The sequence below is a fragment of the Cupressus sempervirens genome, chromosome 11 (assembly GCF_028749045.1).
Source record: "Cupressus sempervirens isolate cs-2001-9-10 chromosome 11, ASM2874904v1, whole genome shotgun sequence".
Lineage (NCBI taxonomy): Eukaryota > Viridiplantae > Streptophyta > Pinopsida > Cupressales > Cupressaceae > Cupressus > Cupressus sempervirens.
The window spans coordinates 570,874,300-571,018,478 of record NC_143128.1 but is presented as its reverse complement, the minus strand read 5'-3'; the positions used below and the strand labels follow the sequence as shown (position 1 = coordinate 571,018,478).

The 144,179-nt window shown below is 33.5% G+C and overlaps 1 pseudogene; it reads right to left on the bottom strand.

The window, feature by feature from the left end:
* Positions 1 to 46,668: 46,668 nt before the first annotated feature.
* Positions 46,669 to 107,848, bottom strand: LOC149530918 (basic leucine zipper 2-like; annotated as a pseudogene).
* Between the last annotated feature and the right edge of the window lie 36,331 nt (positions 107,849 to 144,179).

The window sequence follows — 144,179 nt, the reverse complement described above, 5'->3', positions numbered from 1 at the left end:
GTCACCTTTTATAAAGAAACGTGATATTAGAATGTGACAGTTCAACATTAATTACAAAAAAATGGTATTTGTGTTTAAAATATGAAGATGATGTAAACTAATGAAATGTGTAGAATTGTATGAATTTTATGCCTGTAATTTTTTATAATTTTTTTGACTAAGAATTTATTCATTTTATTTTATTTTGAAGTCCCTTTTTTAACTGTAAAAAATATAGGATGTAGTTCCCGTCAAACAAGTATGTGCAAATCATCTTTTTTTGTCCTAATTTGAAGATATTTTATAGATGACATGTATACCTACTGAACAAAAAAAAAAATAATTATTTTTGATGTATATTTTGTTTGTTATAAGTACTCAAGTTTGACCTTGTCAGAATCCAACAGTTTTTTGCTCCCGTCAAAACTTCCCTATCAAATCTATACCTTCTTGAAAAAAAATTACATATTTGTGAAGAGGATTCTCTCCTTTAGTGATAAATATAATTTTTATTTTTATTTTATATGATTTACTATTTTTTTTTTTTTTGAGAGAGCATCTTCTAAAATGTTGAAATATCAACTTATAATATTTTGACATTATAACATATTATAACCAATCAAAACACTCAAAAATTTATATAATGATGATATTGAATTTGTGATCTATAAAAGGGTATTTTTAGTTTTTGAAAAAAATTGAGTTTTGATAGAGAAATGAGATTTGACCAAAACAAGTTTTTGTATCACAAATGGTGACACAGATCTGTGCTTTTACCCACTAGCCAAAATCTTAAGATTGAATTATAATATGAATAAATCACCTTAATAATATGGCAATGAAATAATTACATTTTCATGTCTATGACATTTAATGCTCCTATTGTTGTCTTCAGTTTTCTATGTTTTTATTTTGTCTTTATATGGAGACGTGATTTTTTTTTACTTTAAACAATTACATTAAGACAATTTTAACAATGTAACTAATTTGGTTGAAGTAGTGTCAATATTGAGACACTGGTGACATATATAATAATTAAAAATATAAGGGTGTATATTGAAAAAGATTAGAGTAGTGAATAATAGTCAAAAGCATTAAACTTGGAAGCATAAATACTATTTTTGAAAAAATTATGGTCGGTGTATAGGAAAATAGAGGAGAGACATAAAATAAAGAAGACATGGTATTTTACTAAAAGCAGTGAATTAGTAGATGTTGTAAGTCACAAGATGCAATATCAAAAACAACTTGGTAACATTGATGGAGAGCTTGCAAAATAAGGACTATCAAGATTGCAAGAGTTCAAATACAATGTTAGTGACTACTTATTTAACACTCTTGTATTTCTACTTGGTTTCACCAAAACTTCTAGTCAATTACAAAATGGGACAATAGATTACTTTTGCAAGTGTCTTGGAAAACAAGATCTAGAAGCACAAAATGCATATAGATATGAATTGCATCCTCTTAGTATAGAAGAACTACACAATGTCAATCATGTGAACACTTATTTGAGGAGAATGCATCTCTTTGCACAAGAAAAAAATACAAGAAATGAAAATGATTTATGGGGAGACATATTTTGTATACATTGGATGTCAAAGTAGTTAAATATTCATATCTATGTTTTCTCATTAAGTATAGGAAAGAAACATCTCAACTTCAATCAAACTTTGAGTGTAACTCGAGATTTTTTTCTCTTTCATGATTTGAATCCTAGAAACAAAAATTTTGAACCTCTAATTGAAATGCAAATGTTGGAACAAATTCACCATACTCTAAAACTGCACAAACTAAAAAAAAAAAAAAGGGAAATAAACACAGTGCACAAAATCCACTACATAAACAAGAAGAATTACAAGAACACATTTATGATAACAAAAAAGACAATGCCATGAATAGTTCTCAACTATGTTGAGTGACAAGTTTGAGGCTGATCAAAAAATACATTTGAAAAGAAGCAAAATTGTGTAACTAATAGTAAAATTCCTTTGGTAATTATGAAAACAAAGGAAAACTCAACACACATAAAGAATACCAAAAAAATTAGAAAGAAGGAAAACATAAATGACACCAATAGTAAGATATGAACTTGTAATACAAGACACACAAGAACATTCTTGTCAAGTTTGTGAGACTTTTCAATTCAAGAAAGATGTGAGATATCCAACAACAATAACGAAAGATGTATATACAATCCTAAGCAATTGTAAATGGCCATCTTACACCTCCAACATATGAAAACTATGTTATAAAGCTCTAAAACCATCTACTCTCCCAAAATATGCAACCCCTCAAAACATTTCTAGAAAAAAACCTTTATGACATGTAAGAATGCTAACTCAACTAGAGGAAAGGCTTGTATCCTTGAGAATTGCCTTTGCACAAATATGGTAACTTGGATAGAGAAGACTTCAAATGGGCCTAACTAGGTCTATAATAAATTTCCCTAAAAATATGAACATTTTCAAAATGCTCTTCCCCAAACAATAGATAGCACTTCAACTAGTGTAGTTTCTCTAAAGAGACATCTAGAATATAAGAATCATTTCCAAAAAGGAATGGTATGAAAAAATATCATAATACAAGCACTACATAAATTGTGTAATGCGCCGCCAAGGGATCCAAAGAATTAACCTAGAATTTCACTAAGTTTGGTAGCATTTTTTTTTTTTTTTTTTTCTAAAACATGAAAATAAATACCACATATATCTTATGCACAATAACGAAAGCAATAGAAATGTCCATCTAAAAGTAAACATAAGATACACAACAAATTACATTGTTTAAAGATTCCTTACTGTTAAATTACATCTAAATCATCTAACATACATGAATCCATCTAGTACAACATCCACATGAAATAATAATGATAAGTCCAATGTTTATACATTACATTTCAAATGCTCAATCATCCATTGTACATGTCATAGGGTATGAAAAGCTCAAAAGAATATACATATATAGAATAAGATACATCATCCTATTCTAATCCATGATACATCAAGTAAAGATAATCAAATGATACACATGATACATGATCATAGAAAAAATCCATCATAAAGATCAAACATAATAAACTAAGTGCACGATTCCTCCCAACCATAAATAGCATCATTAGGCCATCGTGGATCCTAGCCATCCCTCCATGCGTAACATTCCAAATCACCAAAGAGATCATCGGTACTAACAGAGTAGGAATGTCACTCCTAACATATACTATATCATATGCAGAAAGTAATCTAACATGCAAATATAAGCATAAGATAACATCATCTAACATATGCTAATCATTAATGAAAGGATACATATCCACCATCATGAAAGATGCATCAGCCATGAAGTCTCAATGAATCTCAAATGATAAGAGTGAAAAAACACTACCACCCGACCGTGTGGTACCTAAGTGGTCCACTCCCACCGTGCTGAGGAGATAATCTCAAGTCCCAAATAGGCTATCCAAAACACATAGCACAAATCTCTATAAGTTCAAGAATCCTAAAAGTATACTAACTCAAAGGTTCCAAACACAAAAATTTACATCTAATCCCTAGAGGCACATAATGACATGTAGGAACCTACTATGCAAGTGGGAAAGTGTTATCGCATTTATCGCATACAAGTTACCCTGGCAGTTAGCTAAAATCCACAGGTCCATACTAATCTCATGTGGCCACTAGTATCCTCTCATACTGACAAGGCATACTACGAAATGCAAGGTCACAACCATGCATCCTAACTACTCCCATCCTAGCTTGTACAAGCATTGAAGGCATGAGCGAGAACCAAAACTCTTATCTTTTTAGGTTCATTCAGTTAGTATTAGGTGTGAATGTTATCACTTATTAATCCAACTTACAATGAGTTACCCGGGCAGCCTCTTAGGGCCCCAACCCCCATTGCAAGCCACTTCCTGACACTACATGTAGATATCCTACCCTAAGCTCATGGAATCATAAATCTCAAAATCACAAAAGATAATCCATAATTGAAATCATCAAATATGCATAAAAGCATCAACTCTCCATGAGAAAACATCCATAGAAAATCATGAACACAATAGCTCTCTATTGGCAACTGAAGTATCACTGATAATCAAAAGTATCCAATGGTTCTCAATAACCAAAATATATCTCAATCATATTGATCGAAGACTCCAAAAATGATTAAGTCAAACATGTCACAACATGACATCATCAAGAATAAATCCACATTTTAGTCCCATCAAGGTGACTAGAAAATAACCAAGGATAATTGATCGATGACCAAAAATGGTTAAGTCAAGTGTCTCATACATAAGAATCTCAACTATAACAATCAGTAATTACAACCAATACATAGAGCATTCCATCACATAACCATGGTTGGGTTTATAAAGATCGGGATTAAAATATCCTCATGACATCACAATCACATAACTCCCAAGCCTCTGGTAGACGTCTTATAACTAGTCAACACTAGTCAACCCAAAACTCAAAACAATAGCATAGAGAATACACAATGCAAACACATGTTTTGGTTTTGCTTTATTTACAAACTTGAATTTAAATGTAGAGGTCTCAGTTTATGTTTCCAAGTTTGGAAAGTGAAAGGAGGAACATTTTGTATAGTTTTCCTAACACATATATTAATTTGAATAAAAACTTACCTTAAAATCCATCTTTCAATTATAATCTTTGTTTGAAAAACGTCCCCGACCAAACTATCAATTTACTTTATTTAATAATTTAAAACAATTAAACTATGAACCTTTAATATAAATCATTTATCAAATAATAATAATTTAAATCTTTTAATAATATATTTACATATTACATATATACACATATATATATATATATTTATATTTAAATATATATATACATACATATATATAAATATATAAATTATTATTATTATTACATTTTAACAAAACCGAATCGAATTATAACAACTTCGATCATAAAAACTTTTATCACATAACTATTAAAACATATGCCTTTGAGTTCATATGATAATATCATAACATATAATGTTACCATTGATAATCGTTATACGTTACAACATTACCAATGAATTTTGAATTTTTCCATCACATAACATTGTTTGCGATTTGTAAATCGTGGTGCATATTATATCATTCGGCACCGTGAATACATTTACTCCCTTCGCCGTGGAGCCATGAGCACTCTATACTCTGCTATTGCAGAGTACTATGGCAATAGCGGGTATGGAGTACCCTTATTGTCGCAATACCTGCGACAGCAGGTACTCTGCCGGCCCACAGGGATAGTGGGTGCACATCTTTCCACTAGTCAAAAACTTTAAAACATTCAGCCCATGGTTTAATTTGAATTTCATTAAACATCATGTTACTATGATATGACAAAAATGTTTATATATATATATATATATATATATATATATATATATATATATATATATAATTTGCAAGTATGAAAATCGAAAATATAACCAGTTTATTTAAAAAGTCTAATTTTCAAAATTATCCTATAAACCTTTGATCTCAAATTTTTCCAATAAATAATCTAATGGGTTTCACTTTGAATCTAAACCCTAGCCCTGTGTTCTTTTCAGATCTATGCATATAAGATTCTCAAATAAATTAACTACCCATATTGAGAATGCATATAAATTAAAATAGAAAAAGTCCTAAGAAGACATATGGAAGACATGAAGAATATAGGGAATGCAAGATGCGGAAATAGCATAAGTATAATCACAAGAATCTACCTAGATTCTGATGTTAATTTGTTCTTTCTTAGAAAACTCGCAAAACAAGCTCCCTTCCTCAGAGTTCTCGAATCCTCAAATGCTCCAATTGCTCTTCAAACGCTATCTCTAAGCTTCTAGGAATGCCTGAATATAAAGAGCTCTCAGGAAACATCTAGAATGCCTCTAGAAATAGCTAGAAGGTGTCACCAACTAAGCATGGGCCTTTTCCAACCTTCTAGATGAGTCATAGGGTTGTAGACACCATGTGCTTAATTGATGCACTAACCCCCGTGTTTTTGACATAGGAGAAATGAAAAGGTGTGTTAACTCCCATGCAAGCTTATAACTCCAATTTACTTTTTATATAATTTCTATTTAAATATTTATAACTTTCATTTTAATTTTTATAACTTTTATTATTATTATTTATTTATTACTTTATTATTATTTTATTATTATTATTAATTTTAGTTTCTAATTTTCTTTTATTTAATCCTTTTTCCTCAATAATTCTCATTTAATTAATTATAATTAAAATATCAAAGATCATGATATTTTATATTAATTTTCACAAGTAATTAATTTATTAATTAAATCTACTTATTAAGACTTAATTAATAGAAAATTCACCATAGACCTCCAAGATAAAATATGAAAACTCATCATAGAGCAATTCACTGAAAATCAGTCTAAAGGGTTAAAAATCATGAATTATGTCATCCAACACATTCAGTGGGTAAAATATCCAGATACTTGTCCTACCTCACTAGGACAAATGGCATAAGGTTTTGGGATTTGGACTTGAGAATTTATCTCTCTTCTCTTATCATTGAGATAGTATAATAGGGTACGCTCATCCTGGCAATTTAGGGAAGTCGATACCCGGTACCTGCAATCTATAGAAAAACCATGCATGTACATACAATATATATAATGCTAAGCTAAATAGACAATGGTAGGAAGTGGTGCATCATGTCGATCCCGACTAAGCAGGTGACTATGACTCCCTTCCTTAACCACATCAGAAATGCCATAAAATAAGAAAACACACACACCATACACATGCAAGTATGGGGTAAGTATCCATAATAAAACACATGAGATAATAAACCATCTAACTAATCATCAACAATAACTAAAAGCAATGTAATGATCATCATGTAGGTATGAAATGTAAAGTCTAAATGATCTCATCATATACCAATTGATTCCATAACATAATGTCTAATAGTGTCAAAAAAATACCACTAATCCATCAACATAAAACTAGCCTATCATAGTCTGATAATAATAGCAACAATATGTCCAAAAAAGATGTGAACAAGGGTAGGCACTACAAATTGACACAAAAATCATTGTACAAAGCAAAAAATGTAACAATAAATGAATTGTGGTTATAATTACATGAGGTAGAACAAGAAACTGAATAAACAAGTGCTAGTATTTCAAGTGATAGTGACTCACATAGTGATAGAGACAATGACAACAAGATAGAAACATCGATACATGGATTTATAGATGATAGAAGAATACACAACATGAGTAACAAAATCATTGATTTAGCACCTACGTAAGAGTTTTATCCAATAGGAATTTCCAAAGATATTTTTTTTGAAGAAATGAGTTTTCCAACCTTATTCTTTGGAGAGGCATGCAATAGTCATACCTTTGAAAAATTGAGTTATCAAAGAGTTGCACAATGAAGCTTCTAAACTCAAGTCATGAATTTTCACTACACACGACAAACCTATTTTTCAAAATAATTAAACTACTGATCCAACAAGTCCTATCAACAATGTGGGCGAGAATCAAGAAAGGTCAACTGAAAGGTAGGAAACTCGTTGCCAAAGATGTAAAGAACAAATCTAACTTGGAAAATATTTTAAAATTAGGCATTGGATAAGTAGATTTCAAGAGAATTAGAATATCTCCAGACCTTTTTCCACACTATTACAAGTGTAGAGAAAAATTTTGAACCATTAAAAAATAGTCTACTTAAATTCTAAAAAATAACCGACAACAAAATAGATAATAGTGAAACAAATGCTTACACTAATTGTGACATAGATGCCCTAGTTTGTAAAGACCCTATCACATGTGCATGATACCACTGATATAGAGTAAAAAAAATTCTAAAGTTTATTTTCATTGATCACTTGTTTTTTGGAAAAAATAATGACTTCTTCTTAATCACTGAATTTTGAAATAGGGGGAATGGACATGACCATATATTGATTTGGGTTGAAAATGCCCCAATTTTTGGCAGAGAGAAGAACAAAGAAATAGTCAAATTGGTTGCAACTACATAACCTGTTGTGTGGACAACTTAGAGCCTTCTATAGAAAAATTACACAAGCATCATCACATAAAACATTGTAGGAAGACATCAAAAAGAAAATGTAGATACAACTACCCAATACCTCTATTTCCAAAAACAATAATACTAGATCCTTTAAAGGACAAAAAAGAATCACTATTAATACAAGTAAATATGTTTTATCAAACTTGGAAAAAGAGAACTATGATAGTTCATGGATATATGACATGTTTGTCAAAAACCTACATTTGACAAACTCTAAATATATTTACTCAATAAGATCTACATTAGACAAGAATACTCTATTTCTGAGAAGAAGGCCTTGTGAAATTTGGAATAATAGTTTTGTAAAGGCAATGCCTACACTATAGAAAGAAAATATAGATGCACAACTTGTACTTAACATATATGCTGCAACTATGAATTGTAGTTCATATATGGAAAAAGTTGACAAATCAATACAAATGCATTAAAAAAATTAAGAAATTACAATAAAAATAATAATATAGATGCAGTTCACATGATAAGAAAACTTGGAAATACTTTACTAAACTTACAATAAATGTTGGCACAACAAGCAACACATCTAGTGAATTAACCTTTACTAGATGTAAAGTATACTTTACTCTTAACACATTTTAAACTAACCTTAGCTAAACCTAACTACCTCTAACCTTACTAACACCTAAACCACTAACTAACCCAACCCCCTACACCTAACCCCAGCAGCCCTAGCAAGGTACATGGCCCAAGGATATGGTGTTCCCCAAGGTCCCTCATGTGGACCTACACAACAAGACTTGATTCCACAAAAGGTATACATGGGAAGGAAGTTTAGGTGTAGACCAATCCCAAACAAGCTCCTTCCACCAATCGCATCAAGGGGAAACTTCCATGTCAAACTTCCTTAAATTCCATTAAACCAAAATCCCACCTTTATGCAGATTTGATGTGATTTGCCCACTTTTGGGGAGAGGTGGAATTGGGGTGATGTCAACACCCATGTCATGGATTTTTTTTTCAAAGGAGTTATGCAATAAAGTTTATTTGGTGAGGGAAGGATAAGGTAAGTAAAAAAATTTATTTTTTAAGTACAAAATTTTCTTTTTAAAAATAGTAACCAAAGATATTTAAATGAAATCAAAGGGAATATTCTCTATCCAAAGGAGAATTTATAATTTTCCCATACAAAGGGCAAAGAGAAATTTTTCTCTAAAAGATAAATTTTCTCAAGTCCCCTCACCCTCCCTTTTTTTCAGTATTGGATTTTCAATTTTATTTAATTTACATGGCAAGGGGATAATTTTAAAAAAAAATTCTAGGATAAATAATAGCATAATGATTGATGTTGTATTGATCCAATCGAAAAGGATTATTTTTCTTTTCAATAGTTACGAAATATACAAGATGAAATACCATTCATATCATCAAATTTTCCTAAAATAGTTCAAAATCAAATTGCATAACTTTATATATATATCATCATTTTTTTTAATTATCATTAATCATATCAATACAAATTTGAACTATAAGAATGCCATAGGAAAGGTAAACATCATTGCATCTATTTACTGGTAAACATATGCATATAAAATGAAACATAAGGAGTACCATATGAAAGGAAAATACTAATTTTTTCAACATATGTGGGCTAGCCACTTCTTATTCATTTTATTGAATCACTTGATTCAAAGACTCCATCATGAAAGAACTAGAGAAGAAAACTCAAGATCATGGTCATTTCAAGAATAAGTTAAACAATGAGTTCTTACAAAATGATCATTATCTCTAGGAGAAGTCTCCCATACATTTGAATTGAAACAACAATTTTGAATTCATGCTTGGCTCCACAATAAGGTAGCCACTATGAAATCTGCAAATTTCATCAAAGTAACCACGGAGAAAATGAAACTAATTGGGAGACAAACAAATTTAACATGAAGACACATTCAACCCATTTACTCCCATCCCAGGTTTGCACAATAGGTTCATTATCAAACCAGACTAAGGAGAAGGTGAATTTTTCTAGGGTAGGAGAAGTTAGTCACACCATCATAACAGATGCCCTTTCCAAGGCTATAATAATAAGAACTTCTGGTCTTCCACTTCTCAATTTCTCTAAACACAAACATGGTTTATACTAATGAGTAGGGGGCCATATCACCCTATTCTCTCCCTCTCCTCATTATGAGAAGAGACTTTGCATTTCTTGGAGTCCAACTGAAGCCCTCCTCCCTTACATGACAACTTCTGCCCTATCTGAGCACTAGTACATTTGCACCCATTTTTCTACCAAAATTTTCAACCAAAGCTATGAATCCTTCTTATATTTTGATTTTATTCCCGCATTGGTCTCGAAATTTTTTTTTTCTCACTTTGGTTAGAATTCTAACCAACATCAGTTTTCCCAAGTTGAAAATTTTCAATGTTTTCCCAAGTTGGTTGAAATCTCAACCAATTTGGGTCATAATAGAATTTCAACCAAATTTTTTTGATAAAGAAGGTGAAGTTCGCATTTGAGTTTAATAAAATTTTCATTACTCATGAACTTTGGTGATTTCTTGGGCTTAACTTTGGTGATTTTGTGGGATTTTGGCTGAACTTTGGTGATTTCATAAGGAAAGGGCATTTGAGGGGACTTGTGATTGATCAATTGGGTTACGTGGAAGGATTCAGTGACAACAATAGATGATGATTGATGGATTTTATAGAGATTTTAATCATCGTCTCAACTAAACATTGGTAATTTGGGGATTTCAAGTGAACTTTGGTGACCATTTCTACTCATAGCAACCCTTTTCAACCATAAGAAAGAAAGCAACCTTCATCTATGAAACTTAACTCCCTTGCTCTTTTGAAATAGGTTGATCATGAACTTTCCCTATCCTTATAGAGTGGGAGGAAGCTAATAAGTGACGTATAGAATTGGGTTCTAAATGTCATTCCATAACTATGATTTTTGATATTTCATGGCATAACTATGATTTTTATCTCACTCTCTATTGGTTCTGTTGGAAAATCTGCACAAGAACTCATTGTCTGCTACATCTCCAATGGTAAAGACTAAGGCTACATGATCATTTGGTTTTATGACAGCGATGGAAAGGTTCATCATATAAGGCCTAGGATCCCATTTTTATTTTCTATGCCCTAGTTATATTCTTCCATGGCTCTATACTCGATTCACAAACAAGGAGAGGGGGCATAGGGGTAATTAGACAAGGTAGATTGAGGGGCACATGGGTAACCATGCCTTCCTTTTATGTATTGCAGTGAATTAGATAGGTAAAATATTTCATTACCAACTTGTAAATCTCATGTGTTTTCATTTTGTAATATTACATTTGTATGCATATTAAATTTTTTATTAGGGTGAAACCCTTTTTTCATTTCACAGTAGGTAAGTTAGAATAGTGGAGCTATTCATTGTCAAAAATTGTGATGTTGTGGAAAGAAAAAAAGTGTTGAGCAATATGCTCTGTGGGAACTGACTAAGATCTATCTAAAGGTCAAACACTGGTGATCACCTATTTAGGAAGCTACATCATTTCCTTGGCACAAACATTTCGAAATCAATAGGACAATAACCCTAGATTGGCAAAGGGCAAATAAACATCTATATCAATAATAGGTTAGAACTATAAGCATTAAACTCTCTTTGGGAATTGGTATGTATTTTTTCATTTGCAAGATGTTGGTAGCTATTTGATAGAGACTTTACTTTGATTGAATGAAGAATTGGACATTGGGCTTTTTGAAATAGTACCTGAAGTGTTTTCCTCCTTTTGTATTTGGAGAATTGTGATCTATTAAGGTCTATAAAAAGTTCTTTAAAAATAAAATTGTACCCAACTTGATGAAATATAATCATATAAAGAATTTGTATTACTTAGTGTGGAATAGGGAGGCCCATTATAGAGCTCCAATTGTTTCTTTTTATTTCCTTTGATTTGTACACATTTATATGTGTTATGAGAGTAGAACACTAATGTTGGTGACCTAGATTGTTGTCAAATTGCTCCACTTTTGTTACACACCTCTTATAAATAGAAATATATCTACATCAAGAAGCTTTCCCTCCTCTATCAAAGCATTGGCATTTTGCATTTTTACTCTATTTTTGGTCTCTTGAATAATTTTTCTTTCTCCATTTGTGGTCCTAATATGGATGAATGGTAGAAGAACGTATGAAAGCTAGAAATACTATAGTGTAAAGTTGTGAACATAGTTCTATAAGCATATCTTTTTCTTAATTTATGGCCACATAAGCATTAAATGTCTCATTTTCAAGGAAGATCCTATTTATAGGATTAGCTCTAGCATTTTTGTTTATTGGTTCTAGTATATTCTTTTCACTATCATTAATCTTTGGAAAAGGCCAAACAAAGATATAAAACCTTGACTATCACCCTTATTAGGTCAGTGTTTCCTTCAAGGTTGTTTCTCATGATACCTTCATATATCATATTCTTAACTATCACATTTCAACTAGGCATGTAAAATATCTTCATTTTATTGTATAATTCTTCGACCTATAATTGAATCACTCTTTATGGTTTGTAATATGTTCTTCATGGTAGTTATCTGGAGGTTCTACAATCTCTTCTATTACTAGGACATTCATCAGATTATTTCTTCCCGAGTCTTGATATTTGCACCCTAAAATTTTCCTTAGAATATTTCCCTCAACTTCATTATATAACAAACCTAACTTGTAGGTACTTAAAAACAACTCTTTCTTATATCAGAATTAAGTCGTATACAATGCACTTTCAACGACACCACTACTTGTAAATCTACCACATCCCCTAAACATGATCTGCCACTATCACAAATCCTTTTTTTGAGGGATGTTAGTGGATTATTGTCTTTTACCTTATCAAAGCTCATACAAAGCCTCAATAGGTTGTTATCTACCTACTAAATGACCTCCTTCACTAACACGCAATCATGGTGCTTACCACTATTGTACATTGATGTATCATATTACAAAATTCTATCACTTATTTTTCTATATTGTTTCATGGTATTAAAAGCATAATGACTACTCCTTAAAAATTTCATGCACAAGTACTAATTAGATGGTCACCATTATTAACAACTGATAATCTTTTCAACCTTTATGATTGTTTGGTCCTATAGGTCAAGCTTGTGTTGAGATGACTGTCATGTAATGATCCTAATTTTGAGATATGACTATCATAAATATTGTTTTTGTGCTGCCCTCCAAAATTGTTGCTCCTCTAGCATTTACTAATTAGTGTTTTGGCATGTTGTTCACTCGATCCATCTTGTTCTCTATAAAATTTGTTTCTTAGTTGTGACATTGATTGAAAAAAATGATGGGGCTCTTAAATTTTTCTCATAGCTTTGAATCTTTTATCATTTCACCTCCATTGCTCCTCACTTACATGGTGCTTTCTATTTGTATTGTGCTCTAGCAATCCTTCATGACTTCTTGTTGACTACTCCCTTATAGTGGTTTTACCTTTGATAGTCTTCCCAATGAACCACTTTAAGACTACATATGGTTATTAAGAACAATTCTACCATCTTTTCTAGTCATTCATCTCTACCACTTTAACTAACTACCTTGATGCTTCACTAACCATTATCCTTTACGTGCTACTACATTATTGATTTTGATTAAAGTTAATTCATACTATTAACATACCTTCAACACTATCATAATAGTGTAGTTATCATTTGTTCATCATTGTTATTTATACATCCCTTTTAAAACCTTTCCATGCTCACCATACTAGTCTTCAATACTATTAGAAGGACCTTATAGGTCTATCACATCATGACAATTCCCTTTGACCTAATGGAAAGATTTGAGACCTCATTCTTCTTAGTGCATCTTTTTATATTACATAATAGACCCGTATTTTTTCATGTCCTCATAATGGTATCCTCTATGATTTCTCTAATGGTTACCTCTACTTTGTCTTGCAAATCCTACTCTACTGCTCTTAATTTCAATAGAAATGTCTTTCTTTTAGGAGGATTGATTAATGTTCCATCATTTTAAAGCACTATTCTTGTCTCAAATAATTATCATTTTATAAAAAATCACCATGTTAATAATCTTTAATATATATTAGAAACTAACCATTTCTTTGGTGATAGTTTATCCACTTTGTCAATTCTAAAATGCTCCCTTGGCTGTCACACTAATTGGTTTGCATCAAGTGTCTCATTTTCCTCTATCATTGTCCTATGACTATCCATTTTGATATTAATTATCTTCACACTTCGTCTTAGGAAGAAGAACACCATTTAGTTTCTATTATTTTAGATAAATCTTAGTTCTTATTTATGTTCTCAAAATGATAATATGAATAAGGAGAAACTCAAATATTTTTGTTCCCAGATTTGCACCAAATATGCCTCTATGAAATAACAGTTCACCCCAAACACTATTCTTTGGTAGCTTCAAGGTGGGTTTTAGTGCATTAAGTAGTTAAAAACTTGATGGAACACATGCTACAACATTCATAGTTTATTTATATTTTTCGCATTAGTGGGAAAATTCATGCTATTATTAGAGCTATAGAATTCTATAACATTAGGAATAATAGAATCAGATACACTAGCACAATATTTGCTGAGGTCAAACTTTTCACTTTTTGAACATTCCTTGATAGGGTTCATTCCATAAATACCATCTTCTAAAAAATGCTCAAAAATGTTCATAGCTATAGTCAGTTTTTACCAAAATGAATGATCCCATCCAATTGTTTTTTATACTAAATTTTTTTTATAACTTATAGAATTTGTAAGATCATTTCTCAAATTCTTGATCAATTTTCTTATGCACGTAGTTGAGGCAATCCATTGTACATTATAGGATTACTCATTATCATATATGATTATTCCCATGTTGACTAAAAATAACAAAGGAGAGATGTTATTGATATTTTATATATCTACCTTAATCATAGGTTTTGTAGATGCCTCCTTTTTTTCTTGTTGATATTGCATGCAAGAAACCTTTTTGCCAATAAGAATATCTAGACAATTTATTATCTTGAAATAATAGACCAAAGATTTGCACATCTGTTGGAGTTTTTTTCTAGACTCTCATTTTTTTTGGATTCCTTTTGAAACTATCTTGGGAAACCTTCTAGTATTAATTGATTTAGCACCACTAGTACTATACTAGGAGTAAAATTTGATCAATATTTTTAGACATTTGATAAACATATTTAAGTTTATGCAGCTCCTATATTTTTTTGTTTTTTATACATAAGAAATTTATTAAGTAGCTCATTTGAGCATGCCACAACTTGAAATTATTATTGTTCTTGTGAAGTTGGAGTTCCTATAAGGAATATGTGTTCTTCTCTCTCACTTCCCACTAGATCAACAAGCCACAAATCACTTTACCATCACACAAATGCTGTAGTGAGAGCTACTACTATGTTCATTAGCACTGGCAGAACCAATTTTTGTAGAATTTCTCTTAGTTTTTAACACTTTACATAGTTTACTTATGATGTGCATTTGTGCTCTAGCAAGTCCAAGAACATGATGAACACCTTCATCTCCCTATTTTATCTCAAGCTTCTTAACAATTTTCCATTGCTAAGATGGGGATTCGTGTACAATTTTATGTACTCTTATTTTTAATATTATATCTTTAGCAATCATTTCCTTTGTATTTGTGAAAACAAGTGGACTAGTTGAACCTATACACACACACTCACACACACACACACACACACACACACACACACACACACACACACACACACATGCACACACACACACACACACACACACACACACACACACACACACACACACACACACACACACACACATAATGTCTAATTCTTACAAGATTTTATGATCTTGTATGAACACGTAAAAATACTTATTCTAGTAGGCCCATTGGTAAATACTATCTTTGCAAAATAAGGTCCAAAAAGTAATATCCTATGGGAAGGCCATTGGTAATTTAGCAAAAAATCTATACAATGAGTAGATTGGTAAATCTAACACATAGACTTCGAAGAAAACAATAAGGTTCCATTGCTAACACCATCATCCTTAGGTAGGCATGTTCCCGTTGATGCAATTTCAAACAAACCAATATATTTGATGGCAACAATAAAAGATAATATGTAACTATCCTCATTGTGACAGTCTCCTAGCCTTTAATTGTTTTGCATTTTATCTTCTAAGGTCCTCAAGATATATTTCTACTCACTATGCATTAATGTCTTTTAGACACTCATTCCATGATTTATGACTTTAAAACCTATACCACATTTAGTTTGATAAGAATTTTATCTCTTAACTTTACAGTATTAGACTTAACAATCAAACCATCCAAAACTTTTCATCAGTGCAATAATGAAATATTTTCTTTCTAAGAAGCATTGTCACGTAAACATTACCACATTTGTAAAGAAAGGGGGATCCATTTACATAAGACACATCAGTGCAAACAAAGTCTTGTTGGGTTCAATAACGCCATCATTGGGTTTGAATAAAGTATAGTTCAATGATAACTAGTGAAGGTTATCCATCTAGGCACAATACCATGAAGAGAAACTTTGTTTCACCAAAAGAAAATGCTATGCTGGACTTCAAGAAAACAAATAAGGAAAACTTACTGTCTAGTCCTTGTTGAAGATAGAAATGATATAGAAAACATAATAAGTGTATGAGTTCTTGATACCCTACATGTTATCTAGTGTTTAGCAGCTCCATGAAATAGCATAAGTTTTGATAATCTTCATATAGGTTGAAGCCATATTTGCATGTTCTCGTATTTCTAGAGAATGATAAACTCTATAAAATTATTTTCAACTCCATCCATTCAAAATTAAATTCATTTCCATGTTCAAGGATCCTTGAAGCAAAAGGAAAAAAAATGTCTTATCCCATATGTGTCTTTCTATTTGGGTCAGAGTTTCCTTCTAATACAATCTTCTATTAACTATGCACAAGTACTAGTTGCCATCATATTATAGACATAGAGCTTTAGTAGATAATAAAAACCCTAACTTTGTGTATTATCTCACTAAGGTTAAACTATTCATTTATTAAACTCCCTTGAAGAAAGCTGAAACATGCCTCTGGCAAGACTTGAGAGAATGCAAAGGTCAAAAAACTTCCTTTTTGACTCTCTAAACTATTAGGAAGTATGAGAATGTAGAAATGACCACATCAAGATATTCAAATGGAAAGGAAATTTGAAACTTTACAAATTGCTAAAGTAGGTGCCCAAAGATAAAACATAACATATAGACATTTTGTAAAAAATCACTATGTTAATAATCTTTAATCTATATTAGAAACTGACCATTTCTTTGGTGACAGTTTATCTGCTTTGTCAATTCTAAATAGCTCCTTTGGCTGTCATACTAATTAGTTTGTATCAAGTGTCTCATTGTCCTCTATCATTGTCCTATGACTATCTATTTTGATCTAAATGATCTTCACACTTGGTCTTAGGAAGAAAAATACCCTTAATTTGCTATTATTATGGATAAATCTTTTTTCATATTTAAGTTCTCAAAATGATAATATCAACAAGCAAAAACTCCAAGATTTTGGTTCCCAGATTTGCACCAAATATGCCTCTATCAAATAACATTTCACCCCAAACACTATTATTTGGTACCTTTAAAGTGGGTCTTAGTGCATTAAGAAGTTAAACACTTGATGAAACACATGTAACAACATTCATAGTTTATTTATATTTTTCCCGTTAATGGGAATATTCATATTGTTATTAGAGCTATAGAATTTTGTAACATTAGGAATAACAAAATCAGATATACTAGCACAATATTTGTTGAGGTCAAACTTTTCACTTTTTGAACCTTCCTTGATAGGGTTCATTCCATGAATACCATCTTCTACCAAATGCTTAGAAATGTTCATAGCTATAGCCAACCTTTACCTAAATGAATGATCCCATCCAATTGTGTTTTATACTAAAACATTTTGATACCTTATAGAATTCACAAGACCATTACTCAAATTCTTGATCATTTTTGTTATACACATAGCCATAGAGAAATTATAAAATGATTTCCTCTAATTGCATGGAGCCATAGAGAAATTGTATGTAAACAACTCCTAATTGGACTCTTGAAATCTTAAAATACTTAATAGAATTGTTTACCATATTGCTCCACAAATGAGAATAGTTGAACAAATTGTTAAATTTGGTAATGTGCAAATCCTAAAAAGACTTAAACGAAAAAAAAATTAGTGGTAGTGAAATATCTTTCAATGAGGATACGAGTCAACATCATAACTAGACACCACCACTAGATAGAAACACCCCTTAGGGGGAGCCATCTGTTATCTGAAATAAAGAAGGAGGTGATATTTTCTCCATTCTCCAACTTGGCTAGTCAACCCAATGTCATAGGAACTTGATGGCCTTAGTGGATTTTTCTAGCTTTTCACCTAAATCCTTAATGAAGTTTTCTATATTCACCATCTTTCAAATAAATGCCTTTAATGTTGCCTTGGTGCCCCCATATTGTCTCTAAGAATGGTAATGATCTAAACTTAGACTCAGTAGTACAAGGCCCCTTCATCTCCTTCCCTCTCCCTCTCCTATTGCTCCCCCATCTTGAATACAAAATCTAGATGTTCTTGTGGAGGCAGCCTCCCATAGTATATTTGCTATTCATTTATTGACAAGCCATTTTATTTCTCAGAACTCATCACTCACTCAGCCCCAAGACCTTAATAATATAATTATTTTTTTGTCATTTTTACAAATATTATTAAACCTTTCTTTAAATTTTATTTTTTTCAAAAAGTAGGTGTAGTACTTAGGCAACAAACAAAATAAATGACTTGCTTTACATCAACAATTACTCTTATGTTGACATCATCATTAAACACATGAAAAGAAAGAAATATTCAGTTCTCAATACAATCAAAGACTCAAACACTAATCACAAAACTTTTGTGAGTCATTTATAATGAAAATTTAGAAAAGCAACTAGACTTATTTATAAAAATATTAAAATGTGTCATTTTAAATCACAGCTTTTTACTGAAAATTATATTAGGTTTCATCAGATAATTAGGAAATGTACTGGCCATGTCGAGTAGTAAACCTAAATCATAGAGGAAAATTCTTTGGCCACAATTACTCGCTCTCTTCTCCAAGTAATGCTAATAAGATATTTTGAGTTCTATGATAATAATAAATTAAGATTTGAGGTAATTAACCCTAGAGATTCTCATATAACCCTAGAATCCAACCAAAAGAGAAATATAGATTTAACAAATCAATACGAAGTTGTAATACCCTGGTCAAAACATGAATAGGTCAAGACTACTTTCTAATAGTCCTTCACAGGCCTAGGTATGTCTAGTACTATACAACAAGAGTGCAGATTTAGCTCAGTCGTGTTTAAACATACCCGAACCAAATCCACAGGCTCAAAGCAAGACCCTAAAGAGACCAAGAGAGAATATGCCTGGAAGCATTAGATTTGAGTTTTAAATGAGTAGAAACCATGTTTTGGGATGATACTTAGATGGGTTGTCCACCACATGGCTTTTTTCCAGTATAAGAGGAAGCAAAGTCTTTGTCATCTTCTTTGTGTGCTTTTTTTTGTTAAATATTAGTGGAGGGTGAGTTGCAATGATGGATTTGGAAGAAATTTTTAAAGAAAAAACTGTATCCACAATTGGCTTATGCCTATATAGTTAATGTATTTAATCAAGATAACTCTTTGGTTTGGTCTAAAGATTGCATAAGTTCCTATTTGGCTATATTAGGCTACACTATTTTTAGAAATAGTGCTCTTCCCTCTCTTCAAAACTGTCATATCCAACATATTTAGAAAACTAAAGCTCCTCCATAATACAATGGCTTTTTTGGGTTGACTGCTTATAGTAGAATTGCATCTTATGATAATTGAGAAAGAGAATATTTCATAGTAGGGCCCATCCCCTTCCAAATCTTTATCCGCCATCTCACTTTAGTTTTATTAAACTCACTCTTCTCAATAATGTAAGACATTATTTGAAGTAGTTATCAACTACTTGACTCAAACATTCAATCCTTGACTCACCCCTATTTTTGTTTACCTATAAGCATTTAGACTTATAACCTTTTCAACATATTTGTAACCTTGATATTCTAGATTTGTCAATCCAACCATAATTAATTTTTTGGATTTTCTATTCCTTTCTCTATTCCAACATGTTTACCCAAGTTTTCCATCAAATAAATAATTTCTTTGTACAAATAAGAATGAATTACCTAATAATGCACTAATTATCAATCTTCTACAATTCTCAAACCTCATATAATCTCCTTTGATGATGGGACTGGTGGATGCTAAATCTCCTTTAACTGTTGTTATACTTAGACTTTTGCAATGTCTAATTTGAAGAAAACATTGTTCTCCTCAAACAAAATTACACTTAAAAAGGTATTCACCATAAATCCACCTTTTCCTCTTGACCAACCGATTAAGCATTGGGGACTATGATCAACAATAAACTTTTTAAAGCCATATCAAGCTCAACTTATGGGGAAAGTTTCCTCTAGTCTACTCTCATCCATGCTTTAACAATCTAATTCCCACAAGAATTTGTTTAATTAAGAATTTCCTCCTACTAACAACATGCAAAGGTTTTTCAAGTTCAAAACATGTTGATTCTATACTTTTGTGGTGAGTCATTTTTGTTAGTGATTTCATTAAATATATAGCAGCTTTTCCTTATTCTCCAATAGGTCATGATCCCTCATTAGAAGGAGGAAGTTTCACACATATTTCCCTTTGCACAACTACTATGGTGATTTTTACCCAAATTGAATGCTAACTTTATTTCTTCTATCCGCTATTACTTATCAACTACAATAATGATTACAAAGTAGTAGCACTCTTTTGAAAACCTTTAAGCACTTCTTCACACAATCTTTGTAAAAAAGCTCATTGGTTTCTGGTCAAAACATTTGTATCCATATGTTTACTATCTTTTTATGTTTCAGGTCATTGGAGACCTAGGAAATTGCACTCAAAATTGCAAAAACTTCATTATATTATAATGCAGGAGTGTTGTTATAATTAGAGAACACATTAGCTACACCAAATTTTTCTTTCAAAACCATATGTGCAGATATAAACATTAAGTAGAACATGTTCAATTTTTTTGTAGATAATATACATATTAGGTAGATTAGATTTTTCTTTCAAAACCATCTGTGCAAAATATAAACATTTAGTTCAACATGTCAAATTTAATTCTAGATATATTTTCCTATGAAGAAAGACCATGCCTAACAACATGAACCCTAAACAAAATAATGAGACAATGGCTACATTGTGGTCTTAGTTCCAAGGAATACCTGATAAATGTAATTGTCCTTGCAAAAAGTGTAAGGGCTTAAAGAATCAAAGAATTCTAATCACAACCGCCTAGATTCATTATAGGAAACATGGTCACATTGAAGGTGGCCACAATGTTTGTCCATTGTTTAATGTGGATTTCCTACTGGAGGAACATGAAGGTGTGAATATCCAGGCTAAGGATAACACTCCCATGGAAGAAGATGACAAAGTGCCAGAGGACATGATTGAGGAAGATGGTATTGGAGCAGGTGATGAAGAGGCTCACAATGACGGTACTAGTGCATATGATAATTATGATGAAGATGGTATTGATATACCTTCAATTGAGAAGGCACACAAGCCCCTATATGAAGGCTCCCAAACAACTCTTCTCTCAGCTATAGTGCTTTTGGTCAACTTTAAGGTAATGAATGGTTTATCCAATGTAGCAAAGTCATGTATGCTAAGGTATGCCATTTTTTTCATCTTCAACGTTAACATATAATTACTATTCATTATATTAACAATGCATATTTTTTGTTGTAGGTTGATAGGTGAGTTTTTGTTACCACCATCAAAAAAATTTCCTTGTTCATACTGAGAATTATCTACCATTGAATCTGATTGGAATGAAGTATTAGACAATACATGCATGTCCCAAAGATCACATTCTATATAATAAATAACATGAATTTGCAATAGAATGCCCTGATTCTCATATTAGTAGATAATGGTCAAATCAAATAACAAAAAAAGGTGCCTCAAAAGGTTCTTCAGTACATTCCCATTATTCCATATCTTCAATGATTATTTAGGCGCACTAGCTTGGCATAATTTATGGATTACCATGCACACAATAGAATTCAAGATGACATTATGTGAATTCCTGCAGATGGTACTACGTTTAAAGATATAGAAGAAACATGGTGACACTTTGAAGAAGAATTTCATAACCTAAAGCTTTCATCGGTAGTGGATGGTGTCAATCCATTTGGAGATATGAGGTCTATTTACTCAATGTAGCCTTTTTTTGTTATTAACAATAACATTCCTCCTTGGATGTCCATAAAGAGGGAGCACATAATATTGTCAATGATTGTGCTAGGTATTTTTTCATTTAATAGTTATCTAAATTAATTTATAAACAGTGCATGAAAATGGTCATAATAATTATGTAATGTGCATGTTCATTCAATTACTAGGTGAGTAAAAAGTTAAAGATCTGAATGTATATATTGAGCCCTTAATTGATGATTTGTTGAAGTTAAGGAATGACATCACTATTTATGACATCTCTAGACCAATAGGACATTGACAGTTTCAATTCCATGCAATTCTTGTATGGACAATACATGATGCCCGTGGGCTAACTCATTTTTGCTGCTATTGTATGCTTAAGTTGCACATGATAATTGTACATGATTCAATTATACATGATCCTTTAGGTCTTCAGACAATGAGAAAATTCGCATGTCCAGTTTGTGGTCCAAAGATGAAATCTTGTCATTAAAGAAGTTTAGGAAAGTAGGTGTTCGATGATTTTAGGCACTTTCTCCACAATAATCATAAGTATTGAATTACCGAAAAATATTCTTTTAATGGGAAAGAAGAGACATCATCAAGGCCAAAAAGAATGAAACCTCATCTATGGAAGTTGGAATACAATCAACTAAATCATTGAGGTAATGTACAATTTGTCATTCGAAGTTTAAAATTTGTATTTTGATATTGTTTATTTTGACTAATGATGCAATTGATGCTTGTCAATTTTTTCAAGGCATTAATGACCAAGTACCTAGAGGAATGAAAAGTTATCCTACTCAATTTAGTTAGTTACTGTACTACAAGTTGTTGGAAATATAGAAGTAACTAAGAGGGGGGATGATGTAGTTACCACTAAAATATTTTAGATCCCTTGGATGTTAACAATAAAATTGATTGCTTATATTATTTGGTAAACACACAAAAAATGCTATCACTCAATAAATGTAGAGTGTGATTTACTTTTATCCGATCTTAAACATTCATAGTGATTAACTTGCAAGCATAAAAGAAATAACATGAACACATGAGACACCAAGATTTAATGTGGAAACCCAATATGGGTAAAACCACCAATGTATCTAGTTACTATTTCCACTCTTCTAAAGTGATCCCTATTAGCAACCAACCTAGTTAAAGGTTACAAAACACACTATTTTGATTAAGTAAAAGTAGGTTTTAAAGGACCCAAGACCTATACAATAGAAGAGTTCTAGAAACAAGCAAGAGAAAAGAACTACAAAGAAAAGAAATCAAGACCAAGCATGAAAAAAACCTCAAACAAAAAAAAAGAGGGCATAGAGGATAGTGCTAGAAAAAATTAGCAAAAGTCAAGTAAAGGAATAGTAGCCGACCAGCTAAGGAGTGTTGATCAGATTCACTACCTAGTCCACCAGAGAATGCATGGTTTCAACAGTAGCTTTGACCTCATCTTTCCTACTAGTTTCCTCAATCTTCTTCGAATGGGCCTGAGTAAACAGACTTGGTCCTTGAGAATCAGCTCCCAAGGGAGAATCCTAGTCTTTACCTGCCTCATTCTTCTTTAGGAAGGTAGAAACATTTTCCACCATCTACTTAAGCTGTTTGTCCATGTTGCCCGGTCTAGATTCAAGTTTTGACACCTTCCCCTGGACACTACTAATATCCTTGTCCATAACCCTCTATTTAGCTTTGAACATAGGAATCTTACGCATCAAATTTTTAACTTCTTTAGCATTTTCTATGACCTCCAAGAGCTTGTCAATATGCTGTCCTAGAGTTCTTTCCCCTCTCACTATTTTGGAAAATTGTTCCATTTCCTTGTTTATCAAAAAAAATTTATGCTTTAAGATGCCTGTGTCCTTCTAAACAGAGACTAGGTTGCCAAACATACCTTTAGAAAACCCTAACCCACTATCACCCCCTTCAGCTTTAGATCCATGCTCATCAATATCAGCATCAGAATCATCTTTAACTTTCTTAGCATTTGTATTGACCTGATACCGCATAGGCTTCCTTTTCCTCTCCAAGAGATGAGCAAAGGCTCATCATTAAAATGCATGGACACTCTGTCATCTGGACAACCCTTACCTTTACCTTTACTACCTCCCCTATTTTTGATGTGCTCATAAACAATTTCTTCAAAAAATTCACTTTTTGTCTCCCAGTCAAAATCCTCCTTCTCAGTATTCTTCTTCTTTTCCTTATTGCTTCCACTGAAACCAATTTTAGGGCTAGCTAGACCTCCTTCAGCCTCATCTTGTGTATCAGAGTCATAGCCTTTTTCTTGAATACTCCCTTCTATATCTTTATCTTCCACTTTAAAATTCCTTGGTTTTTGGATTTTTTTAGATTTGAGCATATTCATGATCAAAACCATAAGCCCTTCATGGCATACATGTTCCTCGGTTAAATTCCAAATTGCAAGAGATTACAATAAGTAGGAAGGAAAATTCACCCTAATATTATGTCAAAAATGGTTTGCAAGCACAAAGTGATAACCATAAAATTTGTTATATCGATCATCCAAAGTTAAATATTCCATAATGACAAAGAAAATAAACCACCATAGACAAGACACACAAGCCAAGTTAAAGTAAGAAGTACCTGTCTTAACGAGACAGTTTCTTTCTTGTTCGGTCTCAACAAAATCAACAAAATCTTCCTTTCCCTGTAGAAATTTATCCTGTCCAAATCCAACCTAGTAGCCTCCACAATGGTCTCAACTGTAACCTCCATCCTCTGGTTCCTAACAACAATTGAGCCATCCTTCTAAGATTTTACAAACTGGTGCGTGATAACAGGATTATTTCCTTTAAGTCTCTCCATGTAGCTAGTAAAATTGCCACACGTAAGGATATCCCAAACCTCTAGTTTATTCTTCCATTCCACACAACTAGGTGGTTCAACCCATTTTTGCTTTCCCCCCATTATCTCTACAACAAACACCCTAAATTGCTCTGAATGAGAAACCCCAAACTCCTTCCAAGATGAGGCTTTGGTTTCCTCACACTGAAGAACCCCAATCATCTTGCAATCACCACAAACTAAACACTGATAGAAAGAAGTAACCCATAATCCATGCAAGTTTCTTGCATTTCAAAAAATAATAGCCCACTTCACTACAAAGAGGTAAACATCATAATTCCTTGAAAGTGTCATTATTAAAAGATGATTGTTGGGATTTCCATTTGTCATGCTTGACAAACTCGCAGCCATTAGTAGGTAAAGTGGCATATGAATCACATATTATTTTTTTATCATTATAACATGCCACATTGGAAGCCCAATCAGCTAAGCCATTTGCTTTCCTATAATTATGGGAAATAATGCAATTTTGAAAAGAATTAATAATATCCCCAGCCTTAAATATAATGTTACTAATGTTCCATGATGGTGGATATATCTTCTTTAAGAAATTTATAATGCTGAGGGAATAACCTTCAATCAAAATATTTACCAGACTTATATCTTTTGCATACATAAGACCATAAAGAGCTGCTGAGGCTTTCACAACATGATTGGTTGGACACCCCAAAGGCATAGCCATACCACCAACAAAATCACCATTAAAATTCCTAATCACCACTCCACAACTAGCAAGGCATGGATTCCCTTTTGAGGCCCCATCGAAGTTCAACTTAAACCAATTAGTTGGAGGACAATCCCATCTACCACTTTCCCTTGGGTTAGGATCCTTTGCATCAAGAACCGAGCTACTTATATTCCAATTATTCATCACCCCCACATCCCAATCATTAGAAGGTTGCTATCCCTTACTGCAAATTTTGATATTTTCATGCAGAAGGACCTTGATTTTATGGAAAAATTGAATAGAGTTGGATTCCACTCCTTTGAAGATCCTATCATTACATTCTTTCCAAACCCCCCAGCAAAGATAAGGAAGTATAAAATCCCACAATTTAATAATTAGAGGATTCTTAGAAAGAGATTTCCAAGAAAAAAGAACAACTGGATAGTAGCATGAGGGACCTAGTCCATGTTCATTAAGTCCCAAATTTTATCCCAAACCTCAGTAGAATATGGGCTATAGAGCATTAAATGATCGACCGATTCCTCATCATTCTTACAAAGAACACACTGATTAACAATGAAGAATCTTCTCTTCTTGAGATTATCAAGGGTTAAAATTTTGTTTTGCAAAAGGATCCAAAGAAAGATATTAATTTTAGGAGTCATACCTTTTACCAAAGTCATTGTCCAGTAGGGAACCTCATAATCTTCAAAAGAATTAGCAAAAGCTGATGAAGTAGAGTACACACCACTAGGATCCTTTTTCCAAATTAGAACATCATCTTCATGGTTTAGTCAATAAGCATTCAAGAAATTAGCGAGCTCAGCAAGATTCAAATCCATGCTAAGAAGACTCATCCATGAGTCATTCTTCTAGTAATCACTAACCAGAGTACCAAACTAAGTCTTGCACTGCTCCATAAACCCATTCCATCTTGGATCATCATAGAGGGGGTAATCCAAAATTAAAATATCTTCTCAAAAAATTATCTTCAACCCATTTCTAGCCTTCCATTTGACTCCTTTCCTTAAAATGTGTTTAAATTTCTAAGCATTCTTCCAAATCTGAGATCCCCCTTCACCAGAATAAAAAAGAAGGAGATGCTAAAAATCAAAGTTATTCCAATTATATTTATAATACCAAATATTCCTCCATTCCCCCTCTTCCTTATGCCATCTCCAAAGAAGTTTAGACAATAAAGTTCATTCATAAAAGAAATCCTCCAAAGCCCAAGCCCTCCCTTCCCATTGAGAACGCAAACATTCTCCCAGGCAATAAGAGGAAGTCTCTTTTTAGTCTCCATACCTGTCCACAAGAAATTTTTCTATATTTTCTCAATAGCAAGTGAAAACTTTCTCGAGATTTTAAAGACACTCAAAGCATAGAGTGGAACACTTTGGATGATAGATTTCAAAACAATGACCTTCCTAGCCTGACTAAGGAGGGATCCCTTCAAGCCAACAAGTTTCAAGTGAATCTTGTGGATCAGAGAGTTCCAAAAATTATCAAGGGGAGATAAACCCAAAGGTAGCCCCAAATAAGTTCTAGGCAAGGATCCACTTTCATGCCCAATAATCCTTTTAATCTTTAATTGTCTAGCCTCACTAACATTAATAAAATAAATCACTTTTATTCCAGTTAATGATTTGGCCAGAAGCATCCCCCTAGTCAGTCAAAGCCTTCTTAATATTCCTAGAATTTCTCACTGAGGCCTCCCCCATGACATTAGAATCATCCACAAATTGCTGATGCAAGCACACTAGAGTAGAGGAGGAAGGGCTAAGACTAACAAAGTCTCCTTTGACAACCATATTATTAATAAATCTTCCCAAGCATTTAGCCAAGATAATAAAAAAAATAGGAGAGATTGGGTATCCCTATCTAAGGCCCCTGGAAGCCTTAAAAAAGGAGGAACCATTAACCAGAATAGAAAAGGAAGCCAAAGAGATAAGCGTAAAGATAATATCCTTGAATCTCTTATTAAAGCCAAACACTTCCAAACACCTAAGGAGGAAGTTCCAGTCAACTCTATCATATGCTTTAGAGAGACTAAGCTTAAGCAGAAACCCTTCTTTCTTAGATGCCACAAGAGAATGGATGTTTTCATGAATTATGATTATGGAATCCAACATCTGCCTACCAAGAAAAAATCCATTTTGTTGACTAGAAATCATAGCTAGATGAATGGAGAGAATTCTAAGAGTCAAAACTTTGGAAATAATCTTATAAAAAGAATTTCATAAACTGATAGGCCTAAACTGATCAGAACTATCAGCACCTAGCTTCTTAGGATTAAGGGCAATGAAGGTCCCATTTAATTCTATAAGGATGTTTCTTGAACCCAAAAAATTCCTTAACACCATTACAAACATTAAGACCAATGATATGCCAATATTTATGAAAGAACAAGAGGGAAAAACCATCAGGACTAGGGACCTTATCACCCTTAAAAGAAAAAATAGCCTTAGAAATCTCATCCGAAGAGGGAATAGAATTCAAGACTGAGTTTCAAGCATCAAAAATACTAGAAGGAATATTGTCCAAGAACATTTACTGCTTTTCCATATTCAAGTTTGGGTCACACTGAAGCAAGCTACCAAAGAATACCCTGGCCTCCCTTTTAAGGGCATTTTCATTATCAGTCATACCATCAGCCGTCATGAGTTTGGATATTCTACTAGCCATCCTATGCTTCAAGGTAGTCATATGAAAGAACTTGGTGTTTCTATCACCTTCTTTAAGAAATTTTTTTTTGGAACGATGTCTCCGAAAGGTCTTCTCCTTAGAAATGAGATCATGAAGCTCAACCAGTTTATTGCTTTCTTCTTCCCTAGAGACCATCTCATAACCATTAGCTTGAATCTTATTTTGAATGTCTTTAAGCTCCTCCAATATCTTGGTTTTGTTATAAAAAATATTATGAAAAGTAGTTTTATTCCAAATTTTAATGTGTTTCTTGACATTTTTTAGTTTTTCCACCACTCTAAACATAGTTGTACCCTCGACATCAATATTTCATCACTCCTAAATGAGGATCTCCAAATTAGGATGAAGGGTCCACATTTTTTCTAATCTAAAAGGGTAATTCTTTTTAAAACTAAAAAGGCAGCACAAAAGAAAATTGGAAAGTGATCAGAGGGCACCCGAACCTGAGCATTAAGAGAGCATTTAAACTTTAAAATTCATTCGTTGTTGATAAGGAACCGATCCAGTCTAACCTAAATAAGATCCTTACTAGCTCTTCTCTTCATCCATGTATACTCAACCCCATGTAAATCAAGATCATGAAGCATATGGGAGTCAATAAAGTGCATAAGATCTAATTATTGTCCAAAATAGACTAATTACCTCCCCTTTTTTTAGATTCCTTTAAGGGGGTGTTAAAATCCCCTATCACCAACTAGTTATCCTTAGTAAAAAGCTTTCTTTGATTAGAAATTTCTTCCCACAAAGATTTCCTCCCCCATTTAGTATTAGGGGCATAAAGATTAGTGAGAACCTAACTAAAATAATGATTAGAATTAACAAAATGCACATTCATCATATTTCTATTTTGATAAATGAGCTCCCCTTGAATCCATTTATTAATCCAGAACACCATCAAGCCACCTAAAGCACTATCAGAGTCACTTCCAAAAATCTTTCCTCCCTTAAAAATAGAGAGGCATTCCACCTTATCTATGAGCATCTTAGTTTCCTGGATAACAAAAATATCAGGTCTATTATCCCTAATCATATTTTTTAAAATATCATGTTTGTGAGGATTATTTAACCCACGAATATTCCATGATATGATCTTCATATTTTTAAAAAAAACTTTGAATCAAGGATAGTTCTCTGACAACCATCAGCTATACTCTTAATAGCCTCAGTTGTTCTTTTATGTTGATTAGAAGGTCTACCAATAAAAGATGGCGAAGATCGAACATCACCATTCTTGATGGTGACACTACCATTCTTAGATAGACCAATCTTACCCTTAGAAGGATTGGGATCAACTTTGGCTCTCTTCTTGTTGATATTCACTATGGTGAGATTCTCTCCATCCTTAATCCTTTTGCCTCTAGATTTCTTCCTTCCTAGTATCCCACAGGTCCTAGAACTATCCTTCTTCATAGCTACTTCCTCAACATGGTAAATAGTGAGAATGTCCTCAACCACTCCACTAACAAAGGAATTATCCTTCACAATAGGGGCCTGGGGTAAAGTCTCCTTGTGGGAACCATCAGAAACCTTAATCCTATCCTCTGTAATAGGAGTCTCCAAATCTAGAACCTCTAGAGGATCCAAGGAAGGGGTAGCCAAATCAACCACCATTGTCAAAGGTAAGGAAGAGCTAAGATCCGTTGAGGAACCTGAGAAAAAATAACCTCTCGATCTTGATTTCTCAAGTTAGATATCTCCCCATTCTCCTTTGAAATATCATGCAATACTAGGGTATCTTCGTGGGAGACAACATCCACACTAGCCACATCCACTACAACCTCTGAAAATCTAGAAATTTCCTTATGAGCTTGGTTCTTAGTAGGAGAAGTCATCTCAGTATTCGCCACAACAACCTCTAAAGATAGAACATTCTTTCCCCCTACTAAAGCACTTCTTCTATCCAAATGAGCAAGGTCCTTTGAAGGAATAGGCCCCACAACTTCCTTATGACCTTCCTTGGGGATATCCAAATGAGCTTGGTTCTTAGGAGGAGAAAGCACCTCAACTGTCACCACATTAGACTCTTTAGATAGATCTTTCTTTTCCCCCATTGAAGAATAGCTACTATCCAAATGGGCAATGTCCTTAGGAGGAACATGCCCCTCGACTCCCACCACTGTCTCTTTAGGTTGGGCTTTATTGACTCAAATTTTCTTTCTCTTCTTAGCATTCTTATTAGCTTTACCTTTCAATAAAGGACATTTCTTAGCCCAGTGACCTACTTTCTTGCAATGGAAGTGAGCAAAATGGATAGATTCATATTCAATCCTCTGGTCCCAAACCACAAGTTTAGATTTAAGAGCAATAGATTCCAAGAGATCTATCCCACGGGATACTCCAACACAAAACCTAGCAAAGTTCAATCTCCTCCTAGAAACTGTCACTAGATCTAAAGAGAGAAGTTCCCTAAAGGTATTGGTTATGCCTTTGAAAACATCTTCCATCCAAAACTCAAGAGGGAGACCATGAAGTTTCACCCATACAGGAGCTTGAATAGTTGAATCATTCAAGGAGTAAAGATTGGGTGCCCATTTTTCTAGAAGCATGGTATGCTACCCCATAACCCAAGGACTACTACACAAAATATCTCTCTTATCCTCATCACAAGAGAAAACAAAGAGAAATATAGCCTTTAGCCAAAGCAAAAATATCCACTTGACCCTTCAAACACCATTTTCTCTGCACATAAGCCCACACATCTTCAATATTAGGTTGTGTACCAATGAAATGCCCAACCAGGGTAGACTCCATACAAGAGATGTTTCTATCAATAATCTAATTAGGAATCTCAATAGAAAACTTATCTTTCTCCTTCGTTGAAATGTCTTTAACCGACGGAAAAGAAATTTTTCATGTGGGTCGATTCCCAAAAAAGCTAGACCATTTTTTACTCTACTTGCCCCCCCCCCACCCACATCTGCCAAGAACTTTCCATCATCCACATCCCCAAATTCACTATCATCCCTAGATTTGACAGGGAGATTCCTAGACTGTTCTCCAAGTATAGGGGGATTCAAAATCATATTCTTGCTCAAACTCTCACCATTTCCACTCCCACTCACCATCCTTGGGATGCAAAGAAATTCACTTTCTCAAGTTAAAAATCTCAAAACAGACTATTAGGCGTGACCTTATTAGATGATTTAATCACCCTGTTAGGAGTGGCATTGCAAGAGGTCTTAGAACAATTCAATGGAACTATCACCTTATTAGAGGATTTACAACTAGCTATTAAACCAACTCTATTAAGATAGTTTAGATCACTGCTACAATGGTATGAAAGTAACAATAAAATACCCTAATTCAGATGCAACTAAATTACTGATTACATATCTCTATTCTACTTCATTCTAGATCCTTCCTAATCAAATATTACTTTAATTCTCCACAAGGATAACTAACCATCCTTCAAGTTTTCTCACACACTTCCCTTATCAGTCAATCAATACACTTGCATACTTTTAAAATCAAAACTTGACCTTATATTTATATCATTCAGATCGTTAAGTCAGCTCAATACAAATTACAATGACCAATAATCATTACCATAGTCGGATGGAATCAATACTTTATTTAATTAAACTTCATATCCCAAATCAACAAAATCCTTCGATAGCTGAACCAACTCAGTGAACACTGGTTCTAAAATGATTTCTTGTGTTAACCAACAAATGCTTGGTTAACACTACGAACTTGCAGAATCCTTTGTAAACCAATTGAGCTTAGTTAATATTGACTATAACCAACTTTTCTTTGCTAACCATGAGAACTCAATTAATACTACTTTCCACCATAATTCTTTCAATGCTCGAGTGAGCTCGTTAGACTCTAACTTCACAGAGTAATCTTTCAGGAAAACTCAATAGATAGAGAGAACTATCTCCTTGACCAATTGAGCTCGGTAGTCACTGACTGACAATTGATATGAAATTTTTGTAACATCAAAGACAACACACAATTAGTCAATTGTATCCAACAATCTCCCTCTTTGGCATTGATGGCAACAAAACATGTCATAGCACAATGAAATTTGAGAACAGGACTTTCTTTGATAGAAAGTTTCTACCTCTTAGATTTTATATCACAAGCTTCTCTTTTATGTAGTAATCTCCCTTTGTGAAAGAACTACATAGCTTCTTTCTAAAAAAAAATTTAGAAAGATATGATAGTAAACTCTCCCTCTTTCACAACACATACCAAATGAGTATCAATATACCTTGAGTATTGATTCATATGCAATATTCTCTTGATTATGTAGCATCAACTAATTAATCTTCAACTTAGTTCCTATTGATGCATCACTAAAACTTCATTTAGTGAGCTGTAGATAGGGGAATGACCCCTAACTTACCTCTTAGATACAAGAATGCATCCTTAGGTAATGGCTTGGTAAATATGTCTGTAATCTATTCTTTTGTGTGGACATATTCCAATTTGATTTCTTTGTCCTATACCAGTTCTCTGATAAAATGATATTTTAATAGCAATATGCTTGGTTTTGGAATGCATCACTAGATTCTTTGATATGTTAATTGCACTTGTAAAAACATGACAACTAGTTCTTTGATCTCAACCTTCATGCCTTCCAACAACTATTTAAAGCAAACAATATTAGAACAATTTATTGCTGCTACAACATATTCTACTTCTACCATGAATTGGGATGTGTAGTTTTTCTTTTTGCTTGTCTAAGATACCAACCTTTTACCAAGAAAGAATGCTCCACCACTTGTGCTTTTTTCTAACATTAATATTTCCTACCCAATCAACATCAGTAAACACTTTTAGGTCTATATTTCCTCCAATTTTATACCATAAACCATAGTCTTAAGTGCCTTTCAAATATCTCAAGATTCTTTTGATTGCCATCATCTGATTTTCTCTGGGTTTAGCTGAGAATCTTGCCACTATACCAACTATAAGAGCATTTTCAGGTCTTGTATGAAATACCTACTATAATTTTCCAATCATTGATCTGTATAAGGTCTAATCTACCTCTTTTGAGTCATCATCTTTGGTAAGCTTTAATCCAATACACATGGGGGTTCCAATAGGTTTTGAATCTTCCATGCCAAACTTCTTGAGTATCTCTTTGATATACTTAGACTAAGTGATGTAGATACCATTCCTTCTCTATTGTACTTAAAAACCAATGAAGAATTTAATCTCACCAAACATAGACATTTCAAACTCCTTGTTCATTTTTTCTAACAATTCTTTGCATAGATCATTGTTCCTTGTAAATAAAGTGTCATCCACAAATATTTCTACCAATACAATCTTGTTATCTATTCCTTCCTTGATGTACAAACTACTATTATCATTAGTTCTCTAGAAAACAATATGTATAAGGTAGTTATGTAACCTCTCATACCATGATCTAGGAGCTTGTTTCAGACCATACAATCCTTTGTGTAATTTGTAGACCATGTCCCTTTTTTCTGGATCAACAAAACCTCCTAGTTGTTCAATGTGGACTTCTTCATCAAGAATACCATTCCAAAATATAGATTTAACATCCAATTGATATAATTTTAATCTTTTGTTAGTAGCATACTCAAGTAGAGTCCTAACACCTTCTAATCTTGCAATAGGAGAAAAAGTCTCACCATAATCAATTCCGTCTTCTTGAGAATATCCTTTACACACCAATCTAGCTTTATTTCTTGATACCTTACCATCTTAATTTAACTTATTTTTGAATACCCATTTTGTTCCAATCACATTTTTATCTTTAAGCCTAGGAACAAGAGTCTAATTTTTGTTCTTCTCTATTTTCTCTATTTCTTTATTCATAGCCTCAATCCAACTTTCATTTTCCAATGCATCTTTAACATTTCTAGGTTCAAAATCAGCAAGTAAACATGTACCTTTTAGCTTACTTCTTGTCATAGTACTTTTTGATTTATCTCCAATAATCTAATCTGGTGCATGATGCCTCCTAACATACTTAGCCAATACAGGTTTTTTTCCTTTTGAATGAATTTCATTGTTTTTATTTCAAATTTCAACTTCTGGCTATAGTTGCTTAGACTTGGTAGATAGAGAGAACTGTCTTGTTGACCAAGTGAGCTCGGTAGTCACTGACTGCCAACTGATATGACATTTGTGTAACATCAAAGATAACACACAATTAGTCAATTGTATCCAACACATGGATCTCCCAATCATGCATTTGTTTGATGTTATGCATATTGGAAAGAATGTAATAGAAACACTATAGAAAGTATTGGATGGATGGCATGATAGAGAAAAAATTGCAAACATTTGTACTAACATTCATGAATCCTCTCATGCACTAAAAGACTTCACTGAATCAAATATCAATGGAGATTGCATAGATATAAGTGCCCTTCTTTGGTTATTAATGGAGCAATAAAGTGATGCATTAAATGAAGTCATAAAAAAAACAAATTTTCCTATAGGATCTATTGCAAATATAAGCACTCTTCTATCAAAGAATGGTGATTTTGGGCCAAGGTTGAAAACACATGATTGGCATACCTTTGTCAAGGTAAGTCATGTTTCTATTTGCAGTATATTTGTAAAATTAAATTTATTACCTATTGCATTATTTAATAATATATTAAAATGATCATTTTTTTTATTGCAAGACATCTACCTCTATCCCTCCCACACTAGTTTGACAATGGTATTAAACAAGTTCTACATGATCTTGGAAAATACATGAGGTTAGAAGTGTTTTTTTCTAAGATTTGTATAATTTTATTTGAAATCTCATTCATATGTTCTTGCATGTTGAATCTCTTTCATTTGGTTATCATCTAAAGAAATTGATAAAAAGATATAAAATATTGGAAGAGAAAAATTCTACAACTTATGTATGAAATGCAAAAGTGTCTGCCTTCAACAATTTTCAATGCTCAAGAACACTACCTCGTACATCAAGTTGAGGAAATTGATTTGTGTGGACCTATACAAACTAGTTCAATGTGGATGGTTGAGAGACACTTGAAATTTATGAAGGGCTTGGTTTGACAAAGAGCGCATCCTAATGGTTCTATGGTAGAGGGATATATGGTATACCAGACCATAGTGTACATTAGTGAATATCTTCCAAAATTTTCATCAAATATCCATGGACATCACATTTGGGATCCCAACTCTAATGACAAATCCAAAGGGGATTACCTGATGGGGAAAGGTAGATTGAAGAGAGTGAGAGGTAATTATACATATTTTTTTTGCAGTTTATTAATTCTCATCCATCATCAATATAAGTTATTTCTAACTGGTCTAATTGTTCTTTTTTTTATAGTTGCTCGTGAGTCGGATGCACTACATTTTTATATTGCAAACAATCTTGATTGGACAATGGTATAAATTGAACAATCTCAAGAAAATGGTCTCTCATTAACATGGGATGGTATTGCATAGTTGGTTAAATATGCTAATCATGATGGAGATCCCAATGTTACACCAATGGTACTTGATCTAGTATATGGATTAACACATACAAAGGTACATAGAAGATTACTGATCATGAACCGTAAGTTTAATATCAAATCATAGATTGATGCAAATAATTTTAACATATTTCAATAATTGTAGGTTAAATACCACAAAGCTATGTACTACCATGACCATAAATTTCACATAAAAAAGTTAGACAAAACAAAGAAAATGTGTGATTCCATGATAAGTGAAGTCTTCATCATCACCAATATTTTGTCTAGAACTAACATACATCCTCAACAATCTAAAAATTGATACTATGACATTTTGGATGATATACTTAATTATGACTTTAATTCATTAAAAATAGTTCTATTTTTCGTCAAATGGTATAGGCTATGGTTGAATTGAAATGATTCTAATAGGACCATAATTGAACATGATAGTAGATTTACAATGATTAATACAAACTCATTTGAGCCAATCAGAGATGGTCCCTAAATTCTTCCAAGCCAATGTGAACAACTATTTTACTTTGGCATTCCATACAAACTAGGTTGGCCATTTTTTATTAGACATGATCTAAGAGGAAAGTCAGTAAAGTATAATGTGATGAAAGAAGAAGATACTAAAGAAGCACAAGATGAAGTTAATGATTATCATGAATGACTATTACACAATGATGAAGAAGATGAAGATGGTGATGATTCTAGTCATGCTTAAAATAATGGTGATGATGATGATGATGATGATGATCATGTTGATAAAGAGGGTTATGATCATGGTGATGATGGTCATGATGATGATGGTGGTGAAGATGATGATGATGGCGATGAAGATGGTGGTGGTGACAATGATGATCAAAGTGACAAGCATGATGATGGTGGTGATGACAATGACATGGATGAAGATGATGATCAATGAAATGTCTGTGTAGGTATGATCAATGTCAACTATGATGGGGTCATCTACAACCAAATTTTTCCTTCTAAACCATATGTGTAGATATAAACATTAAGTAGAACATGTCAAATAATTTGTTAGATATACACATTAGTTACATTAAATTTTTGGCTAACTTAAGATAAATGATTTACATATACAATCTACTTTATTATTAATACTTTTTTTGGGTAAGTCTATTACTTTCATTTCACTATAGATTAATAAGAATTACTAATCTTTTTCATAGGGTGACATGGATAGACCACCACATCGCACTAGTGGGGATACACCATCTCACACACCTTCTTCAATGGAGGTAAACCTTAATTATTATAATTGTTCAAATTATATAGAAAAAAATGTCATATTATTATGTTGTTTTTGTTATGGCTTTGGAGTTATTTTGATGGAATTTTATTGATATTAAATTTTGAAGATATACACATTAGTTATAGCAAAATTTTCTTTCAAAACCATATGTGCAGATACAAACTTTAAGTATGTAACATGTCAAATAGTTTCATTTTACTGCTGATTTCTAAGATTTAGTAATCTTTTTCACAAGGCAACATGGGTAGAACACCACACACAGAGAGAGATGCACCATCTCACACACCTTCAATGGAGGTAAATTTTAATTATTGTAATTTTTATTGTTATACAAAAATGAATGTCATATTATTATGTTCTTTTCTTTATGGATTTGGAGTTATTTTGATGAAATTTTATTGATATTAGTGTCACAAATAATAGGAGAAATCTAAAATGATAGGAAATAAAATGTGATATGAAATATGGGCATCATTTCTACATGGCATCACCCTTTGTGATGACCCTATGTTCATGGCCCAATAACTCAAACAAAGATATACTGATGAAGTTGTTAACATTATCATCAATTGTGACACAAGCAAGGAGAAAGAGGCACTGAAAAAAGAATTGGACTATAGGGTTGAATCTTCGAAGGTAAGTAGTAATTAATCTAAAGCAATAATAGAAGTTCAATAGATGTTAATATTTTATAGTATCTTATGAATCATGATCTAAAATATTATGCGTTCTTGTACATAAATATGTGACAATTGTGACATCGTGTGGTGAACATGGTGAGGGTTGTATTGCACAACCTTCATGTAAGTAACACTTTCTTTGTTTGTTTTCATCAACATTATAACACTTAACAGTTTTTTTGGATGCTTCTAGCTAGTATCCCATTTGATCTTTATCCATTGCAAATTTCTTTCCTAACAATATTTTATTCTTCAGCTCATGATGAAGTGCAGACACCTCCTTTGGTTGGCAGTCCAATATTGCTTTGTGTATTGTCAGCAACAAGGAGCATGGAAACATCATTGTCTATGCCCACTATAACTGGTAAAACTTTGTTTTGCTATATTTTGTAATGTCCTAATGTTGCATTGTTTTTTTTTGGGTGGATTTTGTACTCATTTACCTATTTTTTGCACTAATAGATAAACCTTCAATTGATAGAACAACAGAGACCAGTATTACTAAAGCTGATCCATTTCTTGGAGTAGTATGTATGGCTAAACTAGTTCATTTGTAGGGACATCATTGTTGAACAAGAAAACTGTGTTTTAATTAAAATTACGAAAGCTTCTAGGTGTTTTAAAATTGTTATTATTTAAAGTATAAATTTAATTTACTTATACATAACTCATTTTGGACTCATAATCCCTTTATGTTTTTGTAGGTAATAATGCTTTCTTTGATCATCTTTCTGATATGACATTGAGGCTATTTGGATCCTCCATTCATAAAAGGTACTTAATTTCATATCATTGCGACATAGTTTTTCTTTTCTTCCATTTATTGTTCTATATTAAAGTTATTGATCTAAGAATGTAATTTTTTTTAAAGGTGGAATTTATAGACTTCTAAATTTAAAAAATTAGCTAATTACATCTTTTGAAGACCTATTTGGATTTTTTTTTTGACACCGCCCTACTTCTAAAAAGAGCATCAAGGCATATAAAGACTATGAGGGATCAATATAGAAGGGGTCTTAAGGAGAACCCAAAGTACGGTCATCCTCCTATGATTCCACTGATGGAGTGGAACAAAGTAATAGAAGATGGAAAGGAAAAAAGGTTATGTGAAAATAGAGTAAATGAACCAGTATAGGGAAAAAGAAGGTATTTAATGATGGTATCAATTACATTGTAATCATGCACTAATTAGTGATCTTTGTAAATATATAATCTAACATGTTTCAAACCATTGATAGATCACAAGACACATCTGCCTACAAAAGCAAGACTAGAAAAGGTTGGCCAACACAAAGTTGGCTCTGGTGGCTATATGAATCTTTAGTCTCAACTTGTAAGTAGCAACAATTAAATTTCATATATATATATATATATATATATATATATAATTTACTCTATTTTCACATAGCCTTTTCTCCTTTCCATCTTCTATTACTTTGTTCCACTCCATTGGTGGAATCATAGGAGGACGATCGTACTTTGGGTTCTCCTTAAGACCCTTTCTATATTGATCCCTCATAGTCTTTTATATGCCTTGATGCTCTTTTTAGAAGTAGGGCGGTCTCAAAAAAAATTCCAAATAGGTCTTCAAAAGATGTAATTAGGTAATTTTTTTAATTTAGAAGTCTATAAATTCCACCTTTAAGAAAAAAAAATTACATTCTTAGATCAATAACTTTAATATAGTACAATAAATGGAAGAAAGGAAAAACTATGTAGCAAAGATATGAAATTATGTACCTTTTATGAATGGTGGATCCAAATAGCCTCAATGTCATATCAGAAAGATGATCAAAGAAAGCATTATTACCTACAAAAAAAAAAGGGATTATCAGTCCAAAATGAGTTATGTATATATAATGTTACAAAAAAATTCATTTAATGAAACCATACATGAAAAAATGACGATATTAAGCAAAAAATACAGGGCACAGAATTCAATGTGAAGTTCATGGATGAAGATAGAAAAATTGCCTTGAAGGAAGGCTAAAAATTGTTGGCTGCATGCCTATGCCAAGAATTTGAAAGCCTTGCCCAAGAATCTGGTGCACCAAATGAGTCATAGGCAAATTGGTTAGATGAAAAGTAAATGAAATTGAATAGTTGAGAAAATTCCCTTTTGGTGTTAGTTTTGAACATAGGTTGACTACATAACAATGAGCATAACATTTTATTGTAGCCTTCATATCCTATAATAGAACTTGCTCATGATGAAGGCCATAATGTGCATTATAGTGGTGGAGGTATTAATTTTCTATTGAAAATTAATTATACAATTGTAAATACAATTTAAAATCTTTAATTGCAATTTTATGTGTATCCTTTTTTTGAATATTTTAGAGCATGTTGAACGTCATGGTGAAGGAGTGGGGCATGTTCCAAGTGTTCAACATGTTGACATGGCAGTGGATCAAAATGTTAATGTACATGATGTGGCATTGTTAGCTAAGTAAAATGCATGTCATGTTGTACTAGTACTTAATTATATACTTGTAATAGTTAAAAAAAGGAAAAGAAAATGCCAATTTAACCCATTTACTTGTTCTTGCAATAGAATCCCCTTTAGTGCAGCAGCCTCTTGCTTCTCCAAAGAGGAGGAGCCATAATAATTTTACATTACCTATGCGAAAAGAGGAGGACAATGAGGAAGATATTGATGCTCCTATCAGCCTTTTACTTAACAGATCTAAGTAAAGCAAAAAGAAGAAATGATGTTTAAAAGTGGTCTTTCATAAACATTGTTGAATAATGAAAGAACTTTGTTTTAAGTAATTATCTATGAATGTTGTGTATTAATATTGATTTTTATTTTATGTTAATGAATATTTTTATGTGGTAATGAATTCTTGATTAGTATTCTATATTAATGAATTTAATATCATATTAATGAATGTTATGTCATTATGTTGATTAAATGTTATAATTCATAAATGGATGAATGAATGAATGAAATATTTAATTAGATGATATTAATGGGTAATTTAGGTTGATTTTAGGAGGAGGGGGGTGAGGCTAGATGAGCTTCCACCATTATGTGGTTGGCCTTGTTAAGTAGAGAATATTATAGTATTCTCAAAACCAAGTGAAGCTCAAACTAACATACCAAGGAATGGAAAAACTCAAATCCATCTACCCTCTTGCTTAGAATGAGCAGCCAACTATCAAAAGGTGCTTCTATTAGATGGTTGTGGAGACCATTAGTTCAAAGTTTTTATATGCATTTGGTTATTTTATTACACTTCTAATATTTTTCTTTGCATATTCATTTTCACCGGTGACAATGGTACTATTGATGAGTAGGGATCTATTTAGTGGGATTGGCACCATAATCATACTCTAGGTTACACTCGCCTTCACCTTGTTGAGGAGCCATCTAACATTCATAAATTTACCATTCTAGAATATACATCTAGTGTACTAAAAAATTTCATTCAAGTTAGTTTTTTTGTATAATGGATGGTTTATGTATGCTTGTAAAACCTTTTCATTACTAGCATATGTTATTCACCAATCTCTTTGTAGACTCTTGTTGTCTGTTTGATAATTTGTTTCATCAACTATTATTATAATATTGAAATTTGAATGGCATTTATGGTGAATGCAACAATGTGCACATTAAATATGTAACCATCCTTCCTCCATCACATCACCCTATGTATGTTATATCAGTAAAAAAATTACGTGCATAATTTTCACTAAATATAAATATTATGGTAAATATGTTTTTGTAATTTTGTTAATTTATTGATTTATATTAGTCAAAGTTTCTTGCAACTATTTTTGATTTTCCTCCCTCAGTTGAATGTTACCTAAATTTTATTGTCGTTCAACACAAACTTGAACTTAAGCCTTGTGACATAGGTTGCCAAGTTCAAAAACATTGATTTGTTTGGGTGGTAAAAAGGATTGGCAATGTAGAAAAAATTAAATCAGTAATACTTAATTTTTTTGAATTATTTTTTTTTGGATATAGAATGAGAAATCTAGCTAATTCAAAATGTCCTAGCCCTAAACCAAATTTAGGCTTTAGCTCTAGTCGGTAACTATGTTGGGTAGTATTAGAGAACATGTATGGGTGCCAGACTGTTGCTAGTGCACAGATCTTGTTTTTGCATTTAGGACTAGATAAAATTGTGTTGTTTGACATGATTTCCAAATGTAGGAATCTTTACCTCTTACAACATGTTGTTAGCTTCTCATAGAGTCCCATTAATTGTAAATTGTAGTTACATTTAATTCCTCTGCAATATTGCAATTTCACACATAACACGCCTCAATGGTGACCATAGACTTAGTCCCAAAAGTATAAATTCACCTATATAAATTGTAGGCTAGATGTTGGAAAATTACATGCCTATAGAAGCCCATTGTGGGTATGCATCATCAATTTTTAATTTGTAAAAAATGATTATAAGGTCCTTCATTTCAGATAGTGTAGTTTTCTTAATCTCAATTGTATAGACTTACAATATACTTCCACTTTAATTGGAGCCTTTTCTCTATAATCTAGTGGAAAAACAAGAGAGCCTTGGATTCTATCTATGAAACTCAATTGTATAGACTTACAATATACTTCCACTTTCATTAGTGCCTTTTTTCTAAAATCTAATATCAAAAAAGAGAACTTTAAGTTCTGGTAAGTTGATTTTTTCTTTTGCATTAAGATGGCTCCCAATAAGAGGGAGGTGAGTGTGTTTTATTTAAGAAGCATAGGTCAAAACCACTCTAAGAAAGCTCAAACTTCCCTTGTTTCTTTTTTATTTTCAACTTTTATTGTATTTCTCATTCATGTAATATAGTAATCATCAATCTTCTACATAATAGAGATAAGCTTAGTTAAAAGTCCTAAGGTGACATGTGGATTTCTTTTCCATAAAAAATCTTGCATTTCAGTTAAGATAAATGAGTTTGAGAAAAAATTAAAAGGGATTGTTGCATAATGAATCTTTTCATTATAAGGAATAAATGTAAAATATGAAGAATTCATGTTGATGTAGGCTTGATTGATACAAACCAAGCCTTGTGTTTTTTGTGTTTTCTAGTCCATTAAAATAAAAATGTATTGTTATCTTTAGAAGTAGGTGGCTATAATCAGCTGATTTCATAGGCAATTGCATAGTTCTTGTAATGTCTTAATTTTGATTGAGTGATAGTCTGTCAACATTGAATTAGCATAGATGGGGTGTCTTTTGGTCTTTGTATGATAGTTAGGATTGAAAATAAGATGGTTTTGTGGTTAGCTAGTTGGCTATGAAATGAACTAGAATAAGGTGGTCAATGAACTATTTGGTTTTTTCATAATGGAATGGCTTTGATAGTTGAATGTTTAGAATCTATAGTTGATTGAAGAGAATAGCTCAATTTACTGTTGAAACTACCTACAATAGGCAGTTTAATGGAGCACATTGGTTATAAGTGTTAAAAATTGGTGTCTTAGTATTGCATGTGATAAAGAGCCAAGGATAGATTTCTTTTATGATAGGTTCTAAGTGACTATTTTGAGGACCATGTTATATGGAGATAGGGTCAAGGTGGCACTCAAGATAATTTTGATATTTATGGTGATTGTTATTATAATTTTCATGGGTTTGTTTTGGAAGTTTGTATTTCAATAGAATGTTATCAAAATTCCCCCATGATTTAGTTAAGGTGAAGACTCTTGTAAGAATTTGTATTGCAAATGTGATGTGGTCTGTTGTAGGATTTGATAATACATTATGTAAGTATTGTAGAGTGTGTTTCTCTTCCAAGAGGGTTTTGATGTTTTCCCCATTCATGTTTCTTCAAGTCTATGTAATAGATAAAATGAAATCTATATAATATTCCTATCAACATTAGTGTAGAAAGAATTCCTATACACCTTTACTTTCTTACAATAAGTGTTGATGAAAAGGAGATAGATATTTTTCAAAACATTATAGCCAAGGAATCACAAAACCTAAATCCATCTACCCTATTGCTTACAATGAGCAGTTAACTATCAAAAGGTGTTGTTATTAGATGGTTGTGGAGGCCATTAGTTCAAAGCTTTTATATGTGTTTGGTTAGTTTATTATACTTCTAATATTTTGCTTCACACACTCATTTTCACTAGTGACAATGGTACTATTGATGGGTAGGGATCTATTGGTGGATTTGGTACCATAATCATACTCTAGGTTACACCCACCTTCACCTTGTTGAGGTGGTAGACTCAATTGATTTCCTCATCTTGAATCTAACATTCCTAAATTCACCATTCTAGAATATACATCTAGTTTACTATAGGTTTGCATTCAAGTTAGTTAGTTGGTATTGTGGATAGTTTTTGTATGCTTGTGAAACCTTTTCATTACTAGCATATGCTATTCACCAATCTCTATGTATACTCTTATTGTTTGTTTGATAATTTTTTTCCTCAACTATCATTATAATATTTTAATTTCAATAGCATTTATGGTGAATGTAGAAATGTGCACTTTAAAGATGTAACCATCCTTGCTGCATCGAACTCACCAAATATTGATGGAATCGATCTAGGTGACTTGATTCTTTTCTTATATTAACAAATATCTAATGTCTCAATATTTGTGGGAATCTAGTTCTTTATTTTTTAGTACATATTTTGAATTTTAATTTCAGACATCTCATTGAGTATTGAATTTTAAAATGTCATCAATGAAATTTATGCTTTTCAAGCTACATAAACTCTTAAAGTATAGTTGCATTATTAATTTAAACAAGGGAAATAAGAAGTCCTTAGTTGTATAATTAGTGCAAAAAAATGTGGCATGGCATGGCTATTTGTACACTTATTTACATCGTTTCTCACTATTGGTTGTATTCTATAACAAAGGGAGACTACTAAATGATGGTTGGAACTATTTTTTGATATTTTGAACAAATCTCTATACTTTGTGCTAATGGTTATATATAATTTGTAACTAGTTTTTTTGTCTGAAGGTGTAGTAGGCTATTTTGTTACAGTAAACTCCTATAATTAAGTTGATATTCTATCTCTAATAGAAAAAAATCATCAACACTAAAAGTAACATTTGTTAGCTATAAGAAGATGGCTTTTAGGTTTTTATTTCTAGTTTCCTAGCCATTTCGGTAGTGGCAAGTGGTAAATGGAAAATCTAATTGGTCATAGGCATTGGCTATTTTCTTTTGTTTTGTAAAGTGAATAAGCTCTATTTTGGTACAATGAAATCCTATAATTAAGTTCATACTCTATCTCTAATAGAAAAAAAAATCATCAACACCAAAAGTAACATTTGTTAGCTATAAGAAGATGGCTTTTAGGTTATTATTTCTAGTTTGCTAGCCATTCTGGTAGTGGCAAGTGGTAAATTGAAAAATTGATTGGTCATAGGAATTGTGATGGCCCAAGAAAATGCGTGATTAATTGCATTCAAATATTTCCTTTATTTGATGTTGGGGTATTACATGTATTCAAATATTTCCTTTTGATGTTGGGGTATAACAAATAACTAGCACAATCAGGTTCTATTTTACTAGGTAATCAATCTCATCTACAATCTCCCACATGATAACTGTAGAGATTTTTGGGTGATGATCAATAGAAAAAGTAAAATTGTTGGCTATAAGTAGATGGATGATGCTATACCATCTTAACATTTTCTATACTTTAAGTCAATTATAGTTGTCACTTTATTGATAAGCCTGCCTAATTGATTTGTCTCAGGTTTGACTCAAAGTCTTGTAGACATGGATATACTATACCACACATCATCATACTGTGCCACACACCATCATACTGTGCCATTATTGGCTTTACTCTAGAGAATGCCAAATCATTATAATGGTGATTTTCATGCTCGGCATGGCATTCTTTTAGACCATAATTTCAAAATTCTCTCTATTATGACATTATAGGAACTAGTCCATCAAAGAAGAAACAAGGAAGAAACAATATAGGCTTAGGTAGTCAACACAAGGAATTATTTAGTTGTTTGGAAATTGAACTTTTAGCTAATCTAGGTTTTCATATGTTATTTTTATATTGCCATACCATTCCCCCACCTTATGAAAATTTTGAAAAAAATATTACCTCCCTTGAAACTCATCCCCACATGCCCCTATCCCAAAGTCTCAAAGTAACCCTAGTCTAATGCAATGAAGACAATGAGACTAAAAATCAGCTTCTACTCCTGTAAATTTACATGAAATATTAGGCTTTTATTTTTCAATAGAATGAATATACCTTAGATTTTCCCTTAAAACAAGTCCACTCTTCTAAATTATTTTCCTATCTCTCCAAAACAATAAAGTGTTAAAGAGATTGTTGATAGCTGGTACATTATTGATAATATGGGATATTTTGAAATCATTGATAAATTTTTCACGAGTAGAACTTAAATAGAAATTATAATTGTTAGGTTCTACTAACATAAATAGGGCAATCTAGATGTCAGGCCTGAAATAGGAATCTACCTACACTCAGGTTCTTGTAAATGGCATCGTGGTGAGACCCAGAGGGCACTTGTCTACCTCTGAGCTTTTGCACGTCTTCATTGGTATCTAGCCATTGTAGGAAACTATAGGCATGTAAGATTTTATCTATTAATTTATCTTTTTTAATAAATAGCCACATAAGTTGTTATCTAATGATTAATCTACAATCTATAGTTTGAACATTAGTGGAAATGACCATCAAGCTCATTTCACTTTAGTCTCATGCTATGGGGACTACAATTTACCATACTTGAAAAGCTTGTCTTGTGCAAGATCAACAATTCTTTGCTTCAAAGAACTATTGTCAACATTCAAAATAACTCTTTGATGATCGAAAATTGTCACTTGAGGCAAAAGTGTTTATACTTCTATCTGCATTCATATCACATAAAGTTTTGAGAACAAATGAAATAAAGTAAGACACTAGTAATTTGTTCTTGAAATCCAAATAGATTTGCACCTAATGCATTGCCAATGGTAAACATAACAAACCTATAGTGCATTGAAACTTCTTTCAAGTTTTGAAATGTACTAAAGCTTTCTTACTCTAGATCTTTGTGTAGATTTCCTATTCACTAAAATTCTAGAAAATAAGCAAAAACTTATAAGAATAGGAAGGGAGAACCCAATAACAAGACACCTATAGATTCATACCTTTCAAGTGATTTTAAGAATTCATATTTTAGGGCTCAAAATCTAAGACGTAAATAATGGAAGGCTTACCTTTTGACCCATTTTAGATCAATGTTTGCATCAAGTTCCATCATTGACAATGACGAGGGCATTTCAGTCTTGGTGATCTAGAGTGGCTACTCACTTTTGTAAACACTTTGAACTTCTAGCTCACTTTTGAACTAGCCAAATACAATCATTACTTTCTTTTCCACTAAAGGCTCATTAATGCTATTGTAATCAGATGGAGTTGAGGGATACTTAGAGGTTTTATATTTATGTGAACATCTATTATCCAAAGAAGATGCTTGATGATTAGGAGGATTAAAAGATTAGTTTGACTGACTTTTGTTGAAAGGCTCAACATTATTAAACATGGACATAAGCTACTCCTCATCCAATATATCAAAGTCTTGAGATCCTTTGGAAGGTATAGATACTACAATTCTGCAATCAAACTCATCTTCCTTAGCAATTTCCTCTATTGGATTAGAATTTGTGGGGGCTTTCAAAAATACAAGTGAATCACTTGTTGATCATCTGTGATGGGCACCCTTCTTTGTTGGTATCTTAGAAGGCATGTCCAACAAATCATCTATCCATGAAAACTAATATTGTGAGAGATAGCCTACCGAAGGTGTGCATTGATGATTCAAGCTATGTCCATAGAAAGAGAAATTATGCTAGCCCATGTACATATTATTGTTATTGTGACCACTTAAACCCATAAATGGTGGGCTTTTAAGGGGCAGCTGAGGTAGCTTTGAAGATGTGAATCCCCAATTTTCTAGAGAATTATCACTGGTTCCCTGTTGTACGATTCGTAATAAATCTAAAAAAAATGGTAATGTGGAGTAGTGTAAAGGATTTTTAAAATTCTTTTGATGATATGAAAATGTTAAAACAAATTCTAAAATCTAGCCTCTTCTTCCTTTCCTTTCTTGATTCTTGTTTTAGACATCTTTTAAACTTTGCATATACATTTTTCCTTTGGTTTTTTTTGTTATGCTAGTGGCATTTGTCAATCTAGGTATTAGTTGTAGGCATATGTGTAGGGGTCAGTGCAAGAAGTTGGGTCTCACTTTTGGCCAAAAAGTGGAAGTGTTTTCCTGTTTTTGAAATATTTTGTCAATTGATGCCAAAATTTGAGTCATTTAGAGATTAAATATAAAAAAACTTCAAAATTAAAAATTTTAGTGCCTGGAATCTTCTTTTTGAATATGTAATTTATTTGTATACCCATATGATAGTTTTTTTTCTTGGTATGGATCTTTAAAAACCACTTTTTCAAAATACCTATTTCAAGACCATACCACGCTCATGTATGGACACCATAATTTGACACAAATGAATAAATTTTTGTGAATCCTTTTAAATGGAGTTACCTAACACATCGAAAATTGATGAGAATATTTTTCTTGAATTGTTTAATGAATTTTTTTTATTATTAATTTTTACTTGGCTATAAAGGAAAATTTTTAAACCTCTCATGTACGGACACCATAATTTGATCAAAATTTCACTTTTTTCAATTATTTTTTTTAACTTCAAAAAAGTTGAATGTAGATTGATGACATATAAATTAATTTAAGAAAAAATATAAAATAAAAAAGTTATTAAAGTTTTAGTGAATGTTGCTATTTTACATTTAGGCACCACCTTTGGTTAAAAAATAATAAATAAATAGTAAATAAAATCTTAACTCTATAAAATTTATATTTCTGAAATCAGGACAATGAGATCTCTAATTGATTTTTGTTTTGTAAAAAATTTGATTGGGAAGACCCTCTAAAAATTATGGCAAGGCATGAATTTGTTAGTTCAATGCCTTAGCCAAATCTTGAGAGGCCAAGGCATAGGCTTGGTCTCACCAAGCCTATCCCAAACCAAAATCCAAGGCAGGAAAAAAAAATCCCACCTCATGTTATAAGAAACGGGAACCCATTATTTGAATTTCAAAAAATGGGTACTCATTTTGAAAACCTAAAAGCAGCATGTAAAATCCGTTGAAAACTTTAAAAATTGATTTTTTAAGAAACGAGTACTCGTATTTTACTTTTAAAAAATGGGTAGCCAATTTTTAAAAAATGTGTACCCATTTTTTATTTTTTAAAAATGGGTGCCTATTTCTTAAAAATTCAAATTTTTAATTTTTTGAGAAACGGGTACCCATTTTTTGAAAATAAAAAATGGGTACCCGATTTTTAAAAATAACGGGTGCCCATTTTTTAAATTTAGGGTCGGGCACCTGAGCCGAAAACGAGTGCCCATTTTTAAAAATTGGCTACCCATTTCTAAGAGGTCTCATTTCACGGATTTGACTTCCATGGAGTTGCAACCCAACTTTGTTCATTCACCCATAGATTTATGTATACTAGACTTCTTATCAACTGTTCTATCTGTAAGAAACTGTGGCTTTATTCTATCTTTGGAGGAAGTTGTGGTATACTTTCAAGGATGTGCAACTTATGATCTTCCTATTGAGATTGCAAAAAAAGTTAAAGTTGCATTTTCTCATCCATAGGTATGGAAAGGCTATTTTCTATTATTTTGGTGGGAATATTGAGATAGTAATGAGATGGTTCCTAATATTTTTTGGAATCAAATATGTTTTATGGGTTCATTTCTTTCTTTGTAATTTCCACAATTCTTGTTGCATCAAGTGGTGCAATAACAAATCATACATTAGAGCTATATTTTTCCAGTCTATTAGTTGTTAATGATAATTTTTCTAGGGAAAAATAGCTTTCAACCATTGTTTTCAATAGGAGCTCTAACTTGATCATTTCTAGTTCTTAGATAATTTGTCTTTTTTATATGGATTAATTCACCTTTTTTACATGGAGGCTTTCTAGATGTCCCTGTACACTATGGTTTGTGGTAGGTTAAATAAAAGACATCATCATGGAGATATGTTTTACATAAAAACATAGCTATGTGTAGTGACTTGTATGATATTTGATGTTTAGTGTTCCAAGTTAATTCAAGTTATCATATATTTAAATACTTCCTTGATTTCTTCAATGAATTTTGATGCTTCATTCGTGCCAACAACATCACTTTAGAAGCATTACTAGGCATTTTTTGGGTATTCACCTGCTCTATTTTTTTTAAAACAACTTAGTTTGGTAGAAATTTCCACCAATTATTTAAAGTTTTTAACCAACAATTTGTTGAAATTTCTACCAATTATTGATAGTTTTCTACCAAGAATTGGTGGAAATTTCCACCAATTCTTGAAAGTTTTTGACAAAGAATTGGTGGAAATTTCCACCAATTCTTGAAAGTTTTCAATAAAGAATTGGTGGAAATTTCCACCAATTCTTGAAAGTTTTCTACCAAGAACTGGTCAAAATTTCCACCAATTCTTCAAAGTTTTTGACAAAGAATTGGTCAAAGTTTTGACCAATTATTGAAAGTTTTCCACCAAGAATTATGACAAATCAGAGTTAGCAGAGGTAAAAAAAATTTTGACAAATGTATTTGTGAAAATTTTGACCACGTACAAGCTGGTCAAAATTTTGACAAGAAAAATTGTCACAAATTGCTCGGTCAAAATTTTGACCAACTTGGGTCAAAATTTCGACCAACATTCATCGAAAATTAAGTCCAAATTTACTAGTAGAGGGTGATTAATGCCAACACAACCCTTACTATTTCCATCATAGATCAAAATGTAAAAATTTAAAAAAAAAAACATTTAAGAAACTCACCACAATCCCATTCCTAACATGTTCATCATAGATATGAATACACACTCACGCATAAAGCCTACTTAAGAAATTAAAACATAGCATGAAGACACGAACTTGAAAGATTCCTACTTTTACAAATGGTTATAGAAAACTAAAATTTGAGAAAAGTTTTCTTTCTTCCTCCTTCAATCCTAACTTTACTCTCTAAATGTAGAGATTGGGTGAACACTCTTCCATACTAAAATCTGCAACTAAATAGGCTCCTAACTCAACAACCTCAAGATTTAAATAACTCCCCACTTGACTAAGGGCTTCTAGAGTCTTCTAACTTAACCTTATCATTAAGGAAAACTTTATGGTGGAGTATAAACTTGTCAAACTCATGGTGAAGTTCCAATTTTTGAACTATGGTAAAAATGGGATATTTGGGTGGTCACAAAAGTCAACAAAAGGTGCTAGAGGGGTGAAAAATGCACCAAGCCCATACATATACCCCCTAGGCACTTATTTTTCATTAATTTTGGCCTCTAAAATTATTTAGGAACCTATTAAATTGCTTGATATATTTAGAATTTCTAGAAACCCTAGGAATACAACCTTACCACTAAACCATAACTAGGGTAATTAATCTTGGTTACTAACTAATTAGTATTAGGTTACTAATCTAGTCCATATTAGATTATTAGCTTACTCATCTAACCCTAATTATCATGTCGATATACATATAAGAATTACAAGTGTCAAGTGACATTATAAAATCACTGTTACAAAACATTAGACAATTTATGATTTATAGAATGATACACACATTCAATTCATGGTACAAATAAAATACGAAACAATTAGGTCTGCATATTTCATTAGACTCAACCCTAATTGGCACAAACTATACATAGGGCTGAGTTTTGATTCTCTATTAGATTTCTCGATTAATAATCCTGCACACTGAATTCAAACATCAATAGTTTGAGAAAAATCACATAAATCAAAACATCAATCTTTCATATAAATAACTATTATCTCATTTCTATTCATATATTTAACCATTAAAAATTGCATGGTCAAGGTGTTAATCATATTCCTAATTATGCATTCACTTACTGTACTACATCATCTATTGGTCTTAGATTGGTTTTGACAATTGGGTGTCAACACACTTAACCAATTTTCTTATAGAGGCTGAGTACACAATATATACTGAGCCATAGTATGTGTCGAGCCAGATTTCCAATAGGTGTTGAGTGACTTCATGTGTTGAGCATGATATAGGTGCCGAGTGACTTCAGGTGCCAAGTGAACCATATGAGTCAAGTGAACCATATGAGCCAAGTGAACCACATGCGCTGAGCAAGTCAGAGTGCTATAGGCATTGAGCAAACTAGAATCATATATGAGTCAAGCACCAATAATCTAGTATGTTTTGAGTAACTTAGAATCAGCATACACATTTGTGCCTTCACAAACTTAGATGTAAATTTTTTTTGGATGAATCACAAAGGGATTAAAATATAAGATCAAATCTTTTCACTTACTTATGTAGTCAATATGTAGCCAATAAGAAAAATGGAGAAGGCATGCAATGAATGAGAAAAGTGCAAGGAATGTGCGAGAATTAAAGATTCAATGTGGATCGTAGATTCATACCTAACCCTATGTCTTTGAAATATTTAAAAGGAGGAAAGAACCCCATTGTATGCATGGAAGACAACAGTGTATGGGTAAACTATAGTAAAATTCAAAGGGAAGTGTGAAAAGACTTAGAGGAAAAGATAAGCATTGCATATTCAGTTGATTAGAATGGAGCAAAGACATCGAACAGATATCAGATCTAAGAGGATCAAGATTAGGGAGAGTAGATCAAGTGCCTGAATTCAGCAATCAAGGATTGTAAGCTATCATGTTTATTAATCTAATACTCTCTAGCAATTATATTAGAAAGAAAATCCTATGTTGATAGGTTAGCTTAATAGCTAGGTTGTAGAACCTTTGAAAAGGTGATAAAATCCTTTAATAGGGTGACACTTCATGTAAAGTGTTTGTAAATCCTTTAAATAGGTCACTATTGATACAATATAAAACCTTTAACAGTGCAGACCATCAGAAGTGGCCAAACATTAATGCTGCAGTGATATTTTGTGGGTATCATCCCCACCCTAGTTTTACCTTCTCATTTTCAAGGGTTTCTAGGTTACCAAATTTGGTGTTGTGTAGTGATGAATGTGTTTGCTTTATGGTTGTTTGATATTTTTACATGCATGAAGTTTATTTTAGTTAAAAAAATTTAAGGTTAAAGTGTGATACTACTAATTCACCCCCCTCTTAGAAGTATTCTTCCTATTTCATTATTCCAATAATTGGTATCAAAGAAAGGTTCTCACAAGGAGAAGCATAACATATTAGAGAAAAGATATGAAGATGGAAGTGTTTAAACTTGGGAAGATCATAGAGAATTGTGTGATTGATGTGCACCTTGCCCTACAGAACTTGGAGGAAGCTAGAGTAGAATTGAGAAAATCCTTGAAAAGAAGGAAGGATATAGCCACAGCTGAAAATGACACTCACTACAAAAAGATTGATACCACAAAAGTGTTTTCCAATGGAGATTCCAAAGATTTTGATGCAACAGTAGCAAAATTGATGGAGAAGAATAGAGCGCAAGTAGAAGAAATCAAAATACTCAAGCTTGAACAAGAATCACAAGCCATAATGCTTTGTGAGATAACTAAACATAAGAAAAGATCCATTGAAGACAAGGCTATGATAGAAGATCAAAAGAGAAATCTTACCAATAGACTAGAGGAAAATAAAATTGAGTTTGAAAGAATCTCAAACATCCAGCTAGAGACATTAAGTCAAATGATGAATGCTCATCATGAACTTAATGTCAAGGACATTGAGATCTCCACTCTAAAAATGAAAAATGAAAAATTGTAGAATGAATTGAGAAGAGAGAAGGAGATAGCAGAAAGCTTCAACAAATCAAGTGAATCCATCAAGCACTTTGAATAATTGCTAAAATCACCAAGGGCCAGTAATGATACTTCAAGACTTGGTTACACCAAAACTAAACAAGGAGAGTCTTCCAAGACTGTAAAATAAAGGAGCAACAAAGGTAAGACAACTAAGCCTACTTGTCATTTCTATGGTAAAAGGGGAAACACTGCTAATGTATGTAGGAGTAAGAAGACCAATCAGCATGATAATCTTAAGAATGCAAGCTATTGTCACAAGTGCAAAAAGCAAGGACATCAAGCACATAACTATAGGACTAGGACTATAAGGAGACCAAAATTTGAAGGTCACCACTATAGTTGCAAGAAGTATGGACATAGAGATTTTGAGTGCAAATCAAAGCCTATGTGGACATCAAATCAGGCAACAAGAGAAGGTAACCATGGTCATCAACATAATTGAGACTATAACACTAGGTATAACTGTCATTATTGTCAGGAATATGGACATTCCTGAAAACTACATAAGGACACATTTTAGGGGGAACTATAGTAGGTGGCTAAGTCAAACCACATGTTTTAGTTGCTTGAAGACTGGTCATATCAGCAACAATTTCTCAACAAAGTCAAAGGCACCCAAGTTATAAGTCAACAAAGTTAAAGAGAAGGTAGATGTTGAACACATTAGAGGACAAATGAACAAGACTTGGAAGAAGAAAGATGAATGTACCTCATCAAATGAAGGGTTCACTTCACCTAATAGGTAAAGTGGTCACACTTCATCTAACTAAGCATGGATAGCTATATGGGACTGATATACAAAGCTACATCATACATCAGTCCCAAGACAAACAATCACTACAAAGAAGAAAACAACATGAGAATAGATGCAAAGTTAAAACTTAAAATTTCAGCAAGTGTTTCTGAGCTATTCTTACATGCTGAGTAGTCAGTTGCAACCAAGTGATAGTTGATGCTGAGTTGGGTAATTTCAATCGAAGCCAAGTGAAGAGTAAATCTAGTTGAAGTTGAGTGATGGAAAACCAATGGAAGTTGAGTTATGTTGAAATCTTTGAGAGTTGAGTGTACAGCTATATTCACTAAGCATTTAATGCTAGGTTCAAAAAGAGTATAAGGTCAAAATTTTTACCATTTCTCATCATTTGAACATAGAGCAAGAATGAGAAGAGTGTAGAAGTGATTGATGAACAACATTGAAGCCTTTTGCCTGGGTTTCAACATAGATCAAGTGTCGAGTTGTGCAATCATAAAGTTCTATATATATTGAAACCCTAGATTTTTAATATGGCTTCCAGTTCTAAAAACCCTAAGGAAAAGGAAGGTTTTGAGGTTCTGTTAGTTAGCAATGAGGTCGAACAACTAGATTTTAGGCTAATTTTAGAAGTTTCTTATAAAAATGACCCTACTAGCACATTATCCATGATTCCACCCAAAGTTGTAATGGTGCAGGATGCGAGGAAGTGTTACAATTGCAAGATAGGAGTAATAGGAGACCTTGAGATTTTTCAAGCATATGATAAACTATGTGAATATCAAATGCTTAAGGAAGAATTTCAAATAGTTGAGAAAATGGGTTTAACCCATGCCCTAGTTTTCCCCACAAGTTTTAAAACTAAATGGATAAGAATTATTTTAAGCAAGATATATAATGGTTATTTATGCTTGTAAGGAGGACCTATTAAGCTAATGAAGGGGATAGTGCATAGGGTTATAGGTTTTCCAACCCTAGATCGAAAAAAGAGCCTGCATAGTGATTGAAAGGAATTTATTGAAAAGAAAACTAGGGCTAAATGGAACAAGAGGGGCATGACCATTGACACAATCATAGATCCTGTTCTGGATTTTGCAGTGAGAATGATATCTCACAAGTTCTATCAATCAAGTGGATTGTATAGTGTAGCATGTATTGATATGGATGTGGCATATAAACTTGTCAAGAAAGATCATACATATGATCTAGCAGAGTTATTGTTAGAGAAAATCATGGAGAATCTAGGAGCAATCAGAAGATCTAAAGGTTCTCAATGTAAGTTTGTATCGGTTTTGATTTGTATATTTTTCTATGTTTTGGAAGAATTTCCCTTGATTGGTAAAGTGAACTAGAAATCAAACAAGTTAGCCATTACACAAATCAATGAATATATTAAGCAAATGGGTGACAACTTTAAGGCTCAAATGACAAGTTATTTTGAGGATTTCAAGAAATCCATGAAACAAAGTCTAAGGATACTAGTTTCCCTAGTAGATTAGCATATCAATTATATCTATTTCTTGGTTGACATTGATTATACTTATATCCAAGTAGCAGTTTCAAGGGTGAGATGGCGTAGAAAATTGGGTTATGAGCTAGATGTTGATGAAGCATCAACAAAAATCATAACATTACTTGCAGAGGAAATTGATAAGACTACCAAACCTTTTGGTACATATGATGTTGTGAAATCCAAAGTGGAAATGGAGCTCAAGATAGCCTTTGTAATAAAGAGGAAGGATAAGTTAGTAAAGAATATATAGAAGAAATTTGGTAAAGGAATTGAAGGGGTAGTTGAGGAAGAAGAAGAAGAAGGTGAGAGTCAAGAAGATGAACAAGGGAAAGAGCTACTAGAATTGACTCAAAGCTTAGGTGAGGATGAAGATAAGGAAGAAGGTGCAGAGGAAGAAGAAGCCAAGGAAGCACTAGCTCAAGCTGAGCTTAAGAAAAGAAAAGTTAAAACTCAGCCGAAAGCCAAGAAGATTACCAAGACAACCCAAGCCAAGTCAACACCAATGACAAGAACTACTATAGGGGCCTGAACACAAAAGGTCAAGGAGCAAGTGAAAGAGAAGAAGAAGGCTATTGAGCAAACTAGTGTAGTGCAGAAGAAACCAAGGAGGAAATATGTTGCACAACCATAATCTAATGATGAGGAAAGAACAAAATTAGGGGACATCACCTAGTTTGGAGTGGTAAGTCATCCTCCCAAGTCACATATTGATAAAATTTGTGAGAGTGTTAAGCATGTAGACTTCTCTGATTTGAGAAGTATTGATTTTAATAAATTAAGTAGAGAAGATCAAAATAAGGTAGAAGAATTAGTATATGCCATGATGGTAGAACTCAAGAACACACCTCTTGAATTAGATAACACTATTCCCAAGGATTTATATGAAATTATTGAAATAAGTGACATTATTTCTTGAAGATGGAAAAAGAAATAAGAGAATCCACATTGGCACAAGTGATGCCAGAATTGACTAGAGGTCAAATTGCTAAGGCTAACAAGAAACATGGGGGCAAGTTTCCACCAAAGTATAGAGCCTTTAGCATTTTACAAAATAAAATTGAAGAAGTTGTCAATAAGTCCACAAGATTGTGGAAGTCAATACATAACTTGACAAATGATAAGGATGGTGAATGTAGAAGAAAATAAGGTTCAGGCTAGTGAGAAGGAGATGGAAGAGAAACAAAAGGAGGAAAAGAAAATAGAGAAAGGAGAATAAGAGAAGAAACAGGAAGAGGAGAAAGAAAAAGGTAAAGAGGAGGAGAAAGAGAAAGAAGATGAAATGGAAAAAATTGATGCGTCGCAAATAGATCAGAGTCTGCAAGACATACAATTGCCACCTCCTAGCCCTCCTCATGTCATCACTGCATCTATAGGTACTATAACTATGAAGGATGTTACTGACAAATCTTGTAGGAACATCAATCTAATGACTATAGGGGATCTCAAGAAGATCCTTCTCCAATCAACACTACAAGCACAATTATGCACAAATCCAATATTGGTGAGTGTGGATGAGTTACAAAAGGTAGTAGCAGATCCAATTGGAGACAAGGTGAATCCACAAGAACCACCTTCTAATATCTCTACAACTACTAGTAGTCAACTCCTAATGCTTCCACCACCATTTCCAATAGTTGACACATCTAGAACAAGTGATACCATGCAATAGAAGCTGAGTGCAAAAGAAGATAAAGAAACAACAATAAAGAAAACATGATGGATTGCTACATCTGATCCTATAGTACAAACACAAGGTACACCCTAGCTAATTATAATTGATCAGGGGAGATCAAATGAAGATAAGGATACATCAAAAGAGGAGGAGCAAGTTGCCATATAGACATTGGTTAATCTACCAACTATTGGCATTCCTACACAAGTCCTTTAGAAGCCAATCATTGATGCAATGCAATTGCAAATATCTATGCTAGGATCAAGCTCAACCAAGGTGACAAGGGTACTTCACTATGGAAACCTTGACTTAGATGAGGAGATAGTCATACCCAATTATGACTCAAAGATAATAAGCATTGAGAAAATTAGTGAAAAGTAGGATGCATCGAATAGGAGAAAGAAACAAGAGATACTCATAAAATAGTATAAACAAAAACAAGCATTAAATGAGATCAAGGACATCTTTTTGGATGCCTTCAGCTTGTAGTCACCTGATGAGACTAAACCAATAATGGAACAATTGTCTAAAATTGTAGAACATGTGACAAATAAAGACCAAGAAACCAATATAAAACTTATGAAATGGTTTGAGAATAAATTCCAAGAGAAAGTAAATGAGAAAATAGCTATTGAAATGGCACTTTCCTAGGTTGAATTGGAAAAGAAGATTGACAAAGTGAAAAAAGGTACTTGAGAATGTATTCTCATTGTACAAAATTTTTTGTGACTTTTCATACTTCACATAGGAGACAAGCCAAAGAATCTTGAGCTTGGAGAGAAACTTAAATATTTCCAGCACTCAGCTACCAAATGATCCAGCTTAGAGTGAGAAGCATTTTTCTCAAATGCTTTATACAAAGAAAGAATTACCTATGATGACAGTAGAAGAGGCCAACATCAAGGCCAAATTGATGCAAATACAATCTTCCATTACCCCACATTTGGAAGTACTCCATAAAGAACAAGCCTATGTAGAGACTATTTTAAAGAAAGATCCTAATCTTTCTACTTCAGATGGACTTGTAACTTCTTATTGCAGAGAATGCCATGTAGCATAAATCACTGGAAATTACTTTGGAGAATTAGGATGCAGCTCTCAAGATGATTATGGAGGTAAATAGTACATTTTTGGAAAAATATGGTCTTAATCCTTAGCACCCTTTGACATAAGTATCAAAAAGGGGGAGATATAGTTAAAGAGGAGATATGAATAAAAATTTGAAAGTGTAGAACAAGTGAAAATAGAATAGATAGAATAGGTCAGTAAGAAGGCATAGGAAATAGAAATAGGGCAAAGGCAAAGTGTTAGATTGTGGTGACTGATCAGGAAAGTACTATATATACTTCATAAATTCTTTGGGGGTGCCCCAAAAAAAATTTTGGCCCTATTTTTTAGGATTTTGGGCTGACATGTAATTATTACTTATAACCGTAAAGCGATTAAAATACTTGTATAAAAGGGCTTAGGGTTAGGGATTGTTTCATAAGGTGTGATGCAAAATTGGTTCTTGTAGCAGTATTGAGCTGTAAGGGATTAGAGATTGTAATCAGGTTGCAATCATTGGATCATAAATATATTAGACTTGATGTTTGGTGGATGTAGCCCAGGGATTTGGTGAACCACATTAAATATTGGTGCTTTGTGTTCTTTTCTGTGTGATTTATTATTTTTTATTATTGGTTATATTTGCATGTAATTGTTATTTCTATCTATGGTTTAATCCTAACAAGTTGTATCAAAGCCTAGTTGTTTTTTAGTTATTCTCTGCAGGAAAGTTTCACAGTTGAGTAGGAGTCTCACAGTTGAGTGGGAGTCTCACGATTGAGTGGGAGCAATGGAAAATGAGGGTAAGCTAAGGGTTGATAAGTTTAATGGAAAAAACTTCTAGTTATGGAAGATGCAAATGGAAGACTGTCTATATCAGAAGGATTTACGAAAGCCATTGGAAGGAAAACCCAATAATCAGGGATCTATGTCAAATGATGAATGGGATCTTTTGGATAGAAAGGCACTTGGAAGCATTCAATTATGCCTAGCACCATCGGTGGCATTTAATATTACAAAACCAAAGATGATAGAAGAATTGATGAAAACTCTAGTGACACTATATGAAAAGCCCTCTGCTTCAAACAAGGTATTTCTCATGAAGTGTTTATTAAATATGAAAATGGAAGAAGGTGGATCTATTACAGATCATTTAAATGAGTTTAATACTATTACTAGCTAGTTATCTTCTATGGGTATCAATTTTGAAGAAGAAATTAGGGCTCTCTTGATTTTCTATTCTTTGCTTGAAAGCTGGAATGGTTTGGTAATCGCTGTGAGCAATTTTGTTCTTTCATCTAGTACCCTAAAATATGATGATGTGATCAGTGTTATTTTGAGTGAAGAAACTCATAGGAAAACCTCAAGTGGATTGAGATCAAGAAGTTCTTTGAATGCACAAAGTAGGTGCAGAACAACTGAGAGGGGAAGAAATTCTAAAAATTGTGGGAAATCAAGAGGAAAGTATAAGGGAAGGAGTCTTAATCGAGAGGACCAAATGACTACTAGTACTATGGAAAACTAGGGCACAAAAGGAAAGATTACTATAATTGAAAGAAAAATGAAGGAGATAAATCAGATGGAGACAAGGAGGCAAATGTGGTAAGTAACAAATCCAAAGAGGATGCTTTGCTTCTATTTTTAGAAAGTGTTGATGATTCATGGGTTTTAGATTCTAGTGCTTCATTTCATCCTACACCTCATAGAGGTTATTTTATTGATTATGTCCAAGGGGATTTTGGGCTTGTTTATTTTGGGGATAATGAACCATGTCAGATTGTTGGAAAGGGAAAAATTAAGATTAAGTCGCAGAATGAGAATCATTGGCTACTACATGAGGTAAGACATGTTCCGAGGCTGAGTAGGAATTTATTTTTAGCAGGGCAACTCGGTAATGAGGGTTGTGTAGTTACTTTTAATTATAAAAATTAGAAGGTTTCAAAAGGTTCCCTTGTAGTAGCAAAAAGTGTGAAAGTAGGAAACTTATATCTTTGTGCAGGTCATATTGTTCCTTCTACTTTCATTATTTCAAAGAAAAATGAATGTTCAAAAACAATTGTTGCAGTTGAGTAGGGAGAACATATAGCTGCTATAGGTTCTGATATAGCACTTTGGCACAAAAAACTTGGGCACATGAGTGAGAAAGGTATGAAATTACTTCACTAAAAGAATGTTTTACTAGTTCTAAAATGTGTTAATATGGATTTTTGTGAAAGTTGTGTGTATGGAAAACAAAAGTAAGTGAGTTTTGCAAAGACTAGGAAGGAAAATAAAAGGGAGAAATTAGAGCTTGTGCATACTGTTGTATGGGGACTGGCTTAGGTATCTTCCCTTGGTGGCTCTCATTACTATCTTACATTTATTAATGATGCAACTAGAAAAGTATGGGTTTATTTACTTAGATAGAAATCTGATGTATTTCAAACTTTTAAGAAATATAAATGCTTGGTTGAAAATGAGATTGGTAAAAAATTAAAATGTCTCAGATCTGATAATGGTGGTGAGTATTGCAGTCATGAATTTGAAGATTATTGCTCCACTAATGGTATTTTTAGATTGAAAATTGTTCCAAGGACTCCATAGGAAAATGGAGTGGCTGAATGCATGCATAGGACTATAATGGAACGTGCAAGAAGCATGAGGTTGCATGCTAGTTTGCCCTTACACATGTGGGAAGAGGCTATCAATATTGTTGTATATTTGATTAATAGAGGTCCCTATACTCCTTTGGGTTGTGGTATTCAAAAGGAGGCATGGACTGGTAAGAAGGTGAGTTATTCTTTTCTCAAAATCTTCGGTTGTGAAGCATTTTCTCACATAGATTCTAAAAATAGAACCAAGCTAGAAGCTAACTCAAAGAAATGTGTATTTGTTGGATATGGAATTAATGAATTTGGTTATAGGCTTTGGGATTTTGAAAATCATCAAATTGTAAGAAGTAGGGATGTCATATTCAATGAGAAAGTGTTGTACAAAGATCTATTGTAGCAACATGAGAAGAAAGAAGATGATTATGTAGTGCTGGATGATACTCCAAAAAGTTGATGTTCCAGCCATTCTTCATGATGTGCAACAATAGCAACAAAAAATACCACACACAGTAGTGAATATTAGATGGTCAACAAGGCAAATTAGACCTCCACAAAAAATTTCTCCCTCTTTGTATTCTATTTTACTTATTGATGCTGGTGAAACTAAAAGTTATGATGAAGCTATGCCGGTGGATACTAAGATTTGGTGGGAGTCTACAATGAAAGATGAAATGGACTCTTTCCTGAAGAATAAGACATGGGATTTGTGCAAGTTGCCTATAGGTAAAAAGGCTTTACAAAATAAGTGGGTTTATAGGTTAAAAGAAGAGGATGGAGGTAAGAAAATTTTTAAAGCCAGGTTATTTGTATAAGGGTTTAAATAGAAAAAGGGAATTGATTTTGATGAGATATTTTCCCTTGTTGTTAAAATGACTTCTATCTGTACTGTTTTAAGTCTAGTGGCTACTGAAGATTTGCATTTAGAGTAGCTAGATGTTAAAATAGCCTTCCTTCATGGTGATTTGGATGAAGAGATATATATGGATTAGCCATAGGGATTTTTAGTCAAAAGTAAGGAGAAATTGGTGTTCAAATTGAAGAAAAGTTTATATGGCTTGAAGCAAGCACCTCGGCAATGATATCTAAAATTTCACAATTTTATGCATGAGCATGGTTATAGTAGGTTTCATTCAAATCATTGTGTCTACTTTAGGAGGCTAGATAATGATAGCTACATTATTTTATATTTATATGTTGATGATATGCTTGTAGTTGGGTCTAACATGGATCACATTAAGGTGCTGAAGAGCCAATTAGCAAATGTATTTTTTATGAAGGATTTGGGGGCAGAAAAAAAAATATTTGGTATGATGATTTTGAAAAATAGGAAAAACAAAACATTGACACTATCTCAGGTTGATTATGTCAAGAAGGTGTTGCAACATTTCTCCATGGAGAATGCTAAAGTTTTCAGCACACCTTTACCTGGTCATTTGAAGTTGACTAAGGAGATGCGTCCCAAGACATAGGAAAAGGAGGATAAGATGTCCAAGGTACCCTATGCTTTAGCTATAGGAAGCTTGATGTATGATATGGTATGTACTAGGCAAGATATTGCACATGTAGTGGGAGTCGTTAGCAGGCATATGAGTCATCTAGGAATTGAGCATTGGAATGCAGTCAAATGGATTCTCAGATATTTGAGAGGAACATCCAATAAGTGTTTACACTTTGGGTGTTGTACTACTAATTTACAAGGCTATGTTGACTCAAATTTGGTAGGGGATATTGATACCAAGTGGAGTACTACAGGTTACATCTTTACTATTGGTGGGGCAACCGTGAACTAGGTTTCTAGGTTACAAAAGGTTAATGCTTTATCAACTATAGAGGCAAAGTATGTAGCTACTACAGAGGCATCGAAGGAGATGATATGGCTTTAGTTCTTCTTGCAAGAATTGGGACATCCTCAGAAGTATAATTATTTGTTCACAGATAGTCAGAGTGTCATTCATCTTGCAAAAAAATCATCTCTGCATTCAAAGACCAAACACATATAGTTGTAGTACCATTTCATTCAGTCAGTTTTGGAGGATACATACCAATGAAAATCCAGCAGATATGTTGACAAAGGTAGTAACAAGGGAGAAGTTATAATTCCCTTCAGCTTTGATTAGTCTTCTAGACTGAATATGAATAAAAGAACAGTAGAGTCTAGGGTGTTTTGATCTAGTGGGAGCCCCATGTGGTAATGATATTGCTATAGGATCATTCTCCAAGTGGTAGATTGTTGTTTAGTGTGGAGCCTGATCAATCCCCAAGTGGGAGATTGTTATATTGTGGTGACTGACCAGGAAAGTATTGTACATACTTCATAAATTCTTTGGGGGTTTTGGGCTGACAAGTAATTATTAATTATAACCCTAAAGTGGTTAAAATACTTGTATAAAAGGGCTTAGGGTTAGGAATTGTTTCATAAGGTGTGATGCGAAATTGGTTCTTGTGGTAGTATTGAGCTATAAGGGATTACAGATTGTAATCAGGTTGTAATCACTAGATCATAGAAATATTGGACTTGTTGTTTGGTGGACATAACCCAGGGGTTGGGTGAACCATGTTAAATCTTGGTGCCTTGTGTCCTTTTCTATGTGATCTATTATTTTCTATTATTACTTATATTTGTATGTAATTGTTATTTCTATTCGTGGTTTAATCCTAGCACAAAGAGTATTAGATACATTAGCATGAGATAAATTTAGCACAATAATTTTGGTTATAGGAAGAGAAATGGCACATCAGCTTAGGGGGGGTTATACGAATTTTGAGGTATATTGTTTTGTACAAAATTTTCAACAAGTTTTTAAAATTTTGTATATATGTCAAATAGATTGAATAATTTACTCATAAGATAAAGCATAATGCTTAGTTAAGTGTTTTTGATACTCATGTCAAATGGGGAGATTGTTGGTCTCAGATTGCTTTTGATAATTGAGTTTCAACACACTTAACCAATTTTCATATAGAAGCTGAGTACACTATTTATGCCAAGCCATAGTATGTGTCGAGCCAAAGTTCATATAGGTTTCGAGTGACTTCATGTACTAAGCATGATACAAGTGTCGAGTGACTTTAGGTTTCAAGTGAACCATATGAGCTGAGTAAACCACATGTGTGGAGCAAGTCAGAGTACTATAGGTGCTGAGAAAACTAGAATCATATATGTGTTGAGCACCAGTAATCTAGTATGTTCCAAGTATCACAAAATTAGCATACGAGTTTGTACCTTCACAAACTCAAATGTAAACCATTTTTGGATGAATCATGAAGGGATTAATAGATAAGATCAAATCTTTTCATTCACCTATGCAATCAGTATGTAACCAATAAGAAAAATGGAGAAGGCATGCAACCAACAAGAAAAGTTCAAGGAATGAGCAGGAATTAAAGATTCAATAACAATCATAGATTCATACCTAACCCTATGTCTTCAAAATCTTTAAAAGAAAGATGAAACACCATTGTATATGTGGAAGATAGTGAAATTCAGAGGGAAGTGTGAAAAGACTTAGAGGAATAGATCAACATTGCATATTCAATTGATCAAAATAGAGCAAGGGCACCAAACATATATTAGATCAAAGAGGATCAAGATCAAGTAGAGTAGATCAAGTGCCTAAATTCAACAATCAAGGATTGTAGGCTAATAGGTTTATTAATCTAATACTCTATAGGAATTGTATTAGAAAGAAAATCCTATGTTGATAGCTAAGCTTAACAGCTAGGTTGTAGAACCTTTGAAAAGGTGATAAAATTCTTTAATAGGGTGACACTTCATGTAAATTGTTTGTAAATCCTTTAAATAGGTTACTATTGATACATTGTAAAGCCTTTAATAGGGCATGTCTTTAATAGGACAGGCCATTAGAAGTGGTCAATCATTATTCTTGCAGTGATATTTTGTGGGTATTATCCCCATCCCAGTTTTACCTTCTCATTTTGGAGGGTTTCTAGGTTACCAAATTTTGTGTTATGTGTTCTAATGAATGTGTTTAATTTATGGTTGTGTGATATGTTTACATGCATGAAGTTTATTTTTAGTTAGAATTTTTTAAGGTTAAAGTGTGATACTTCTGATTCATCCCCTCTCTTAGAATTATTCTTCCCATTTGATTATTCCAACATCTAATTAAAGAGATCAAATTTTCACAATACATTGCATAATATATTTGTTTCTGGATTTGATTGTGTAGAGATTTTTACCATCAAAAAATCTCTACACAATAAAATCGAGAAACAGATATATTATTCCAACATCATCAATATGCATTTTCATAAAACATTAAATAGCATGATTAAACATCTCATAGAAAAACATCAAATGACATAAAATAACATATTAATGTCTAGTGAACTTAATTTTTTTCAAGAATGGCAAGCAGGAGCAGACAAGGAAGAGGATGGGGAAGTGCAACTTTTCAAAATTCAAAACCTGTCTTGGGCAAGATTCCTCTAGGTGGGTAGGATCATAAGCATGGATTAAAGGGAGGGGATAGAGAGTTTCAAGGGATTTTAGAGATCAAAGATGTGATAGAGAATGGAAATGGGGACCCATGTGACAAGGAAAATTATCTGGACAAGTCTTTTCTATCCTCCAAGGTGGATTAGTCTGGGGTACTTTTCGAAAAATAGTCATCTCATTTTGGATTTAAACCAACTAGTAAGTCTTCTTTTCCACCAGTTAAAATACTCTCTTGTTTGGATAAGGGGTCATGTGTGATTAAAATTCTAGATGAGCTTGTAGATCATAGCATTGCTTCTATGGCTTCTACCCTAGTGGGTAATTTTATTGGGCAAAGGTCGAACATAGATATTATTAGATCATTTACATCAAAAAAATGGACCCTGAAGGGACAGGTCACTGTCACGGTGATGGCAAAGGTTTCCTATCTTTTGAATTTTCATACAATGACGAAATGCACATCATTATGTGTGAAGGACCATACATTATAGGGCACTCAACCCTAGTTCTCTAGAAGTGGTCTTCAAAGCTAGATTTGAATGATTCATTTTTTGTGCAAGCACCAATTTGGGTTAGACGTATAGAGTTGCCTCTGGAGTTTTGGAATGAGAATGTGTTTGTGGGAGTGGAAAACTCCTTTGGTGAACTTCTTATTATAGATACGATAACTGCATCTAGCAAAAGAATCATGTATGCTCAGATCTGTATTGGAGTTTGACAGGGGAATGATATGCCAAAGGTTTTGTGTTTTCATTCTAAGCTTGAAATATGTATCCAAAAGCTGGACTATGAAAGCATACCTTTTGCAGGCTTTCATTTTTTGAAATCAGGTCATAACATGAATCATTTCCCTAAGGTAAAAGCTAAAAAGACTAGAAAAATATTAGCTTCCAAACTAGAAAAGGAGAAAAATATTTGGAAAAAAAGGAAACAAAGGATGATCCTATCAATTAGGAGGTGATTGTGGAAATCCCTATTATAGAAGGGAATAAACAAGATCAAAATGGATCAAAGGTAGCTAAGGAAGGTAAAGTATTGGTTCCAAATTTTCCTAGTTCCCAAGTCACAGAGGTGGCTATTATAGTGAAGATACTTGGCTCTAACATAGAGGTCACAAAGGTGAATATCCTAGTGAAGATTCCTAGTTCTCAATTCATAGAGGTCGATATCCCATCATATTTAGAGCAGGTTGGTGCCCAAGAAAGTGAGATAATAGGGGTAGATGTAGGGCTGAATAAGAAGAGCTTTAAAGAATTATCTCTCAAGGAAAGGGTTCAGACTGAGATACCCCCATAGGAAATCAGTAGGTTATCCCCTCAATTGGTGAGGAGGGAGGAGCACTATTTGAATAAGGAAGTGGAGGTCATGAGAGAAAACCAAGAGGAAGTGGAGGCTATGAGGGTACACCAAAAGCAATAGGGAATTATTGAGGTTTCTTCATTTCCTTGGAAGGATAGTTATGCTTGTAATTTGGAAGAGTGATTTTTTAATATGGTTAGATTTTCATCTATTTGTAAGATTTCAAGGATATATGAATGGCTATTGGAAAACAAGGAAAGTCAGTTAAAGGCCAGAAAGAAGAATAGTAGTTATCCCTCCCTTGGGTCACTAGCAATGACCAAAATTCATGGAAAATTGGTTTTTGGAGTTAAACCAAACACAATAGGCAAGAAGCAATCAAGCCAAGTCTTGCAAGAGGAGACTAGAAGGAACTTGGTGGATGGGAGCCAAAGAACCATTTTGGAGTGCTCTAGTAATAAGAAATGAAGATAATATCTTGGAATATTAGGGGACTAAATGGGGTCCAAAAATAGGAAGTACTTAGGCATATGATCAAAGATCAAGGTGTTACAAACGCTTTAGAATAACTGAGAGGGGGGGTGAATTAGTTATTCATGGTTCAAATTTCCTATTCAAACTTTTTCATTAGTAAAGTGTGCCCAATTAACTATCTGTTCATCCAAGCTTATTCATTCCTATTTAGAAATTTACTATAAATCAACATGCAAGAATAACACATAATAGATCAACACATAACATAGTTATTTATGTGGAAACCCAATTTGGGAAAAACCATCAGTAACATGCTACTCAATTCTCACCCTTCTAAAGTGATGCCCTATGCAAGACATACCCTATTAAAGGCTACAACACACTGTTAAATGTTACCTGGTTAAAGGATTTAACCACCCTATTAGAAGTGGGCCTAGTTAGAGGACTTTAGAATATTCACTTGGAATGTCACCCTATTAAAGGATTTACAAATGGCTGTTAGACCAACCTAAGTCCATAGAGATTTCTTCTATCCTAACTAATACAATTTTTAGAGAGTAACAATAAGAGGTTTTGATATGATTACAGAATACAACTCAACTTGCAGATCTCAAATCAATTCTCAGCTCATATCATTGCCAAGCTTTTAGTCTCTGAAACTCTCACAGCTTGCCCTCCTTTCAAGCATAGTTTCCTTGAGTCTCCATGCTCAATGTACCTATGCAATCATCTCTTCTTGACCACTTTTTGAAGAAAAGTATCTGTGCTCTATTCTTTCTTCTCCTAGATGTCCCTAGATGTCTTTTTTTTGACACCCTTTCAACCACTTTGCAATTTGGCACACTAGCAGCTCTTGCTTCTTGGTTTGTGACTCCTTAAATAGAAGTCCATAACTTCTTTTCCCACTCAATTCTCCCCTTCTTTAATTTCTATTTTTATGGATTGGGTAGGATTCATTGTATCTAACCCATGTTTTGTTTCTTCTAGAAACATTATGAAGAGTCGTCTTGAATTTTCTCAAAAATGGTTTACATAGAATTCTGTGCCACCTGCTCATCATCCTTATCCTCCTACTAGTTCACAAAATTCAAGGTAGCAACTTTGTTGGCTCAGATTTCATGAATCTTCAATTTTCCTAATAATGCAGTAGCTTGACACTATTGAAATCCTAATGCTTGGCACATACTGAGTTACTCGGCATCAGCTAACTTTTATTGATGCTCAACACCTTAAGTTCACTCAACACCTACTAAGATTTTCTGATGCTCGGCACCTATTTCTTTGCTCAGCACTTGAACTTCACTCAGCAACTAAGGTTCACTCCACGTAGACTAGATTTTCCTTTTTCTCAACTCCAACTAAAATTTTTTCCTACTCCAACTAGCTTTCTCGGCACCCACTAATGAGCTTAGTTTAAGCTTTGTAATCAACCTTATTACAACTTATTCCTCCAATGTTTCTAAGTGTGGCTAGCCTCTATATCTTCAAGTATGTTATCAATACATAATTTAACCATTGTCTTAACTAATCCTTGCACTTCATTACAATATCATAACTCAACCTTTCCCTTAGGTGATTTAGTTACATCTTGTTGATCAAATCCTCTTCATCAATCAACTAAGTGATAGTACTTGGATCTTACAAGAAAATGTCATTCCTACAAATAGTAGGTTTGACATCAATGACAAAACAATGATTGAAAAAAATCTTTATCAACCAACTCCCTTCTCTACAAAAATCTACCTCTTTGATCAATCTTCTTCATCAATGATCTTTTCAATCAGATTTCCAACAATCTCCCTCTTTGGCATTGATGGAAAACTAAACTAATCAACCATTAGACCAAGCTATTCAACCAAGTTATCAAGATGCTAACTAGGTTAGAACAATAAGTCAAATGCCAAAAAGTAATTGTATTACCATCACTTTTCACATCTCCCTCTTTTTGATCTACTACCTCGATTGCTTCATTTCAACTTTCCATCTTAGCTACTGTATCCATGTTCTTTTCTTCTCCACCTCTATATGCATTGCTCATCTTCTAATATTTTATGTTCATAAATCTAATCAGCCTATTTCTCCCTCATACTATTGATCAAATGTTGTTGATCAGTTTCTTAATACTTCTCCCTCTTTGACAACAATATGAAAGACATACTATCTCAACATCTTGACATGCAAGTGTAGAATTTGTAGGCTCTTTCAACTTCTCCCTCTATCACCTTGCTTGTGACTGATTTGGAACTTCAATACTTCAATTACTTCAAGAATAGTCCTAATGTAGCTATCCTCTACATCAATGTGTAAAATTTCAACAATCAACTCCTCTGATGCAGGGCAGTCTTTCTTTTGCTTCAAGTAGCCTTGGCTAGGGGTATCACCCCTAACTTACCGCTAAGATACTCAAAAGAATCTTTAGGTAGTACTTTTGTGAAGATTTCAACAATCTATTCCTTTGAGCTTACATATTCCATCTTCACTTGATTGTCTTCCACCAACTCTCTTACATAGTGATACTTAATTGCAATATGCTTGGTTTTAGCATGCACTACAAGATTCTTTGATATGTTGATAGCACTTCTATTATCACAATAAAGTATCATAGGCTCATTTACCTCTTCCTTTATACCTTGCAACAAATTTTTGATCCATACAATATTGGTGCAATTGATAGCAGCTATAACATATTCAGCTTCTATAGTAGATAGTGAGGTACAACTCTACTTTTTGTTGGTCCATGTAATTAATCTTTTTCCCAAGAAAAGTGCTCCTCCAGTGGTGCTTTTTTTATCATCAATGTTAGCTCCCCAATCTGCATTAGTGTAGGTCCTTATCTCAAACTTTTCACTCCTTTTGTAGTACAAACCATAGTCATCAGTTCCTTTTAGATACCTTAGTATGCTCTTCACTACCATTAGATGATTTTCTCTTGGATTTGCAAAAAATATTGCCACTATTCCAACATCTAATGCAATGTTTAGTTTACTATGTACAACATACTATAGCTTTGCAATCATTGATCTATACAATATCTGATTCACTTCAGCTGACTCATCATTTTTTAATAGCTTATGTTTAGTTACCATTGGTGTGTTAACTAGTTTTGAATCTTCTAATCCAAATGTCTTGAGTATCTCATTGATGTATTTTGATTGGGTCACAAATATGCCATGCGTCAATTGATGTACTTACAATCCAACAAAGAATTTGATTTCTCCAAACATTGACATTTCAAATTCATGTTTCATTTGATCAACAAAATCTTTGCATAAAATATATTTTCCTCCAAATATTATATCATCAAAAAATATTTTAGATATCAAAATGTATTTACCTTTTTCTGCCTTGATATATAGGTTGTTGCTGTCATCTATTCTCTCAAATCCTATCTTCACAAGATATTTGTGCAATCTCTCATACCATTCTCTAGGCATTTTCTTTAAACCATAAAGTTCCTTGTGTAGTTTGCAAACCATATATTTGTTCTTATCATCAAAAAATCCCTCTGGTTGTTCTATGTAGACTTCACCTTCAAGTATACCATTCAAAAAAGTAGACTTCACATTCATTTGGTAGATTTTGAAACATTTGTAAGAAACATATGCAAGTAGTGTTCTTACTCCTTCCATTCTTGCAACAGGGGAAAATTATTCCCCATAATCTAGTCCTTCTTCTTATGCATAACTTTTGCAAACTAGTCTAGCTTTGTTTCTAGTTATCTCACCATTCTCATCAAGTTTATTCCTGAACACCCATTTGGTTCCAATTACATTCTTGTCAGCTAGTTTAGGAACTAGGGTTCAAGCTTTATTCTTCTCAATTTGATCTATCTCCTCTTCCATAGCTTTATACTAGTCATCATCTTGTAATGCATCTTTCACTATTTTAGGCTCAACCCTACTAAGTAGACATGATTCATTTCTTAGTCTATTCCTTTTCATTGGTCTTGCATCCTTGTCACCAATGATTTGATCTGCAACGTGATGTCTTCTTACATACTTAGCCAACCTTGGTTCTATCCTTCTTTCCATGTTTGATCCTTCAGATTCAGAGCCATTTTGATCTTCTCCATCTCCTTCATCGTATCTTTCATGTATACTATGTCTAGAATTAGAATTTACGTTTTCTTTGTTCTGCAACTCACCTTTTGAATACAGCTCAACATTCACTAGCTGTGACTCGGCTGATACTGAGACTTGTTGATAATTTTCAACTTGATTAGCAACATTATCTTGAACAATCATTTCTTCATAGAAGTATACAAACGATTTATAATCTTCTAGTTTCTTGGACTCATCGACTTGGACTTTTTCATGCTCATCAAAATTTACATTTGCACTCTCCACAATCTTGTCAGTGTTAGTATTCAAACAAATATATGTTTTGCTTCTAGTGGAGTATCCAAGGAATATGCCTTCATCACTTTTTGCATCAAACTTGCCATTTCTAATATCTTTAAGAATATAGCATTTGCAGCCAAACACTTTGTAATGTTTTACATTTGGTGAGTGACCATACCATAATTCAAAAGGTGTTGCATTTGTGCCTTTCTTCACTTGAACTCTATTCATGGTGTAAACAACAATGCTTACAACTTCTCTCCAGTGCTTTAGTGCAATATTTTTCTCCATCATCAAGGTTCTTGCATACTCTATTACTAACCTATTCCTTCTTTTAGCAATACCATTCTATGGTGGAGTTCTTGGTGTTGATGTTTTCCTTTCCATGCCTTTGTCGTTGCAGAATATCTCAAATTCTTTTGATGTAAAGTCACCTCCTTTATCTAAACTTAAGCATTTTAGACTCTTTCCTATTTCCTTCTCAACTCTGGCCAAATACCACTTAAACATTTGAAATGCATTAGATTTTTTCTTTAAAAACATAGCAGTCATCATCCTAGAATAATCATCTACAAATAGCATTATGTATCTATCTCCTAGGTAGCTTTGCACTTCTATTGGACCACATAAGTTTATATGGACTAATTCTAGTACTTCTTTGGAAGTGTACGATTTTCTTTTGAAGCTAGATTTAGTCATCTTCCCTAGTTGACATTTTTGCACATTTTGTTTTTAGGCTTCTTTAGTTTAGGCAATCCTCTAACTTTCTTCATTTTGCTGATGCTAATCAGATTGTCAAGGTTAACATGACACAATATTTTATGCCATAACCTCACATCATCAAGTCTAACAACAAGATAGGTTGCATCTTCCATATCTAGGTAAAATAGATTACTCCTTGTTTGTTCACCTTTTCCTATCAGATTTCAATCAGTATCATAGATCTTAGCAAACTTGTTTCCAAATTCTACTTTGCAACCTATATTGCCTAACTTTGATACACTCAAAAAATTGTAGTTTAGTCCTTCAACATAGTATGCATTATCACATAAAATTTTCTCTATTAGTTTAATTGAGCCTTTTCTTTTGATCTGACATGGAGTATCATTACCAAATCTAACACTATTTTCATCATATTGAGTAAAGGTAATAAACTTAATTTTGTCTCTTGTCATGTGATGTGAACATCCACTATCTATGATCCACTTGTCATTCTTGTTTGCAAAAGTCACCAGTGTTGTTGCTTCATCTTCATCTTTATCTGATTCATCCTTCATGGCCACATAGACTACTTCATCATCATCCTCATCAAAATCTTCTTCAACAATATAGCATCTTTTACCTTTTTCCTTGTAGTCTCTTCCATCATCTTCTCTCTTGTTCTTGTACTTGTTTCCTTCTTTTTAGTTCTTCTTGTATGTACACCTTACAAAAATATGTCCTACTTCATTGCATCTAGAATATATCATAGGAAACTTACCTTTGAATTTTTCTTTGCCTCTATGGAATCTCCTAGTCAGTAGTCCTTCCAACTATTATACATCTTCTTCATCTATGCTAGTATCACTAGATGCATGTTTTCCTTTTCTTCTCTTCTTATTTGATGTCACCTCCATAGTGGTTTTCACTATTAGCTTGGCCTTGAAATTAGATTCAAGGTTCTCAGGTCTATAGTTGTCAAATTTTGACAATTCAAATGCAATAAGTCGTCCTACTATTCCTTCAAAAGTTAGTGTGTTTCCTTGTACACACCTTAGCTCTTGTATGGCCAAAACTCTAATAGAATAGATAGGGAGTAGGGTTCTCAAGTATTTTCTATTCAAAGTCTCTTTTTCTAGTTGACCACCTACACTTCTTATTGCATTTACCACTTCTTTCATTCTAGAGCCATATTGAGCAGCATTTTCACCTTCCTCCATTTTCATGTCCTCAAACTTTCCTCTGAGGCTTTCTCCTATTTCTCTTTGTACATTTTGATCTCCTCCATGGATATCTATCAGGGCTTTCCACATCTTGAATGCAATATCACATTCTTTGATGTCATCAAATTCAGCATAACTAAGTGCAGAGGCAATCTCCAAGATTACCTAATAGTGCTCCTTCCTTTTGCTCAAATCATCTGTAATAAGAGGTCCAACAGGGTCTACATGTTCTATTCCAATTGAATTTTTAGCATAATCATCTATTGATCCAAGGTGTAATTCCATTAGGATTAAATGTGACCTGGTTAAAGGATTTAACCACCCTTTTAGAAGTGTGTCTGGTTAGAGGACTTTAGAACATTCACTTGGAATGTCACGCTGTTAAAGGATTTACTTATGGCTATTACACCAACCTAAGTCCATAGGATTTTCTTCTACCCTAACTGATACAATTGTTAAAAAGTAACAATAAGGGGTTTTGACCTAATTATAGAATACAACTCAACTTGTAGATCAGAAATCACTTCTTAGCTCATATGATTGCCTGGCTTACCATCTCTACAACTCTGATAGCTTTCCCTCCTTTCAAGTTTAGTCTCCTTGAGTCTCCATGCACATTGTACTAGTGCAATCATCTCTTCTTGATCACTTGTTGAAGTAGAGTATTTGTGCTTTGTTCTTCCTTCTCCTGAATGTCTTCTCCTTGACACAATTTCAACCACTTCATAATTTGGCACACCAATAGCTCTTGCTTCTTGGTCTGTGAATCCTTAAATAGAAGTCTAGAACTTCCTTTCATGCTTGATTCTCCCCTCCTTTAATTTCAATTTTTATGGGTTATGTAGGATTCATTGTATCTAACCCATATTATTTTTCTTTTAGAAACATTATGAGGAATCCTCTTGAATTTGCTCAAAAATAGTTTAGATAGAATTCTTTGTCACCAGCTCATAATCTTTATCCTCCAATTGGTTCACAAGTTTCAAGGTAGCAACTTTGTTAGCTCAGATTTGATGAATCTTTGATATTTCCAATAATGTAGCAGCTTGACACTATTAAAATCCTGATGCTTGACACATAGTGAGTTACCTAGCATCAACTAGCTTTTACTGATGCTCGACACCTGAAGTTCACTCAACACCTACTAAGATTTTTTGATGCTCGACACCTGTTACTTGAATTGTTACTCAAACTTCACTTGGCACCTGAGGTTCACTCAACACACACTAGATTTTTCTTTTTCTTAGCTCCTACTAAAAATTTTCTCAGCTTCAACTAGCTTGCTCGACATCCACTAATGAACTTAGTTTAAGCTTTGCAGTCAACCTTATTGCAACCTATTCCTCCAATGATTCTAAGTGTGGCCAACCTTTACATCTTCAAGTATTTTATCAATACATTATTTAACCATTGTCTTAACTTATCCTTGCACTTCATTACAATATCATAACTCAACCTTTCCCTTAGGTGCTTTTCTTACATCTAGTTGATTAAATCCTCTTCATCAATCAACTAAGTGATAGTACTTGGATCTTATAAGAAAATGTCATTCCTACAAATAATACATTTGACATTAATGACAAAATAATGATTGAAAATATTCTCTATCAATCAATTTCCTTCTTTCTAACAATCTCCTTCTTTGATCAATCTTCTTCATCAATGATCTTTTCAATCAAATTTCCAATACAAGGACCTAATTTAATGTTGACACAAGAGAAAAAAAAATGAAGGAGCTTTTGGTAATATTTTCTTTAGCAACAACATGGCTAGTGAGGCCACTAATTTTGAGGGCCCATTAGAAGTTTGCCATACTCTCTTTAATAATAAACATTTTAATGTAACTCCCTTGTATAATGAAGCAACGCTCTTTTATGTAAAGTGTTCCATATGAATACTAATGACTCTTGGTTTCTTTTCAATTTATATGCCCCTAATTCAAAGAGGGAAAGGAAGAATTATTGAACTAAGCTTTGCTCTATTATATAGAACAAAAATCTTAATATAGGTATTATTATGGGAGATTTCAATACTCCCCTTACTGATGAGGAAAAATTAGATGGTCTAGCCCCAAATCTGGAAAGCAAGTTGGATCTTTCTAATTTCATAAATAGCTTGGGTCTACTAGATGCTGATCTTTTAGGTGGGGTTTATACTTGGTCCAAAAAAATAAGTGGGAGTGACTGTGTTCAGGTTAGATTGGATAGAGCTCTCATCTCTTTAGATTGGATGAACTCTTTCTCTTGTAAACTTTCCCTTCTCCCTAGAGTTGGGTCTGATGACTCCCCCATATCCCTTTCAGTTGTTTCTCTTGATCCTAAGAGGAATTATCCCTTTTAGTTTGATAAGATGTGGATTTCTCATTTAGACTTATTTAATAGGATATCCTATTGGTGGAGTATAGAAGTGGAAGGAAATACTATGTTTAGAGTCACAAACAAGTTGAGTAATGTAAAATGAATGATTAAATTTTGGAACAAGCGGAACTTTGGCCATATTTTTCAAGATAAAGAGGAGATGTCAAAAAACCTTAGTTCTATTCAGGATATTATACAATAGGATGGGTATAATGATTAGAACAGGAATATTGAGATGTCCATTCCTATTGATTTGCACAACATTATAAGTAGAGAAGAGAACTTTCGAGAACAAAGATGAAAAATCAACTAGCTTAAAGAGAGGGATTAGAACACCATGTTTTTCTCACCTCTCTACTCTAAATCATAGATCTAATAATAGGATATCAAGTATTAAGAAGGGCCAGTCTATATTGACTCAAGAAAATGATATTTTTGCTAAAGCTATTTATTTTTTCTCTTCTCTTCTTTCTTGGGATCCATTGTTTTCAGTGGTGGATTAGGATGAAATTATTTTATGTCTCCCATAACTAATCCAACCTCATCACAATAAAATGTTGAGGGTGATCCCTAAAGCTTAGGAAGTAAAACAAGCTTTGTTCTCTCTGCTAGTAGATAGAGCCCCTAGGCCAGATGGTTTTCCTACTTTCTTTTGTCAGGTTTATTGGGAGGTGGTTATAGATGATGTGGTTAAGGTTGTTCAGGAAATTTTTGGGGCCAAGAGCCTTCTTAAAGAATTTACATCTACTTTCTTGGTTCTTATTTGAAAAGTTCTAGTGGCTAATTCCATGGATCAATTTAGGACTATAAGTCTTTTTAATTCTTTCTACAAGATCATTTTGAAGGTGTTAACAATCAGAATCCTTAATGTTCTTCCTTTGATCATATCCCACAAGCAGATAGGTTTTGTCCCTAGAAGACATATTTCGGACTCTATTATGATGGTTCATGAAGTAATCCATTAGATGGAAGAGGGAAAAAGAGAAGGTTGGTTACTAAAGCTAGATCTCTCCAAAGCCTATGACTAGGTGGACTAGACTTTCCTTGGTTCTATTCTTTAGGCTTTTGGCTTTGACCAAGAGGTGCGCAAGCTTATTTCTTAATTTTTTTCTACTTCTTGACTTGCCATTATGATCAATGGGGCTCCCTTTGACTTCTTCAAACCTTCAAGAGGATTAAGCTAGGGGGATCCTCTCTCTCCCATTATATTCTTTATTATAGCTAAGTATATTGGAAGGTTGATTGAGAAGAAAAGACATGAAAGAATGCTAAGAGAAATCAAGCCTTCTTCTGGGAATGTTTCTTTTTCTCATCAAAAATTTGTGGATGACACTATTATGGGAGGGGAAGCTTCAGTTAAGGAGGCTAAAGTGATGAAGGGTCTCCTAGATGTGTATATTAGAGGATCAGGCCAGCTAATTAATTGTGGTAAGAGCTCATTTTTCTTTATCAATACTCTCTTTGATAGACAAAGGAAGATTGCTAGAATTCTTGGGTGTGAGGTTGGTAAGCTACCTGCTAGCTATCTTGGTATCCCAATGGGAACTATGCCTCCTAATTCTTTCTAGAATGGGATTCTTTATAGGTTTAGTAAGAAGTTGGTTGGGTGGAAAGCTTCCACTCTAAGCCAGGTTATGTCTTTTGGTCAAATCCACTCTTTAGAATCTTCTGATGTATGACCTAAACCTCTTTGGGATATTGACTAAATTTGTTAATAAAATGGAAAATATCTAGAGAGATTTTCTATGGTCTAGTCTTGAGGATCATAAAAGATATCCTCTAGTGGCATTGGATAATGTTTACCTTCCTAAAAGTTATGGAGGTCTTGGTATTAGAAAATTAAAACATCTCAATAAGGCTCTTCTAGAAAAATAGATTTGGTGCATATTCAATAGAATGGGGGAATGGAGAGACATTTTAGTGGAGAAGTATATTAGGAGGCCTTCTCTAAAGTTTTTTCTCAATAATCCTGACATCTTGAATGGTTTAGTCATTTTGAATGGTATTCTTAAGACATGAGACCTAACTGATGCTAAGACCAAGTGCAAAGTGGGTAATGGTGTAGACATCCTCTTATGGCATGATAAATGGTTGATTTAGGGTCCTTTAAGTAACAACCCTAATTATGGAAATTGGGAAAATATTTGTATAGGCAATTTGGTTTGAAAGATAGAGACTATAGAATTGACCATGGATGGAGAGACCTATCTTTCATTTTGAATGATCTCAAGCTGATAATGGTGATGCTGAACTCAATTATTCTAAATAATAAGAGTGATAAATTAATATGGGAGGATAATCCTAATGGTTTTTTCTTGGTAACTTTGGGATATAATTTTATTTGGAGCTTAAATGAGAAACCTCCTTGGGAAAAGGCCTAGTTTCCTAACCTTACTCCTAAGATTAATATGTTTTTTTGGCTAGTATTACAAGACAAAATTCTCACTATCAAAAATTTTATTAAGAGAGGCTAGTATATCCCAAATAGATGTATTCTATATGTAAGAATTGATTAGAGTTAGTTATCATATGTTTATCCATTGTTCATATTCTAAGGAAGTTTGGGATTTTCTTATGAATAATTTTGGGGTTAGTTGGTGCAAGTGAGGTAATGTGTTTCTTTTCTTTTGTCAATGGGATAGTATGTATAAAAGTGCTAATTTGCAAGTTTTAAGCATCTGGTCTTTGCCCCACTTTTGCTGTGGATTTTGGAAGGAAAGAAATAATCACATATTTAGAGATAGGGATGAACATGCTTATGTTCTAGTAGATAAAATCAATAGCAATATGAAGGAAAATTTCTAGACAAGAAAGGGGGGAGACATTGGAGATGGTGGTAAGAATAAGGAGAAAGAAAAGGATAGGAGAACTAAAAGAGAAGAGGTGAAATGGAAGCTCCCACTTGAGGGATGGCATAAAGCCAAATTTGATGGAGTGGCTAAAGGGAATCTTGGTCCTTTGGGATGTGGAGATATTATTAGAAATTGCCATGGTGGAGGGATAGTTTCTCGTTCCTATCCCTTGGGATATCGGACTAACTATTATGCTAAAGCCAGTACAGCTCTCCACATAGTGAAATTAGCTTTGGATGTGGGAGTTAAAATGTTATGGTTGGAGGGGGAATCAAACAACATCATTAGATTTATCAATGGGGCTCTCTACCCAACATGGATGATTGCTAATATCATTGAAGAAATCCATATAAAACTTGAGAAATTTTATAGCATCTATGTTAGTCATGAGTACAAGGAGGCAAACTTGATGGTTGATTGGTTTGCCAACAAAGAAGTAAAGAAAGATACAATGATGATTTATAATACTGGTGGGAATGTTCTGGTAGGTGCTAAAATCCTAATTGATTTGGAAAAAAATTAGGATGGTATGGGTGAAATCCAAAGATAATTATGGAAATAAATGAAAGTATGGGTATAAGTAAATGCAATTATGGTAAATACAGATGGAATAGGCAGATGATATTTTAGTGTCAAATCAACATGTTTTATGGGTCAATTATTTCCTTTACCATTTTAGTACTATTGAAAGACATATAGGTGAAATCCAACGTTGCTTCCAACAGAGTATATAGTGGGTTGAGCAAGGGAAAAAAAGGATGAAGTTTATGAGAATAGAAAGCACTAAGAATATAGAGATCATGGGTGAAAGATGTAGGAAAGAACTAGTAGGCAATGCAAAAAAGTGGAACCAAAGAACTAAAGTGTGGGAGAAGCTTGAAAAGGGTGGAATTGCTATCTACATTGCTAAACTCCATGGATATGACCCAATGATAACCAAACTTATGGTAAATTCATGGAAGAATGGAAGGGTCGAATTTGATGGGGTTTTGCATCAAGTCACTAATTCCTGATGAGCGATTGGAGTTTTAAAGAGATAAGGTGTCTATGAATGTGGTGAACAATTTTGCTAAGAATATGGAGAGAAAGAGGAACTGGTCAAAAGAGAGACCTGCTATGAGATGGACTCAATTAAGAAGCTCTAGAGGTATGTGTTGAGGGCCATTATTGAGTATGATAAGGTTAGAACCCATCATTTTATTCTGCTAAATCATTTTCATTATGGGGTTAAGGTTTGTTTTCCTTTTTATTTATATACATCCATGCATAAGAATATTTTTAGGCACAAGAAAAAACCTACTTCTGACCTGGTCCTGCATGAGGGTTTATTGCTCTTGATTTATGAGCATTTCAAGGCTCAATCCAAAAATAAAATACTCACCCATGGAATGGCTACCTCTAAGGAGATAGGGAGCACTAACTTCTCATTAGATACAGAAGATGTTCAGACTTGAAGGAGGAGGAATATTATCTCTTATCTAGTAAGAAGGCTAAGCAAAAGGCTAAGATATTGCCTACCTTAGCTAAAGCACCGTACAAGAAAATCACTAGGGGGACATGGGCTCAAAATTGTTGGTCAAGGAGATGAAGAGTATAATGAGGAAGAAGAAGACAGGGATACTGATGAAGATAATAAGGAGGAGGATGATGTTAATAGGGAGGAGCTAGTTGTAAATCCCAAAAAGAAATAGAGGAGGACTAAAGAGGAGGAAATTCCCTCAAAGGGGAAAATAGATTCTGGTCTAGAGATTTTGGCCCTTCATCCTTCCCCTACTCCCCCTCAGGAACATGAAAAGGAGAAGATGGAGAATGAGAGTGGAGAGGTGGTTATAAAAGATAGGCACATGGCCCAAAAAATTTTTAATGTCTAAACCTCAAAGGTGAGAATTGTGAGAGAAGTCATGAATCGCCAAATACTTGATGGAAAAGAGGGAAAGCTCCAAATGGAGGAACTTATTGATTCAGTGCTAGTGGCTATCACTGATAATTTTAGGGAGGTTGGCATGAACTTGCTTAATAATGCTAAAAATAGCATGGTTGACAATTTAAGGTCAATTAAATGGCTTTATGATGAACTGGAGGAGGTTAAAGAAAAAATGGGTTAGTTGGAGAGCCAAGGGAAGTAGTTAGAGCATGGAAAATTGATAAAGGGTGCAAATTTTGGAGAATTAAAAGCATAGCATGACAAACCAGATGATCTCTATTCTGAATTCTCTAAATGACAACATTTCATCACTTACTGGAAAGCTGAAATCTAGGGGCTTTCTAGAGGAAAATGAGGAAAATGATAGAGCCAAAGATAGGATGGATGAGGAAACTACTATAGAAATGACCTTCAACTACTTTGATCAGATCACTCAGAAGACTTAGGAGAAAATGGCTAAGGATATTCAGAAAGCTTATGAAGCGACATAAACTATGCAAGAGCTTGAAAGAAAGGTGGAGTAAGCAAAGGATTATCATTATCTATCTTTTGGCATGTTTGGCTTCTATACATTTTTTATTTTTGTCTTTTTTCCCATCTTTCATTCTAGCTTTTTGGTTGGTTGCAGTTATTATGTTGGGCTTTTGTTGCTTATTTTTAGCCCTTTGATATGTAACAACTTTTGGGTTTTAGGATCCCTATAAAACCTATTTTTCTTATCAAAAACATAATGATGTTCAGTCTATCCAATAATGCCTCGACATATCAAGTCATAACATATCAAAATAACAATGTATCAATTGTACTATGATAAGTCCTCACTAGGCATGAACTTCCTCTTGCAGTTCATAAAAAGGTATGGGTACTGAGATCTCATCTTTGTTGCATCTTTTCATGAGGCTATGACCTCATTATAACAATCCCACTAGACTCTAACCTAGTCCAATTCTCAACCCCAAAGGGCTAGGATCTGTTACGCAATAATATAGATACTCTCCAATGCTAACTGCCTGTCCAACTCAACCTACAAGGAATTCAAATCTATAATGTGAGACTCATTATAAATGTATCCTCTACGTACAAAAATATGAATCATATCATGGATGTGTGATAGGCTAGGTGGTAAGGCTAGATAGTATGCAACTAGTGCTATCTTCTCTAGGATCTTGAATGGTCCAATGATTCGAGTTAGACTCCTATGTGGTCACACCCTCAAGAAGACTCTATCTCTAACCTTATACTCTTGATCTATCCTCTTCACATCGGCATACTTCTTCTACCTATCTTGTGCCCCTCTAAGGTGTTGTCTAATCAGGTTCACTTACTACTCCATCTCTTTGACTAATTGAGGACCAATGGATACCCTATCCTCGATCCTATCCCAACTCAAGGGAAATTTGCAAGGTCTTCCATACAAGGCCTCATAAGGCAACATACCTATGGGGGAATGGTGGTTATTATTATAGGAAAACTCAACAAGATGCAAGTATTCCTCCCATTTGACTTGATGGTCCATCACGTACATATATAACATGTCCTTCAAAACCTAATTCACTTGTTCAGTCTAATTGTCAATCTGAGCATTGTACATTGTATTGAAATTGAGCCTAGTGCCCAATACTTCTTGCAATTCTCTACAAAATGATGAAGTGAATAGTGAGTCCCTATCTAAGATGATCTTATAGGGAATGCCATGAAGTCTAATAATGTCCCACAAAACCACCTACGCTATGTCTCACGTTGTGTATATAGTATGCATGCATTAGAAGTGGGCTACCTTGGTCAATGTGTAAACTGTTACCAAAATGGCATCATGGCAGTGAGAAGACATGAAAAGACTAGAAATAAAATCCATAGATATAGCATCCCACTCAACTCTATAATCTTATGTGGTTGAAGAAGCCTACAAGAATGACAGTGTTCTGACTTCACAATTTGTCACTCGAGGCATCTTGTAACAATGCTAGAAATCTACACTCTCATGCTTGGTCAATGATATAACTATCTCAGATCTGCATTTAACTTCTTAACACCAGGGTGCACTACATAAGGTGCTCTATGAGGCTCAATTATAATGAGCTCATGCAAACCCCCAATGGAAGGTACATAAATATATCCTCTATGATGCAAAATTCCATCAGATTCTGATGAATAGTTCCCTTCTAAGGGTCTCTAAGAATGCAACAATTTCCTAACTTCTACATAAAGCTCATTTTCTAACAAATGATGTGGGATCCTCTCTCTCAAATTGATGTAAGTAATGATAGATGAAAGGTCATGGTGCCTTCTACTTAAGGCATCTACAACCACAATCTCATTTCCCTTGATGTAATGAACATCAAAATCATACTCACAAAGGAACTCCATCCACCTTCTTTTCCTAGCATTAAGGTTCAACTATGTAAATATGTACTACAAGCTCTATTGGTTAGAATGAAGTTCAAATATATGACCTAGAAGGAAGTGTCACCACCTCACTAAAGCATGAAAAACTACTACAAGCTGTAGGTCTTGAGTAGGATAATTGAGTTCATGGGTCTTCAACATCCTAGACTCATAGGAAATAGGTCTTCCATATTACATAAGGACTTCCCATATACCATCCAAAGATGCATCAATACACACCATTAAATACATAGAATGATTTGGAACTAAAAGAATTGGTACACTTGTGAGGGCTCTCTTGAGCTCTTAAAAAGCCCTATCATACTTCTTTGCTTGCTCATACTTCTTCCCCCTTTTTCGAAGAGATGTGATTGAGTGTGCCAATCTAGAGAATCCTACAAAAAAGCATCGATAATATCCTACTAGTCCCATAAACCTCCTTACTGCAGTGACACTAGTGAGTGCTAACCAATCCATAATGGCCCTAATCTTTGATGGAACTACTAAGATTCCATCATCTGATATAACATGACCCAAATAATGTATCGCAAGGCTATAGAATGAACACTTTGACAAGATGCCATACAATTGATTGTCTCTCAGCTTCTACAAAACTTGTCTCAGGTTCTCTTCATGTTCCTTCTCATTATGAGAATATATAAGAATATCATCAAGTAATACGACCAAAAAACTATCAAAAAATGTATAGAATACTCCATTCATGAGGCCCATGATTATAGCTAGAGAATTTGTGAGGCCAGATGGTACCATGGTGAACTTATAGTGGCCATACCTCATATGGAATGTAGTCTTGTGAATATCACTATCCACAATCCTCAACTAATGATAAGCTAACTTTAGATCTATATTAAAAAATACTCTAGCACCATATAACTGATTGAAGAGATCATCAATCCTGGGAAGTGGGTATTAGTTCTTAATGGTTACTTTTTTCAACTACCACTAATCAATGCACAACCTAAGTGATCTATCCTTCTTCTTTATGAAGATCACTAGCGCACCCCAAGGTGACACACTAGGTCTAATATGCCCTCTCTCTAAGAGTTCCTCCAATTGAGTCTTCAACTCACCAAGCTCATGTGTAGTCATCCTATAAGGTGGTCTCAATATTAGCTTGGTCCCCGACACAAGATCCATGTAAAAATCCACTTCTCTAGGTGGAAACATACCAGGGAGCTCTAAAGAAAAAAGGTTTGCAAACTCTTGAAGAATTGGGAAACCATCAAGGGATGGATCTCCCTCTAAATCTTCCTCTCTGCCACTAATGGTGATGGAAAACAATTGACATCCCCTTCGCATGCATTGTCTAAGCTACTTAGAAAACATCATATAAAGAGATATCAACCTCTTCACTCCAAAGATCACTCTAGAGATCCCATATTCATCCACACATTCTACCTTCTTTTCTTGACAATCCATCTTGGTGCTATAAGCATAAAGCCAATCCATGAAAAGGACAACATCATAAAAACTTAGATGGGTAATGCACAGATCAAGCATTAAGGTCATGTCTCCAATTTGAATCTGGCAATAAAGCACCATCAAACTAACTGACACTCTAGCTCTTGAGGCTAAGTTTACTTCCTAACTAACATCTTGTCTAACTTCCACTAGCCCACAGTGCTCCACTACATATGGAGATATAAAAGAGTTAGTAGCTCTAGAATCAAATAAAACAACAACCATATTATCTTGTATTAGACCTGTGGCCTTGATAACTATAGCCTAATGCTCAACCTGGTAGTTGTCAACCATTGCAAAAAATCTATGGGATTTGCCCATGTCACCAATTGTAGGCTCTAAGATAGCCCTTCTCTTACCACTAGATAACTATCCCTGTGGATACTCTCTAGCTATATTACCCATGCCACAATAAGTGTAGCATGATCCTTCGGTATAAGACTATACACTGTATGATTTGGACTTCTATGGGCCTCCTGACCTACTAGATCCATTGTATCCACCTTTGGAAGACTATTGAGCCTTTATTGACTATGACTGTGGGGCCTATGCCTTCTAATCCCATTGAAGACCTTGTGATTTACACTACTTGGGCTTAGAGCCCTTATAACCTTATGAAGGTTTCTTCTACTACTACTATGGTTTCTACTATTGAGACTGTTGGCCCTTAGAGGACCATACTACATAGTTTTGATTCCCTTTCCAAGGGGGTTTGTACTATCCTGACTTTTTGGTAGAGTTTTAGTTTTAATATTGATCCAAAGAATCCTATCTACCCTTATTATCCGTAGAAACTAGTGCTATCTTGACTAGAAACTAGTGCCATCTCGACTATCTATATAAAAGTTGTAGGGAAGGCCAAAAAGACTACACCCTAGAGTGAGAAATATAAGCCCATGATGAAGCAATTGACTCATAGTTTCTCATCCTTTATGTATTCAACATAAGGAAGGAGCTTGAGAAACCTGCTCTCATACTGAGCTACTATGAGGCCCCTTTGATGTAGAGAGTGAAACTCCTTTATCTACTTCTGTTTGAAGTGCTCAGAAAGGTACCTCTCTTAGAATATTAAAAAAAATGTCTCCCATCTGAGGGTATCCATCCTCACTCCTCATATAGATTCCTCCTATTGCCACTAATTGGAGGCATTGTCCCTCAACTGATGGATTACTAGTCATGCCTTAAGATTACTCCCATAAGGACATAATCCAAAACACTGATTTCAACTCTGTAACTAGGCCTCTACTACTACTCTATCAGTAGAACTAGTAAACAATGGTGGTTGGAGTTGTATCAACTCTCTGATCTCATCTCCAATGAGTCTAGGAGGTCTATCGACCGATGGTCTTAACTAATGTATTAACTCACCCTCATGATTGCCTTGTCCCTCAACCTACCTCGACGGGGGACTCCTACTCCTCTCTCTACCACCTACCCCACCTCCTCTAGGATCTTATGCTTCCCTTGCATCTAATTAGTAAGAAAATCAAACCAAACACTATACATTACATAAATTACCACAAGCATATTGACCCAAATAACTACTATAGAGAACAACTTTTCCTATATGTCCCATTTATGGTAAATGTTGACACACTCCTAGATAAATTTTAAACTTGGCACTTTTTATATGACCACTATTAGGAGACATGAAAATAAATCATTCAAAATTTTGCTACAATGTCAATATGAAATGGGGAGACATTGACAAAGATGAGAATGAGATAGATGGTAGAGATAAAAATGACATTGTTTGGATCAAGTTTAATGATGCAAACATTGGGTGACAACAACAAATTAGGTATATGACATACTACACTAATGAAATCCAACATGAATGGGTACTCATATTGCATATTGCAAGACCAATACTTATAATTATGTCAAATAAAAACCTAACCATTCGAAAACAATTCCACATACAACTCACTTATGCTTGTACCATTCATCAACCCCAAGGTCTTACAATCAAAGAACTTACTTTTGATCCATAGGAGAAAAAAAACATGGTCTATCATATATAGCCCTCTCACAAACATGAAGAATATAAAACCTATACCTAGTGAAGCCTCTAACACAATTTTTTTTAAAAGTGAAGAGGAACACTATTATAGAATTGGAATAGCTACAAACAACTTCATCATGGAAGGTTGACTACAAAAAAATATGTTTAACATCCTCATCACACTTGACCTTGTGCATACTAAACACTCATGGATACCATCCATATATATATGACCTAACCAAATACTATCATATAGTATCTTCAAATACTATTTTCTTGCAAGAACTTAATACAAAAAATAAAGAACTAGTCTTTTCTAGCAACTTGTACAACCAATTTTCAATTACTAGCATCCATAGTTTAATGACTTGAACAAAGAAAACCATATCTAGTACCAAAATTGACCACCACATCTCCACTAATGTAAAAACCTTGCCAATGAAGATAGCAATAAAAAACAAAGTAATAAATATAAAAAATATTTATGCAAGACCACACACTTACTTAGAGGAAATAGAAAGAACTCTAAATAATGTAGTAAAAACCAAATAACCACATAAGATATTGTACATAGTAGGATATTTCAACATCGATATGCAAAACAAATAACAATAGAAGCAAAGGTCTAACACCCTATATGCATAATCATAACCTCAAATTCCTACTAAACACTACACATAGTATTGAATGTCCACTTATTGATCATATATGGTCTAACCTTACCTCAAACATATGCAATATTTTCAAATCAGAAGCATACTAGACTGACCAATTTTCAAGTTTACTCACAAGCCATCCAACATTCATAAGCAACCTACTGTAAACAAAAATGCATTCAAAAGAAACATGTAAATCAATTATGATTGTATCAAACATCTACAAATCTTCTATCTAAGAACCACAATAGTAAGAAACAAAAACATACATTTCCCAAGAAATTATTGTCTTGATGCATTTTATTGAATAAACTATAGCTATTAAATCATGGTTTTCCAGTTTGTAGGGTACAGTGGAAACAAATCATATGCAAAAAAAATGATGCAACAACTTCCCAAATTAAATTGGAAGAAGCTAAAAGAATTAGAAAAACACAATGATCAAACAAGATTAGAATGCAAAAAGGTATAAAGTTGTTCTATGCAATTTTTTTTGATTTTCTTTTTACAAAACAAACAAGACTTGACAGAAACACAATGGCAATATATAGGTAAAAGGTAAAAACAACTGGTACTATTTCAATTGAAGAACTTAATGAAAGAAAAATTGGCAAGATCTTTGAAGGGGATGTATTGGTTGTGTACAAATACATCCTTGACAAGATCAATAATAAATGTGAGGTTCTTCATGCCAATGTCACAGATATGAAGGCATAAATGATATTCATAGTTAATGTCAAGGATAATTTGGTCTAGCAATATGAAGATAAACTGATTGTAGGGATAAGCATAAGCATTTCTGATTTTCAATTGGAGCCAAAATATGATATGACTATAGGGACTATGACTACATAATTGTGATAAAAGAGACCACCACTAGGGAAATAATTCCTTAGATTTGCACAAAATACAACTTCATTCCAAGTAGTACAATTTTTTAGCTACTAAATAGTCCAAATGAGTACCCAATTGGAACTATTGGAGCACTAGTAGTTGAAGAAAGAAAAATAGGACCACTGGCAAAATTTGAGCTCAAAGGTGGCCATGGTGATGTGTAGAGAGCACAAGGAACTATTTTAGTACAAATAGTACAAACAACCAATAATAATATGATGCATATGGTAATCAGGAAAAACCTTCACCTCTATCTCTATGGAAAGCTAACATTACCACTGTATTGCAGCTTCACTACATCCAAACCTAGGTCATCATCATGCTCTAGTAGATGAAATGTTGCATCATAACGAAACTCCAACACTATTCTTCCATAACATCCTGACAAATGTGGAAAAAAAAGAGCATTTCATACAAGAATGTCTACATACATTTGCAAGTTAAATGACTCAAGAACTCTTCAAATGTGGAATGAATTATTGTAGCAGACATATGAAGTAATAGACAACAATTATGATAGATTTATTTGCTCAAAACTAATGGAAACTCCTCTTAATAACATTCATTAATTTTCATATAGGTTTGTGGCATCCTAGGAATCATCAATCCATTCTCTAATCCTTTCACTACCTTTTTCACACCATGCAATTACATGCTTGATGGCTTTGGTGTTCTCGAGGAAGGAAATAAGCACTGCATCAAGTGTAATGAAAATTTCAATTATGTACAAAAAATCCATCTCAAAATGGTCTTGGATATTGAAAGTAGGCAGACTGTATACTATTCAATTGACCATTCCATAATTAAAGAGTTGGTGCCACAAATTGTAGAAATGAAATATGAAGGCTACATAGAGAACAAATCTAAATTTTTCTTCAGTCTTGGTGAAATATCAATAAAAGAAAAGTTCACACTGATCCATAACTATGTTGTCACAAATGCTTCTCTCCTTCCCCATCATGAATAGGTATGAAAGGTAATATGCTTCAAGCCTAGCTATACTATACATACAAGATACAAAATTTATTTTCAAAGGTTTGAAATCATCTCCCCTCCATTGACAAACAAAACTTCTTTTCTCCCACATATTGTAGGATGCTACCTAGCAGTAGTGAACTGATATAATCCAGTTAGAAAATGCCTCCATCAAATTAGTCTACACAATATTACTTCCTACTTAGAAAAAAAGTCTACTAGAATACACACACACACACACACACACACATATGTATATATATCTATATATATCTATATATTTGTATATATATGTATATATCTGTATATACATGTATATATATTTGTATATATATGTATGTATATATGTATATATATGTATGTAAATATGTATATACATGTATATATATATGTATATACATATATACATACATATATACAGATATATATACATATATATATACACATACATATATATATATATATATGTATATATATGTATATACATATACATATATACATATATATGTATATATATATGTATATACATATATGTACATATATGTCTATATACACGTATACGTACATGTACGTATACGTGTACACACACACACACACACACCCTCAAACTATCAACAAAATGTAGAAACCGCCACAAAACTTTCTTCATGGTGGACCAAATATAATAACTGTCACATAGCTCTCAAGTTACCATACATTTCTTCAAACAATAAGTTTAAGTCTTTTTCCAATATCGTAAATGCTACCATATGTATTTCATAATATATTTCAACTTGCACTTATATTCCACTGATCAATCACAAGAAAATTGTTCAGTTTACTGCACCACAATTAAAATGTTTAGAATAACTACTTCTAATCTTGCTTCCTGACAATCATCAATTTACATATTGCTCTTGCATGAAATCATCCTTTGTACATATGCTTTTAAAATGTTTAGTTTGATTGTTTTATATAGTTGGTGCTTATACCATGTTTACCACGTACTAGAGGCTCAATAAATCCTACCAAGGATTTATTTAAGTAAATATGTGACTGAATGAGAATTTCATTTGTATGACGTTCCTTAGATACTTTTTTTTACTTAACTTGAAGAAAACTAAAATACGATCATGTAGCTTACATAATGTAGTTCTATAGTCAAGATGAATGATATGAGATTGCATCAAATACAATTTGAGTTTTAATGGTTAATCATTTTTAGTGTTGAATGTATAAAGTTAATAACTTTGTATTTTTAATGTCTTCCATTATATAAATTCTTATAGTAGGACTATGATTTCAGATGATACTATAAATCAAGTGTGTTTCACGAACTTATTATAGGAACCCTGTAAATTATTTGATGTTAGAGGAAACTAAAATCTATTTTTAAATGTGTTATAGTGTTCAATGCATGAAATGCACTTGTTACACAATTATATAGTTGAGATTATAAACCTTGTAATCAAATACGGTACAATGTTCAATGCATAAAATGCAAATTTTTTATATTCTTGAATCCTCAATTATAATATTTTGTATCAAATATTGTTTGGGCTGATGAGTTGAAACTATAAATCTATTGCATAATTATTTTTTAGAGTTAAACCTATGGACTATCAGTTTGTATTCTTTTCATTATACACTATTGTACTCTAAAATTATAACAGTTCGTATCGAATGTTTTTTGTTTATCCGAGGACACTATAAACACTATGATCAACTTAAAGATATTTTTTTAATCTATGAATATTGTATACATTTACAAGCTTTAATGAAAATATAGTCTAATAGCTCTTATAGAGGCATCCAATGCACAATGATGTTGACCTATTTTCTTTTGATGGTAAAAAATCTACCATAGTTGAAGCCACAAGCAACACTTACAATGTACGTATCTCATTTTACGACTGATTCCTGGTCAACCAACCATGTAAAAAGATGTACCTATCTGAAAACTATGTTGTCTGGCATATATTCCTTGCCTTCTAATGTTTTGGTCTTTAAAGAACAAAAGCCAGTATAATGGAATAAACTATTAAGTACAATATATAAGCTTTGTGAGAAAGAATGTTAAAAGTTTATTGTATGCAATTCGTCGAATCTCAATTAGTCACTATGTCTAAATAGAAAAAATTGTGACATCCATTGCATTTCCAGCTACAATAGTAGCTGGCATTCAAACATAATAATTCTGTCGAAAATATTTTTACAAAAAAAAACTTCAAGAAGCAGGAAAAATAAAATCAAAAGCACCAAATAAATCCAAAACTCATTTCACCATGTAACAAATAGATTAACCACTGAGCATTACAATAATAGCATATTTTTTATTTCAATAATTTATGTTTGGGATTAAAAACAGAAACCATGATGACTAGTAGTCCTAAACTGTTATCCTTTTAAAATAGAATAGCATCCCTGAAGGTTTATTATATGTTTTCATTTGAATAGAAGTTTCCATTTGAAATATAAAAATATTCCTTTATTAATACATCTCCACAATACAACAACAACTTATCCATTTCAGTTCATTTAGCATAACACCTTAAGCTCTTGTTTCCTTTCCTTTCATTTGTAACCAGTTGAGATGAAACACTTGCTAGATTAAGTCAAATACTTCATTAATAAATCTGATCTAAATCATGATGTGAAAAGTTGAGAGTAGCATAATATTGTGGCATACAATGTTCTTTAGCTAAGGATATTAAGATCCTCTGAACCTGGCTACCTCATAATAGTAGACAAGTTTCAAATTTGAGTACAACTTTGGTAAGATTTTTTTTTACATCAAAGTCAAAAGAAAAAACCATCATTGAGCTTGAAACATGAATCTACCATTACTTTTACAAAAAAAATTATTAATAGGTTGTTACATTATTTATTCTGAGAGTAGTTCAACGAATGCGCTGATTATATGAATCAATGCATTATTTTTCCTGCGTGGCTGTTTTAAAAGAATTATGTTCTAATTCAACCTTGAACCACATAACTTAGATATAAATTATCTAATTTGAAAAGCTTTATACAAGTTGCAGAGAAAGGTCCTATGGATTCTATGATAAATATAGATCGTGACAATGATGCTTTTCATAATTCCAATATGATATGGAAGTATATAACAATAATTCATGTGGGGATGAGAAAGAATGTGAAAAGTTTATTGTATGCAATTTTTCGAATCTCAATTAGTCACTATGTCTAAATAGAAATATTTGTGACATCCATTGCATTTCCAGTTACAATAGTAGCTGGCATTCAAACATAATAATTCTGTCAGAAATATTTTTACAAAAAAAACTTCAAGAAGCAGGAAAAATAAAATTAAAAGCACCAAATAAATGCAAAACTCATTTCACCATGTAAAAAATAGATTAACCACTGAGCATTACAATAACAGCATATTTTTTATCTCAATAATTTATGTTTCGGATTACAAAACAGAAACCATGATCACTGGTAGTCCTAAACTGTTATCCTTTTAAAATAGAATAGCATCTCTGAAGGTTTATTATATGTTTTCATTTGAATAGAAGTTTCCATTTGAAATATAAAAATATTCCTTTATTAATACATCTCCACATTACAACAACAACCTATCATTTTCAGTTCATTTAGCATAACACCTTAAGCTCTTGTTTCCTTTCCTTTCATTTGTAACCAGTTGAGATGAAACACTTGCTAGATTAAGTCAAATACTTCATTAGTAAATCTGATCTAAATCATGATGTCAAAAGTAGAGAGTAGCATAATATTGTGGCATACAATGTTCTTTATCTAAGGATATTAAGATCCTCTGAACCTGGCTACCTCATAATAGTAGACAAGTTTCAAATTTGAGTACAACTTTGGTAAGATTTTTTTTTACATCAAAGTCAACAGAAAAAACCATCATTGAGCTTGAAACATGAATCTACCAATACTCTTACAAAAAAAAGTTTATTAATAGGTTGTTACATTATTTATTCTGAGAGTAGTTCAACGAATGCGCTGATTATATGAATCAATGCATTTTTTTTTTGCGTGGCTGTTTTAAAAGAATTATGTTCTAATTCAACCTTGAACCACATAACATAGATATAAATTATCTAATTTTAAAAGCTTTATACAAGTTGCAAAGAAAGGTCCTAAGGATTCTATGATAAATATAGATCGTGACAATGATGCTTTTCATAATTCCAATATCATATGGAAGTAGATAACAATAATTCATGTGGGGAACTATAAAGACTATTAATATTAACTCTTTACATATCACCACATTGTCCCCGAGCATTAAATAAAGTCGACAACATTGAGAGAAAACCAAGTGCAATTTCTAATGTGTTTGATTATATCAAAGTGAGAATAGCACAAGTTAAGCTGCAGTTGAATAATTCAACAAAGGCATATGGGATCAGGCCATTAAACAAAGACTAAAGGACTTGATTTGAAAAATGAAGCAATACCTATAGAGAATTACTAAATGAAAGATATGTTGGTAGAAATAATTTACAAAATATTAACAACAAGTTAAAAGAAATATGTAATACCAAGATACATCTGTCAAATGCCTTCAGTGAGAAATGAATTTTTTGCAATGTTTAGGTTGTTTGTACCTTTTGTATTCCTTCTACAATTTTATGTTTTTTGTATTAGTATATTGCATAAAAGCATATGTACCTAAGAGACTAAGGGACTTCATCTATTGGCCCTACCTTTTCATGGTTTTGTTTAATAGTTAGGGTTAGTAGATAGAATTAAGTTTATGGTTTTAAGATAGAAGTAGGTTCAATGATAAGGTTATGCTTAAGCCTAGGGTTAGGTATATGTTAGAGGTAGAATTATTTGGTTAGATATACTACAATGGATATGGTTAAGATAGATGTAAGATATTGAATTATAAGATTAGAAAAGAGTAAATTTGAATTTTCTATTCTTCACTTTCAAGTTTTCTACTCGGTTTATCTTTGTATTGTTTAATCTTAAAACAAAACTTGAAATTCAATTTTACATCTGCACAGTAAACTCTCTTATTTTTAATTTTTTAGTTGTGATGATTTTTACAATGTATTTATGTATAGGTCCTTAAGCTGACTATTTATAACAATAGTATTGATATTGAACAAATGCCACCATAAATTAAAATTTAAACATCAATTTTAATTTAATTAATATACAATTATAAAAATATGAAAATAATTTTAAGCTACCCAACTAAAAGGCTTTCTCATCATGTCCAATTGATACTTATTAAAAAAATTAAAAGACCATGTAATTTAGGTAATTTAGCCAAAAGCAACAAGTACATTAATTTTTTTATGATTTTTAATTTTTATCTAAAAAAATTATCATAGTCAAACTCTACCATATTCTAGAAATGCTAAAAACACAATAAACATGGAATATTTAGAAAAAATATTTTATGGTTCAAACCAAGTAAACATAAAGTCAATTGCAAATATTAAATTTGCTAAATACAAATACTTAATTAATTAAAATAAATTTTTCAAAAAAGATGTATTTGAAATTTATATAAATAATTTTGAGGAAATATACAAAAAACGATATATGAGCTTTGTATATTTAACCAATAATAATAAAGATGACTCACTGTTCGAAAATTATCTTAAGTAAAAATAGATATATCATAAAATTTAAAATTATCTTTTCATTACAAGTTCTTAAAATAGGCACATTAAGTAAAAAAATTATTTCTAACTATATTAAAAATTATTTAAATTAAAAATTCTAACTTATAAATTTTAAGAAATTAGAAATAATATTAAAAATATGCATATTAAACATTTATATTCTTGCTTCTGGGAAAGAGTGTGTGTGAGTTGATGCAATAAATCACACAAATATTATTCAGAAGTAGAAATATAATTATTATGGATCATGGAAATTTTTTATCTTTAATAATAAACAATGTAAAACAAAAACTAAAATTTACTCAATTAGTTGTATAGTAAACAACATTGTCCTCAAAATACGTGTTGAATGCAACAATGACTAGTGCACTTTTGATCATAGTGCATTTCATGTTAAAAATGACCTAAATATAAATATGGTTTCCATACAATAACTATTGTTCCAACTAAAAACTTCTACGATATTTAGCAATGATCGGAACTAGATGTTATGCATTACTTTCTTGTTTTTAATGTTATGAAAGTTTCTATTACTTCTACCAAGTGTGTTATACCATGTGCAGATATTTTATAATCAAATTCTAACAATTTTTATCTTCTATTAGATGGATTTTGATTGTTCTGACATCATGACTGAAGTAGTTCAATGCTAATATAGGAAATAGAGTTCTTATACATATATTTTATGGAAGAAGAATGCCCTTAAAGGATCAAAAAAATTTTCATCTTGGATTAAAGTTTATAGATAAAATATTTTGAGGGAGAAAGTTTAAGGAACTTATATCCAATTTTATTTCACATAAGTCATTCATTAAGTGAACCATCTCAAAGTTCTAATATGAAAAATATAATTAACAGTTATTTGGAATACTTGAGATGTAAGATTGATATCATAACTAAGATTATTTATACTTGCAATTATGAATTGAAAGAGTGTCTCTAATCATTCATTAATTTCATGTATTACTAATATGAAGTTTCTTTATGATTTCCATAAGTATTGCTACACATTTGAACCAAATGACCACAAAGAAGAAAAACAATAAAGTTTTCTCCTTGCTTTATTCCCAAAGTAGGAAAGTGTGGTAGGACTGATGATGTGATTGTAACTTTCATTTTATCATTTGAATCATGGTTCATAGGCCAACAAATATGTTGATATGATATTACCAAGCTCAATATGTGGACAAGGAATAACAAGTTTTTGGGAAAAAATGCCTTCTTTGCACTATTTATTAGCAAGCAATTACATTAATGGGTCAATTAATTGCTACTGCTTGGCATGCTTGCAGATCCAATGCATTATAAATATAAGTAAATGGTCCATGAGAATATGACCATATTTGAGGTTCAATCTTCTAAGGATATTTTCTTATAATGGATGATATTGAAAATATTGATATGCAAAGCTAAGTCACTAAGATGCATTAATAATAGTACTAATTCCCTTTTAGTGCAACAATGGGTTTTGGAAAACTCAAACTAGTGGTTTTCATAACAAGAGTATAATGTTGTTGATGTCAAGATGGGGAGGAATGGTTTGAGCTAAGGATTCAATTTTACAAAAATAATTGATTTGGATGCTTCCATATATGGCTAAAACAATATATTAGCCATGGATTTTGTCATTGGTGAATGCAATTAACATATGTTGCATGTTCCTTAGTGTAGAGTTGACTTGAGAATGTTTACACTTAGGTTAAAGAAAGAAGACAAGTCTACTTTTAATGGAAGTTTTACTCTTAGTCAATTTTGTGAACAAAAAGTTTATAAAACAAGGTCTCATTTTGGAAAAAATGGGTTGAGGCTTTGCTTCAAAATCTCGAGCCAAAATCCAAATGGTATTCCAAGAGGCACAAGACCTTGAGCCATTTTTCATGAAACTCAACCTTGTTTTGAAATGAGGCTGCATTCTCAATGTTACCCTATTTAGAAGTAGGGTGGCTCATTGAACAAGTCCCCCATTTGAAAGAGGACATTATTCATAAAATCTCTCTCTCTCTCTCTCTCTCTCTCTCTCTCTCTCTCTCTCTCTCTCTATTTATATATATATATATATATATATATATATATATATATATATATATATATATGTATGTATGTATGTATGTATGTATGTATGTATGTATGTATGTATGTATGTATGTACACATGTATATATATGCATATATACATACATACATATATATACATATATATATATACATGTATATATATATACATACATATATGTGTGTGTGTGTGCGTGTGTATATACATATGTATATATATATATACATATATGTATATATATATGCATGTATATATATATGTATATATACATATATATACATATGTATATATGTATATATAGATATGTATACATGTGTGTGTGTGTTTGTGTGTGTGTGTGTGTGTGCACGCACACACACATAAATAGATGACAAGTAACTTTTTATAAAAATCATCACACTTCAGAATTCCACCCTATTTTGCTTCCAAACAAAAAATTTCTTAATAGACAATTTTTATTTTTTATTGTTTTTAGAATTATTTCATGATTTCTAGTACGGTATTTGTTAATTTTTATTAAGAAATATGAATTTATTTGTTATGTTTTTTTTCTTGTAGACACATAAAAATAGGTTTTATAATTGTATTAAGTTTTCACATGTATTCAATACACATGTGCTTAGGGGAAAAAAAGAAGCAATGAATTTGTTAATGTAAACTAGATGAGATGTGTTCAATAGTTAGCCATCTTAATCCTAAGCCATTAATACAAGAGAAAGAGGAGCTTCCAAACATAACTATTAGTATAAGTTAAGTTAGTTTAGCACAACACAAGTGAGATGAAGGGATGCCAAAATTAAACCCAAATTGTATCAAAGAAGTACACAATAACGTCCTCATTCATACAATATTCATTAAGGTTATATTTGTAATGAAATTAGGTTGAATTTATTGGGATAGTTGGTTAAATGCTAGATTAATTAACTTTCCTAGGGTTGATTGATTTAAATGTAGGAAAAACATGCAAAACCCTATTTAAGAAAGAAATCATATCTGAGGCATAAGGCAAAGAAAGAGAAAGTGACTAACCTCAAATATGTGTAGGGGAAGAAACCTTTGTGCTTAGAAAATAAAAGATTGAAAGCAATAAGAAAGAAACTGAGACTAGATCTGGAAACAAGAAAAAAAAAACCAAAAAATAAAGAAAAATAAAGATGTCAAGGTACAAGTCAACCTAGTTGATGTATATTGGTATATGTTCCACTAAGTTTACATGGTCCCATAAAGTAAAAGATTAGTTGATCTTAGATCTTTAGAAAGCTACTAACAATATGTTTATGATTTTGAATTTGTAATTTTGACAACGTTTTTTTGTTTACAAGAAAAAAAAATTCTTTTTTTTAGGGGCGGGGGGGGGAGTTGGGGGAGGGGTGGTGTGGGGTAGGGGGGCTTTCCTTGGTCAAGCCATATATTAAGGAATCAATATTATAATTGAAATTTATAAGTTGAAGTTGATGAGAGATCAACTCCATAGCTCTCAATAATCACCTTCATACAAAAACTTGTCATAGAAAGAGAGAAGAAAAAGCTTTGGAGGCTGGAATTCCTAGATCCATAGATGAGACATTTTTAATGAGAAAAAAGAGAAATCTCTACTATCAAAAGTTATTGAATGTGTTAAATTACTAAGATAGATCAATACTTATAAATGGAGATCCAAACCCTAAAAGATAAAACCTAAGTTGCATTATAATAATTAATAAATTAATTAATTATTAGATGTTTAAAGTTTAGCTTAAGTAAAATAGAGTTAATTACAAAATATGTAATTACTCTAAAACTCCTCCTTAAGATAAACTTAGGGAGTAGCCAAAAGCCTAGAAATTGCCACTAAAAGAAGATTTAGGTCTCGACAACAAAGCTTGATGAGGTACCCAAGCACAACCAAATCTCAATAAAGACGAGAAAAAGAGAAAACTACATGGGAAAAACCCTACTCCAAGAAGAGATGGAAAGAATGCCGAAAGACTAGTGAAGGACTATATAAGCCTCTAGACTAGAGAATGTACCAGAAGATAGGAACAAAAGGATGATCATGAATAACATCACTAAATCATGTAGAAGCTACAAAGCTCCATCAAAAGTAACTGCTGATTTAAAGAATCTCCACTAAAATAGAAACTAACCAGGTAGAGAAGACTATAATATGCATGAGTTCTCTTAAAAGACAATACTCAAATCAAGAGGCACATAAATGAAAACAACTAAAGTCAAAGATACATATGACATGAAATACCATAGCATGAAGAGTTGATTAGTTGAACATGCAAGGCTACAACCAAAGTGAATGAAAAGAAAAGTGTCAATATGGTAAACAATCCATCTCACCACAATGTATAGTTATCCTGCATCTGCCTAGTACATATGAACAAATAATAAATACAAAGGTCACTTTATTGAACCAAGGAAGCATAAGAACTAATAGAAGAACCCCTCCTAATATAGACAAGGGTTAGTTGACATGAAATTGGAAAAGTTACCCATAAGACTGACATGTCATGGAACCATGATCAAGATGCACAAAAAAGTACATATGTGTCTACTAAGGTGATCAATCTCAGACTCATCATGAGGCTAATGTCACAGAAGGGAAACTTACTAGACAAGGGAAGATGACAAACCCAAGAAAAACATGAACTCCCCATGACACTCTAATCACAATAGTGAATGTACAATAAGGCATAAGATAGGGTGAATCCCATGAATATAATAATCTACATGACTGTCCTCTGATGAGAATAATTGAATCATAAAGAAAAATGACTAAAATGAAAACACAGATGGAATATGGAACTTTATCTTAGTGTGTTTGTAAGAATGCATAAAAATGATGTCTACACTAACTAGAAGAGACATAAGGGTGTTACAATAGATAGTACAGTTCATGAAAAATCATCTAAAGCAAAAAAATTGATCCCCAAATATGAATCAACCAAGATACCTACCAAAATGTAAGAATGCAAAAAAAAAATGAATAGAATGTGCCTAGAGAATAATATGGAAAAAAAACTAGCATCATTGGAAAGAGCTTGAAAAAACCTTTTAGTTGGTGTAAATAATTCCTAAATCAGAGATTAGATGATCAAGATATGTCTCCTAGAGTGCAAAAAAATCTTAACTTATATGAAATTAAAACTAAAAAACACCTTTACTAACACAAAGCTTGGAACCAGCTTCCTGATGATATCTCATTTACCAAAAATAGAGTTCAGATGAGCAAGATATGGAAAAAAGACCACAAATAGGTCCAAACAAAGTTACAAGGGCTTACAAGGTTGTTTATGTAGTTCTAACATGACAAGTGACGATGCTCAAATGGCCATCCAAGAAAAATAAATACCTGAGAAATGATCTAGTAGCCTAAAAAAGAGAGGCTACTTGGAAAAAAATGCCAAGTGCCAGAAAATAAATCAATGGCCACTAAAACATGTTTGCAAAAATAATCCAAATCACCATTCCATAACATCCATAAATAGTGTATTTCGTAGAACTTGGCACGAGAAAATATGTCATATGTGACAAAAAAGATTAGAGGCCAAAATAGTCAATTACTCCCTATTTTTTATGCATTGAAAATACATGATTAATGGTGGATGGCCTACATGGGGAAAGTGACCAAACAAAGAGAAACATATGTCAAAGAAGGAAAATAACATGTTTGTGCATGTGGAGTTAAAGGGGCACATGGTGTTGTTGACTTGTACTTGTGTTTGGAAAAAGTGTCTAAAGCCTAAAAACTATCCCACAAAAAAATCATGGAAAACTACCAAACAAGGTCCACCTCTTTCTATGCCAAATGTGTTGGAAAAAAATAGGCTCCATAAAACCATAAACATGATTGGTGGAGCACATATGTCGAGGAAGCACATGTTCCAATAGAGAGATGCACCATTGAAGGAAAAAAAGTGGAGGTGCAAGCTACAAATAAAAATTCCACTTGAATGCCCAAATAAACACTATACAATGAATGTGTGAAATCCAATTTTAGTTAGTTAATCATAAAAATTGCCACACAAGGAAATGAAAAGTGCTAGTTTGAGGACCAACAATGGGGCACATGTTCTATTGTGCCATTAAGTAGGTTGTGGAGATGTGCGCCTCCAAAAACTTGACCAAACTTAGAGAAAGTGCCTAGTGCAAGTAATTTTGACAAAAGGCCTCTAATGGTGATCACATGTGAGAATCCAAAAAGATTTGGTGGTGTGGTGATGTGTGTAGCACCCATGGAAGGTCCCAAGATAACACAAATCCTGAGGTAGAATGGGGCCGTTAGGTTTGATGCACCATGATTATGTCAAGCTTGCACAAAATGTGTACCATTGGGGTCTGCAAAAACATTGCACACACTTCTTTTTGTTTTTGAATCAAAGTCATGCACTTTCTCTTCAAATTTATTAAAAAACATTCCCATTTTCATGCATTTTGAATGTGACATTTAAAAAAAAAATCACCATCTCAAGATTTGTGTGACTGTATCGAATGGGTGCAAAAAAAATTTGCCTCAAAAGTCAATGTCATCCAAACTTGACAAATTTTATATTGAAGTAGGGATTTTTGAGTGATCTTAGCTTAACAGTGATGTCCATTTGGCCTTAAAGTGCTCCAAATATTAGCCCCCTAAGATCCAATATAAAACACTTTTGAAAATTGAGACCTTGGAAAGAGAAAACACAGATCTGAAATCCAAGTCAAATCTCTCATGAACAGAATGGAGGCATGGAGATTAGGAGATTTGATTTCATATAGTTGTGAAAGATTTTGTTAGAATGGGAAATTTTGAAAAGCCTGAATAAGACATTCATTATTTTGGTGCTTAAAATCTAGGAGCCTAAGTCTCTTAGAAACTTTAGAGCCATAAGCTTATGTAACATAGTTTTTAAGGGTCTTCTCTAAGGTTCTCAATAAATGCATGAAGACCCAACTAGATAAGTTCATAAGCCACTCCCAAAAAGAATTTATTCTAGGACCACAAATCCTTGATGCTTCTATCTAAACTCATGAGATAATACACTCAATGGAAAAAAAGAAAAGGTCAAGGATGGCCTCAAGCTAGATATTTCTAAGGCATATGATAAGGTCAATTGGGATTTCTTACTTGTTTTTATGTCTAAAATTTGTTCTAGTAGGAAATTTATTGAGCTAATTTAGGTGATAATTGGTACAATTTAGTTTTATACTATTCTAATGGGAAATCTCAGGGCTCTTTCTCCTCTAGGAGGGGCCTACATCAAGGGGATCTTCTCTTACCACACCTTTTTATTATGGTGGTGGAGTTCTTAGGGAGAAAATTTATTTTCAAAATGGAGGTACGTACCATTCAGGGAATCAAATTGACAACATCTATCCCCTCAAATGTCTTACAACAATTTATGAATTATACCTTTCCATTTAGGATCTCTTCTATTATAGAAGCCAAGGAATGGAATATCCCCCTAGAAAATTATGATCATGATTTTTCCAACACATAAATTTTAATAAAGTGTACTTCTTTAGTAGTAGGAATTCCTTACATGATACCCACACACATTCTAGGCTTCTAAGAAGCTTCCCTCCTAGATACCTACTCGAGGGTCACCTTTATAGTTTAGGAGGTTAGTCAAAAAAATTATAATTTAATTTTTGTAAGGCTTCACAGAAGGATGGCAAGATGGAATGGGAAGGTTCTCAATAGTGTGGGTAAACTCCAATTCCTTTCTTCTTCTTCACGCGACATCCCTATTTGTTTCCTCTTGAACTTTGAAATGTCTTCTTATATAAACCTTATTTTGTAGAGGATACATAGAAATTTCCTTTGAACTAGTTTTTAAGATAAAGCAAGGATCAACCTAGTCAACTAGGATACTATTTGTAAGCCTAAATCCTTGGGTAGATGTTAGAAAAATAGAAGACCTCAACAAAGCACTCCTAACTAAAATTGGTTCGTAGTAGGCCAAAGAATTAGGAGGGTGGCAAGAAATCATAAAATAAAAATACTTTAGTGACCCCTCCTTCACATCCCATCTATTTTAAATGGACCTCTTGTATGGTTCCAAGGTCTGCAAAAATCTTATCAAAAATTGCACTTTCCTCCAATAGGGTCTGCAATGGATGGATAGTAAGTATCGTCCCAAAAAATTTCCTATAAGACAAAAAAAAATTATTTTTTGTTTTATGAAGGTAATAATTATGTTTTCAACTTGGATGTTTAATATAGTAAGATTTATACTTGCATTAAGTTGGAGTTACCCCTAAATGATTACTTATTGTAACTTAGTGTGTAGGTGTCATATTCTAGGGTTGTGAATTATGAAGGCAAATGGTCATTGGTCAACTATCTAATTAAGGATCACCCCAATACTATTCTCTTTGAACATCCACAATATCTAGAATGACTAAATATACTTATCAAAATCAAACTAACATAATTGTTCCTAATCTATCAACTTACTAATTTCCTTACATATTATTACATAAATTTTCAATTTATTTAGTTAGCCACCTCAAATAACATAATGTGCTAGAAAATTTTAATCCTAAATCTACCTGATCATATATTCTAAATTATTCCTAATATCCAACATCCATTTCCTTATTGAAGGCCCTTATTAGAATATGTATAATCTATCCATGCTTAATTATTAACATAATCATGTTGATCTCAAGTCTATTCTCAACCAAAAATTGAATCCTAAACCATGATGTCACGTGACCATTAATCTTGCCTCAAAAATTATTAGGACTCAATTTTTAAAATTTTCTTTCCCAAAATATCTAAAAGTCAAATTACATGATAATTTAAATATCTGAAATTGTATATTACTCCTACTACCATTTAAATCTTCTAATGAAAGAAGGTCAATTATAATCAATACCAATATTCAATTCACATAAATAAAATCAAATCAAATAACTATGAAATAGGAAAATGTGCAATCCCAAAATATTTATAAATCTATTACACTTCCACAATGTCTAAAATCAGAATGTATTATAATTAGATTATCCTAAAATTAATATATATCTATTTCCCTTTAAAATTGTCAATTAATCTATATTCAAGAAAAATTTAAAATAAACTCAAACCTACATATATAATCACTATAATCCTATTATATTGAAAATAAGTTATAAATAATTATACCATTCCCTAACCATACTATCATAATTCCATAAAATAATATTCAAAATAAATTATAAACTAATTATTCTATCCTACTGCAACTACCCTCATCATCTTCCTAGTGAATATCCTTGGATCTATTCACATCCACCCCAAGCAAATGAAATGTCCCAAGTCCAATCCCCTACAAATTTTTATGGGCAAGTGGGCATGGTAGATGTGTAAGGTTTGATTAGTTTTTTAAAAAAATTATTCCTTTCAAATTATCCCAAAACTAGGCGTATGGAAGGGTGTCTTTTCATAAATGCAAGTTCTTAATATGTCAAGGTTCCCACTCGCTTATTTGGTGTTGAGGAGGAATGTATCTTGTCCTTTTTAATAATTATTTCCACCTCTGCCAAGGCTAGGTGCCTAGGGAGGGTCTTGGTCTCAACACTGATATAGTTGTCATGTCTTTAAATCGGTCAACCTTCCATGGCTTCCCACCATGACTTGCCCCTTTTTAAAAAAAAAAAATTATTTCTTGCTTGATGTGGCCCCTAAAATTGAATGAAATCTAGTACATGCAGGAGAGGGTAAGCGTCTGGGAAAATTTAAATATATTTTGTCATTTTTTAGGTTTTGTTAGTTTAGTATTATAATACATTTCTTATTTTGTTTTATTTTGTTAATCTAGGGTATTGGTTTATTAGGGATGTGATAATGTACTAATTGAAATAGTGTTTTGGATTTCAATATTTATAAGATGGTGACCCATTTTTTTTCCATGATTAAATATTGTTAAGCTATGCTATTTTATTCTAATAATATTATTTTAATGACTTTATTCTGAGAAGAGTTTTTTTTTGAAAGACCATACATTTTCCAGTGACATTTTATGCATCTACAGGTTTTCTTATGAAGTTGGCATTTTCTCTTTTGACTAGTTTTCTTCATATATCCTCTATGATAATTTATATTTGGGTGGGTGATATTCTGACATTGTACATTACATCTCAAAAATATTCTACATAATAATTCTAAAGTATCACACATAACAACTATCATAGTATAAATTCAAGATGCTCTAACATGAAACATAAAAGAAATCTTCTTGCTTGTGATTCTAAGAATATTGAGTATTCTATTTACATTATTGATATCCAAATTCTGGACTATATTTAAATATAAATATATTACCTATTGCATACGTATCCTACAATCGTGTGTGAATCAAGTTTAATCACATATTGCATCAAGCTATTTTTATGAGAATGGAGTGCAACAAAATAGCAAGAGATAGTTTTATTTCCATCTTACTAATGCCTACAATACATCCATATACAAGACTATGAAATCACAATATCAATGCAATGAAATTCTCCTTCATAATTTTCTCAATTCTTCCTTCTAACACACTTATCAAGCATGAACAAAGGGTGGTGGAATGACCATATCAAGGTATAAACAATGGAAGGACCGTTTGATACATAGATTATTCAAATCTCTCTCTATGGACATATGGACGAGAACAATAACAACACTCTCAAAATACAAACTACTTCACATACAAGTGGAGGTTATTACTCCATTTCCAACACAATAATAAAGAGTCTTCTTCTCCTATGAAAGAATAGACTACATGAACTTCAAGCCTCCAAGCTCATCAAGTGAAAACCTACAAAGAAATGAGACCAAAAATAAATGGGGTGTCGTCGAGGCTCACCTCCCAACCTAGGTCTTAAGGAGGCCACCCACCAAGCTTTGGGAAGCAATGCATAAATGGTAGCATACTTCACATTCTCATATCATGCATGATCACAACAAAATAGCAACATTACACAATGCATTCCAAGACAACCCATCCCAATGCTTGCACAAAGATTCAATAATTGAATCAAGCTATAGGGTGAAGGTGGGTTCTCTCCATGAGAAGGATTTCCAAAGATATGTTTCACAATATAAACAAAATCTCATTATCAACATGCCCTTCTGAGGCTTAGAATAACTTTACCTCCACATACCTCCTTATACCTCCCATAATGCAAGTAATCAAGAAGATCACATTCCATAGAACATGTAAAAATCATCTCCACACATGAGAGAGTTCCTCAACTACATGTGTTAGCCAAACTAACTCCTTCACCCAAGCATCTCTTCCCTCCCAATGGTGAGTGATGCTTCACACCCATTACACAAAACACACAACATGGAAGCAAAACAAGATTCAAGAGAGGATTCAAACAAAACTCCTCATATGCAACACTCATACAAAAGATCTTTTCCCACAAACCACATCTAAAAAAAAACAATTCATCATGGAATGAAGAACACCATGGATCATGGGTACCAACCTCACTCCAAGAAATCGCAATGAAAGGTTGTAGTAGAGCTCCTTATCCTCTTCCTCCAAACCCTAGTTGTCTCTAAAGATAGAGAGTGGCCAAGTGAGTTTCTAATTTGGCCAAGCCCCTATATGCCATGCTCATTTTCGGATTTAATAAAGAAAGCTTTTTCTTTGGGGGTCTCCTAGGTCTACTAGGCACCCTAGAGGTTATTATTAGCCCCCTAACTTAAGGTACTAATATTGGTAGGACTTATTTTTGTCACAAATTCACCTTAGAATTACTTTATGGCCCTCACAATGCTAGGTAAGTCCAAATTCAAAATTTCCCATGGTGGTAACCTTTTCACTTTACTAGTTTAAGGCAATAAGTCAATTTTCTCAATCAAGGTATTTAACTCAGAATAAGGTGGCCACATGATCCATCATCAAAGAACATGTCAATTCACATAACGAGTACAAGTGTCAAATGAAACACACATTATACACTATACATCACACATGACCCATTCAAAAACTACATATGAAATGTTAGAGTAAATAATTAATTAATTGTTAATTATTTATTCTATTACTTAAGCTTACTTAGGTAAATGTATTTATTTAATATTTTGTATTTAATGCATGTAGTAGTTAGTTGTTGACAACATGGGAGTTTATTCCCTTCCTGCATGTTCCACCTTATATGGATATGTGTTGAGTTATCATCCTTATCTTCTACCACCTTCCAGCTTGTTCTACAAGCTTCCTTGAGGTCTTTATAAGAAACCTCTCCCTCATTGTATTCTCATAACATAAGGCATTGTGCATATTGTAAATACATTTCTTCTTGTGTTGCACATATTATCTCTCATGTCTGTTTAGGGTTTTTCCCTTGCTCCATGCTCTTCCTCTTCTTGGCTTCTCTTTGACAGGTTCTCGCATGCAGGTGATCTTGGGCATCTTCAGAGTTGGCTTTCCTCAACTCCAACATGGTATCAGACCCTTCCTACTACTGCTTGGTTGAAAAAATTTTGAAGCCATGATTTGAAGTCACAAACCCTAGTTTGTTTGTGCATTTTTTCTTCAAATCAGAGGATCAACAATTTTTTGGAGCACTTTCAGCCCAAACGGACATCACCATTGGATCTAGAAGGCCATTTGCAATCAGGATTCATATAAAACTTGTCATTTTTGGAGACAGAGCTCCGCGGGGCAAATTTTTTTTGTTGCAAGGCTTTTCCGTATGGCTCGTACGGACGCGCAGTAAAAAAAATAAAAAATAAAAATAAAAACAGGCACTGCTATCCAGCGGCCACCCAGCAACCACCATCGCACCACCATGGCCCCGCCAGCAGTGGCCATGCCACCGCAGCAGAGCCGCCCTCGGTAGGCCACCCACCGGCCATCGCGGCTAGGCGGCGCCTCCCTCTGCACCGTCTGCTCCACCCTCTGCGATGAGTTCCTCTGCCAGTTTCTCTGCTCTATGCCACTGCTTAGCCTCGATTATGCCACCCCTATGGCCCCTGTGCATAGTCAGTAGTGACAACATTCTCTTAAGCACAGTCAGCAATTTTTAGACTGACACGTGGTAGGTCTGCCACGTGACCCCTGCCACATCATCATCTGTACATGCCACATGGTGATGCCACGTGGCACCCATTTTTGCTGAGATGACCTCTAAGCCATCAATTTTAAAGTAGTGACTTGCTGACATCACCATCAGGTCAGCGCTTGCATCATCCTAGACCTTGCATGCACCTCTCCTAATTTGTTTTGGACCTACTTGTATTTTTTGGCCATAACTTTTGCATACAGAGGTATTTTTCCAATCCGAAAGAAGTGCCAAAAAGCTAGTTCCAAGATAGAGACATTGGTGTAGGTATTTTTTTATTTTGATGTATTTTCATTATCTATTTTTTTAGTCAAATTCTAAAGTTCTATTTTTGACTCCGGTAAGCATATCTTTTGTGTCCCATGCCTATTTTTTGAAAACTTTATATTTTTGGAAAGTTGGTTCTATCACCTTTTTAGAAATGTAGTCCTTGTCTTTAGGTTTTGGCCTCTGCTCTTTCTATCACAGTTTTGGCATTTTTGCTATATGGTGGATATTTTGAGTGTTTTAGGCCCGAGGATCATTTTTCTAGCATGGATTCTCTTGTTTTTAGCTGTACTTTGTTTTGTTGTAGCTTGTTTGTAGTTTTGATCATTGTAGCTATCATTTTGAAGCACTTTTTTGATCGCACTGAGATAAAGTGCCACTTTTCCATTTCGAGGATCATGAACATTGTTTTGAGTCAATTGTACTTGCACTATTTTCATAAATCACCATGGGGGGATATTTGTTTGCTATTTTAGGCATTCTCCCTTTGTCAAGTGAGTGTCCCTTCCACGACATTAGCCCCATGTAGAGTTGGTTAGACCGTGTCTTTATAGGTGTCTGTACCTCTTTCCCTCTCTCCTTGTTCTTGGTTCATTTGCAGGAGACTTTGGCCCACCTTCTCAGTTGCCTATCATCACACCCTATCTGCATTAATGGGGGGTTATGCTATTGTTCTAATGCATCCGTGGTTCGATGGTTTGTTAGTGTGAACTATGTATTCAGTGGTTGATCCTATATATAAGGCGATTGCAGTGGCTGGCTACCTATGCATTTCCATGAGATGGATCATCTACCATATAGACATGCTCGGTTTGTGCCTTCTTCTTCCATGGAGGTTCTTCAGATCAGCAGTTTGACAGATTTGCAGCTCTTCATGCTTTTGTGATGCTTCTTCATGATCACTCCTTGTTCTTGTTTTAGGGGACAATTTCCCTAGTTGGAGACTTCTTCTGTTCTTAACTAGGTTCTTACCTCTTTTTGGGGGAGGGTTTTTCCCATGTGGTTTTCTCTCTTTCTCCATTTTTAGAGGTTGCATTTTCTTGCATTGTACTTGGGTACGTAAAATGGCCTTGTTACCGGGACCCATTCTGCATTCATCTTAGTTTTGTGAGCTTAAGGCATTTCCCTAAGTTGCACTTAAGGGGGGGTGTTAGAGTAAATAATTAATTAATTTTTAATTATTTATTCTATTACTTAAGCTTACTTAGGTAAATGCATTTATTTAATATTTTGTATTTAATGCATGTAGTGGTTAGTTGTTGACAACACGGGAGTTTGTTCCCTTCTAGCATGTTCCACCTTTTGTGGATATGTGTTGAGTTGTCATCCTTATTTTCTACCACCTTCCAGCTTGTTCTACAAGCTTCCTTGAGGCCTTTATAAGCGACCTCTCCCTCATTTTATTCTCATAACATAAGGCATTGTGCATATTGTAAATACATTTCTTCTTGTGTTGCACATATTGTCTCTCATGTCTGTTTAGGGTTTTTCCCTTGTTCCACGCTCTTCCTCTTGTTGGCTTCTCTTTGACAGGTTCTCGCATGCAGGTGATCTTGGGCGTCTTCGGAGTTGGTTTTCCTCAACTCCAACATGAAATACATACTACATGCACACATCTCATGTTTACAAAATAAACACATCACAACGAGGTTTACGAATCTTAAAAAGACTCACCTTGGCAGAGTCATTTAAACATGTGTCTATACCTTGTTTCCCCATTAAATTTCCATGGTTCCTCTTCCTACACATCAAAATTGAGCATCATTAGTTAATGAGGTTCAAATAAACATATACTACATAAGTGCACAATAATAATATCCACATTAACATAATTCAAATTATATTTCCTTTATAGTCTTTTCAATTATTCCATTTGAAATGTTAAGATATCAAAATATGCATGTTATAAGTCATCATTATCAAATCAACATCTATCTACATATCCTAACCATTCATCTACATGCCATAAAGCATCATAATCAAATTAACATTTATCTTTAAATAAAAAATCATCAGAATCAAATTAAGATTTCACATTGCATCATAATATGATAATATCGTATCATAAAGTTGCATCCATATATGTTTGAACATTTCTTACACAATAATAGGTTATTAGTGCATATAACAATTTAAAACACTACTAGAGTATAAAAATCAATAGATAAAGCAATCCACTATGGAACTAAGTCTCAAATAACTATCAAAATATCAAGGTCTCAAATATCAAAATGCAAATGAAATATCCATGCTTTGACAGGTTGGGGTGATGCCTCACATCCTCCCCCCCATGCATGAACTTCCTCCTAGAGTTCATCAGAAAGATATAGATATTGTGCTTTCATTTGAGTTGCATCCTCTCACAAAGTCGTGACCTTGTCATAACAATCCCATTGGACCCTAACCTAGTCTAGCTCTTTGCCTCAAAGTGTGAGTGTCCATTGAGCCAAAATGCGAATGGGCTCCAATGCTATTTATTTGTCTAAATCCATGTGCAAAGCATCCCAATCTATGATGTCAGACTCATCATAAACTTACTTTCTTAATATAGATACATGAAATACATCATGAATGCATGATAGGCTAGGTGGTAGGGCTAAATGATAAGCAACTGGTCCTATCCACTCCAAAATCTCAAAGGGACACACAAAGTGAGGTGCTAACTTAGAGCCTTTTCCAAAATGGATTGGACTCTTATGTGGTTGCACACTTAGAAATACCTTCTCTCCATCCATGTACTCTCTATCCACCCTCTTTACATTTGCATATTTCTTTTATCTATCTTGGGCTTCTCTGAGGTGTTGTCTAATCAATACTACCTATTGCTCCATGTCCTTGACTAATTGTGGCCTTATAGATATCCTATCTTCAATCCTATCCCAACTTAGGGGTGTCCTACAAGGCCTACAATACATGGCTTGATAGGGTGGCATGCCTATAGAAGTGTGATGCCCATTTTTGTAGGAAATTTCAACAAGATGGAGGTACTCTTCCCACTTGGAGTGGTGGTCCATCACATACATTTGTAACATATCCTCTAGGATCTAGTTAACTCTCTCTATTTTCCCATCCGTTTGAGGATGATAGGCAGTGCTAAAGTTGAGCTTGGTACCAAGTGATGTCTAAAACTCCCTCCAAAAGGATAACATAAATAAGGAGTCTCTATCAAATAATATCTTATGAGGAATTCCATGGAGTCTAACAATATCTTGCAAGAATACTTGTGCCACCATAGGTGCTATGAAAGTGGTATAGAATAGTGAAAAGTGAAAAAATTTGGTCAAAGTGTCAACTGTCACCATGATGGCATCATGACAACAAGAAGATGTTAGAAGACCAATAATGAAATCCATGTAGATAGTGTCCCACTTCCACTTAGGTATCTCATGTGGCTACAAAAGTCCACTTGGATGACTGTGTTCTACGTTAACTCTCTAACACTCTAGGAATTTTGCAATGATCTCAACAATATGCATTCTTATTCCTGGCCAATGATATAGCTTCCTCAAATCTACATGAAGCTTCTTGACACCTAGATGTGCTGCATAGGGTGCTCTATGAGCCTCCAAAATGATGAAATCTCATAAGTCACATGTGGAGGGTACATAGAAGTGCCCCTTATGTCATAGTAATCCCTTAAAATCCAATGAATAGTCAACAAATTTACCCTCAAAAGGTCTTTCAGACTAGACTATCTGGAAAAATTCTATGCTAGTAACCATGCCAAATCCTTTGGTAGGTGTTGCATAATGCACTCCCTCAAATCTATGCTAGCAACCATGGAAGTGAGATCTTGACATCATCTACTCAAGGCATCCACCACCATGTTCTCCTTAACCTTATTGTAATGTACATCAAAATCATACTCACATAGGAACTCCATCCATCTCCTTTGCCTAGCATTAAGATTTGGTTGTGTGAAAATATACTGCAAGCTGTGGTGATCTAAATGAAGTTCAATTCATTGCCCTAGAAGAAAATGGTGCCATCGTGCCAATGAAAGGATCACTATTGCAAGCTTGAGAACATGAGTAGGGTAATTAAGCTCATGTCCCTTGAGTTTCTTGGACTTGTAAGCTTTGGTTTGACCTTCTTGCATAAGAAAAACTTCAATTTCATTCAAGGAAGCATTTGTGCATACTACAAAATCCTTTACGGGGTTGGGTACTACTAAAATGGAAGCAATAGTGAGCACCCTCTTGAGCTTCTAAAAGGCCTCCTCACACATTTCTCTCCACTCAAACTTATTTCCCTTTCTTTGAAGAAAGGTAATAGGGTGAGCTACCTTAGAGAAACCTGCCACAAATCACCTATACTATCCTACTAATCCCATGAAACTTCTAACTTCTGTGACGTTGATAGGTGTTGGTCAATCCATGATGGCTCAGATCTTGGATGGGTCCACTAAGATCCCATCCTCCGATATTACATGACCAAAATAATGCACTTCCCATTTGAAAAAGGCACATTTCAAAAAGCTACCATAAAGTTGATTCTCTCTCAACCACTGCAATACCTGTCGTAGGTGCTCTTTGTGTTCCTTCTCATCATGAGAATAGACCAATATATCATCTAGGAACACCATGAAAAACTTTTCTAGGAATGTGTGGAATATCCCATTCATGAGGCTCATAAATATAGCTGGGGCATTTGTGAGATCAAAAGGTACCACTGTGAACTCATAGTGACCATATCTCATAGAAAATGCAGTCTTCTAGAAGTCATTTTCCATGATGTGCAACTGATGGTACCTTGACTTCAAGTCTATTTTGGAGAGTACTCGGTAGTTTGTAACTAATCAGATTAGTCATCAATCCTGGGTAATAGGTATTGGTTCCTGATAGTCACCTTACTTTGCTGTCAGTATTCAATACACAATCTGAGTGATCCATCTTTCTTCTTAAGAAAAATCACCAGTGCTCCCCAAGGTGATACACTAGGTTGGATATGACCCTTCTCCAAAAGTTCCTCTAATTGAATCTTAAGCTCATTGAGCTCATGGGTGGTCATCCTGTAGGGTGCTCTAGATATGGTTTCAGCTCTTCGTAGGAGATCAATATGGAAATTAACTGCCCTTGGTGGTAGCATACAAGGAAGCTCTGTTGGAAATACATCTGCAAACTCCTATAATATTAGATAGTCATCAAGGGAAGGTTTCTCTCTTACATCCTCCTCTCTATCACTGATGGTGATGGAAAACAATTGACACCCCTTCTGCATGCACCACTTAAGGTGCATGGAAAAATTGATGTGGAGGGATACTGACCTTTGAACTACCAAAATCACCCTAGGTGTACCATGATTATCTACATACTCAATCTTCTTCTATCTGCAATCCACCTTGGCACTATGAGCACTAACCCAATCCATGCCAAGGACTACATCATAGGATCCCAATGGAGTATTACACAAATATAAAGTGGTGATCATGTCTCCAATCTTAATTGGGCACTCATGGATCAAGGAATCAACTCATAACCTAGCCCTTGAAGCAAACTCAAACTCCCAGTCAACAACTTGTCTAGCTGCCACTAACCTTCAACACTCCACTACTAATGGTGATCTAAAAGAGTCTATAGCTTCGAAGTCAAATAGTATAGTAACCTCATATCCTCGAATCATACCTATAGCCTCAATCACTATAGCCTAATGATCAGCCTGGTAGTAATCAACCACTGCAAACACCCTGTGGGACCTACCCATATCACCTACTATAGGCTCTGAGGAAGCCCCTCACTGACTGCCTGCTATGGGACCCTGTGGACACTCTCTCATAATATGACCCATACCACCACAAGCGTAACATGGCCCATGGGTCTAAATCTATACTCCCTATGGCCTGGATTGCTACTGACCCCTAGTCCTACTAGACCCACTAAAGCTTTCCCTAGAGGACTGTTGAGTCCTAGCTAGCTGTGTATACTAGTTCTATGACCTTTGATCATGTCTGGGGCCCTGTGACTACCACTATTTGGGCTTAGAGCCCTATTAACCCTGTGGTGACCTCTCTGTAATTTCCTATTGCCCTTTTTTCTATGTTTGTGGCCCCTTTGATGTCCTTTCTAAATGACTCTGATTACCCTTCTAAGAGGGTTTTTTCTACGCTAGCTGTTGCAAGCGGTTTTGGTTATGGGACCTATCCTGAGATTCCTATCTGGTACAAATATCTTCGACAACCAATGCCATCTCAACTACCTCTCTAAAAGTGGTAGTAAAACCCAACCACATTGATCCTTGGAGAGACAATTTTAGGCCCTTAATGAACTAATGGATGCATAGCTTCTCATCTCTCATGTACTCCACATAAGGAAGTATCTATAAGAACCTACTCTCATACTGGGCCATAGTGAGGCCCCTCTACTGAAGATCCTAGAACTCCTCAACCTACCACTATCTAAAGTGTTCTGACAAATATCTATCCCTGAAATGGTCCACAAAGGACTCCCATGTGAGTGTCTCTATGTCGACTCTCCCTACAATCTCCTCTTGCTTCCACCACGTGGAGGCATCATCTTGTAGTAGGTTTATGGACAGTCATGCCTTCAGATTGCTCCCATGGGTATAAAATCCAAAGTACCTTTGCAAGCTCTACAACCATGCCTCTACACATGTTCCATCTATGGTACCAGTGAATAGGGTGACTTGAGTCATAGAAGGTCACTAATCTCATCCCCCATATCTCGGGGTGCTCTCACTGGTGCTTGCTCTAATGCAGGGGGTAGCTTGACTTGATGTATTGATGCTTGCCCTCAATCTTTTTCATATCTAGTCAGGGGACTTCTACTCCTTTCCCTAATATTGGCCCCATGCCCCTCTACATCTTGCTGTCGTGGCTATGGAATGACAGGTGGCAACCTCTCCTATACTATTCCAATCAGATTATTATTAGCATTCAAAAGCTGATCAAGATTTGGAGGTTACCCCATTGGGGGTCCTCCTACATCTTGTCCTACCCCCTCTTTGCCTATGAGGTTTACTCTAGGACTCTTGGCCCTCTGATGATAGTTGCAAGTGACTATGGGCATCCTACACAAAGTTGCAATTCATAGGTTAGATGTAATGGGTTAGGCTTGTAGTGTTGAAACCCAAAGCTCTGATACCAGAATGTCATGCCCAGAGTTTTCCTATAAGACAAAAATAATTTTTAGTTTTATGAAGGTAATAATTATGTTCTCAACTTGGATGTTTAATATAGTAAGATTCTTCCTTACATTAAGTTGGAGTTACCCCTAAATGATTACTTATTGTAACTTAGTGTGCAGGTGTCATATTCTAGGGTTGTGAGTTATGAAGGAAAACAGTAATAAGTTGACTATCTAATTAAGCTTCACCCCTATAATAATCTCTCTTAATGTCCACAATATCCAAAATGATTAAATATATTTATCAAAATAAAACTAGGATAAGTTTCTCCAAATCTATCAACTTACTAATTTCCTTACATATCATTACATAAATTTTCAATTTATTTAGTTAACCACATTAAAAAACATAATTTACTAGCAAATTATAATCCTAAATCTACCTGATCATATATTCTAAATTATTCCTAATATCCAACATCCATTTCCTTATTGAAGGCCCTTATTACAACATGTATAATCTATCCATGCTTAATTATTAACATAATCATGTTGATCTCAAGTCTATTCTAAACCAAAATTTGAATCCTAGATCATGATGTCATGTGCCAATTAATCTTGCCTCAAAAATTATTAGGAAACAACTTTTTAAATATTCTTTCCCAAAATATCTAAAAATCAAATTACATGATAATTTAAATATCTTAAATTCTATATTACTCCTACTGCCATTTAAATCTTCTAATGACTAAGGTCAATTATAATCATTAACAATATTCAATTTACATAAATAAAATCAAATCAAATAACTAAGAAATAGAAAAATGTGCAATCCAAAAATATTTATAAATCTATTACACTTCCACAATGTCTAAAATCAGAATATATTATAATTAGATTATCCTAAAATTAATATATATCTATTTCCCTTTAAAATTTTCAATTAATCTATATTCAAGATAAATTTAAAATAAACTCAAACATAAATATATAATCCCTATAATCCTATTATATTGAAAATAAGTTATAAACAATTATACCATTCCCTAACCATACTATCATAATTCCATAAAATAATATTCAAAATAAATTATAAACTAATTATTCTATCCTACCCCAATTACCCCCATGATCTTTCTAGTGAATATCCTAGGATCTCTTCACATCCACCCTAAGAAAATGAAATGTCCCAAGTCCTATCGCCTAGGAATTTGTATAGGCAACTGGGCATGGTAGATATGTAGGGTTTGATTACTTTAACAATTTTTTTATTTCTTTCAAATTCTCTCAAAACTAGGCATATGGAAGGGTGTCTTTTCATAAATGCAAGTTCCTAAAATGTCAAGTTTCCCACTTGCTTATTGGGCATTAAGGAGGAATGTATATTTTCCTTTTTAATAATTATTTCCACCTCTCGCAAGGCTAGGTGCCTATGGAGGGTGTTGGTCTCAAGACTGACATAGTTGTCATGTCTTTAAATGCTCTTCCCCAAGGTCAACCTTCCATGGCTGGCCACCATGACTTGCACCTTTTAAAAAATAAAACAATATATTTCTTGCTTGAGGTGGCCCCTAAACTTGAATGAAATTTGGTACATGTAGAAGAGGGTAGGTGTGTAGAAAAATATGAATATATTTTCTTATTTATTAGGTTTGGTTAGTTTAGTATTATAATACATTTCTTGTTTTGTTTTCTTTCATTAATCTAGGGTATTGGTTTATTAGGGATGTGACAATGTACTAACTGAAATAGTCTTTTGGATTTCAATATTTATAAGATGGTGACCCCTTTTTTTTGCTTGATTAGATAACATGAAGTTACGTTAGTTTATTCTAATAATATTATTTTAACGACTTTATTTTTTAGGAGAGTCTTTTTTTGAAAGACCATACATTTTTCCATCAAGATTTTATGCATCTATAGGTTTACTTATGAAGTTGGCATTTTCTCTTCTGACTAGTTTTCTTCATATATCCTCTATGGTAATTTATATTTGGTTGGATGATATTCTAACATTGTACATTACATCTCAAAAATATTCTACATGATAATTCTAAAGTATCACACATAACAACTATCATAGTATAATTTCATGATGCTCTAACATGAAACATAAAATAAATCTTTTTTCTTTTGATTCTAAGAATATTGAGTATTCTATTTACATTATTGATATCCAAATTCTGGACTATATCTAAATATGAATACATTATCTATTTAATACATATCCTACAATCATGCATGAATCAAGTTTAATCACATAAATCATCAACCTATTTTTATGAGAATGGAGTGCAACAGAATATCAAGAGATAGTTTTATTTCCATCTTACGAATGCCTACAATACATCCATATACAAGATTATGAAATCATAACATCAATGCAATGAAATTCTCCTTCATAATTTGCTCAATTCTTCCTTCCAACACACTTATTAAGAATGAACAAAGGGTGGTGGAGTGACCATATCAATCTATACACAATCGAAGGACTATTTGATACATAGATTATTCAAATCTCTCTCTCTCTCTCTCTCTCTCTCTCTCTCTCTCTCTCTCTCTCTCTCTCTCTCTCTCTCTCTCTCTCTCTCTCTGTCTCTCTCTCTTTCTCTCTACCAACATATGGATGAGAACAATAACAACACTCTCACAATACAAATTGTTTTACATACAAGTGGAGTTTATTACTCCATTTCCAAAAAGGAGTCTTATTCTCCTATGCAATAATAGACTACATGAACTTCAAGCTTCCAAGCTCATCTAGTGAAAACCTACAAAAAAATGAGACCAAAAAGAAATTTGGAACCATGGAGGCTCACCTCCCAACCTAGGCCTCAAGAAGGCCACCCACCGAGCTTGGGGCAATAAGGTATAGATGGTAGCATACTTCACATTCTCATATCATGCATGATCACAAAAAAATAGAAACATTACACAATGCATTTCAAGACAACCCATCCCAAGCCTTGAACAAAGATTCAATAATTGAATCAAGCTATAGTGTGAAGGTGGGATTTCTCCATGGGGAGGATCTCCAAATCTATGTTTCACAATATACACAAAATATCATTATCAACATGCCCTTTCGAGGCTTACAATAAGTTCCCCTCTACATACCTCCATATACCTCTCATAACGTAGTAACCAAGAAGATCACATTCCATAGAACATGTAAAAATCATCTCCACACATGGGAGAGTTCCTCATCTACATGTGTGAGCCTAACTAGCTCCTTCACCCAAGAATTTCTTCCCTCCCAAAAGTGAGTGATGCTTCACACCTTTTACACAAAACACACATGGAAGCAAAACAAGATTCAAGAGAGGATTCACACAAAACTCCTCATACAAAAGATATTTTCCCACAAACCACATCTACAAAACACCAATTCATCATGGAATGAAGAATACAATATCTATTCTACATGCAAAAATGAAGAACACCATGGAAAATGGGTACCAAGCTCATGCCAAACAATGGCAATGAAAGGTTTTAGCAGAGCTCCTTATCCTCTTCCTCTAAACCCTAGTTGTCTCTAAAGATAGAGAGTGGCCAAGTGATTTTGTAATTTGGCCAAGCCCCTAGATAACACTCTCATTTTCGGATTCAATAAAGTGTATTTTTTTGGGGTTCTCCTAGGTCTACTAGGCACCTAGAGGTTATTATTAGCCCACGAACTTAAAGTACTAACATGGGTAGGGTTTATTTTGGTCACATGTTCACCTTTGAGTTACTTTATGGCCCTCACAATGCTAGGTAAGTCCAAATTCCAAATTTTCCATGGTGGTAACCTTTTCCCTTTTCTAGTTTAAGGCAATAAGTCAATTTTCTCAATTAAGGTATTTAAATCAGAATAAGGTTGCCACATGATCCATCATCAAAGAACATGTCAATTCACATAATGAGTACAAGTGTCAAATGACACACATAATACACTATACATCACACATGACACATGAAATACATACTACATGCACACATCTCACGTTTACAAAATAAACACATCACAATGAGGTTTATGAATCTTACAAAGATTCACCTTGGAAGAGTCATTTAAACATGTGTCTATACCTTGTTTCCCCATTAAATTTCCATGGTTGCTCTTCCTGCACATCAATCTCGAGCATCAGTAGTCCAAGGGGGTCAAATACACATATACTACATTATTGCACATAATAATAATATCCACATTAACATAATTCAAATTAGATTTCCTTTCCTTGTCTTTTCAGTTATTCCATTTGAAATGTTAAGATATCAAAATCTACATGTCTTAAGTCATCATTATCAAATTAACATCTATCTGCATATCCTAACCATTCATCTACATGTCATGAAGTATCATAATCAAATTAACATTTATCTATAAATTAGAAATCATCAGAATTAAATTAACATTTTGCATTGCATCAAAATCTGATAATATTATATCACAAAGTTCCATCCATATATGTTTGAACATTTCTTACACAATAATAGGTTCTTAGTGCATATAACAATGTAAAACACTACTAAAGTGTCAAAATCAATAGATAAAGCAATTCACCATCTAGCTAAGTCTCAAATTACTATCAAAATATCAAGCTCTCAAATATCAAAATGTTAATGAAATATCCATGCTATGATAGGTCGGGGTGAGGCCTTATGGTAAGGGTGAAAATACCATGTCTTGGGAGGATAATTAGATGAAAGGTAAGCCTCTCATCTTCAACAAAATTTACAACCTTAGAAATCATTTAAAATATATCTTTGTTTATTTAGTTAACAACTATATCACCCCCACCCATAGATTTAAATTCCTTAAGATTGATTGGAGGGGACCTCCCGATGACCTTCTCTTAACTAAAGAGTTACAAGAGTTTATTAGCCTCTTGAGGATCCTTCATGTACCTTCCTATGAGAAAATTATATAAGAAAAAAATAAGTCAAGAGAATTCTTGGTGTAATATGATTATCTTCACTTGTTGATTGACTTAGAGGTCGTTAGGGTTTGCTAGAATAAGGTTTAGATCCAACAACTCACTACCAAAATCAACTTCTTTTGGTGGACCACTATTCATGAGAGAATCCAAACTATTCATAACCTAAGAAATAGAGGTTTCTAGTTACCTGATAGATGTATTCATAGAAAATATGTCAAGGAAGACATATATCATCTCTTTGTCTTGTACCTATTAATATCATAAATTTGGGCATCCTTATTGAACATGTTTAGTCTCTCTTGGGTCTTTGTGAATAGTACTCACCAATTTTTGGTTGATTGGGTCATCCCTTCTACTCACCTTCTCACCAAAATTATCTAGAATTTTGTACCCTCGAATGTCTACTAGAATGTTTGGAAGGAAAGAAATAATAAGATATTTTGAGAGGTAGAGATGATCATGGATGGTATTGCGATCATGATCATTTAGTGGCTATGCAAAAACTTTATGATTGCTAAATGGAAAATTAAAATAGACCTCCTCCCCTTGGCATTGTCAAGTGGTGATTGAGTGGAAACTCCTTATGGATGATAATGAGTTTTATAACTTAAAATAGTTGGCCCATAAAAATACTTTTTGGCATCCTCCCATGTGGTTGGCTTAAGATCAACTTTGATGGGGTGCCGGTTAGAATTCTTTAGAGTAACTTAGAGGGGGGGTAAATTAGTTACTCAAGGTCCAATAAGTTTTTTTCACTTATCCTAGTGATCCCATAAAATATTTATGCATCCAAGTTTATCATTCTAAACTTGTAGGTTACTGATAAATCAACATGCATCAATAAAACATGAATGATCAACACATAACACAATGATTTACATGGAAACCTAATTTGGGAAAAATGAATAGTAACATGCTACCTTGTTTCTCACTCTTCTAAAGTGATGCCCTATGAAAGGCCTACCTTGTTAAAGGCTACAACACGCACTGTTAAATGTGACCTGATTAAGGGATTTCAACCACCCTATTAGGATTGAGCTTGGTTAAAGGACTTTAGAACATTCACTTGGAATGCCACCCTATTAAAGGATTTTCAAATGGCTATTAAACCAACCTTAGTCCAAAGGATTTTCCCTAACTCATATAATTGCTAGAGAGTATTCACTAAGGGCTTTTGACCTGAAAAGACATACACCTTGACTTGCTAATATCATATCACAATTTAGTTCACAAATCTTCTTGGCTTGTAGTCTCTATAGTTTTGATAGCTTTTTCCTTCTTCAAGCTTCTATCCCCTTAAGCTTCTTTCTTTTCATACCAATGTAGTCAATCCAGTGGTCCTCTAACAAAGCAAAGCATTTGTACTCTGTTCTCCTAGGTTTTCTCTTAACCTTCTTAATGTCTTCTCTTTGGCACCACTCTCCAATCTACTTGACCATCTTCTTTTGCTTTTTCTTATGACCTTACATTCCTTAAATAGGAATTTACAATGCTTTTCTAGCTCTAATTTCCCTTGTCCAAATTAGGGTTTGAATAGATTAGGTAGGATGCAATGTATCTGTCACTTAACTTGTTTTCTTCTAGAAGCTTCATGTAGAATTCACTTGTATTTGCCTAAAAATGGTTAGCCTAGAATTCTATACCACCAGGACATCATTCTTATCTTCCATCTAGTTCACAAAATTTAGAGTAACAAACTTATCGGCTCAGATCTGGAAAATCTTTGACTTTTCAAATAACATAGTAGCTTGACACTATTTACTTTCTAATGCTCAACACATACTATATTACTTGGCACCTATTACATTTTCACTTGGCATCAACTACAATTTACTAATGCTCAAAACCTATCACATTTTTCTAGGCACCAACTAAGTTACTCATCACACACTAGATTTTCTATTTACTTGGTATTAACTGATAATCTTCTTGACATGAACTAACTTTTCTTGGCACCCACTATAGACTTTGTTCATGCTTTGTAGACAGTCTTTGTTATAACTTGTTCTTCTAAAGTTTCTAAGCATAGCCAACCTTTGTATCTTCAAGTATATTATCAATACATTATTTCACCATCATCTTAACTAATCTTTGCACTTCATTACAAAACCATAACTCAACCTTTCCTCTAGGTGTTGTTGTTACATCTTATTGATTAATCCCTCTTCATTAATCAACTAAGTGATAGTACTTGAATCTTATAGGCAATAGTCTTACTAGAAAATAGCAGGTTTAACATCAATGAAAAAACAATGATTGAAACACACTTCTTCAACATTCTCACTAATTCATCAATGATCTTTTCAAATAGGTTCGAACAATCTCCCTCTTTCGCATTGATGGAAAACCAAACTGATCAACCAAGTTACCTAAATGAAAAACATAACTAGGTTAAAATAGTAAGACAATGCCAAAAATAAATTTATTGACATTTTTCATCAGCTTTCAACTTCTTGTTACTCCCTCTTTGCTGATACACTATCTCCTTTGATCTTCTCCCTCTTAGATATATTATCATGATTGATCTTTTGCTTCTCCCTCTTAGCTGTTGTATCTTCCTTTCTATCTTTTTCTATTCACTTTGTTGTTTTTCCCTCTTTTATTTAGCTTCATCAATTTTGATCAACTGTTCTTTTTTAATTCCTTTATTAGTTTTGATCATTTTTTTCCATTTCTTCATCTTTTACAACAATGCCAAAAACATAACATTTTAGCATCTTCAATTATGTAGATGTAGAGTTTGCAATTCTATTTTTCTCCATTTGTCACCTTGCTTGTGACTGATTTGGAATTTTAACACTTTATGTACTTCAAGCAATAGCCTTTGATAGGGGTATTACCCCTAGCTTACCTCTAAGATATTCATATGCATCCTTAGGTAATCACTTTTTGAAGATGTCATAAATTTTTTCCTTTGAATTTCAATACTCCATCTTCACTTCTTTTTCTTCTACTAATTCTCTCACATAATGATACTTAATTGCAATGTACTTTTTTTTTGCATGCATCATAGGATTATTTGATATGTTGATGACAATGGTATTGTTACAATAAAGTATCATAGGCTGAATTATCTCTTTTTTCATACATTTTACTAGATGCTTGATCCAAACAATGTTTGTAGAGTTTATGGTAGTAGCAACATATTCAGCTTCAGCTGTGGATTGTGAGGTACAACTTTTCTTTTAGCTAGTCCAAGTGACTAAACTTCTACCTAAAATGAATGATCCTCCACTAGTACCTTTTTTGTCATCTATATTACCTCCACAATCTGCATCAATGTAGGCTTTGAACTAAATTTTTTCAATTCTTTTATAGTACAAGGCAAATTCACCTGTTCCTTTTAGGTACCTCATTATTCTTTTTACTACCATAAGATGATTTTCTCTTGGATTTGTAGAAAATATTGCAACTATTCCAACAAACAATGTAATGTCTTGTCTACTATGTGCAACATATTGTAGCTTTCCAATCATTGATCTATACAATGTCTAATTTACTCCAACCGATTCATCATTTTTTGATAAATTATGTTTTATTATCATTCATGTACTGATTGGTTTTGAATCTTCTAGTCCAAATGTTTTGAGTATCTCCTTGATGTATTTTGATTGGGTCACAAATATACCATACTTTAGTTGATAGACTTGCAATTCAACAAAGAATTTTATTTCCCTAGACATTGACATCTCAAACTCATGTTTCATTTGATGAGCAAAATCTTTTCATAGGGCATCCTTTCCTCCAAATATTATATCATCAACAAAGATTTTAGATATCAGAATGTTCTTACCTTTTTCGGTCTTGATATACATATTACTATTGTCACCTATTCTCTCAAATCCAATCTTTACAAGGTATGCTCTTGGTGCTTATTTCAAGCCATCTAGAGATTTATGTAGTTTACATACCATATCATTGTTGTTGTCATCAACAAATCCCTCTAATTTTTCTATGTAGACTTCCCCTTCTAGTATACCATTCAGAAAAACATACTTAACATCCATGTTCTTACTTCTTACATTCTTGCAAAAGGGGCAAATGTTTCCCCATAGTCTAGTCCTTCTTCTTGAGCATAACCTTTACAGACTATTCTAGCTTTCTTTCTTGTGATTTCACCATTCTCATCTAGCTTGTTCCTAAATACCCATTTGGTACTAATCACATTCATGTCAGCTAGTCTTAGAACTAAGCTCCAAGTTTTGTTCTTCTCTATTTGCTCAATTTCCTCTTCCATAGCTTTGTACCAACCATCATCTTCTAGAGCATCTTGCATTGTCTTGGGTTTTATTTTTCTTAGCAAACATGATTCATTTCTTAGTCTATTCCTTGTCATTGGTTTGGCTTGCTTGTTTCCAATGATTTTTTCAATAGGGTGTTGTCTCCTCACATATTTGGATAGCCCTGGTTATATACTTGTTTCCATGTTTGGTCTTTCAGCTTCACAGTTACTGTGCAAATCTCTTTTAGGTAACTCAACATCTCTTTCATGTGTACTAACTTAAGAATTAGAATGTGCATTTTCTTCATTCTACAACTCAACATCTAAATTCAAATTGGAATTCATTAGTTGTGAATCCATAGATACTAAAATTTGTTGCTAGTTGACTATTAGATTGGCAGCTTCTTCATCAGTAGGCATTCCCTAATAAAAGTATACAAAATATTTGTATTCTTCTGGTCTTTTGATGGATTCATCATCATGAACTTCTATGTATTCATCAAAATTTATGTTTGCAATCTCCACAATTTTTTTAGTGTTAGTATTCAAACATTTGTATGCTTTACTTCTAGTGGAGTATCCAAGGAATGTACCTTCATCACTCTTTGCATAAAACTTTCCATTCTAGAATCTTTAAGAATATATCATTTACTACCAAACACTTTGAAATGTTTCACACTGGGTGAGTGACCATACAATATTTCAAAAGGTGTTGCATTTGTACCTTCCTTGATTTTTACTTAGTTCAGAGTGTAGACTACAGTGCTTATAGCTTCTCTCTAGTACTTTAGAGAAATATTTTTCTCCATAAACAGTGTTCTAGCATAGTCCATTACTGATCTATTCATCCTCTCTACAATTATATTATGTGGGGGAGTCCTTGGTGCTGATGTCTTTATCTTGATTACATTATCATTACAAAACATCTCAAACTCTTTTGTTGTGAACTCTCCTCCTCTGTCTGATCTCAAGCATTTCAAATTCTTACCTGTTTCTTTTTGAACCCTTGCCAAACACCACTTAAACATTTGCAAAGTGTTAGAATTTTGTTTAAAGAACATGGTAGTCATCATCCTAAAGTAATCATCTACAAACAACATTATTTATTTTTCTCCTTTGTAACTTTGTACTTATATAGGTCCACACAAGTCAATATGAACAATTTCTAAAACATCTCTTGAAGTAAAAGATTTTCTTTTCAAACTTGACTTGGTCATCTTTCCTAACTAACATTGTTTGAACATTATATTGTAAGGCTTTTTTTAGTTTGGGTAAACCTCTTACTTTCTTCATATTGCAGATGCTAATCAAGTTATCAAAGTTCACATGACATAGCCTTTTATGCCATAGCCACACATCATCAAATTTAGCAATAAGACAAGTTGCATATGTTGGGATTAAAGATAGAGTAACTAAGAGGGGGGGTGAATTAGTTACTAACAAAAATTAATCCACAATACTCTTATATGTCTTAAAGATCTAGTCACTACTTATACTCGGTAAACAAATGTTGTAACTTGGTAAATTAAACTATTACTTTCTTTTCAATAATTCATGCATGTAACTGAAAATAAAGTGAACAAAAGAGACACCAGATTTAATGTGGAAACCCAATATGGAAAAAACCACCAAGTAACTACTCACCAATTTTTCACTCTTCTAAAGTGAGCCTTGCTAGGAGCCAACCCTGTTAAAGGTTACAATACACACTGTTAGGTATGACCCTGTAAGAGGATTTAATCACCCTGTTAGGAGTGGCCTTGCTAGAGGTCTTTAAAAAAATTCAACTGAACTGTCACCTTGTTAGAGGATTTACAAAATGGCTGTTAAACCAACTCTGTTAAGAGATTTGAAATCACTGCTACAATGGTTAGAAAGCAACAATGAATTGACCTAAATAGAATGCAACTAAATTTTCTAGCTACAGGTCTTTGTTCAGCATCATTATAATCTTCCTTGATCAAATATGACTCTGTTTCTCCTCAATGATGTCTGATCATCCTTCAAATTTGCTTCCACAGTAATTAGCCTTCATATCTTATTAATTCCACTCTTCATACACACATTTTAGAATTCGAAACTTGACCTCTTACTTATACCATTCAGATTGTCAAGCCATCCAATTAACATGTTACATTTACCAAAAAAATGTACATCAGTAGGCTACAAATATTACTCTGAACAAATAAATGTTATCTCATAAAATAGTGAAATCCTTTACGGGCTAACCCTTGCTTGGTAAATACTCCTTCCAAAAATTTCTTAACCTTCTTGACTCAGTTAACATTGCAATATCCTTAAAATCCTTTGGCTACCAAGTTTACTCGGTAATAACTGAATCCCACATTAAGAACTACTTCTTCCAAATTACCTTTGATGACTGAGTGAGATTGGTAAGAACTGCTTCTTCCAAATTACCTATGATGACCGAGTAAGCTTGGTAAGACCTATTTTTGTCTCATTGGTACGAACTAAATTTCTTTGATTAGCTTGAAAGCTCGGTAAACATTGTCCTTTGCCTTGCTAACCTTTTGAACTCAATAGACACTATCATTTGCCTCGATAACCTTCTAAGCTTGGTAGACACTATCCTTTGCCTCGCTGACCTTTTGAGCTTGGTAGATACTATCCTTTGCCTTGCTGACCTTTTGAGCTCAGTAGATACTATCCTTTGCTTTGCTAACCTTCTGAGCTCTATAGACACTATCCTTTGCCTTGCTGACCTTCTGAGCTTGATAGACACTATCCTTTGCCCTGCTGACCTTCTAAGCTTGGTAGACACTATTTGATGACTGATATGACATTTGTGTGACATCAAAGACAAACACACAATTGAACAATTGTATCCAACAATCTCCCTCTTTGGCATTGATGGAAACACAACATGTCATAACATAATAAAATTTGAAAACAAGTCTTTAAATGACAAAATACTCCCTCTTTCATAATAATATCTCCCTCTTACACAAACTCTTATTATCTACAAATTTCAGAAAGATATGACAGATATGATAGTATATATTCTTCCTCTTTGACAACACATGCCAAAGATAACTCAAAACAACTGAATAGCATTGTACCTGATGTCCTAATTTATATGAAATATCTTCATTGGTTTACTGCATCAACTGATAGATCTTCAATTTTGTTCCTATTGATGAATCACTAAAATTGTATTTTAGTGAGCTTCAGATAGGGGAATGACCCCTAACTTACCTCTTAGATATAAGAATGCATCCTTAGGTAAAGGCTTTGTGAATATGTCAGGAATTAGTTTCTTTGTATGCACATATTCCAATCTTATTTCCTTTTCTTGCACCAATTCTCTAACAAAGTGATATTTTATGGCAATATGGTTAGTTTTTGAATTCATCACTAGATTCTCGAAGATGTTAATTGCACTTGTGTTATCAAAAAACATAACAACTAGTTCTATTATTTCTTGCTTCATACTTTTCAATAATTGTTTAAACCACACAATGTTTGAGCAATTTACTGTTGCTGCAACATATTTAGCCTCTACTATGGATTGAGATTTACAATTCTACTTCTTGCTTGTCCAAGAAACCAATCTTTTTCCGAGAAAAAAATCTCCTCCACTTGTGCTCTTTCTGTCATCAATGTTTTCTGCCCAATCTACATCAGTGAACACCTTTAAATGTAGTTTTCCTCCAAGTTTATACCATAATCCATAATCTTCAGTTCCTTTTAAGTATCTCATGATCCTTTTGATTTCCATTATGTGATTTTCTTTTGGTTTTTCTGAGAATCTTGTTACAATCCCTACTGCAAGGGCAATGTCTGGTCTTGTGTGCACTACATATTGCAATTTTCAAATCATAGATATATACAATGTCTGATCCACTTCCTATGATTCATCCAACAATCTTGCTTTTGCATGCATAAATTCTACTTTGAATCCATTATTAAGTAGCTATGCCACACTCAACAAATTTTTCTTTAGTCCTTCTACCCAATATGCATTATCACATACAAGTTCTTTGGTTAGTGAGGTTCTTCCTTTTCCTCTTATAAAACAAGGTTCATTGTTACCAAATCTTACATTGCCACCATCATAGTCTTCAAAATATTCAAACTTAGTTTTATCACCTATCATGTGATGAGAAAAACCACTATCTATGGTCCATGTATCATTTTTGTTCATACGAGAAATTAGTGCCATTTCCTCATCATTATCAGATTCATCTTTTACAAAATATGTAGACAATTTCATCTTCTTCTTCTTCATCAGAATCATTAGAATCTTTTGCCATAAAACATGTTTTCTTACCTTTATCCTTGAATTATTTCAAGTATTTCTTACCATTGTACTTGTGACCTTTCTTCTCATCTTTGTTCTACTTATTTGGGCACCTGGCAGCAATATGTCCAATTTCTTCGCAAGAGAAACATATTAGAGGAACCTTACTTTTGTATTTCCGTTTGCCTCTTGAATATTTTCTTGCTACTAGAGCTTCAACCACTTCAAGATCATAGTAGGAACTTTTTTATGGTTCTTCATCATTGTCTAATTGTGGAACCTTCATCTTTTTCCCTTTTTCTTTGGGTGAAAGCTTGGTTTTAAATGCTGATTCAACATTCTTAGTAGCTAGAACATAATTGTCATAATTGTCTAGCTCAAATGTAGTCAATCTTCCAACTATGGCCTGTAAATTTATTTTATGATTTTCCTCATGTCTCCTTTCTTGAATTGCAGAGACTCTGATTGCATAAATAGGAAGTAGGGTTCTAAGAACTTTACTTATAATTTCTCCTCATTAATATCTCCTCCAGATGCTTTGATTGCACTAACACATGCTTTAACTCTTTCAACATACTTTGCAATGTTTTCATCCTCTCTCATCCTCATTTGATCAAATTATCCTCTCAAGCTTTGTACTTTAGCTCTTCTTAAATTATCATCTCCTCCATAGATTTCTTTCAGCTTGTTCCACATTTCAAAGTCAGTTTTGCAATCGTTGATGTCATCAAATTCTTTATAACTCAAAGCAGATGCTATATCTATCATCATGTTATTGTGAGTCTTCTTTTCAGCAATATCATTCACAGATAAAGTACTAGAAGGTTCTTCATATTTTTCATCAAGGTACTTCAGCCCTGTATCACCAATAAAAGCTAGATGAAGCCTCATTAATCCTTGCCATGCTGAGAAGTTGTCCTTATTAAGTCTTGAAATTTCCCTTTTGTAAGACATCCTGATCTTTAGCTTAGATCCTTGAAATATTTTTCTGTAAGCACCAATAGCTCTGATACCAATTGTTGGGATTAAAGATAGAGTAACTAAGAGGGGGGGTGAATTAGTTACTAACAAAAAATAATCCACAATACCCTTAGATGCCTTAAAGATCTAGTTACTACTTATACTCGGTAAACAAATGCTGTAACTTGGTAAATTAAACTATTACTTTCTTTTCAAGCATTCATGCATGTAACTGAAATAAAGTGAATGCAAGTGACAACAGATTTATCATGGAAACCCAATATGGGAAAAACCACCAAGTAACTAGTCACAAATTTTTCACTCTTCTGAAGTGAGCCCTATTAGGAGCCAACCCTATTAAAGGTTACAATACACACTGTTAGGTGTGACCTTGTTAGAGGATTTAATCACCCTGTTAGGAGTGGCCTTGCTAGAGGTCTTTAGAATAATGGAACTGAACTATCATCTTGTTAGAGGATTTACAAAATGGCTGTTAAACCAACTCTATTAAGAGATTTGAAATCACCACTACAATGGTCAAAAAGTAACAGTGAATTGATCTGAATAGAATGCAATTGAATTTTCTTGCTACAGGTCTCTATTCAACATCATTACATCCTCCTTGATCAAATATGACTCTATTGCTCCTCAATAATCCTTGATCATCCTTCAAATTTGCTTCCACAGTAATCAGTCTCCATATCTTATTAATTCCACTCATCATACACACATTTTAGAATTCACAACTTGAACTCTTACTTATACCATTCAGATTGTCAAGTCGGCCCATTTACATGTTACATTTACTAGAAAATCGTAGATTAGTCATCTACAAATATTACTTTGAACAAATAAATGTTATCTCATAAAATAGTGAAATCCTTTACTGGCCTACCCTTGCTCGGTAAATACTGCTTCCAAAAATTTCTTGAGTTAACCTTCTTGACTCGATTAACATTGCAATATCCTTAAAATCCTTTGGCTGTCGAGTTTACTCGATAAGAACTAAATTCCACGGTCAGAACTGCTTCTTCCAAATTACCTTTGATAACTAAGTGAGCTCTGTAAGAACTGCTTCTCCCAAATTACCTATGATGATCGAGTGAGCTTGGTAAGACCTATTTCTGTCACATTGGTAAGAACTAAATTTCTTTGATTACCTTGAAACCTTGATAAACATTATCCTTTTCCTTGCTAACCTTCTGAGATCAATAGACACTATCATTTTCGTCGCTAACCTTCTAAGCTCGATAGAAACTATCCTTTGCCTCGCTGACCTTCTGAGCTTGGTAAACACTATCCTTTGCCTTGCTGACCTTTTGAGCTCGGTAGATACTATCCTTTGCCTTGCTAACATTCTAAGCACTATAGACACTATCTTTTGCCTTGCTGACCTTTTGAGCTTTGTAGACACTATCCTTTGCCTTGCTGACCTTCTGAGCTTGTTAGACACTATTTGATGACTGATATGACATTTGTGTGACATTAAAGACAAACACACAATTGAACAATTGTATCCAAAAATCTCTCTTTGGCATTGATGGAAACACAACATGTCATAACAGAATAAAATTTTAAAACAGGTCTTTAAATGAAAGAATACTCCCTCTTTCATAATAATCTCTCCCTCTTACACAAAGTCTTATTATTTACAAATTTTAGAAAGATATGACAGATATGACAATATATATTCTCCCTTTTTGAAAACACATGCCAAAGATAACTCAAAACAAGTAAATAGCATTGTACCTAATGTACTAATTCATATGCAATATCTTCATTTGTTTGCTGCATCAACTAATAGATCCTCAATTTTGTTCCTTTTGGTGCATCACCGAAACTTTATTTTAGTGAGCTTAAGATAGGGGAATGACCCCTAACTTACCTCTTAGATACAAGAATGCATCCTTAGGTAAAGGCTTTGTGAATATGTCAAAAATTCCTCATTTGTATGCACATATTCCAATCTTATTTCTTTTTCTTGCACCAATTCTCTAACAAAGTGATAATTTATGGCAATATGCTTGGTTTTTGAATGCATCATTGGATTCTTGGAGATGTTAATTGCACTTGTGTTATCACAAAACATAACAACTAGTTCTATGATTTCTTGCTTCATACCTTTCAATAATTGTTTAAACCACACAATGTTTGAGCAATTTACTGATGTTGCAACATATTTAGCCTCTTCTATGGATTGAGATGTACAATTCTACTTCTTGCTTGTCCAAGAAACCAACCTTTTTCCAAGAAAGAAAGCTCCTCCACTTGTGCTTTTTTTGTCATCAATGTTTCTTGTAGAATCTACATTAGTGAACACCTTTAAATCCAATTTTTCTCCAACTTTATACAATAATCCATAATCTTCAGTTGCTTTTAAGTATCTCATGATCATTTTGATTGCCATCATGTGATTTTCTTTTGATTTTGCTGAGAATCTTGCTACAATTCCTACTACAAGGGCAATGGCTGGTCTTGTGTGCACTACATATTGCAATTTTCCAATCATAGATCTATACAATGTTTGATCCACTTCCTTTGATTCATCCAACAATCTTTATTTTGCATGCATAAATTCTACTTTGAATCCATTATTGAGTAGCTATGCCACACTCAACAAAATTTTCTTTAGTCCTTCTACCCAATATGCATTATCACATACAAGTTCTTTGGTTAGTGAGATTTTTCCTTTTCCTCTTATAGAACAAAGTTCATTGTTAGAAAATCTTACACTGCCACCATCATAGTCTTCAAAATATTCAAACTTAGTTTTATCACCAGTCATGTAATGAGAACAACCACTATCTATGATCTAGGTATCATTTTTGCTCATATGAGAAATTAGTGCCATTTCCTCATCATTATCAGATTCCTCTTTTATAGAAATGTAGACAATTTCATCTTCTTCTTCATCATCTGAATCATTAGAATCTTTTGCCATAAAACATGTTTTCTTACCTTTATCATTGAATGATTTGAAGTCTTTCTTGCCATTGTACTTGTGACCTTTCTTCTCATTTTTGTTCTACTTATTTGGGCACCTAGTAGGAATATGTCCAATTTCTTCGCAAGAGAAACCAATTAGAGGAACCTTACCTTTGTATTTCCCCTTGCCTCTTGAATATTTTCTTGCTAGTAGACCTTCAACCACTTCAAGATCACTATCTGTACTTTGTTATTATTCTTCATCACTGTCTGATTGTGGATCCTTCATCATTTTCCCCTTTTCTTTAAGTGAAAGCTTGGCTTGAAATGCTAATTCAACATTCTTGGTTGCTGAAACATAATTGTCATAGTTGTCTAGCACAAGTGTAGTCAATCTTCCAACTATAGCATCTAAATTTATTTTATGATTTGACTCATGTCTCTTTTCTAGAATTGCAAAGACTCTGATTGCATAAATAGGAAGTAGAGTTCTAAGAACTTTACTTATAATGTCTCCTCACTAATATCTCCTCTAGATGCTTTGATTGCACTAACACATGCTTTAACTCTTTCAACATACTTTGCAATGTTTTTATCCTCTCTAATCCTGATTTGATCAAATTGTCCTCTCACTAATATCTCCTCACTAATATCTCCTCAAGAATCTCTTATCATCCTTTAAATTTTTTTTCATAGTAATCAGTCTCCATATCTTATTAATTCCACTCTTCATACACACATTTTAGAATTTGCAACTTCACCTCTTACTTATACCATTTTGATTGTCAAGTCGACCCATTTAATTGTTACATTTACCAAAAAGTTGTACATCAGTTGGCTACAGATATTACTATGAACAAATAAATGTTATCTCTTAAAATAGTGAAATTCTTTACTAGCCGAACCTTGCTTGGTAAATACTACTTCCAGAAATTTCCTAAGTTAACCTTCTCTACTTGGTTAACATTGCAATATCCTTAAAATCCTTTGGCTGCAAAGTTTACTTAGTAAGAACTAAATCCCATGGTAAGAACTGCTTCTTCCAAATTACCTTTGATGACTGAGTGAGCTCAATAAGAACTTCTTCTTCCAAATTACCTGTGATGACTGAGTGAGCTTGGTAAGACATGTTTTTGTCATATTTTCTTCGACTACTGAGTGACCTTGGTAAGAACTAAATTTCTTTGATTACCTTGAAAGCTCAATAAAAATTGTCCTTTGCCTTGCTAACCTTCTGAGCTCAGTAGACACTATTGTTTGCCTCACTAACCTTCTGAGCTCAGTAGACACTATCCTTTGCCTCGTTGACCTTCTGAGCACGGTAGACACTATCCTTTACATTACTGAACTTTTGAGCTTGATAAAAAATATCCTTTTCTTTGCTGACCTTCTGAGCTCCATACACACTATCCTTTTCGTTGCTGACCTTTTGAGCTCTATAGACACTATCCTTTTCCTTTTTGACCTTATGAGCTTGGTAGACACTATCTGATGACTGATATGACATTTGTGTGACATCAAAGACAACACACAATTGAAAAATTGTATCCAACAATCTCCCTCTTTGGCATTGATGGCAACACAACATGTCATAACAGAATGAAATTTGAACACAAGTCTTTAAATGATAGAATACTCCCTCTTTCATAATAATCTCTCCCTCTTACACAAACTCTTATTATTTGCAAATTTTAGAAAGATATGACAGATATGACAACATATATTCTCGTTCTTCGACAACACATGCCAAAGATAACTCAAAACAACTAAATAGAATTGTAGTTGATATACTGATTCATATGAAATATCTTCATTGGTTTGCTACATCAACTGATAGATCTTCTATTATGTTCTTATTGATGCATCATTGAAACTTTATTTTAGTGAGCTTCAGATAAGAGAATGACCCTAACTTACCTCTTAGATACAAGAATCCATCCTTAGGTAAAGGCTTTGTGAATATGTCAGCAATTTGTTCCTTTGTATGCACATATTCCAATCTTTTCCTTTTCTTGCACCAATTCTCTAACAAAGTGATATTTTATGGAAATATGCTTGGTTTTTGAATGCATCACTGGATTCTTGCATATGTTAATTGCACTTGTGTTATCACAATACATAACAACTAGTTCTCTGATTTCTTGGTTCATACCTTTAAATAATTGTTTAAACCACACAATGTTTGAGCAATTTACTACTGCTACAACATATTCAGCCTTTTCTATGGATTGAGATGTACAATTCTTCTTTTTTCTTGTTCAAGAAACCAATAATTTTCCAAGAAAGAAAGCTCCCCACTTGTGCTCTTCCTGTCATCAATGCTTCCTGCCCAATCTACACCAGTCAACACCTTTAAATTTAATTTTCCTCAAAATTTATACCATAATCCATAATCTTCAGTTCCTTTTAAGTATCTCATGATCCTTTTGATTGCCAGCATGTGATTTTCTTTTGGTTTTTCTGAGAATCTTGGTACAATCCCTATTGCAAGGGAAATGTCTATTCTTGTGTGCACTACATATTGCAATTTTTCAATCATAGATATATACAATGTTTGATCCACTTCGTTTGATTCATCTAACAATCTTTCTTTTCCATGAATAAATTCTACTTTGAATCCATTATTGAGTAGCTATGCCACACTCAACAAATTGTGCTTTAGTCCTTCTACCCATATGCATTATCACATACAAGTTCTTTGGTTAGTGAGATTCTTCCTTTTCCTCTTATAAAAAACGGTTCATTGTTACCAAATCTTACACTGCGACCATCATAGTCTTCAAAATACTCAAACTTAATTTTATCACCAGTCATGTGATGAGAACAACCACTATCTATAATCCATGTATCATTTTTGCTAATATGAGAAATTAGTGCCATTTCCTCATCATTATTAGATTCATCTTTTATAGCGATGTAGACAATTTCATCTTCTTCTTCATCATCAGAATCATTAAATTTTTTTTCCATAAAACATGTTTTCTTACCTTTATCCTTGAATGATTTGATGTCTTTCTTGCCATTGTACTTCTGACCTTTCTTCTCATCTTTGTTCTACTTATTTGGGCACCCAGCAGCAATATGTCCAATTTCTTCGCAAGAGAAACAAATTAGAGGAACCTTACCTTTGTATTTCTCTTTGCCTCTTGAATATTTTCTTGCTATTAGAGCTTCAACCACTTGAAGATCATTGTCTAAAATTTTTTATGATTCGTCATCACTGTCTGATTGTGGATCCTTCATCTTTTTCCCTATTTCTTTGAGTGAACGCTTGGCTTCAAAGGCTGATTCAACATTTTTCTTAGCTGGAACGTAATTTTCATAGTTGTCTAGTTCAAATGCAGTCAATCTTCCAACTATGGCCTCTAAATTTATTTTATGATTTGTCTCACGTCTCCTTTCTAGAATTACAGAGACTCTGATTGTATAAATAGGAAGTAGGCTTCTAAGAACTTTACTTATAACGTGTGCTCACTGATATCTCCTCCAAATGCTTTGATTGCACTATCACATGCTTTAACTCTTTCAACATGCTTTGCAATGTTTTCATCCTCTCTCATCCTCATTTGATCAAGTTGTCCTCTCAAGCTTTCTATTTGGTTGTTCTTACATTGTCATCTCCTCCATAGATTTCTTTCAGCTTGTTCCACATTTCAAAGGCAGCTTTGTAATACTTGATGTCATCAAATTCTTCATAACTTAGAGTAGATGCTATATCTATCATCATGTTATTGTGAGTCTTCGTTTCATCAATATCATTGACAGATAACGTACCAGAAGGTTCTTCATATTTTTCATCAAGGTACTCTAGCCCTGTATCACCAATACAAGCCAGATGAAGCCTCATCAGTCCTTGCCATGCTGAAAAGTTATCCCTATTAAGTCTTGGATTTTCCCTTTTGTAAGACATCTTGATCTTTAGCATAGATCCTTGAAATCTTTCCCTGTAAGCACCAGTAGCTCTGATACCAATTGTTGGGATTAAAGATAGAGTAACTGAGAGGGGGGGTGAATTAGTTACTAACAAAAAATAATCCACAATACCCTTAGATGTCTTAAAGATCTAGTTACTACTTATACTCGGTAAACAAATGTTGTAACTTGGTAAATTAAACTATTACATTCTTTTCAAGCATTCATGCATGTAACTGAAAATAAAGTGAACACAACAGACACAATATTTAACATGGAAACCCAATATGGAAAAAACCACCAAGTAACTATTCACTAATTTTTTACTCTTCTGAAGTGAGCCCTGTTAGGAGCCAACCCTGTTAAAGGTTACAATACATACTGTTAGGTGTGACCTTGTTAGAGGATTTAATCAGCTTGTTAGGAGTGGCCTTGCTAGAGGTCTTTAGAACAATTCAACTGAACTGTCACCTTGTTAGAGGATTTACAAAATGGCTATTAAACCAACTTTGTTAAGAGATTTGAAATCACTGCTATAATAGTTAGAAAGCAACAATGAATTGACCTAAATAGAATGCAATTGAATTTTCTTGCTACAGGTCTTTGTTCAACATCATTAGATCCTCCTTGATCAAATATGGCTCTGCCAAATTTTCTTCCATAGTAATTAGTCTCCATATCTTATTAATTCCACTCTTCATACACACATTTTAGAATTCACAACTTGACCTCTTACTTATACCATTTCGATTGTCAAGTCAAGCATTTACATGGTACGTTTACCAGAAAATTGTACATCAGTTGGCTACGGATATTACTCTGAACAAATAAATGTTATCTCATAAAATAGTGAAATCCTTTACTAGCTGACACTTCCTCGATAAATACTACTTCCAAAAATTTCCTGAGTTAACCTTCTTGACTCAGTTAATATTGCAATATCCTTAAAATCCTTTGGCTGCTAAGTTTACTCGGTAAGAACTGAATCCTACAGTAAGAATTGCTTCTTCCAAATTACCTTTGATGACTGAGTGAGCTCGGTAAGAATTGCTTCTTCCAAATTACCTTTGATGACTAAGTGAGCTTGGTAAGACCTGTTTCTATCACATTTTCTTCAATTATTGAGTGACCTCGGTAAGAACTAAATTTCTTTGATTACCTTGAAAGCTCAATAAAAATTGTCCTTTGCCTTGCTGACCTTCTGAGCTCAGTAGACACTATCATTTGCCTCACTAACCTTTTGAGCTTGGTAGACACTATCCTTTGCCTCGCTGACCTTCTGAGCTCGGTAGACACTATCCTTTGCTCAATTGACCTTTTGAGCCCGGTAGACACTATCATTTTCCTTGCTGACCTTCTGAGCTTTATAGACACTATCATTTGCCTTGTTGACCTTCTGAGCTTAGTAGACACTATCCTTTGCCTTGCTGAACTTTTGAGCTTAGTAGACACTATCTGATGATTGATATGACATTTGTGTGACATTAAAGACAACACACAATTGAAGAATTCTATGCAACAATCTCCCTCTTTACAATTGATGGCAACACAACATGTCATAATAGAATGAAATTTGAAAATAGGTCTTTAAATGACAGAATACTCCCTCTTTCATAATAATCTCTCCATCTTACACAAACACTTATTATTTGCAAATTTCAGAAGGATATGACAGATATGACAGTATATATTCTACCTCTTTGACAACACATGCCAAAGATAACTCAAAACAACTAAATAGCATTATACCTGATGGACTAATTCATATGAAATATCTTCATTGGTTTGCTGGATCAACTGATAGATCTTCAATTCTGTTCCTGTTGATGCATCACTGAAACTATATTTTAGTGAGCTTCAACTAGGGAAATGACACCTAACTTACCTCTTAGCTACAAAAATGCATCCTTAGGTAAAGGCTTTGTGAATATGTCAAAAATTTGTTCCTTTGTATGCACATACTCCAATCTTATTTCTTTTTCTTGCACTGATTCTCTAACAAAGTGATATTTTATGGCAATATGCTCTGTTTTTTAATGCATCACTGGATTCTTGGAGATGTTAATTGCACTTGTGTTATCACAAAACATAACAACTAGTTCTATGATTTCTTTATTTATACCTTTCAATAATTGTTTAAACCACACAATGTTTGAGCAATTTATTGCTGTTGCAACATATTCAGCCTCTGCTATGGATTAAGATGTAAAATTCTACTTCTTGCTTGTCCAAGAAACCAATCTTTTTCCAAGCAAGAAATCTCCTCCACTTGTGCTCTTTCTATCATCAATATTTGTTGCTCAATCTACATTAGTGAACACGTTTAAATCTAGTTTTCCTCCAAATTTATACCGTAATCCATAATCTTCAGTTAGTTTTAAGTATCTCATGATCCTTTTGATTGCCATCATGTTATTTCCTTTTGGTTTTGCTAGGAATCTTGCTACAATCCTTACTGCAAAGGCAATGTCTGATCTTGTGTGCACTGCACATTTTAATTTTTCAATCATAGATCCATTATTGAGTAGCTATGCCACACTCAACAAATTGTGCTTTAGTCCTTCTACCCAATATTCATTATCACATACAAGTTCTTTGGTTAGTGAGATTCTTCATTTTCCTCTTACAAAACAAGGTTCATTGTTACCAAATCTTACACTGCCACTATCATAGTCTTCAAAATATTCAAACTTAGTTTTATCACCAATCATGTGATGAGAACAACCACTATCTATGATCCATGTATCATTTTTGCTCATATGAGAAATTAGTGCCATTTCCTCATCATTATCAGATTCATATTTTACAACAATGTCGACAATTCCATCTTCTTCATCATCATCAAAATCATTAGAATCTTTTGCGATAAAACATGTTTTCTTACCTTTATCCTTGAATGATTTGAAGTTTTCCTTGCCATTGTACTTGTGACATTTATTCTCATCTTTGTTCTACTTATTTGGGCACCTAGTAGCGATATGTCCAATTTCTTCACAAGAGAAATAGATTAGAGGAACCTTACCTTTATATTTCCCTTTGCCTCATGAATACTTTCTTGCTATTAGAGCTTCAACCACTTCAAGATCGCTGTCTAAACTTTTTTATAATTTTTCATCATTGTCTGATTGTGGATCCTTCATATTTTTCTCTTTTTCTTTAAGTGAAAGCTTGGCTTCAAATGGTGATTCATTATTCTTGGTAGTTGGAACATAATTGTCATAGTTGTTTAGCTCAAATGCAGTCAATCTTCCAACTATGGCCTCTAAATTTATTTTATGATTTGCCTCACATCTCTTTTCTTGAATTGCAGAGACTTTGATTACATTAATAGGAAATAAGGATCTAAGAACTTTACTTATAACATGTCCTCACTGATATCTCCTCCAGATGCTTTGATTGCACTAACACATGCTTTAACTCTTTGAACATACTTTGCAATGTTTTCATCCTCTCTCATCCTCATTTGATCAAATTGCCCTCCCAAGCTTTCTGCTTTGGCTCTTCATACATTATCATCTCCTCCATAGATTTCTTTTAGCTTGTTCCACATTTCAAAGGAAGTTTTGCAATCCTTGGTGTCATCAAATTCTTCATAACTCAGAGCAGATGCTATATCTTTCATCATGTTAATGTGAGTCTTCTTTTCAGCAATATCATTGATAGATAATGTTCCAAAAGGTTCTTCATATTTTTCATCAAGGTACTTCAGCCCTGTATCACCAATAGAAGCCAGATGAAGCCTCATCAATCCTTGCCATGCTGAGAATTTGTCCCTATTAAGTCTTGGAATTTCCCTTTTGTAAGACATCCTAATCTTTAGCTTAGATCATTGAAATATTTTCCTGTAAACACCAATAGCTCTAATACCAATGTTTAGGATTAAAGATAGAGTAACTGAGAGAGGGGGTGAATCAGTTACTAACAAAAAATAATCCACAATACCCTTAGATGTCTTAAAGATCTAGTTACTTCTTATACTCAGTAAAAAAATGTTGTAACTTGGTAAATGAAACTATTACTTTCTTTTCAAGCATTCATGCATGTAACTGAAAATAAAGTGAACACAAGAGACACCTGATTTAATGTGGAAACCCAATATGGGAAAAACCACCAAGTAACTAGTCACTAATTTTTCACTCTTATGAAGTGAGCCCTGTTAGTAGCCAACCCTGTTAAAGGTTACAATATAGACTATTAGGTGTGACCCAATTAGAGGATTTAATCACCCTGTTAGGAGTGGCCTTGCTAGAGGTCTTTAGAACAATTCAATTGAATTGTCACCTTGTTAGAGGATTTACAAACTGGCTGTTAAACCAACTCTATTAAGAGATTTGAAATTACTACTACAATGGTTAGAAATCAACAATGAATTGACTTGAATAGAACGCAACTAAATTTTCTTGTTAGAGGTCTTGGTTCAACATTATTAGATCCTCCTTGAGCAAATATTACTTTGCTACTCATCAATGATATCTGATCATCCTTTAAATTTGCTTCCACAGTAATTAGTCTTCATATCTTATTAATTCCACTCTTCATACACACATTTTAGAATTTTCAACTTGACCTCTTACTCATACCATTCAGATTGTCAACTCAGCCCATTTACATGTTACATTTACCAATAAACCATACATCAATTGACTATAGATATTACTTTGAACAAATAAATGTTATCTCATAAAACAATGAAATCCTTTACTGGCCGACCCTTGCTTGGTAAATATTGCTTCCATAAATTTCCTAAGTTAACCTTCTTGACTCAGTTAACATTGCAATATCCTTAAAATCCTTTCGCTACTAAGTTTACTTTGTAAGAACTAAATCCCATGGTAAGAACCACTTCTTCCAAATTACCTTTGATGATCGAGTGAGCTTGGTAAGAACTGTTTCTTCCAAATTACTTGCGATGACCGAGTGAGCTCGGTAAGAGCTATTTCTATCACATTTTCTTCAATTACCAAGTGAGCTCAATAAGAACTAAATTTCTTTGATTACCTTCAAAGCTCGATAAACATTGTCCTTTGCCTTACTGACCTTCTGAGCTCGGTAGACAGTATCCTTTGCCTTGCTAACCTTTTAATCTTAGTAGACGCTATCCTTTGTCTCCTTGGCATTCTAAGCTCAGTAGAAACTACCCTTTGCCTTGCTAACCTTCTGAGTTTGGTAGACACTATCCTTTGCCTTGCTAACCTTTTGAGTTTGGTAGACACTATCCTTTTCCTTGCTAACCTTCTAAGCTCGGTAGACACTATCTGATGATTGATATGACATTTTTGTGACATTAAAGACAACGCATAATTGAACAATTATATCCAATAACATCATCAATATCTAGGTAAAATAGATTGCTCCTAGTGTGGTCTCCTTTTCTTATCAGATTTCCATTTGTGTCAAAGATCTTGGAAGTTTTATTTCCAAATTCAACTTTGAAACATATATTGCTTAGTTGTGACACACTCAACAAATTATAGTTCAATCCTTCAACATAATATGCATCATCACATGAGATTTTTTCTATGAGTTAATGGAACCTTTGCCTTTTATTAAGCATGGAGCATCATTACCAAATGTAACATTGTTTCCATCATAAAGAGTTAATGCAATGATCTTACCTTTGTCTCCTGTCATGTGGTGTGAGCAACCACTATTAATGATCTATTTGGCAGTCTTGTTCACACAAGTTACAAGTGCAGTTGCTTCATCTTCATCTAAGTCATCTTTCATAGCAACATAGACTACCTCATCATCATTTTGATTTGAATCACCTTCTTTTGCAATGTAGCACTTTTTGCCTTTGTCTTTGTACTCTCTACTATCTTCACTTCTTTTGCCTTTGTATTTGTCATTTCCTTTGAAGTTTCTCTTCTTTGGACACCTAGTAGAAATATGTCCTACTCCATTGCAATTGAAATAAATAATGGCCAACTTAGCTTTAAATTTTCCTTTTCTCTATGAAATCTCCTTGCTAGCAATGCTCCCAATTGCTCAACATCTTGTTCTTTAGTATCACTATCGCTAGATAGATGTTTTATCATTCTCTTCTTCCTTTGCTTCTTTTCATCAGAATCTTTGAGCAACAACTTATCCTTGAAAGTAGATTCAAGACTCTCTGGCTTGTAATTGTCAAAGTTGGATAACTAAAATGTAGTGACTATTCCTACTAGACCTTCAAGAGATAGTTTTTTTTCCTACTATGCACCTCAACTCATGGATAGCTAAGAGTCTAATAGCATATATGGGTAGCAAGGTTCTCAAGACTTTGCTAAGAACAGTTTCATCATCTAAATGACTAACAAAACTTCTTATTGCACTTACCACTTCTTTTATTCTGGAGGCATATTGAGCAATGTTCTCGCCTTCCTCCATTCTCATGTCGTCAAACTTTCTTGTAAGGCTTTCTAATTTTTCTCTTTGGACATTTTTATCTGCTACATAAATAGTTTTCAGGGCATCCCACATCTTGAATGTAGTGTCACATCCCTTGATGTCATCTAATTCAGCATAACTGATGGCAGAGGCAATCTCCAACATTGCCTAATTGTGCTCCTTCTTTTTCATATCCTCAGTAGTAGGGACACTAGCTGGAGCAACATGTTCTACTGTAATTGATGTTTTTTTCATGATCATCTATGGATCCCAAGTGCAACTTCATTAAACTTTTCCATATGATGAAGTTGTCTCTGTTAATCTTGGGAACTTCTCTCTTAGACATCTTAATCTTTGTGCTTCTAGTACCTTTAAACTAAATCAATAGATGGCTCTGATACCAATTAGAATTCTTTAGAGTAATTGAGAGGGTGGGTGAATTAGTTACTGAAGGTCTAATAAAACTTTTTCACTTATCCTAGTGAGCCCATAAAACATTTATGCATCCAAGCTTATCATTCTAAAATTGCAGGTTACTAATAAATCAACATGCAACAATAAAACATGAAAGATCAACACATAACATAGTGATTTACATAGAAACCCAATTTGGGAAAAACCACCAGTAACATGCTACCTTGTTTCTCTCTCTTTTGAAGTAATGCCCTATGAAAGGCTACAACACACACTATTAAATGTGACCTAGTTAAGGAATTTCAACCACACTGTTAGGAACGAGCCTGGTTAAATGAATTTATAACATTCACTTGTAATGCCACCCTATTAAAGGATTTTCAAATGGCTATTAAACCAACCTTAGTCCAAAGGATTTTCCCTAACTGATATAATTTCTAGAGAGAATTCAATAAGGGCTTTTGACCTCAATAGACTTACAACTTGACTTGTTGATATCAGATCACAATTCAGTTTACAAATCTACTTTGCTTTCAGTCTCTACAGTTCTGATAGGTTATTACCTCTTTAAGCTTCTATCTCCTTAAGCTCCTTGTTTGTTGTACCAATGCAGTCACTCTAGTGGTCCTTTGATAGAGTAGAGTATATGTACTCTATTCTCCTAGATTTTCTCTTAACGTTCTTAATGCCTTCTTGTTGGCACCACTCTCCAATCTACTTGACCACCTTCTTCTACTTCATCTTATGACCTTTCATTTATTAAATAAGAATTTACAATACTTTTCCCACTC